The sequence below is a fragment of the Echiichthys vipera genome, assembly GCF_963691815.1.
Source record: "Echiichthys vipera genome assembly, chromosome: 13".
NCBI classification, from domain to species: Eukaryota; Metazoa; Chordata; class Actinopteri; order Perciformes; family Trachinidae; genus Echiichthys; species Echiichthys vipera.
This window is the reverse complement of record NC_139838.1, coordinates 20,581,727-20,725,051: the sequence shown is the minus strand read 5'-3', so window position 1 is coordinate 20,725,051 and position 143,325 is coordinate 20,581,727. Positions and strand designations below refer to the sequence as shown.

The following is a 143,325-nucleotide window of genomic DNA, read 5'->3' as shown; positions in this document are numbered from 1 at the left end:
TGAAGCTTGATGGAATTGTGACTATAAGTCTGCTATTTTACAGACAAATTTGAATCCAGCAGAGGTTTCAAACTGCAGCTGTGGGTATTTTATGTTAATTGATGAGACCTCTAAGCTATTTGAAATACTTCAATAGAAGATCAACAGTTGAAGCGTTTGACTTTTCAGTTTTGGAACTGTTTTGACACTAAAGTCAATAAAAAAATAAATGTTTTTCACCTTTTTTCCCTTTGCGTTTTTACTGTGTCTTACCTTTTCTACGTTGAAGGACATTGTGAAGTCTGAATTGACAAATAGGATGTTCTCAGGCTTTAGGTCTGTGTGTGTCAGCTTATTGTCATGAAGAACTATGAAGAAAAACAAGTTAAATCGGTTATTTAGTTTTCACTTTTGCAAGTAAATGAATTTAAACAACCCATCTTCTAATTATGCAGTGATCTGATCTTAATTCTTTTTAGTTTAGACAACTTATAATAATAATAAAAATGATAATGTACAGTATAAATTTCCTCATGAAAATATTCATAAGTTAATAGAGACACTGCTTTGCCTGGCCTTTCGGTGCTATAATGCAGTCACTAGGCAAACAAAAAAACAGCATTTTTTGTTAAACTTTTCAATTTGTAGTAAACTGATGAAGAGCTATAAGTGGGTGATGGTAGGTTTGTTGGAAAAGTACACTTATTGTAGGATTATTGAGATATTTTTTACAATAACATACAAGTTCAAGATATGAGAGTCTGTGTAAACTGCCAAAAATACAACTGAAAATGCTAAATTGGTTGCTTTTAACTGCCAAAAATATAGTTATAATTGTTGCATTAATTGCATTGTTAATTATTTTGATCATTTCTTTCATGATAAAACTAAATACAAGACATTAAAAATACTTACACTTCACAGAGAGACAGAGTTGGTAGGCCATATGTCTGACCTGACCAATTGAGTAGGGCAGGTAGTTGTTTTCCTTTAAAAAGTCAAAGGTGCTTAAAGCAAGCAGCTCAAAGGAGATACACATGTGACCGTGGTAGTCGAACCAGTCAAACATCTGTACACACAGGCTGAAAGATAAACAGGATACAGGAAGTTTGACACTGATGCAGTGGATCATTTATCCTAATGTTTTTATAGGGATTAATCTAGAACAACATTTCTTAGTAATTGTTAAAGGCTTAGAGTAAGGGGTGGGGCTTTTATTGAACATGAGCAAAAACTGTTTGTGACGTAATGTCAGTAAAGGGAAATTCTTCTTCGCCAGGTTCTCAGAAAGGAAAATGATGTTGTTCAAGCAGTGTTACTTATGGCTATGGCATTTCATCACAGTACCACAATACTCAGCCAGAACTCACAATTTGTTATCAGGGTCCTTTGCATTGATCTTCTCTAGTACATTTATCTCCAGGCGAGCTGCTTCCTTGTACTTCTCCACATTTTTGATAATTTTCAGAGCTACGTTGGCTCCTCCCCTGACAAACACAAGACAGACAGGGACAGGCAATCTGTGAGTATTACTTTCTTAAGGTTCTAGGCATGAAAATGAACTTGCTTGAGGCACATTTCTAGCTCTAGCTCACTTCTTCTCAAGACAATAAATCTTCCATTTTGAGAGGACACGATGCAGAGCTTATGTGCCTGCGGTAAACTGCGCATCAACAAAGGCAACAGGGAAAAAACACAGAACCTTTGAAGCTGTAGACATCTGGATGAAGAGATTTTTATATTTTCAAAACAGTAACTGCAAACAACAGTAGTAATAGCAAATGTGGAATTTAAATACTCTCATCCTGATCTTATCTTACAAACACAATCAAACATGGTGGGCTGGTGACAGCCGTTGTTTTTACAGTGTCAATTGATACACACCTGCGATGGTCAATGCACTGCATCACCCTCCCAAAGGTGCCTTCACCCAAAGTGCTGACAATCTCATCTACAACACAACACAGAGAGAAAAGGAAGAGAGAGGGAGGGCAGGGAAAGAAAGAACAAGCGCATTAGACATGTGGACTTAAGCAGGAATACATAATGCAAAGTGCAGACAGGCGTATCAATTCTAGCGCCCATCCCCTTTTCATATGACTGCCTATTCAATGTGGCAGGTTTGAAACACTTTGTGGTACTCTATGATAGTTGAATACATAGCGCTATGATACATGTGGAAAAAATAAGGGAGCAAATGTAAAGCGCTCCCTTCCGTTGATGACCAATTTGCAGCCATCGAAAAATAAGGACACACCGTTTCAAGATGTGGCCGTCTTTGCCCAAAAGGACACAGGGGTATTGAGTAAAACTGGAAGAATGATTAGTATTTCTACTAAACACGGCATGATCCTGAAAATGGCAAACATGCTAAATCGAGTGTCTAAATATGTGCTAGTTATACTGAGAAAATGCTAAACACGTGATGTGCATGTTTACTGTGGACTAAAATAGAAAAGAAAATCCCTGAAACCCTCATAGTGGAAAGTAGCTATCTTAAATGACAGATTTAGAACTCTAACTGAGTTTTAATCTGAAACGCAACAAAGACAAACAACTGCAAATGGGATTCTATGTTTAGGAAATTCAAGTGACCTGTGAAACATAGAAAATGCTCCACAGCTTAAATTCCTAAAACAAAAAGGAGAAGGTATCTAAAGTCCCTCTCAAAATCTTCAACATTCTTGCAATCCACCCTGCTATTTCAGCTAGAGCGAAGAGCATTCTAGCAAGGCATCATCATCATCAGGCACTCCCATGTCATGTAAATGCTCTATGCTTTAATACTCATATGGAGAATGGTTACGATAGAGTAGTGGCAGTGAGTACATCTCTCTTGCAGGACGTCCCCACTCCGACAGATCAGGTGCCCTTCCTCGTCGTCCCTCACACTCAGTGCCCTCGTCCGGCTGTCACTCCGCTGTTTTCACACCCAAACCACCATCAGCAGGTCACGACACGACCGGAGGGAACAGGGGGTTTTCAGGGGCAGCCGCAGACATGGCGTCAGGCCGCACAGGTAGACGAAGAGGGAAGAGGAGGGTGGTGTTGTTGGTAGTTGTGGTTGTAGGTGGGTTTGGTGGTCATGGGGCGATTCACGCATGACACCACGTGAAGGAAATATATAACGATAGGGATATAGTGCAAGGGAACAAGTCAAATATTACATGTTGTCCTCTGCTCCTCTCCCCCCTCTACCTTTAAACCCCAGCTGCTTACAAACAAAGAAGCAACTGGCATATCCATTCAACGAAAAAAAACAATAAAAACAGTAATATAACGGATTCAAAACTTATAAGATTGACTTTTTAGATTAAATAAGATGGAAAGTAAAATGATAGGACCATACGTAATCAAGCAGGAAATATTTAAAGATAACTGCATCAAATGAAACTCCTTGCTGACTTAAATGTATACTACTTATTACATGTGTGGTTAAAAATAACCTGAGCAAAAAATGCATTTTAACAAATCGAAGATGAAAAATCCTAACAAAAATCTGCACTGTATCTAAATTTTGTGTTTGGTAGAACATTTTCACTTTCTGCACTAAAAGGAGTGTGGCCAACCAACTGTTACCACGGGTATTTAAGCATTTTACAAAAGAAATTGACAACATACAATTTCAAAGCAATAGCAAAAGTTAGGAAAGCTGAGATGGACGTGTATCTGAAGAGTATCAAGAATTAGTGGTTGATCATTAATGTACTACTGAAAAAGTATATGTATAAAAATGAAAATGCTCTTCCAAAAAGAAATGCCAATTTTTAGCAAAACCCACCTTAAGAGAAAATGAAACAAAACCCCTCTGAAAAAACAAAAATAAATCATAAAGATTGTACTACTTACCAATTCCAGGAGCTGCGGAGAAGCAATGGTTAGAGAAAGACAGTGACAGAAAGAGCTGAGTGGAAGAGACAGAGATGGGAGGAGAGAGGATGATGAGAGGTAAAACACAATCTCAGGACTGGCTGTACTCACCGAGGAGGATGGGCTATAGGACCTGGTTCTACGCCGCCTTCGTTTGTGCTTACGCCTGCTGCCTTTCCGCCGGTACGACTGTTCCCGTTCGCGCTCCCTCTCGCGGCCCCGTCGGTAGTCGTACATGTTGGGGGAGAGGACGCGTGGATAGTAACTTTCTGCTGCTCCATGTGGCTCCCTTTCTCTGTCGCGGTCTTTATCGCGGCTCTGATCCAAGCGTCTGTATCCCTCGCAGTATCTTCGGTCAAATGGCCGGTGCTCCGTAGAGCGATTGTCATAGCTGCGACTGAATCAAAGGACAGAGATATACATTGAAACCTAAATACTGACAACCAGACAAACTCTGTAAAAAAATCTGCAGAGTTGGTACTTGTGGTAAAAGATTACTGAAATGTAAATGTAAAATTGCAGCACCACAAACCAAACAAATCTCGCTAGACACACCATCGTACCTCCTTGAGCGTGCAAAACTTCCTTCTGGTCTATGGCCCTGTCCCCGTCCCCTTCTGTCCCGGTCCCGGTCCCGGTCTCGGTCCCTGTCTCTGTCACTGCTGGAGGAGTAAGAGGGCGATCTTCTGTTCCGGTGTCTTCGCCCTCTGTCTCGGTCTCTGTCTCTGTCTCTGTAACGGTCTTGGTAGCTGCTTCGACTGTCTCTGTCAGAAGACGAGTACCGTCTTGGGTGAGGCATCTAGTGGATTATAAAGACAAAAAAAACATTATTAAGAATAAAATAATCCCATTAAGATTCATTGAATTCTTGTTGTATGTCATTGCAGGGGACAGTTAATATTTTTCTTCCGGCCAAATACTCCCATCAATGAGACAGCTGTTCACTGACATTGAGTTGTGGGCGTCAAACAGTGATAGGGGATCCAAAACAAACTGAATAAGCAGCCTGAAATGTTTAGCACACGCATTCTACTGTAAAAATGTGAAGATGTAAACGTCCACTTACACTAAAAGTTCAATCAGAATTATGTAATCAGATGATTCGTGGAGATGTACACAAAAAACACATAATACAAATAGAAAAACACAGAAATAATACACTAAATTTAAAAGTTACACACAGAGATTAGGAATCAGGAATCAAGCTACCCTTGAAGAAAAATAAATAATTCCTTAAAATCAGATCAAATGTGCTGCTTGGCAACAGTTTGGTAAACAAGTTTGGTTTGAAAAACGAGGTAGAGTGTGAGAGACCTACATTTGACTACAACCAACCATGGAAACATATGGTTCTACCTAACTTTTAGATGATCCCGATGAAGCATGCAGACAATCAAATATGTGCACAAAAATAGCTGAAGCTGAACAGGCAACTATTAAAAGCAGAGTATCAAGTACGAGAGGAGTGCTCAAATGCGGGAATGCATTTGAAACGACCCTGTTGCATGATCCTTTTAACGTTTAGCATAAACTATTAACAACGCACCAACATATTTGCTAAATGCAGCTGTTTAAAACGACTGAAAACACTGTAAACGTTACCATGGCACGACTAATGATAACGTTATACCACAATCAGTTTAACTAAGTTAGATCCCCAACAAAACAGGGTTCCCCATTTCATAACATTGGAGCTCATTTCCTAGCATGTAACGTTAAGACGATAGTGACACTTCCGTTAACGCTATTATTGTAACAAGTACAAATGGGACATTAAGTACTATCACTCAATATAATTTACCCGTTTTAAATACCAACATATTAAAAGCAAAATAGCTTTAATTAAACTCGAACTAACTGACGAAGGAGCGACGTACTGGCTGTTAGCATGCTGTTAGCAACATTAGCTAATGTAAATACTTTGACCGCCATCTTAGCCGTTAGCTGCGTTCTTCAGTTAGCACAACACACTTACGTTAGCAACTGTTACCACCCGTTTCATCGTTAATGTGACGTGATATATAATGTTTACCGTTTTAGCAGCGAGGCCTGTACGCTTGTCCCACAAGAAATCCGTGGTGGCTGTTGTAGTTTTCTTTTTATCTTTTCGGTGGCCAGACGTTCACAGCGCTATAGTTAGCACACAGCCATCTTTTTTTTTTTTTTTTTTTACCCTGCCTTCGCTGCAGGGCTAATGGAAGGAGGCCGGGACACCAAACATGTCTGCGCTTATGGGTTATAAAACTAATCATGAGTTAGGTCTCAACAAATGAATGCAGAAATAAATAAATGCAGAAAAATGAATAAATAAATGTATGGATCAATGGACCTCCTACCTCATTAACCTATGGAAACGGCCATACATAAATAGATAAATGTAGGTGAACAAAAATGTAGAATAAATGTAAAGCATTTATTTAATTAGGCTTTTAAGAAGAAGAATTACTTTATTTATCCCGCACGGGGAAATTGAATTTTTTCACTCTTATTATTATACATGTTGCACACACAGGCCCGAAATACACACATGCACAAACAGGACCTATACATGCAATTAAGGAGAGATGTTAGAGCTCGGGGGCTGCCAGTGACCAGCGCCCCGAGCAGTTGGGGGTTCGGTGCCTTGCTCAACAGCACCTCGGCAGTGCCCAGGAGATAAACTGGCACCTCTCCAGCCACCAGTCCACACTCCATACATGGTCCACACAGGGACTTGAACCAGTGACCCTACAGTCCCCAGCCAAGTCACCTATGGACTGAGCTACTGCCGCCCCAAATATTTTATTTATTTGGGCATTAATTTATTCATTATTTCAATTATTTAATCACTCTTTAATCTATTTATACATGTATTTATTCCTGAATGTATTCATACATTTATTTATGTATTTATTTATTATCGAGAATTATGTTAAGTCCTGGTGGAAGATAGAGAAATGAGCTGCTCGTTCATGTGGCTTTTGAAATGGCTAAACTGAAGTTGGTGCACAGTGGGGTCATGGTACATAAACCTCTGGAATGAGACTAGTCCTGGCTGGTTGAGCAGATAATAACTTGCATCACAGAGCCTCACAGAAAAGAGAGTTCAAATCTGTAGCGTGTGGAAGATAGAGATCTCGTGATCACTCACACATCACTTCGTTATGATCCTAAAGAACAGAGGAATGCTAATTTTCTCATTTTAGGCACACACACACATACTCATTAACTAACAAATTTGTGTGGTGCAAACACAGACACATCTGTTCTCTCTAGATAGCCATATTGGGACATGCACTAATAACCTTCACTCAGCTTTTAGTGTTATAATGTGTTGCCAGGCAGATTAACGCCCATTCCCGCCTTTTTTACCTTTAAGGCGTTACCATTGACAGAAGGGTATTTAAAGCCGCTACCCCTAGACAACAACAGACTCTACTGATGTATGACCTGGTTTGAGTTGTATCAGAACTTGTCTCCGCTTTGCAAAGTGCTCCAATAAAGATATTGGTGTGATCTTAAGCCATCGTCTCAAGATCTCTCCTTCTATCCTCCGATCAACGGACCCGGGGAGGTGACTGCAGGTTGATCTCAACATCCTCCATACTCTTGGGCCTTTTCTTTCCTTCTTTCATTTTTTACTTTTTTATTAATAACACAAGTACAGTTAAATACTGTACATTGACAAAACCACTGCTATACAAATCAAGTATGATTACTGTCCAGAGCAAGGCCACAACTTTTAAACATAATACTTTTAACTGCTCTATGATATTGCCCCCACTCCTCTCGAAAATTGCAGGCCAGGTGTTACTGCGCATGTGTCAAACCCCAAAGCTCAGACATATTTTGTTTGTGTCCTCGCCTTCTTCCATGAGCCTCGCTTCGCTTTGCAGCGTTGGTTCTGGTTCAGACCAGAGGATCGACGCCTTCCTGCGCAGCACTTTTTTTTACTATACTATTATTTTAAAGTTGATATAAAACATGACTGATGGCTATATCTTTAACTGCACATTATTTTATTATTAATGCATTTAATCTTTTTATTGGTATTATTAGGTTTGTTGAATTTTACCAAAACTAAAAAGGTGTAAAATGACAATACCAGTCATTATCAATACAAGTATTAGAGTACTAGACCCTTTTTTATTGAAAAGATTCAATATAAACTTTACTTTTCTTACATGTTCCAGAGTTACACACAATACCAAAAATGTATTTCAAAATGTAGAAAGAATAACATAAATTAACATTTGAAAACACAGTTAAACATAAAAAAGGAATGGAGAATAACAAAAACACAAATGTACAAGGTCTGCTTAACTAAGGGAGTACATTTGAAATGCCTAAATAATAGTTTTTGCCAGTTTTCTGCACCTTCTCTCGGCCATTTTCAGGCTTTACAAAAATCTAACCCAACTGGAAGCTTTGACAAATCACAGGTCATTTCAAAGACAGAGAGGAGGCCGGTGCTCCTCTGCTTCAAATTCTAGTGAATGTTCACAGTTCACCTGAAGTTTACCAGCAACTTGCATATTTCACCAGGCTCTGGCTTGTAGAAAGTGCTAATTTTACACCCTGCACAGTTGAGAAAATGAAGGGCCTACTTAATTACCATGTACCACTTTTATTTTGATTACAATAACGTGGTGGGCATGAGTACATGGCAGCAAATGATGTGACCAACCTAGGATGATCATTTAATACTATAGTTGTACAAAACCATCAGATTCTTGTCACAGTTGGATATATTCCCACTAAACTTATCCCATTGTTTTCTTAGACACTGTAATTATTTGTATTTTATTGTTCATTTTGACTTAACTCGTAATTTTGTTTGATTTGTTGTCAGTCTTCGTTCCTACCGTCACCTATGGTCATGAAAGCTTGGTCATGAAAGAAAGAAGGAGGTTGCGGGTACAAGCGGCTGAAATGGGTTTTCTCAGGAGGGTGGCTGGAGTCTCCCTTAGAGAGAGGGAGAGAAGTTCAGCCATCCGTGAGGAACTCGGAGTAGAGCTGCTGCTCCTTTGCGTTGAAAGGAGCCAGTTGAGGTGGTTCGAGCATCTAGTAAGGATGCCCCCTGGGTGCCTCCCTAGGGAGGTGTTCCAGGCACGTCCAGCTGGGAGGAGGCCTCGGGGAAGACCCAGGACTAGGTGGAGAGATTATATCTCCACACTGGCCTGGGAACGCCTCAGGATCCCCCAGTTAGAGCTGGTTAATGTGGCCCGGGAAAGGGAAGTTTGGGGTCCCCTGCTAAAGCTGCTGCCCCCGCGACCCGACCCCAGATAAGCGGATGAAGATGAGATGAGATGAGATTGTTGTCAGTTTCAACTGATCATATACATTGAAATTACTGTCGAATTTTTGTCCAAGTCAATATTGAGACCATAGACTAAAACAATTTTGCATCCAGAGTCTGCACAGTAGGGATGAGGCGGTCGAGTCACGTCAAAAAACTACATACATTAACAGAAACCATCTTTGGGTAAATTTGTAGAGTTGTACTTCAACTTTTTGGTTTGGCCCATGTCCCATCACGGAGGGGTGGGGGGACTTATGACCTGACGTACTGCAGCCAGCCACCAGGGGGCGATCAAGATGTTTTGGCTTCACTTTTTTTTGGAGGTGTTGAGCTAAACCGTCCATCGTTATATGCAGATGTGATTCTAGTCATTAGGCCCTCAAACCAGCTTTCTTTACCATTATGTTATAAATGATCTGACGCCAACAAAAAATTGCAAAATGTAAAAGAGCATTTATTTCAAAAGTGTACATTTAAGGGTATAAAATACTTTAAAAAAAAACAGCAACATGTGATTCAAACATTTATATGAAAAACAATTAAAAAAAAACAATCAAAATCTTTGGTGCAGTCAGGATGGGTCACCCGAGGAAGGCCAGCTCTCCCGCTGTCATTGCAAACTGTGCATTTTTTATTATACAGTCTATGATTTCGACTTTTGTGATTTTATTCTCATCATGTCCAACGTTCCATCTATTTATTTACTTGTAATATGTTTGTGTACATCTAGAGTAGATGCTGTTTTTTAAACAAGTTTAAATAATCTTAGAAAGTGTTAGAAACAATTAGACATTTTTATTTAAGAAAACAAAACTACAATTTTATACATTATGAAGTCATTACGCATGGTTTTAAAACAGTTCAACAGTTTCGAAGGCGATTAAACCAGAATTTGCTTGGTGAGTAATTTTCACTTAACGCACGGGGTGCCAGCTTGTAACAGCGTCCCGTTCTCTCGTCCCATCAGTTTGCTGACTTTGATGATTCTGAAGTTTACAAGACAGTGAAATGCAGAAGTGATTAATAAGATATTATGAATAAGTCAAATAATGGTTTTATTAATTGAATGACTGAATTCACCGTTGGCCGTGGTAGGTTTTTTCTTCTTCTTCTCCTCCTTTTGTTTCAACTCCATCAGGCCTCTCATATGACTCATGTGTTCCAAGCACATGGAGCCTCGGTAGATCCACTCCTTACGTTGATCAGTCTAAAATGATGGCACACAAGCTACTATGATTCTAAATATGAAAGGGAAAAATACAGCAATAACCAATGGGAAAAAGTCCGTTAGAATGATGTTAACAGATACTGACCGCAACAAGAACTTGTATCAAGCTGCAGTCGACTGCTAGCACCTCACACTTCTCCCGTATCCCATTAAGTTCTGCACTGACTGTCTGTCCAACCCTGTACTGGGACTGGGGCGGGTAAGGCCAGCTCTTTAAATACTGATCCAAGAAAGTCTTGTGTTCACCATCTGGAATGTCTTCCAAAGGGTCCGTCACTGTCAAAGGAAACAGAAACAAAGTCTGTCACTCTGCTTACTGGCAGTAAAACGGTAGGTACCATGAACAACTGTTTGACAGGTGCAAACATATGGAACAATGTAAGTAATTGTGGCTGATTTCCATTTAGCGGCTTCACTTTCAGGGTCTTGGTATTGTACAAGAGGGGACATATTTTGAGGGTTGTACATTCATTCCGCATTTTGCATCCACAGAATCGTACTGGACACGTGGTTCCCTTCATACTGAGGGTCTGCAAGTGCCGGCGTCACATGCATGCGCATTTCCCAATCCATACTCCACACTCTATTACAGATGGTGGTCTTTGTGTTCCTTTAAAGATGGCGGATTTTCTACTTTGATACTCTGTGCTCTAACTCTCTTTTTAACTCCATAAAGTTCTGCCTCTATGGTCTCAATTTCACATTTTCTTTCTACATCTTCTTTTTCTTCTTGGCAAACGAACCAACAACTGGACCGGAGTGTGGAACAACTAGAGTATGTGCAGTAGGCTTTCTAGCTAGACGTACGTGGATGACAACATTTTATTTACGGACACATGGATGCAGGAGGTGTAAATCCCACTTTACTAGGACACTTGAAATGAACAGAGACACATTATTCTTTTCTAGATCAGAGCAGATCAAACAGCCTTCAAACTTGACCAAATCTATCTATCCAACGTTGAGATCGCAAGGTGGTATACCTTGCGTCTGCAATAAATATTACAAAACACCCAAACTTACATTGTCTGCACACCACGTGAAGTAAAGGTAAGCCAACATAGATGGGCGTGTGGTCATCCATAAAGACCAGAAACCTGCAAAATTAAAACATGTTTTACATCAAATCATACTCGGGCTAAAACAACTGTGTTTTATCCAGGAAACTGTGACTTTATTCACATTTTCATCTGACTTCAGTTAAAAGAAGGGTTATCCACTACACACAAACCTCATGCGGTTTTTTCTGCTGGGGAGCTCTGCCATGACACCTGGGCAGAACCTGCACTCGTCGGGAGTTTTGACCTTGATCACTACGCGAGCGCCGACAAACAGGTGATTCAACTTTGGCATGTAGTCAAAGGCGATGTGGTGACTAGAGAGCCAGCTCCTCCCCCTCTCCTTAAAGTGTATCTTGTATTTCACCCTACCATCTTCTGCAAAAAAAAAAAAAACGTCAGATCAGATGGCTTAATTTCATGAACTAACTCCTTTAATCTTTGTCATGGTGCTGAAACCCTCAGCAAAAGATGAGTCATCATGAGTCACAAACTTGGCAGACACTTGAGAATTATGAGGACGTTTGTAATTCTGTTGATGACTAAATCCCAATGGTACAGACTTTACATCTTACATCTACATTGGTAGTTTTTTGTCTACTGGGTTCAAATGTTCTGGAGCAGAATGACAAAGCATCCCCACTCAATGACACTGTGTGGTACGGTCTGTTTTTGCACCAGTGGGGACCTGAGTCACAGGTTTCACATGAGAGTACATCCAAACCATTGATCAAAACTCTCTAAAATTAGAGGATGATGTTTTACACACACATTTTCAAATTGCAATTTGTTTGCTCTGCTTGAGTTACTCAACGAGCCAAAGTTGGACATTAAAAGATTTTGCAGAAATGTGATAAACAAGCAATATTGTAAACATCCACTGAACATGCAACTGGACAACTAAACTTGCAATAGTCTGCTCTAGTACTTAAGGATTTAAAACATTTTTTTTACTGTTGTTCTAACATGCGATCAACGTCCTTGTACTAAACATTTTATAAGCTTGTTATTTGTGAAGGGTTTTTAGTTTGTAGTTATGAACTACTTGTAATTGATACCACAGAACATAAACACCACTGTCTACTTTTTGTCCAACCTGTTTTTTTTTATAGTTGATGTACAACTGAATAATAACAGCTCCCTTAACAGACTAACACATGTCAACTTGAAGACAAATGTGTTGCATTGTATTCTATATTGTGCCAAAACAGACTTTTTTTTCTCTTACCCTTTGTTACTATTTCCGTGATTTTACCCTCCTCCCACTTCATGAGCTCCCTTCTGGCCAGGACAGACATGTTCACTTTGATCTCTCCAAGTGGTACTTCAGGAGACGGCTTGGTAGCTTTGTCAGCTTGGCAAAGAGAAGTTATGGACACAGGGCGTTGTCCTGTCAACGTAAAAGTAACACAATAGGTTAATATCAAAACTGATGAAGTGATGTCTAAATATCCATCATCCCAGACACCTTTAAAACAAACAGACCTCTGTGGTTAGCGTGTGTTTTAGCCCCCTAGCAATGGGGTGTTACCATAAATACCATAATAAAGAAATTCATGCAACAAAATATTTTGGTAGTTTGTATTTGTGGTTATTACCTTTGTTGTTTTCCTGCGGTGTTGATGATTTCGTCATATTGCTTTTCAAATCAGACTGTGCGCTGTAATTGGGTGTTAATGTTTGTGTTGCATGGCTCTTAGTATCACAATTTGTACTCGCTTGGGGTGTTGATGTTTTTGTAGCGTCGCTCTTAGCATCACTATATGTAATATCTTGGGGTGATGCATGACTCTTATCAAGTTTTTTATTGTTTTGATCTGTTTTTCTCCTCTTGTATAAGACAGAAGTTTGACTTGCTATAGAATAATCTGGATCTGACTTGCTGAAGCTGACGTCACCTTCAGGCTCGTTATCCTGGGGCGACAGTGGAGATGAAGAGCGGATTTTAGCTACGGGAAGTCTGGTCAAGACCACCACTGCTTTTCTCTTTAGATTGATGGAGTGTTTTTTGCCACCATCTCTATAAAGGCTCTCACTGTCCTGAGGCGTTGGTAACAGAGGAGTGAGGCTGTTGGAGACGGTGTTTGCTAGGGGGAAAAAGCACAGGTCAAACAAATTAGGAGCCAGTTTGCATGACTGGAAATAACTGAGCATTTAGCAATCGACACAGAAATACCAAGGGTCATTTTTTTGCATTAACCCAACAATTTGCATCTTACCAGGGACTGTTCTATTAACACCATCATCAGGATGTGCGTCTCTGGTCTCCCTCTCCAGAAAAGAGAATTGTTTCTGCACAACTGCTTCACATTCTGACACAGACCTGAAAGACAATCAACAACAAACAAAGAGAAACACTCAGACAGTGCGTTTACATGCAGTTTGAAAACCTAATTATATTTGGGTTAAGGGCATACCCCGATTTCTTAAACACCATGTATAGACCATACCCTGGGCGAACTCCTTCAGTTCCCTGATTATTCATGCATGTAAACAGCATTCCCAGATTATTATCTGGGTTCTCTGCTGCGCATGCTCCGTGAGTTAGAACTCCCCCCTCCGCGGCGGTGGCTTTTGACTTGGAAATAGAAAAACCCCAGAAGCAACAGCGCCGAAAACGTGAAAAAAAAACAATAATAGAGCATTATCTTTAAACCAGGGGAGGACTTTGCAACGGCAAGTAACATTACAACCAAGAAGACCCGTTTCGGTCGCAATTCTGTCCAAATCTAAATGTAAACGAACTGACTTAGGGAAAGCAACTGTAGTTTGAAGGATCCAATACACAAGTCATATTTAAATAATTGAACAAAAGGTTGAAGTATTTACCGTAATAAATATATTTTTCTTAAATGCAGAAATTGTGTGACTTTGCTAGGTCCCAAAACCCGACCAGAACAGGATGGTTTCTTTTAGAAAGGAAAGATTAATTTCAAAGCAATGTATCTGTAAATCATGACACTGATGGGGTCTTTGATGATTTTGTTGTGTTGCTTTTAGCATCAAGCCCATGGTTTTGTTTTTCCCCCTAGGATAGCAGACTTTCTGCATTCATATTCTGAAGTCTGCTGTTGTTGCTCCACTTTGTCTTTTAAAGTTTGATGTGGTTTTTTACTTTCAGGGGGGGTTCATTTGTCTCAGTACTGCTAAAATAGAGCTGGGTCTGTTCCACGGTCCTGCCTGTAATAGGGAAGGGTTTCGTTACAACCGTACTCTACGGGGAATTGTTGGGTCTATGTAAATCATAAATAAGTCATAGAGTGTGGTCTTTACCTACTCTGTAAAGTGTCCTGAGAAAACTACACTATAAATGGCACTATAAATAAAATTTAATTGAATTAAAATGATCTTATCAGATGGTCTTTCCTTTCAGTTTGCCATCCCCATCTATCTACACCGAGAGCAAGAAATTCAATTCAATTAAATTTTATTTATAGTGTCGAATCATAACAAAAGTTATCTCAGGACACTTGACAGAGTAGGTAAGAACACACTCAAGCACAACATCTGAGAAGCAGCTGTCGACAAAGGTGACCAAACGGAAGAATAGGGTCGAATGAGGAACCAAAGGGATTTTACAAGAGGTTGAAACAAAAGCATAAAGAAGAAAAACACTCACTTGCAGAGCTTCAGGAGCAGGGCGGCCTGTTTCTCCCTCCTTTCGAGCAGAGATTGCAGCATTCTGCATTTTTCTAGCACATCCAAGGAGATCAGCTTGTTCTTCTTTACCTTCTCTCTGATCCACTTTTGAAGCTCGTCTTTGCTCATCTCCATCTCGTCCCCCTCCATAATCACTGCAACACACAAGGTTTCAAACCATGTGCTAAAAGTAGAGTGGACAGCAGGGGTGCTGTTGTGTTGAGGGCGTGGCGCTCCCTTTACTCTAATTACAAAAGGAGATTTGGCCGTTCATGATGCACATTGCCGACGGAAATTAAAATTTGAATTATAGAATTTCAAAGACTTGACAGGCAATATTCATACTGTTATATCAGACGAGATATCATCATGGATTTTGGATATCGTAATTTGAAATATGTACTTTCTTTTCCTGGTTATAAGAGGACGAGAGCAACATTGTTCTTTATCTGATGGTGGGAAATGTTTGTGCAATCACAGACGACGAGAGCTGCAACGATTAGTCGATTAATTCAACCATTAAATTAATCCATTATCAAACTATTTTGATAATTGTTTTGCTTCATTGATTCATTTATTTGTTTTAAAAAGTTTATTTACTCCTCTATCTTTTGAGTTGTGGACAAAACAAGACATTTGAGGATATCATCTTGGAATTGGAGAAACACTGATTCACATTTGTCACCAATTTATGACATTTTGCAGACCGAGCACCTCATCGATTAATCAATAAACGACTTGCCAGATTAATTTATCATGAAAATAAGAGATACGGTAATAATTCCCCTTGTTCCTGCTTTTTGAGGCTGTTAATGTCAGTAAGTCAAAGATGCAAACAGCACAGGCTCATGTGCATGGTTCATTTTTATTTATTTCCCTGGATTTGGTCGCCATCAAACCGAGAATAGCTTTGTATCCCCCACCCCCATATTTCCAGGGGCGGCAGTAGCTCAGTCCATAGATGACTTGGCTGGGAAGCAAGTCCCGGTGTGGACCATGTATGGAGCGTGGACTGGTGGCTGGAGAGGTGCCAGTTCATCTCCTGGGCACTGCCGATGTGCTGTTGAGCGAGGCCCCTCGCTCTAATATCTCTCCTTAATTGCATGTATAGGTCCTGTTTGTGCATGTGTGTATATTCTTGGCCTGTGTGTGTAACATGATTAATAATAAGAGTGAAAAAATCAATTTCCCCGTTGCGGGATAAATAAAGTAATTCTTCTTCTTCTTCATTCATTACGCTAAACTATGTAGCCATAAAAATAGACACAAAGACACGAGCGTAACTTCATTTTCTCATCCAGAGAGTAAACAAGTGTATTACCCAAAATGTCGAACATGCTCATTATTTGTATATTATTACAGTACTTTAAATCTGTAAATATGACTAGTGGTACGTTGTTTGTATAGCTGGAGTTTGCAACGAAAATAATTCCCCCCTGGGATTATTTAAGTATTTCTGATTCTGATCTAATGTTTAAAAATACTTTACAAATAAACCATTTACTTTGGACGTGTAATTTCTGCCTGAACTAGTTATTACACATAAAAAAAAGTCAAATAAAACATCTTCGTCCGAGTTGAGGGCGTGAGCAGCTACGGATGAACTACTTTGTCCCTTCAACATAAAGGCAAGTCTGCACAAATATCATTTTTCAGGGTTAATTATTGACAAATATCCAAGTTAAGTAGCGATAATAACAAGCTAAACACACTTCTGAGTGGACGTGGTGTAAACATCGTGAGCAGGTAACGGTACTTAACACAAAATCAAACACAAACTGCCGTTAGGGTTCGTTTTTAACGTAGTGACCGTTGCTAGCTGCGTTACTAGCTTGAACTAACGGGGCGTTACGTTCACATGTAATCTCCATATACTTTACATATAGAGAAGGTCAAGACCACAGTATTGTTTATGAGTTTCAGAGACATAACAATTCCTCCATGAGCGAAAACTAAATACGACAGAAAATCTTGCTTTTAACCTTTAACACGAAGAACCGTCGAGCAGACCGGGCTCTAACGGCGGACGGCAGTTGTCTCCACCGAACTCATTCATTTATTCTCGTCCATGAAGCGTTTCTCTTTAAAAAGTCGACTTTTTAAGTTTGTAAATACTTTTACCTGAGTATAAATGTTACCGTGATGTTAACAGGCGACGATTGGAGCGCTGTGTCTTCTTCTTCTTCTTCTTCACCTCACGCTGCTGCAGCGCCGAGCCGTGAGCTCACTGCTGCCCCCTTTGTCCGGACACGCGAACCACAAGGGCGCCATGGATGGGCTAAACATGGATTTGTCTCAATAAATAAATGCATAAATCTATAAATGCAGGAATAAATAAATGAATAAATGCATGCTGAAATAAATGCATGTTAGCACTGTCGCCTAACGGCAGGAGGGTTGCAGGTTCGAGTCCGGGCTGGGGCCCTTCTGTGTGGACATGCAGGTGTTAGGTTAACTGATGACTGAATTGCCTGTAGGTGTCTATTGTGTAATGCATGTAAGGTGAAAACTTTAATACTTCAAACCTTTATTTCACAATGCCTCATTTAAAAAAAATACATTCCTTAACTGTACAGTTTAACTTAAGCTAAAGTTATAAAGTTAGAGATATCCTTCAGTCTCATTCAGTTTACTGTCATTTCAATAATCCTTTTTTTAGATGGAAAACTGGCATGAGATTTCTCTCCACTCCTCTGATAGGTATTTGCTCACCCACTGTAGGAATGTTTAGTGTGTTAGAGCTCTTCTGGCGTTTCATAACACACCGGTTTTTATAGTTTTGGTTGGCGCAGTATTGTCCTCTCAGCTATATTTATCTTCTTCATAAATACGGAAAATATGTCACAAATAGGCGGATGTAGTTTCGACACGAAGAACAAGGGTTACACTGTGTTATGTTTACTGCACAAAACAATCAATGGTACATCTGAGTTTCAGTTTATTGAGAGCTCAACATTAGTTACACAGTAGCACTACAGTGAGTCAAGTGTTGAACCTGTTGGGACACAGCAGAAAAATAAAGTTGGACATGATTGAGACATTTTTTTTTAGGATCTCTGGAAAGGAGGCTGAGTGCAAATGGCAAGCTAATATACAATGTGTAACTTTAAAAAAAGAAGAAAAAAAACGGTACCACCAAATGTAACAAACACAAAGCAAACAGAAGGAAGACGTTGACAAAATGTTGATTATTGTTTTGCTCATGTAGCCAAAGATTAAAAATGCTGTTGACTTAAGAATCACTGACTTGTTTTGGGTTTGCTGAACAATGTGTTCAGAGATCTTAACAATGTACAAGAATAAAGACAAATACAGCCCAACAAAGTCATGTTTGTTTGCAGATAAAAAGAAAATAAAAAGATCAAAAACATCATCTTGATTGGCAGACTGTAAACTCATTTACTCTGCACCTTCACCCATTTACTAAAATAAATAAAAAGCAACCATGATTTTATCTTTAAGGGTCTCTAAATGGAGCACTTCAGCATATGTTAATGCATTTAAATGTACCCACATGTTTAATGCACCTATCGTAAGATGCTTTGAATGAAGGGGAAAGCTAAATAAACGTTACCCAACGTAAATAGGACATACAACGGAAGGATAAACATTTACAGTGATGACCGACTGTCGTTACAGCCTCCCAAAACTCAACAGCCACCGTTTAAATTTAAAAAGGGGTGTGGCCACCTTTTCAAAATGCCCCAACACATACCACCTCACAGATTTACAAAGTCGGCATTAAACGCATCATTTCTGGTCTGTCACTGTATAGAAGAGAAAGTGAATATCGTTCTCTGCGTTTTGATTTTGCTGCTCAAAGCTACTTTTAGATCAATTCACATTTCAGGACAGACTTAAAATTAGCATTGTTCACCATGTTTTAATGGTGCAGAAATTGTCACAATAATCCACTTTCCACAACGGAAAACAAAAGGAAATCAGATTGGGAAAAAAAAGTCTGTCACATGCACCCATTTCATTATGGCAAATCTCATATTGGGCTGAAACAGTTGTTTCCTAAAAAGAAAAATCCAATGGCACATCTCCTCGGGGTGATAATGCTGTATATTGAAAATAGATTTTGATTATGTCCCAGAGCCACATTATGATTCTTCTGTTGGCTTTTAGTCGGTGTCAGCCTCGTGCTCTTCCACTTCTTTCATTTCCAAAAATCTAGCCATGTGTTCAAGTCGCATTGAGCCTCGATGGAGCCACTCCTTATGTTGATTTTCCTACGATTGACAAAAAAACAACATCATACTACTGACAATTAAACAGGAATAACATCGACAGTTTAACCAACAGCAGCGTCAAATGATACTGACCTGAAAAACGACCTGAATCAAGCTGCTGTCCACCAACTCCACGTCGCACCTCTGCTGGGAACCATTTAACTCCACATTAAGGCTCTGTCCGGGCTTGTACTGGGTTAAATGTGGGTACGGCCAATCCTTTAGGTATTGCACCATGAAATTCTTGTGAGCACCATCTGGAATGTCGTCTACAACGTTTTCCACTGTCAAAAAAACAAACAACAAAATAAAGCGAGAGTCTGACACTCTTCTAACTTCCTGCCAATACGATAGTGGACAAGTAGGATAGAGAACCACTCAATGCCCACATAGTAAATAAACACCACCACATTTTGGCTCCTACACCGTCAGTAAGCATACTAAATACGGCCATTTTTTCACTGTGCTTTTGATGGATACAATTCTCCCACATTGCATTGCACAAAAGAAAACATAAATTGTAAGTGTTGGAAAACAGCACCAAAAAGGTCCTGAAACCAACTTAAATCTGCGTGCGTGTGTTAAATAGCCAAACTCACCGGGTCTGCACACCAGATGAAGTGCAGGTAAACCAACATAGAGCGGCGTGTGATCATCCATAAAGACCAGGAACCTGGAAAAATTAAAATGTTTTACATAAAAGAAAACCTGATTTCCTGTTAGAGGAATTAGTTTATTCTAAAAATGGCACACACCTCTGGTGGTTCATAGGGTTAGGGGTAAGCACTCATGCAAACACACACCTTAAGCGGTTCTTTCTGCTCGGGAGCTCTGCCAAAACACCGGGCCGGAACCGGAACTTGTTATCCTGACACCTGACCACAACGCGCGCACCGACATACAGCTGCTCCAACTTTGGCGTGGCGTCAAAGGCAATATGGTGGCCGGACACCAGACTCTTCCCCTTTTCTTCAAAACAAACTTTGTACTTCAACCGTCCGTCTTCTGCAAATGAAAAAATGTCAGTGAGTGAAATCACAATTGTGTAATTCCTTTCTTTCAGATAAGTTACAGAAGTCAAAAACCCTGTTCTCTCTGAATTTACACTGTTGTATCTGCATGTGAGAAACATGTGGCAGCTTCGTTTTGTGTATAAAATGAAAATGATCTAGAGCTGCTAACACTTAGATTTGTATGGAGCCCTGGAGTCTAGAGTCAAGATTTATTTTTTTTCTTGTGCACACAAGATTTATTTAATTTTTTTAATCACCTTTTGGACTTTAGAGGTTCTGTAGTTTAGTTATCTGGTATCGTGTCAATTATCATTTTTTTAATCAATCAATTATCATTTAGTTTTTTTTTTTTGTTAGATCAAGAGTCCAAAACACAAAGACAACCATTTTAAAACTATATAAAAAACAGAGAAAAGCAGCAAATCTTCACATTTTAGAAACTGGAACCAACAAACGTTTGGGATGTGTGCTTGATAAACAACTTGTACAATTAATATTAATTAATAAAATCAAATTTTCTGTCACTGACTCATATCAGCTGTAATAATTATACATCAGTATTTTCAAAAAACAAAAATTAACCAAAGCATTAAGCTTTTTCAACATTTGCATATCTAGCAATATGCAAGTAGAAATCCAGGTCTTATGCAAACTGAGCACACGGCACAATTTCATGCCAAAAAGATCCATTTTCTTACCCCTTGTTACTATATCCATTATTTTCCCCCGTTGCCACCTCATGGACCTCTTCCTGGCCAGGACCATCGTGTCCACTTTGATCTCTTCTTCCGGCAAGTTCGGGCGAGTCTTCGTTGTTTCATGGGAGGCGTGGGCAAAAGGCGCTGATATTATTATCGGGGCTTGATCTGTTTTTGGTGAAAAAACACAAAAAAAACTCTATAAAAGAAAATGTATGAGCTTGAGGAATTGTAAAATATGAATCATGGGAATTTTCAGGGAAATAAACATGACCAGGAAAAGTCCCATTATAAAACCGTCATTATGCGAGTGGCATAACATTTGGTATTTTCCTTTATGAGCGATAGTTGTGTTCATGTTCAGGGCACGGCATTACCATTGTTGTTGTTGTTGTGGTTTCTACTCGTTGAGCCGGCCTTGACGTGTTTCCCAGATTTATGTTTATTGGGCAAGAGGGAGAAATCAGAATCACTCGAATCGTCCTCTGGTTCCCACTGCATGTCAGTATCCGAGCTGCTGAGGGAGTCGTCTTCACTGTAGAACTGCTGAGGTGTTGGAGGTCTCAGAGCACTGATCTTATATTCAGGGAGTCGGGTCAAGACCACCACTGCTCTTTTTATTACACTGAGAGAGTCAGAGCCGTTCAACTGTGTCTCCTTGGTGGGAGTTATATTTGTGGAGGGAACAGACTCACACAGGGAATCCGACATATTTTCTGCAAAGAAAAAAAACATTTGGTGACACTGTGGCTTGCAAAAATAATAAAAAACCACTACAGCAAAGAGTATTGTGTTTTAGAGTTGGTACATGAGTCATTAATTAAGGACTATAACCATTTTGATAAGCGATTAATCAATTTTTCAATCAAAATCATGTGGATTTGGAGCTTGTTTGAATGATATTTTAGGGTTTGTGACTTATTTATACTTAACTGTCATAGACAATACAAATAATTGCCAGGAAATGTCCCTTTAAGACAAGGTTGAACAATTTTTAAATTAACACAATTATGTGCTTACCACCATTGTCTCTTTCTTCATCATATTTTGTTGTTGTCTTGTTTTCTGCCCTCTCCTCAGACTCCTGGAGCTCCGGCATTCTTGTATCCATCTCATCCCCCTCCATAACCACTGCAACACACATCAGATAAGATCAGCGGCTGTGGCTCAGAGGTAAAGTTGTTCGTCAAAGAGTCCTCGGGCAAGACACCGAACCCTGAAATGCTCCCCGTGCTGCGCATGGGTGTGTGAATGTGGTGTGAATGGTTACATTAGATGTAGATGTCCACTGCCATCAGTGTGAATGTCAGTGTGAATGGGTGAAGGTGACAAGTAGTGTGAAAGCGCCCTGAGTAATCAAAAGACTAGAAAGGAACGATATAAATAAAATAAATATATAAGTCCATTTACCATCAACTTTATTGATCCCGCAAAATTTGACTTCCTGTTACAGGTTGTTTGATGAGGATGCTGACAATTGTTTACAGGTTTCTGAGGCGTTGAATGGACGTTACTGCATGAGATGACTACAGGAGCTTTGGTGTGTTTAGACTTATTTATATCAATGTTCTTTAACGATCAGAAAAGAAGTGTCAGCTAATTAGGGGCTGCTTAGTGAAGCTGCAGGGACCCTGTTGTTCTTGCCAGTATTATTATTCACTAGAAATCCATGCACCCATCCACCGAACTTTCCAAGTCCGTACCTGTGCCAAACTTCATCAGTATGCTTAATATGCTAATAGTCCTGATGGTGGCGCTACCGCAACCACCTAAAGTTCAAAACTTTTAAAATTCCTAACAAATCAGCCATTCATGCTACAGCTATGGGCTATAAATTAAGGACTCAAACTATTTTGATAATTGATTAATCGTGAGTAATTTTTTCAAGCAAAAGTGACAAATATTTGCTAGTTCTCAAATATGTGGATTTGGAGTTTGTTTGAATTATATTTTATGGTTCTGAATTTAACTATTACTTATAATTTAAGCACATAACTGTCATAGACGAGACAAATAATTGCCAGGAAACGTCCCTTTAGGACCAGGCGGAACTTGAACTTGGTAAAAACAAACTAACATTGTTAATTTTTCAATTAACACAATTATGTGCTTACCATCATTGTCTCTTTCTTCATCCGATTTTGTCGTGGCCTTATTTTCTGCCCTCTCCTCAGACTCCTTGAGCTTCGGCATTCTTGAATCCATCTCATCCTCCTCCATACCCACTGCAACACACACATCGGATAAGATCAACTTTAGACCAGTAACCATGAGGTCGCTGGTTCAATCGTTGGCATCGACAGGAGGGTGTTGGCTGTAAAATTAGCTGCCCACCATATCGGCCAATGTGTGGTTGAGCAATGTACTTAACTGCAAACTGCTCCAGGAGCACCGCAATACGGCTGATTAACGGGAAAGAGTTGTCCTGCAGCATTTAATTAAAAATTCAGAGAGGATAATCATTTAACGGCTGTGTTCACTGGGTCTGAAGCCTATTGACCAATGTTTAAGAAAAGATAAATGCCTTTGATGTTGTGAAAATATTGTTGTATCCATACTAGCAGTCTTATCAGTGAATTCCCCCCTTCGGAGTGTCTTTAACTTATTTTGGCTGTACTACTATATATTTCTCGCCTTCGGATGAGTGCTGTTGGCTAGAAAAACTGTTTATGTATCTCTTGGTATAAGGAAGTCACCACCTTCAATCTAAAATGCGATGTCCCTTTCATTCAGCATGCATTATACTGTAGAGGGATTCTAGTACACTTAAAGTGTTTTTCAGGTCACAATACAATATCCCCCATTTGATATACCTTAGCCATGGAAATTTCTAATATAACCCTAGATGATCATCTAATTTTGTGTTCAATGACAATGTCAAAATCCCACTCTAGCAAATCAACTGTAAAGATGTCTGCATGACTCAATGTATACCATGTGGTGCAACCAGAAATTCAACAATAGATGCAGAAATAACAATGTGCAGTTTCAAATTCAGTGTCACGTTTTTTATAGTGCTCTTTTGAAGAGGCAACATAGAAGGTAAACGGATAGCACCATCACTGTCATGACAGTAACTACAATATTAAAAATATATACCATACATTCCGAATGAGGGGTGTGACGATGCAAGATATTGAGTCCACGAGAACGAGACGCAACGAAACTTTAACACAGGGGGGTTGATTCTAGCAGAGAGTGGTGGTTGTGCTGCAGGTGTCTTTGCATAGTACTTGTGTTAGTCGCGGTGTAACCTACAGTACTGACGCCCCATGTTTTGGTTGACATGCAAAATGTGTCGTGGGATTTTCATCTGTTCTTTCAGTTTTCATTTGTATCTTTAGATACAAGAGAATATGTTTAGGTAGAGGGGTATGGGAAGAAAATGGGGTGAAGAAGGTGATTAAAAAAGAGTAATACAGTTAAAGTATTTGCAAATGCATGCAAAAATTATCAATTATCCAAGTGAACTTTTGCATTACCTGCAACGGGGACTTTATTCTTCATCCACCTTCGCAGAACTGCCTTGCTCCTTTTGTTTCTTGGTGGCATCTAAAAAAAAAAAATGAAGCAATTGATATACAATATGGAAATGGTTATCCATATTAAGTAGGACATAACTTTTACACTTAATTTGATAACCTCACAAACCATATAATGCTTTAAACGTTCACCTGAATTTAAATCTGATTCTACAGAAAATGATAAACTGATATGAAAGGTTGTTATAGTAAAAAAAAAAAAAAGACTAAAGTATGCTTCTGAGGTACCAACAAAATTCACAACTTTAAATGACCCAATTAACTCTTAAGTTTCCTACAGAAGCAGGAGGACTCACCACAAACCTATATTTGGTTATTAAAAAATAAAAACGCGGAATGTGTAATGCACCTTTGACTAACAAAGTTACAAAGTGCTCATACACTATATGCTCTTACAGCACAGAAACACTAAAATGAATACTTGAAAACTATACAGATATGTTGTGGTGTGAGTGCAGAACATGATAGAGCGCCATTTCACAGTAATATTTTCTTTCTTGCAGCTACATCACTTTATATCAGAGAGATCATTATTCCGATTTTGTAAGCACTCGGCTATATTCAAGTGGGGAAACAAAACAACAATTTTTCCATACTGAGGGGTAAGATAAGGTAGTGATCATGGTATAATGCAAACACACAGGCACATGTCTTTCTGTATATAATGCACTTCTGTTGTAGAGCCACTAGTGTTTCCATTAGTCTACAATACAGGACAATTCATGCAGCTTTAGGGCCCTCTGCAGTCTTGGAAACATAAATATATTTTGAATACAATTCACACTTACGCATTATATTCTCCTAATGTAGTTTCTCCCATTTTCACATTTTACTATAATTGTTATATGTTCTGGTTATATTCTACATTAAAAAAAGCATTTCCAGTATGGTTCCATGAATCATTTATACATAGACATTTTTGGATTTTATTATATTGTGATACCGCAGCACTTTTTTGCTAGTTTAATGAATTTATATATAATCAACAAAAGCACTAATCAGCAAATACACATCTATACACTGAACCATTACAGATATGCTGAATCAACAGACCCACATTTGAAAGACTGCATTGCATTACAATGCATTTACATTTCAACTCATAACCACATGAACAAAGAAAAAAAAGAAGTAAGGAAAGTTACTGACTTTGCTTTGACTCAGCTTGCTAGTTCTATTGATCCATCAGGTTGTTTAGCCATAGATTAGTGCTTGTGTAATCACATTTCATTTTTCTTGTCATATATATATTAACACTACAAGAAATATTAATGTTGCAGCGATTAAACATTTAAACATTTTTTCTAAATACCCTTACTCACTTAATACTTGTTTAAAGTAGGTTTTTAAACAGTTTTACGGTGCTTAAGCAGCCATTAAAAGTTTTAAACTTTGAAAATTCATGATTGATAGCAAATCATCTATTTGTGCTTTAATGTTGTAATTTTGTTTTTGTTCTCAGTTGTAGTGGGCTGGTTCAAATCCTGGCTGAAGCACAGGTGACTCGCTATTTACTCACTTAAGCTATATACTTTTAGGCTAACATACAGAGAAATGTCCTTTTTTGGACACAGGCTGCAGTGTTTCAGTGGAACTAACAGTGGTTACGACTGTGCGTTCAGTCTGACACAGCGCTACCTATATATATCGTCAGTTATTGTCAAAGAAAGATATAAACAAAACAAATTTATATTTTAACAACAAATACTTCCAATAAGATGCCGTATCAGAAATCACATCTCTCAGTAGCCTGCTGCGTGACTGTGCAGCACTGGACTCACGTGCACCAGGACTTGTGCACCAGTCGCTGTCTGTCAGGCACTCGTTGCCCAGAATGAGGAGGTTTATTTTTTCCACACATTCACAGTGCAATTAAAAATAATACATTTTAATTAACCTTTATTTACCTTAGAAATAAAAGAAGTACTAGGAAAATGTATTGAAGAGTTCGCCTTTATTGATAGCCTACATTGCTTCCTACAATTTTTTTAGCAGAAAATGTGCCGTATCATGATATCGTTATCGGGATATGAAATGACTTTTATCGTGATATGAGATTTTGATCATATCGCCCAGCCCTACTTGTTTTGAGTCGGAGGTTAAACAGTGTCTGGCGTTCTTAACATGATTAGCATAAATGACTCTCTGTAAACCTTTGTGTATTTGTCATTTTTCTCCTCTCCCTCTACTTCATACTCCGCTTTTTGCCCTTCCTCCTTAAAATGCTCGCCCGATCCATTACATGCTACGACTTTGCAACTTCGTCGAACCATAGACCCTATAGAGCAGCAACTTTCCCTGCTTTGATCAAAATCCATCACACTCTTTCTTAAAAAAACTACTTATACCTATCTCCTCCCACATTTTTGTGTTCAACTGACACCAAGCCTGCAGAACTTGATCTCCAAACTGTCCCCCCCAAATAATCTATGCAGAATTTTCATTTGATTTTTTTATGACAAAACTAAGGAGCAAAAAATAAGATAGGAAGCATAACAGATTTAAGTTTTGCAAAAAACAAAATCATACAAAAATACATTATTAAAAATTCACAAAACTGCATTATTAAAAAACAAGCCTTGTGATAGATGAGGGATATTAGTCTGTACGTTGCACAAGTAGTTTTAGATCCCTATGTCAAAAGACAAGGAAGCATAATAGATTTAAGTTTTGTAAATCATAAAACAATATATCATTCAAAAACAAGCCTTGTGATACATTACTTATATTAGTCTGTACGTTGCACAAGTGGGTTGACATGATTCAATTAAATAGTTTAAATGCATAATAGTTTTTATTCTGAATATCAAATTAATGTTGAATATCCAACTGACTTAATGCTGGTGTTTTCTTCATGCTATATTAACCGTTTGCTAATGGAGGAAATCTTCCTTTTCCTGCTCAAACTGCCCCGATCCACGTTAATATGAATTTCAACACTTAGCTCTTGTTATGACCTAACGCTAACGCTAACCTAGCTAACGTAAACGCTAACCTAGCTAACGTAAACGCTAACTTAGCTAACGTAGACACTAACTTAGCTAACGTAGACACTAACTTAGCTAACGTAGACGCTAACTAAGCTAACGTAGACATTAAAAAGGAGGCGTAACGTAACAGTCAACACTTTTACCAGACACTTACCTGTTGTTGTGTCTTGAATATCCTCTTCACAAAGACACAGGTTCCGTTAAACCCTAACGTTGGTGATTATTTTGTTCCGTTGCTATAGCTTTTAGGTTCGCGCTTATCCCGTTGCCTAGCCAACGTAACTACTGGGAATACAAACGTTTAAGACAAAAACAGCTCAACAGTCGTCTTGATTTTGTGTCACGACTATGACATTTATACAATGACTGATGCAAATCGGATCTGCTAATAAAGGGTATTAAACAACATTAGCAACCAACGTGCGCTTCCTCCATTTTAGACGTCTGTTGTTGTTGTGTCTTCTTCTTTTACCGTCTTCTACGTGTTTATAAAGGTCGGCAAACACTGACATAGCGCCTCTACCGCCCCCTACTGGTGGGTTTGTTTATTGTACAAAATAATAAATTAAATTACATTTGTTAGTTGTTTTTATTGTTATTTTTAATGTCAAAATCCATTGCCCAAGCTTTCCTCTCTCAACACTTATTAATCGTTTATATTATTCATTAATTGCCCCATATATGACATATTGCGTTGAGGTTTGGGGAAACACATACAGAACAAATACAAATTATATTTTTTATGGGTGAAAAGGCTGTAAGAATCATCAGTAATAAACCTTTCCATGAGCCAACCAACTCACTATTTAGTCGCTTGAGCATTTTGAAATTCAAGGACGTAGTTGATTACATTACGGTACAAACCATGTTACCAAGCAAAAAATAAACGTATTCCTCAAGATATGCAGAATCTGTTTAAAATGAAGGATTCCAGTTATAACCTGAGAAGACCACTATTATTTGAGAAACCAAAGCTAATCAAAACTTCTGTTAGAGGGGTTAACATCTGGAAAAACTGTCCTGAAAATATTTATTATGCTGTACTCTAGGCGGCTTTGAAAGACTTTATAAGAACGACATAATTTCTCTTTACAGTTTGGAAAATTAAGTTTAATGATTTTGTAGTATTTGGGGTTATGTGCTGTGCAGTATTCTTTATTTTGTTGTGAATAGAAATTTAAGTGTACTGATTTGTTTCCAATGTCTGTGATCTGATCATTTTGTATTAATGAGTATAACTTTTAAGGTAAATGGGGTAGGGGTCTATAACCTTTGGCTTCAACCTACACCCTTTCATTTGATAAGCTTGATATACCTCCACACTGGCCTGGGAACGCCTCGGGATCCTCCAGTTAGAGCTGGTTAATGTGGCCCAGGAAAGGGAAGTTTGGGGTCCCCTGCTAAAGCTGCTGCCCCTGTGACCCGACCCCAGATAAGAGGTTGAAGATGAGATGAGATGAGATATACTGAAATAAATAAATTCATTCATTCATCATGGGTACATACTGTACATAAATAATATAAGGTGAGCTGAAACATTGATGGATCACTAATAAATTAACAACCAGTCCAGTTGTTTTTGACTGAAATTGCTTTGAGGATAACGATGACCTGGACGAATGAGAACATTCACAGGCTTATCACTAATAAAGTATATTCATAAATGTACATTTAAGAGCAATTGTACATACATGCAAAACTAGCGATCAACTACAAGAGAAAACAATAAAACAAAACAAACAACGGAATAAATTTGAACAAAACGACAACAGCAACAATAAAATGGATAAATGAAATAAAAATTCCTGCCTCCTTTCTGCAGTGCCTCATCCTCTACCCCCGCCCCTGAACCAAGGGGATATAAAAACAATTATATCAAGGATTTAATTGTAATGATAGTTTTCTATTTTCTATTTTTGCGATGTGTATAAAGTGAAGAAGCCATTTTTACATATCAACCGAATATGGATCTGTAAGAGTAGCAGCCAGGAGACTTTCACTGAGGAGGAGGAGGATGTAGTTGCTGCTGCATTAACACGCTATTCAATGGAGAGATTATGAGACAATGAGGCCCCTGGTCACATGCACGTAATTACTATCTTTTATGTCGACTTTTTGTTTTTGTAACCTAACATACAGCTTTATTATACATGAAAAAATAAAGAAATACACAAGAATTAACAGATGAGAGCTCCTACGATTGGTTAATATCAACAGACCATTATCGGGAGCAAATAATGGGGATAAGGACGTTATTTTTTAACTGAGCTCTTTGACGTGAGTCAGGCCTGGGGCCCCTGGGAGTGCGCTCGGTACCCATGGGGTATTTGAAATGTATTGTAGACAGAAACACTCACGCACAACCTGATATGTCTTGTGACTTTCGTGAGAGTGTAATGATGACTCCTTTTGGTTCAGAAGTGGCCTGACTCCTGTATGTGATGACTTCATATCCATTTAAAGCTGCACGGTCTAAAATATATATAATAATATATATTAATACAGCAGTGCTTCATTTCCTGTCCTGTAACTGACTTGATTCCACCCTCCTCTCTCCCTCTCTCTCTCAGGTGATCTGCTCCTCCTGGTAGGTGGAGGTGGAGATGGAGCCGTAAGGATCCATTACAGTCTGGGCACATCGCACCACCGTCACAAGCAGGAAGAAACACAGGAGACAGAGGAAGAAGAGAGCGAAGCCCAGGTCTACGTCCACCTCAAACTGCGGCGTGGGGTGAGAAGGCCGGTCCATGTGGGCGATGAGGACTTCTTCCTAAAAGTGTCAGTTCAGCACCAGCACTCTAGGAGCGGCACAGGCGTGTGGTCATGTCCTTGTGAGATGGTGGTGATGACTGAAATGATGCCGGAAACAAAGACGGACAAAGATTAAAGAGATTACAGGCAGCTTCTGAATACAGAGACATAAAGCATGGTCTTCAGCATCCTGGTGGACTAGTGTTTAAGATGCATACCACGAAACTGAAGTGTCCCTGGTTTGATTCTGGGCACTTTTGTTGCATGTCACCCCTCACCCTCTCTCCCTCTCACCATCACAACATCCTGGAAAGCCAAAGTATTGTCTTTAAATTGACAATCATCTTGTGTGACCAACAGTCCAAAGATATTTGGAATATTATGGGATAAAAAAGTGCAGACAATCTTTTCTTTTCTTCAAAGCTGGAATCAGAGAATGTTTGATATTTTTGAATAATTTAAATTATCAAGATAAGTGCTGAATAACTTTCTGTTCATTTGCCATGATCCGCTAATCTTTTCAGCTCCACTAGTTTTATGTTGGACAAGATTCTGAGATATTTACTCATTGTTATTTAGAGGAATATAGCCAAGCCTTTCAGGTCACTACGTTATCACAACTTTATGGGAAGAGACAGTTGTTGCTTATATTCTTTAAACCTGTTTAGAGAAACATTTGCCATTACCACATGGGATAGCCTTGTTTATGTTTTAAAGTGAGCGAGTATAGTGTAAAACATGTAACTGCATAACATCAATCTGTGAAATAACACTTTCGCCTGTAGTGTCTCACCTTAATCACTGTAAAAGCTGACAACAAACTGAAGATACATATACATATGATTTCAAACTCACCATTCTGCATCATCATCAGGTGTTTGTGGCTGCAGTCTTTCCACCACCCATCCAAACCTTTGAAAAGCTTTCATAGCATCTCTGCCCCGGCTCCCTCTGAGGTTCCTTATAACCCGAGTCACATAAGACAGTCATCTGTTACCAGAAGTCTTAACTGCCCCCTCTTCTAATGATCATCACAGGAAAAATGAGCAGCCCACAAATTAGCTTCCTGCCCACACACATGCATACACGTGCAAGACAACACAGGCATACACTTGCACCTTGCGACCTCCCCCTGGCGTGTAAAGCCTTTATTAATACTTAAGCAGGAATTGAATATGGGTCTACACAGTTCACAAGTGAATCAAACACCCCACCGCTTTTGTTCTCCTGTCACAGGGACCTCCGTCGCTGTCACCAGTCAGACTTCACACCACAATAACTCAAGCACCTTGGGGCGACACTGAGCTTATTCATTACACACGGCTGAACAGCCAACAGAGGAAGGTGATGTGAAAGGAAAGGCAAAGATTTAAAGAGAAGGACTAAGACTGGACACAGAAGGGGGCGTGTTAAGGAGAGCCCAGACGCTGGAGCAGCAGAAACAGGAGACGCATTGGCAATTAAATTACAAAGCCAGATGCAAGAGCAGGGTGGAAATTGACCCCGCCGCTTTAAAATGGAGATTGTTACAGTGAGGCTGCCAGTGACGAGAACAGTGTGGAGGCTGAACCTCGGGGCCCCAAGGTAAAGTGATCCCACTACATATGTAATTAGCCAAGAAGGCCTTTTAGGCTGCAGCCAAATTACTGCAGGTAGGGGAAAGTGGCAGAGGAAGGGGGAAGCAGACAGGATGGAAAAATAACTTGATCAACTCTCAAACTTTCAGGCTCGGTGAAGACTTTTACTCTGAGATGATTATAAAAAAAAAAACTTCTGAGAGTTTTTGGCAATAGTCTGCCACTCAACACAGAAAATGACTATGCAATTTGCCCATATGGACCTGCTGCTATCAATCGTTTTTGCACTATAATGCCAACATCTGCACTTTATTATTTTTGTATTGTTTTGCTGTTACTATAGCAGTTAGATTATTCATGTTATGTCACTTACCATTGTGTCTTGCTACTTTACTAATTGTATCCTGCCTTTGTCTTGTCTAGTCTATGCATGGGATAGTGAAAAACAAAATTTAGATTCCTTGTATGTCTTCTTCATGTGAAGATTTGACAATGAAGCCGACTTTGACTTTGACTCAAAAGTGTGCCAGCCAGGTGCTGCTGTGTCACCACTATGCAGCGCCATCTGATATTGTAATAGCTCCATGGTGCCTTCAGGTCTACTCTACATCAGCAGAACCAAAGACCGACGGGTGGTGCTCATGCCAGGCTGTGTTTGCTCCACTTCTGCAGCGACTGAATATCTCCAAGATGTTGGTGTCACCAGTGAGAGGCACATTATGTTTTCGCAGCTCCTCTAGAGTGGAGCCTTCTGTTTGTTTAGTCCCAAGAAAGGACTACAGACTCTCTTAATCACAAATTAATTCTTGTCCTCAAAATTTCAGAGGGAATTAGAAAAACCAATCAAATGACACAAAGATGCGTTCACAAGGAGTTTAAAGGAAGCTAAGTAAATGTACTGCTGTGGACTGGGGCAGCAGCTAAATGTATTTTTGCCACCTAAAAACGTCCATTAAACTACATTTCAGTTTAAGAGTACACTGTATTTAGAATATTTTCACCGTTCACAAGTTCCGATGAGGGGAACTGAAGTTGTTATCTATGCTCTCGTCAAAGCTAGCTAGCTAAAACAGTTTCTTAGTTTTGATATGTTGTAGTTCCTTACCTTTTAAAAAACCAAAGTCACACAATAACACCAGCAAGTGACCGATCAGGCAGTGGCAGTGTTCTGTGAGGTAAAATGACTGTTTTTGTCAATGGAGTCTGGTGGCTTTGATGAGAGCATAGAGCAGCTTCAGTTCCCCCTGCGTAAACTTAAATAAGTTAGAGTGGTGAAAATATATTAAACATATGCGTACACTGAGAGAGAGGGTGATTAAACAAGCTGTGGAGAATAAACTGGGCTGACATTGACCGAAAACGTCTAATTCTGGATCTACACCTTGATATGATTGTGAATTGAAGTCTTTGTGTTGACTGTTGATCAAACAAAACAAGCAATTTGAGAAACATTTGTTGCTCTACTTCCCAACAGTTTAAAGGCTAAACAATTAATTTAATAGAAAAACAACCAACAGATGAATAAATGATGAAATCACCACTTAAGGTGTTATTTTAGTTGTTGCCAAAGATTGCATCTCCTTCATTATTAAGGGGAATTAAGACTTTAGAGAATGCCATTAAGTCACTTTCATTATCTATTCATTATTTTCTCAGTTAATTAATTGGTTAAAAAAAACACAGTTCATTTAAAGGACAGCACTTTTAGTTTATTATCAAATAAGAAATATTCTGTTGATCGACTTCTCGATTAATCAACTCATCATTTTCAGCCAAAACCTTAGAAAGCTATTTTGTCAGTCATATTTGATTATAGTTTTCTTTCTACTCTGTTGTTTACACTTATTTGTTGGTGTGAACTTTATTTACATAGAACTTAAAAGATTAAAGGAAGAAAACTGTAAAAAAAGACCGAATAGTTATTCACAATTATCTTTATCATCATCGTCATTATGATTTTACATCTCAGCCACACATAATGCATAATAAAAACCTTTTCTGTAGAAGCAACGCTCTTTAGCGGGAGCTGCAGCGATTGGTCGTTATGAGCCAAGGCAGGAAAGTTAGAGGCCCAGAGCGTTATAGTGCACAAAGTGTCAGATGTGATAGGGCACAAAATCAGCAGAAATAAAGACAAAAGGGAGAGAAATAACATTTCTTTTTACAATTAACACTTGAAATGATGAAGGCACTTGTAAATGACAAGGTAGTACAAAATGTAAACCATACTTTGGTGTTTCATTTTTACCTCTGTACTTAAGGTTTCATTAAACTTATTTACTTCTTTGAACAAAACGAACCAAAACACTGATGACGTGGAAGTTCTTGGGTAGATAATAATAAAAATAAACGTGAACAAAAAAAATTAAATTAGTCAATGCTGGAAAACAACACTGAATGGAAATGCTATTGACTCTTCCAGCCCATAAAGAATTCATAAACAGTTACTGATTGGTTTGGGTTACACTCAAACAAATTGCTCCCAAACTTGAACCGTTGACTGGACCGGAAAACAAATAAAACCTAAAGCAAAATAAAATCATACAAATAAAAAGATATTCAACATAAACAAAACATTTAAAATGATCTCTGTGCATTCTGCTTCCCAAAAAGGCAAAGCATTTAAGACAAACTTCCACACAAGGCACATTTCAACACAGGTAGCATAATGTAGCACCTCCTTGCACTTTTTTCAGACTGTTAAAAATAACATTATTTACCTCCAATTAGTTTTGTTTTCAAGATTATTGGAACAAATATATTTTAGGGAGTGACAAACTGGCACCTGCAATAACTCACTCGCACAAATTTATTATTAACTGATACTTCAGTAAATACCTTAAATTAGGTTATGGTCCATGGAAAGACAGTATTCACCTTGGTGCTCCTCACCATGTCACAGACTTCAGTGTGTTTTTTTGAGCAAAAATCAGTCAAGTTTAAAGGGCAGAAATTCTTGGAAGGGTTTTAACTGACTGCGCAGGAAGGGAGTACCCGTCGTGACCACAGGATCTCTTTAAAACACTCCCAGGAACAAAACGTAAAGCTACAAGCAGGCAGATTTGGTATGTGGCAACTCGATCAACAGCACAAAAATCTCAGCAAGAAGCAAAAGAGATTAGAAAGTAGAGAAGAGAGAAGATGCGTGTAATGAGAAACACTCTGCTGCTTAGACACTAAGCAGATCATTGTGGTTCTACACCGCAGCCTTCCTCTCTCCATTTAATTTAATGTATTCCATAGAGAAGTGAAATTTCCCACTTTGGACTACCAGGGTTTCAGAGAAGTGGGTAAAGCTATGAGTATGTATATATATATGTATGTGTGTGTATGTGTGTGTGTGTGTGTGTGTGTGTGTGTGCTGCTGCCGCCTGTTGCCCCTTTCAACATGCCACACTCCTGTTCTTTGGCTTTCAGGTGATGGCCACATGTGACGGCCCATCGTCACTCCTCACACAGCCCCATCTCCAGCTCTCTCAGTCCCATCAGTCCGCCTTACTGTGGTTGTTGTTATGGGGCGTGTGGCCATTCTGCACATGGCCGTTCTTAAACTTTCCCCTCTTCTCGCCTCCATCGTCTTCATCTTCTGACTCTGTCTCATCTTTGTCGCTCCGCTCGTCGTCAACAATGTGCTATTGCGTAAAAACGAGACATGACATTCGTACAGTTACTGGTTTGAGGTGAAGGTGTTATGTGGTCAGATGTGGAAAATTCAAAGTGGCGGTTCATACATTGCCTGGCAGGAATTTGACGGCCATGCGCAAGATGAGGACGGCCCAGAAGATGTGCAGAGCCTGCAGCACAAACATTAGCCCGTTGAAGAAGTAGAAGCCGAGGAAGGGGGGGTAGAGGGTCAGGGGGTACACCCACGTCGTATATATGATCCTGGACGAGAAGACAAAGGCAGAACAGAGAGTCCAGTCAGAGCCACCTACAGTCACCATCAAAAGCCCATTGAGAGGCGCCAGAGCTGTACACAATGTGCCTGCTGTTACATTTAGCATTTAATTGCATCCTCCCACCTAAGATTGTGTTTTTGTTTTCTAATTTAATTTGTTGCTTTTAAAGAGAGGTGGGTGACATGCAACCAGACTTTATGGCATTATGACATTTGCAGTAGTAGAAGCAGAAACTGCAATATCTAAAAGGATGTTGCTGGTATTTTCAGCCCTAAAAAGGGTTAGAAATATATTTTGAATGAGGCTTAGAAACTTTTAAGCAGCCAGGTATTGTAGTTTTTAGCTGATGTGAGTCCAAGAGGAGTGAATAGTGCATTTGTTGGGGGCTATTTTCAGCTACATATTTGATGCAATGTGTGTGGACTCAAAACAAGCTACAGTGCTGTAACATGTTCATCATAATTAATAGTTTTTGGACAACATGTAAGATCTATGGCAGAGGAATAAACTGTATCAGACTTTGCCTACACAGATTTTTATGTTAAAAGCCTTTATCACATCTTCTCCTCTTTTGCCTTTCCTTTGCCAACCTTTACACCTGTGCCAAATACAAGAACCTTTTCGAACTTATGTAAACCTTTTTCAAATGTCTGTCATTTTTTTTATACACAAACTAAAAATGTCCATAACTACATGGATGCCTTGTAAAGGCTTTACAACACGTACTGGGCTTTTATAAAATATGTAACAGTGTCAGTTCCAGTCAGGCAGTAAAATCAGTGACCAATTACAGTTAATCTGTTGTCACATTGTTTTTACCAGAAGGGAAGGATTACGAGGCGGGTGACCATGAAAACTCCAGCGAACGTGGTGAAGAAGAAGTTGCAGGTATTCCTCCAACCTGCGTAGTTGAACATTTTGGCTAACTGAGAAGAAAGACAGAAAAATCAGAGTTTCACCTTTTCATGTATTCTCCTCTAGAGGGCAGACAGTGAACTGTGTGAGGTGTTCTGACCTCAACATTAACATTAAGCTGTTCAGTAATGCTACATGTTATAAAGGCTGGAAGGAGAGCAACACATTGTTGCTCTAATGATGTATACTCTGCAATTGTAATTCGATTTGTTAAAAAGGTCACAATCCATGTTATTGGTATTTAACAACTGACAGTGTATTATTATTTTTCTTAACACCAAGAGCTAATTCATATATGTAAAATGAAAATGCATTAAAACCCATTTTTAATCAGTTAAGCCTTTTTTCTGCCATATTAACACGTTGTCTTACCTCCATTAAAGGGTCGGAGGCATCATGCACTAACATGATCAAAGTCCCTGCCCGGATGTAGTTGACCAGCCAGGAGAAACTGATGAGGGAAATAGTGGCTATATGGTGAATTATCTGCTCTTTGAAATCCTGCAGAGAAAAAAAAGGGACAGAAAGAGATGGTGTGAAAACAAAATAAAAAACGTCGGGTCACTTATTGATCGGACTGTAAAGATCGGTCACTAATGGACAGTGTGATTGATGATGGATTTACAAATGATTAACTCATGGCACATGGTGGATTATATGGTTTTGCAGCTTCGTATAAAGAGAAACTAAATCCATACACAGAAGCAAAAAAAGGGAACTTAACAAAAAGTTACAAAATAAATCAGAGTGGCTGATTTCAACACAGAGGATCTGTGGAAAAGTCCAGAAAAAAGGTTGTTTTTAGTTTTAAAGATTAGCCCATTGCAACTTGAGTTATAAACCAAGAGTTGGCACAGAGGTGGCACGCTCAAAGGTCCACGTTTAGACCTGTGGACAAACGGTCAGTCTGTCTCTCCACAGTGTGATTTTCCACAGAGTTCAGGTCACACATTAACCTGCTGCATCCCCCTGACTGGAGAGACGGTTTAATTTGTTGTCCCTCACTCTGACTTTACCCAACTGACAAGTGAAAGGTACGAGTGGAGCTGAACATTATCTTTAATGGCATTCTACAAGCCGACAGCTCCACTCAATAATAGTGCATAAAGTCAGGATATCTTAACGGGAAAATCAATAGCCAAACCTCAAAATACACTACCAACATCATTCTCATTATTTCATGCTCTGTGAGCGATCTCGCCTGATGGAAGGTTTCTGAGGGGTTTTATAGTGCACACACAGGATAACAAGGTTAAGGAGATAACTCACTTACCTTACGTTTGACATCTGATGCTATGCTAAAAAGCAGCGAGACATAAAAGCCTAGTTCGATCATGTAGTACCAGTACTGTGAAGGCAACAGTGGCTGGAAGAACAGAGGAAGAAAAAAGCAGTTAGAAAAACATGCCACTGTGTATTTTACCTATTCGTTAGTTACTAATTTGGCAAACAAGAGTCAGTTTCTGCACTTTTTATACTTTCAGCATACCAAAATGATGTGACAGTTTGTTTAAATACAAAAAGAAAATATACAAATCTAAACTTAATGAAGGAGAGAGTAGTGGTTATAGTTCTGATACCATTTTCGGGAAACCATCCCACATCTGCTCCATATCATAGAACCATGGTTTCTGAGGAGAGATGGATACTCAATATTAATGAGGGTTTAAGAGTCCCACACAGCACCACAAGCTCTCATGCACAAACACCAAACGAAAACAAAGATGAAAACAATATGTGTGACATCCGACAGTTCATCCACTAAGGTTACAATGGCCAAATTAAAAGTTCCTACATTTCTGTACTTTTGACAAGCGTGTGTAACATGTAAATTTTCACAAAATGACACATGTAGTGATTACCACTATGAGCTGCGACCAGTTTCTGTAAGAGTACTCACGTCAACGAGGACTGCCAGGCCAGCAAAGAAAGCAAGAACGTAAAAGGTAAATCTCCAACTGTAAGAGAATACACAGCGGCCTCAGTTAAACACCGTTACAGACGGCACAAAAATAACATCCTGCCTTGACTCAATGTTCAAACGGTGGCACACAGCTTTTGTGGTTAAGATGCACAGATGAAAAAAAAATGTTCCAACTGACTAACATATCACAGACAAAATCATAAAATCACAAGCACCTGTGTCAGTGGAGTTTAAACCTCAACTCAGCTGAAGGAAAACCTCTGGATTACCTTCAATGAGTTTTACAGCATTTTTCTACTTGAACGTACAGTATGAATCCTCCGATCCTTGTTTTGCAACAGCTTTTGTGAAACACTTGTGTGTGGGTGTGATATGTCAGGAAGCCAAAGCCAAAACACTGATGATGCAATAGCCATCAGTGCACCATCAAACACTTAAATTTGTTTTTGATGTTTTGTTATACAAACTAGCACCAACGCTAAAACAACAAAACACTCAGCACACTCAATTTTCCACTGAACAGTTAGCCAGGGAGTCATTTTTCCTTCTCTGATTGATCCAGTTTAATTATTTTAACAGGTATATGGTTATTGTTTTCTAATTCACAAGAATAATGTAGAGATTAGAGCGAAGTATAGATAGCATATCTTTCCGTTAATCACCTCATGACCACTGACATCTAACTTGAAACAGTGCTTTAAAGAATCTGGCATTTACAACAGCAAATCTGCAGGTACCAAAGGTTCATGGTGCCAAAACCAGAGCTCTACAGACTCTCAAAGACTTTATCAACACATCTAAACTGTTATTATAAATGCGATAAGTCAGAGGGCGCGCATTCTGAGAACGGATGTTCGCCCTCGTGACACTACGGAGTGAAAAAAATGTCCGCCTTCTTTTGCCGCCCATGCCCTGCCCAGTCAATCTAGCTCTGGTTCGCGTCTGTTGCGAGACGCCAGGAGACAACAAAAACACGATGACGGGATTGTTTCATTTCAAATATTACTGGAGCCATTGTGTAGACGAAACACCAAATTATGTTGAAAATCAATATTTTTTTCAAGGAGTATATTCAAATTCAAGCCCCTAACCTTGAAAACATAATAAGCCTATTCTCTTGTGACTGTTACTGCTGCATCTAAGCAAATCACGAAAAAAAATCCTTTACATCTACTTTATGATTCAATGCAGGTTATTAAAAGAAGACAGGTTAGGTTGAAAGACAGAACATGGGTTGGGGTTAAATTTGATGCCCGGCTGAAGATGTTTATCTACCTTGCTTCCCGAAACTTTTTGAGCTTGTTGGGTCGCTCCTGGTTTCTCCGCCGCCTGAACCACCTCTGGACCTGTCGCACTGAACAGCCCGCCTGTTTACTTAAACTCTCTATGGTGCTCTAACAACAAAAGCAAGACAAGGAAACAGAAGAGTCAGAACTGTCATTAATATCTGGAGTTGTAAAATGATGACTGGCTATTTCTATCTTGTTGTAATTCTCGTCTATTTACACCTAAAAAACAAATCCCTGAATTCTTGCATCAGGCTCAAGCTGTGCTATTGCCAAAGAACACACAATATGCATGAAGCAGTGCTGGTTAAGTATGCAGGATGATTACCTGTGTGGGATGCTTTGATGTACTGCGGAAATAGGACTCCAGGAGGGGATTTGGAGACACATGCACACGCTGCTTGTCACTCACTCCCAACAGAGAGGCGACGGGAGTTGCTACTGTCCTGGAAAGACGAAATCACTAATAAAACATCATGTCACATTTGTAAGGAAGAAACTTTCGGATCAGACAGCTAGAGACAGATTAAGAGGCAAATGACACTGTGGCAAAACATAAACAGTCTGCTTGGGATTGCTCACCTCTCAAAGATCTGTCTGATGACCAGAAAGCAGAAAGCGATGGGTATGGTAGCCCAGAGGTCTTGTGTTTTAGGGAAAACTTCGCCATCGTGGTCCTTCAGGTCACCCCAGCCGTGGCCTTCAGGAAACCAAATCCAGTCGGCCCATATCTGCTCTCTCAACCGAGACAACATCCTGCAAGAGGAAATGGAGGGAGAAAAGGATTTGTGGGGGTTTTTTTTGGTATCATGTGGAAGGAAATTAAGACAGGTAATAAAAAGAAGGTTTTGACTGCTCTGTGATGTCCGTTCACATTTTCTATTAGATCAATTTCACAACTCACTCAGCTGTGACAATATCCTGGGAGGAAGGAGAGGAAATGGAGAGGGCTGAGAGGAATTAGTATTGATTGGAAGTGATTAATCTCAATGGGCATCTGCAACAGACGCCGTGTCTGGGCACTTCCTGTTCAAGATGAAGAGGAACGATGAAGGGAGAATTTTGCTGTGATGCACACAATGCAATCAGAAAACCTAAGAGAATTCATTTGAAGCGCTAACTTGAACTGCACAAATTTCCATTCCTTGAAAAACTATTTCTGCAGCCGGATGACCTAATTTACTCGAAATCACGCAACCTCTACTCTCTATGTAATGAACGCTGAATAGTTTACTCAATACTAGTGACTGAACAGCTGACACGACATTCAATATTTCAGACATTTATATGCTACATTAATCTTGACGTTAACTACAGAAGGCAAGATTATTTTAATAGAACCTTTAAAAACATAAATTCAAAGAGACATAAAAAAGATCTCAAGACGAGATGTAAAGGACACAAGGCAATAAAGAGAAAAGGAAAAGCCATCAGTACAATGAAAAATCTAAGCTAAAAATGTGTTTGTTCCAAATATGTGGTGCGTAAAAACTGAATGTTCTTACTCTAGATTAGTAATTCATAATTTTGACTCAGGTGAAGAAAGTAGGCCGACCTGTTCCAGACGACCTGAGAGGTCTGGACGATTCGTAACGTTGCAGCACATCAAAGACTAATTTTGGTCTTAAACCACAGAGCGTTTCATGAACCAATAACTGTGTTGTAAAATAATTGATTTGACACTCAAAGCCAACACAAACATCTGAGCAATATACTGACGTGAGCCACTTTCTCAGTCTGTCTGATTGATTTTTAGACCTGTGAAGACATCAATACAGTGTTGTAGCACTCAGTGTGGCGTTTTTTTCTATGTGGTGCTAAGACATGGTTATTTTTACATCTCAGCAACTAGTGGAAGGATTGCCATGAAATTTTGTACAGACATTTGTGTTCCTCAGACGAGGACTGATGTTGGTGAACCCCATGAGGGCAATTCTTTGAAAAGTGTTGGATAAATGGCCATGAAACAAGCTTCAAGGTCCCAAGAAGATATATTCTAGTGACTTCAATTATCTAACTATTCATCGATTACCTATTGTCTATTGACATTTTAGGTTTTTAATTGAAATGTGTTACTTTTTTTGGGAAAGATTGTATTTTGGCAGTTTTCCAAGCCTTTATTATATAGGACAGACAGGAAATGGAGAGAGAAAGAGAGAGAGAGGAGGGGGGGCATGGAGTTGAACCCGAACCCGCTGCTTCGAGGACCTTCAGCCTCTTTACATATAACCACTGTGCCACCAAAGTTTGCCAAATACTTTGATTCATGACCAAATATCTGCAAAATTAATGACCTTCCCATCAGCCTCAGCTCAGCTGTATTTCAGGCTTAGTGCTTAAACAAATATTATCATTTAGTCAAAAGCCCGGCAATGACTAAGTGAAGCCTCACAGACATTCTGACTGCTTTGTTATTAGAGCGCAGAAACAGCAACAGGATCTGCAGTCAAACGTCCTGAGATGGCATTAGCATCGCTATCATCACTGGCAACTGCTCAAAAGAACACAAAGTCACCTGTGGATTACTGCAACACTGGATCAGCTGATTTTGAGTCTGATCCTCAGATTACCTCATATTGGTGCTGCACCTTTCAGTCAAGGTTCTTTCTGAATGAGGGAATGAGGACTGAGTGGACTTTAACCCGTTACAAGCTAACTATGAACGCACAGTAACCCATGTAGGGTGCTTTTGTTCGCAGGGGAGTTTCACTTCAACAGGGTCTCCTCACCTTGAGACAACAGCAGTGAAAAATCAATCTATCTTTTTAAAGTTAATCAGTGTGGGGATGTTAGTGAACCCACTGACTCCTGTCCGCCACATCTCATGTCTGCAAACTACCATAATAAGCTCTTATTTTTTACTCCACAACACTGATCTTATGTGTCCACCATTACGCTAAGCTGACCACAGATCATGTTATGTCTTTTGAATGCTTCAAACAGAATACAAACAATACACAGAGTAGTTTAGTATTCATTTCTGGAGTGAATTATGGGATTTAGGTGAAAACTGACAGGTTTTCTGTTTACCAAGGGGAACTGGAAACCAACCTTGGGGCAACAGAAGCTCTCAGGTGTCATGCAACTTTGTTCATCGCAAAGTATTTATTTTCTGTAGCTGATCTAAACTAAAAAAAGCTCACTTTTATTGAATGTGACAGCAGATGAAGATTCCTAAACTTGTAATCAACCAGAAGTGTTCAAAGGTTAGATGTAGTAAATATCTGTCCCTAGAGCTTCATGTCTGACAGGTAATTGACAGCTGCAGCCTGATACGTGTTTGTTTTTTTGTTTTTAAAAAAAAGGGTTTCACACTATAGTTTCTACTCTCTCAAGAGTTTACTAACAGTTGGCAGAAGAACAGGTCTGGCACCGGAGGTTCAGCAGGTGTAACTGCTGCAAGCTAAAAGTATATTTGCATTTAATTTAGTTAGAGAACCTATGTTGACTGATCATCCAGTAGCAACTGTAGCAAACAAGAAAGACCAGTAGGCTAACTGTATTTGTTGATATATTACTGTTGTCTGTATTATTTAGTTTAGCAATACTATTATCCTCAATCTGTTCTGTGGCATTGCTTTATCATTTAATCTTGTATCATCACCGGCCACTCAGCTGGAGCATGCACATTTCCAACTACATGACAGTGTTTGGAAAGACCAAAGTGCACTGTGCCACTCTGACACCAATGGTTTCAACAGGGGTGGTGTTCTTGGATAGGCACCAAGAAAAGTGACCTCACCTTCACTTAATTTTAAATGTCAATTCACAGCTCACTCCTTCACAGCTCAGCAACATCATGTTGTACTAGAAAGACAGTTACTACCGTCCTTACTGCTGTCTGACTATCTAGAGTCCACCCTTGTGTATAATAATTACTACTTCAACCTATCTTAACGTCTGTTGCCTCTTTTAACCCTGCATGAATGGTATCCTGGCCTCATTTGTGCATTATAATCTGTCCTGTTCCTGATTAAAAGTTATCTCTAATCTGTACACTTGGTATTGTTTCATATTATTGTAATAGTATTAATTTCTGTGTACGCTGCTTATACATATATTGTATGTCTGTTTGTTTTATATAAAAGGACCCCCCCCCCCCCCCTTTGTTGCTCTTTCTGAGGTGTCATTTGTTTTCTTTTAACCCACTTAGATGTAATCCCGGGGTTTTATATTGTACTTCTATAAAGCTAAAGGACTATATTGAGCAGACTTATCCTGATTTTTAGTCCCTAATATGGGTTCAGCTCCAAAAACACCAGATCCTACGCTTTCCTTGATGCAACTTAATACATCCTAAATGCTCACTTTGTTTTAGACTTAGACTTCTCTTAATTGGTCCCTTTGGGATGACTCCCGCAAGGAAATTGAATTCCCAGCAGCTTAAAAAACACAAGGGAGGTATAAAAAATACAGTATAGGATAACCAATAAACTCTTAGCTAAATAGATACAGAGAGTATATATACAGTAAACAATAAACTCTTGGTCAGTTAAGTTAAATGTAGAGGAAATGTATAAGATAAAATATGTATGACTGTATACGACAGAAATGAGCAGTAAGATTAAATTATTGCACTTAAGTGGTGGATAAGGTTATTGCACAAAGAAAAGAAGATACGTGTCCAGGTATGTAAGAGTATATTATTAATTGCACAGTGAGCGGCTCCCACTCCTTCTGTCCTCCTTGTTTCCTCCTCCCCCAGAGTGAGGAGTTGTAGAGTGTGATGGCCTGAGGGACAAAGGCGTTCTTGAGCCTGTTGGTCCTACACCTGCACTTTTTTACTAACTCCACAGTTTAAAGGGGGAGTACTAAAGTGTGATAGACTTGAGTGTAACAATACTATGTTTTTTATCTCAGCTAACATTACTGTTTTTAAGAGGCTGTAGCGGGCTCTCAACGCTAGAGTGGAGAATTAATGAACGTCAACACACCACTATATGCTTCAACATATCCATATAATGGCGTGTGCCTTCCTGACAGTTATCCTAAAATTAGATATTTGGTGTGAAAATATCATCTTCTTTAAAGTATGGCAATATATTGAATCATAAGTCCTGGATTACGATTTGAATCCTATCGCCAAATTCTTACCAATAAACAGCCCTGTAGTTTTGAGCATGGGGTGATGCAGTATACATTTCTAACAATAATTTAATACTATAATGAGTACAGGTGGTGATTATGAGCCAAGACATGCAAAAAATATACATGAAAAGCGGATTTTAGTTTGCACATGGATGTAAACAATGTAGCAGATTTCAACATGCTCCCAAAAATTAGGAGAAGACTCCCCTAGAGACCCTTTTAAAGTCTCAAACCCTTGTGACACTTAGACTGGCTATCCCCACCTCCTTCTGCAGAGATTTTGGACATCATACAGCAGTAACATCACTCTTCAGGGCATTAAATGAACTTCAGTGGAATATTTTTATGGGATTGTTTTTCTGTGATAAAAACCCTTGAAGGACAGAGGTTGTCTCATGTTATACAGACTGCAAAGTCCTTGGACACTAATGAGATAAGAGTGACTTGACTGACACAAGCTTATGACTCATATCTAAAATAACGTTAGACACCAACAGCCCCAGTGAAGCTGGAGGCCGCGGTATCATTTTCTTCTTAGGTCCTACGCTGTTTACGTAAACTCTTGCAGGGAGTGGCTGCGTGCGCAAGCATGGCGCAAGCGGGGAGTCTCCCGGACATAGCGGAACAGACTGTCTGACTCAGTGCGATGGAGCTTTGAACACATTTTACCATCACATAACTAGCTAACACGCCTTACAGAGGGGCACTTATACCTCTTATTTTCTATCACCCGTGTAATAAGAGAAAGCAGGGGGCATCCCGACATCTCCAGTTTACGTTAGAAAACTTTTTTGGCGTATTCATGATGTGTTACTCCATAAGCAAGCAATATAAACGGCATTTATCTGTTTGGAAACAACTTCTGTTGATTTTCCTCAGGGGGCGGCCGTTGGGCTTTGTTGGATAAGTTAAGCTTGAAGTTTTTTTGACCTTCTCTTATCGCGGTGTTTCCTAAAACAAACATTAAACAACTAGCAAAAGGCCGGTTAGCTAGCTAAACTTTGATGAGCGAGTCAGTCAATGTAACGGCTTCCAACGATCCATTTAACGGCTGAATTCGAAACAGTCTATATAACGGCTTCCAACGGCTGAATCTGAAACAGTACATTTAACGGCTTCCAACGGCTGAATCTGAAACAGTCTATTTAACGGCTGCAAACGGCTGAATCAGTCCACTTAACGGTTGAATCCGCGAGGGCTTCGGTTGGAGCGTGTCAGCAAAGTTTAAATTATCCGGTTAAAACTTCAAATAAATCCTCCCGGGAGCACTACTCTCCCGTTTCTGTCTAAAAATAGCAGCCCAACGTGTGTGTGCCTCCGGAGAAGTGTCTTGTTTGAGGCTTTGAAGCCGCCTACACCGAGGCTTTTACCGAACTAACTGACACGTCCATCACGCAACGTTAGCTAACGGTGCAGCCAACTTACCTCTCTTCACTCCAACTGTACGCCGACAGCAGGTAACGTTAATGTAGTTCGCCCTTAAAAATGTCTCCTCTACTGCAGCTGCTGCTCGTCCTCTGTTCCTGTTGCACTGGAGGGGATTTCATGTAGTTCTCGCCATCAAAAACCCTCAACTTGTTGATCGTTCAATGAGCTACACTCCGCCTTTTTTCTTCTGCTCTCTTAACCACAGGTTAGCCACATTCTGAAAACAAAAACAAACGGTGTCGCACTTTCTCGACAAAACTCTTGTTTTGGTCGTGTTTACAAAGCTGGTCCAACGTGGACAAAGAAAACGTGGTTTTTCACTTTCCCACCCGGTCAAAGTAATGTACGTGGGCCTCGGCTTGTTGCCGTTTAGCCGGATAGTTCAATTGGTGTGATCTGGAGGATATTATGGTAGTGTGTTAGCTGAGGGGGGGAGGGGGGGCAGGCTATTTAAAGTGACGTGAGCTTCTACTATGTATGAGAGGTGGTTAGTGCCACAAGAGGAAGGCTGAAAAGGAGAAGTATGTGCATAATGTATTTAGCAAGTAGTATGGTGCTCAGACGTATTTTGCAAATAATATTGACCATTAAAGTGTAATGTATGCCTGTATGACTAGGTGGAGAAATTATATCTCCACACTGGCCTGGGAACGCCTCGGGATCCCCATTTTTAGAGCTGGTTAATGTGGCCCGGGAAAGGTAAGTTTGGGGTCCACTGCTAAAGCTGCTGCCCCCGCGACCCGACCCCGGATAAGCGATTGAAGATGAGATGTTGCAACCTAAATTACCTTCAATACCTTTGCCCATTAGGGGAGAGCTGGTACAATTGAAACACAGCGATTTCCTGGATTTTGTCAGTACCTTTAGTACGCAAGACTGACCAACCCTGTGAATTATCATGTAATGGCGTAATATCCCCCTGCGAACGGGGGGTGTTCGGTGGTTTTCGAGTAATAAACAGTTGTGTTTTTGGTTTCATGCCGTAATAATATGACTATACAACCTATACATCCTAAAGTGTGCAGTGTCAGAGTTTTGAAGTTTAAAGGCAAGAAAGGTTTAAATGTCAGTGGTCGCCAGCGCCACCATGCATAACTGCAGTCACATTGCGTGATCAAAACCTGTATAAATCACCAAATGAATAAATGAATTAATAAATGTTTTGCAATGAATGAATTCTGCTTTGAATAACATATATTCATGAACAAAACATGTTTATAACATGCATCAACAGATTAATCACCAAAGAGAGAAAAAAAAATGCCAATAAATAACCTGATACAACTGTGTATCACTAAACATGACTTGGGACAGGGAAAGAAGACAATTAAATGAAAATGTAGTCGTCCAACTGGTATAAAAGAAGAAAGATGAGTTTAATCTTGACAATGATGCACATTTTTTTGACCTATTTATTTTATAAGAAATTATGTGAAATGTTAGCAATAATACACTAGTATGTTGTCCAGTATGTTGCATAAAAGCAAGCGTAAGGTCGATAGTTTCTGTATAAAATATGCTGTTTCATTCGTCCTGCGTGTCTGTTTCAAATGTCCCGACCCGGCGGGGCGATTGAAACAAATGTCAACTTAAGTTAAAAGTTAAGTTAAAAACACTGTGATCATCCGGCTTATGTATTAAATGACACTTGTAACTAAGAGAATACACATGTAAATCATTAATCACATGATAAAATTATTTTTGCTCGCAACAGCATCTTTGAAAAAGACGTTTAACTGAAAAGTGTTTCAGTCGACTCGGCTCTCCTCTATTATCCGGCTGTTAAGACGTGACGTAACGCCCTTTTAAATTATGATTTCCGGGTCCAGGCCTCGTATTTCTACAACGCCGCAGTGCCGTGTTCGCCGTTGTTTGAACAGATCTGAGTTTTTAGAAAACATAATTTTCATTAACCTCTTCTAAAATCTCTGTATTAATAACTGTAGTCAAGGACAGGGAGGGATAGAATTCATTAAAACAACACAAAATAAGCGAGATTGTGTAATTTTTGTAAGCTATTTGTTATCAGACTGATTCATGGTTAGTTTGTTACCTTGACAGTTTTAGCTGTAGTCCTCCTGCCTTTTGGAGGGCATGTTCAGACAGACAACGGTGCTAGGAGCCAGGTTTAATTACGTTTAATTTGACTGTCCCCAGGGCCCTTTCCAGGTGTGTTTCTTCATTTTTAAATTGTTTTTAAGCACGTTGGATTGAGGTAGGTTTTCCATTGATCTGTTTCACACCAGGTCCAAACTTTACAACCTTTAGTTGACACACAACCTGCCACCTCATGGATGAGCAATATCATGGATATACAGTTGAAATGACAGGTGGCCATACCAATCAGGAATAAGTGTAAGGTAAAAGCAAAAGAAAAAAAGTTTGTATCAGAATTTCAGCTGAGTAATAGAGACATGGATGGATTATGAGACAATGGGCCACTGGGCACAGACACAAAAAAGACTCCCCCACCTCTCACACCTCTCTACAGAGGATAGAGACAGACTCTGTGATGCTTTGCCTCTTTGGCTGTTGTTACTTTGCATTCTTAGTTGTTATGCATCTTTTTGTGTTCATCTTGTACCTCTTTGCAGTATTTTTTGCATCTCTTTGTGGTCATTTCCATACTTTTTTGTGTCTTTTTTGTGTACTCTATGTGTCTCTTTGAGTGACATTTTGCCGGTGAAGGCCACGGGCCCCCTGACACTTGTGCCCCTGCGCCTGGTACTCTTTAGTAATCCATCCATCGGAGGCCTTGTGATGTGCATGAGGATCGCTTCTTACTGCAAATTTAATGTAAAAGCTATGTTAAGCCCGCTCTAGCCTACGTATTGTTCATTCTTGATATTTTTCTGATGTCTTAAAAGTTGATTTATGGATTATGCTTATGAAATATAGTACATTAGCATTAAATAAAACATTTCAAGTGTGAGATGAGTGCTCCTTTTCAAACCTCCTGTACTTTGTTGTGGGGTCATATCCTAACTGAGAGTGAAACATAACTGTGTATAAAATGCAATATCCTAATAACGTACGCTAACATTTGGAATGATGTACAAATCTTCTGATACGATGTCATGTCTTATTATTATTGATCTTTTTAATATTACTATTTATCCGTATTGCAAGTGTGTGTATGTGTTTGTGGTATGTGAGCGTATTAAGTATCTTACTCAACCTACACATTAAATGCTTTCCCTATTCTGGTCATGTGTTGGGCTAATATTTCCCAACATAAGTCATAATAGCACATCCTCAAGCTACAGTGTTTGGTAGGTGTTTCATTTTTCTCAGATTGCAGCAACAGCAGTGTTAACAGATTTATTTTTCCTCATCCTGCTGGGTCTGTGGCATTAATCGCCCTTCATACACCGAGGCATGCCAAAGGAGGCCGAGGCGTGTTTGGACGCATCGGACCAAACCCAAAAAGCTGTGGCAAGAGCACTCCAGCTGTGGCTACACACACCTCAGCCTTTTGCATCCTCTTCATGACCTGACCTGGATTACTATGCATGCGGTGTCATCAATAAATCATGGCATTATCAATGATTTAACATGTGCAGTTATAATGGACATTATGTTCTTGTAATTATACTCCACATGACAATTCATCCAAACAGCAGCAAAATAAACCCTGATATATGTTTATGTTTATGTTCTTGCTGTAGGTCTTGGTGAGTTTGGTCCACATGCAACTACTGAAGGCCAGTTGTTTTCCACGTTCCTCAATACTTGTTCAGGCCTTTAGAGAGCAGCAAACCCTTTCATGATCACACACCGAAACCCTTTCTGTTCTCTGAACAAATAAAAAAAAGAGGAATTTTTGATTTGAGGTAAATCACATAATGGGAAGCAGACACATTTTTTTTCTAAATTTTACTTTATTTTTCTTTTAAAGACATATGTTTTAAAACAGCAATTGTAGAGAATAAATAAAGAAACATTATGTTTTGTTTTGTTTTTGTTTTTTACTTCCATAGGTACATTTATGTAATTAAAAACTCTATAATAAGTGTTCATTGTCTTGAAGACCACAGGAATCCTCTTTTTTTTTCTTCTTCTTCTTAAATTAAAAAACAAATTGTCACATCTCCCCGCCCCCTCATCAAATTGATTACCAAATAAATTAAACGTAAAAAATCAAGATAGAAAAATTCCCAGCCATTACTTCCGCTTTGTTAATTTGAAAAGTAGTGGCAGCAGAGAATCTTAACTTGTAAAGTCCTTAAACTCCACTTTTACACCAAGGTATGTACAGTGAGAGGAAAGCTCTTCCAGTTTACCCCATGTTTTTAATTTACGTATAAATAATAAAACTAACTCTACATAACAATATTACCAATGGTAATCATACAGAATAGTATTTTCTTTTGCCTCCGACTGTGTAGACTGGCCTTCTGTTCACGCCATAGACCACAAATCACACTATACAGTAGAACCCTGTTCAGAAGAATAACATCAGTGATATGCTTTTTCTTAACATGTAGATCTCGTTGCCAACAATAGAGTATGTACATAATATAAATGAATCCAGCTGTGGAATGATAGGAAATTTGGAGCACTTCTGATATTACGGATGCGGATTCTGTAGATGTGTTTCGATGCTGACATTACTGCTGTTGTTGGTTGATTTTGTAAGCGCATACATGTGATACTGCTTTTTGTGAAGTGTTGCTCCTGTGCTATACGGTTGGTCAAACAACCAAAAAAGGCTGGGACATCCCCAAGTGGTTTTCTTGATTGAACTCTTAGGTTTTCCTGGAGGTAAAGAAGAAGAAGAGGAGAGAGAAAAGAAAAGAAAAGAGAGCACAGAGCATTTTAAAGCAAATCACACACGTTAAAAACAGATACATTTAAGCCTTTGGAAGTGGAGTGGTGTCTGCAATACACACTGCTTGCACTGATGCCTCTGGGGGAGTCTCAGTAATCAACTAGTGTCCATGCAACTCAAATAGTGACAGTCATACTGCTGCAAGTGTATGCACGTTCTTAGAAAATAGTTTGTCATCTCTTTTGGCAGGCAAATTAATTCAGAACATGCACAGTAGGAATTCTGGTGGGAGATAACTACGACCTCCGGATTTTTAGAAAACCGTTGGAGATCATTTGACATTTATTCTAATGATATTCAGACGCATGTCATTCACCTAACTAGTTTCTCAGGGAGGTAAGACTATTCAAATCATCCGGCAGGTCGTTTATTTTGTGATGCTGCAAACAGGGTATCTGCAGGTACCAGAAATATCTATTTGTGACCTTTTAACACCTCGCTGGAATGACAGTTTATCTAAATGTGACACCAGTTGTGTATCAGAGCAGTAAATGTGAATCTTTGCTCAAACCTACTTGAGCTTCTATAAATTATGATTCTGATTTGGTATCGTGAAACGTCTAAAGATATCAAATATGTCAGGGTGAAGTTAAAGAAAATGTGTACAAAGAAATCTATTATGTTTCTATTTGGTGCAGTAGGAAAGCACCAATTGTGAAATTCTGGGTGTCTACCGATGTTTAAAATAACTATTTGGCCAATAACATAGTTTTTTTATGTTGTATGTGTGCAAGAGAAACAAAGGAATGTTAATTGTAAAAAGAAATAACTGATGTCATTCAGCATTTTATTACACTATCTTAGAAGGAGCACACATTGAACCATACTCAGCGCAAACAACATATATAATATATATTATTAAGGGGGGGCGGAGAAAACTGTGCGTAAAAGGGTTGATATGAAACTAAATGTATTGATTTGTTCATTGAGAAAGATGATACAAATCTCGTTTAGAGGTAGAGATGAATTTAAACTGTGTATATATTTTTAAAAACCTTTATTCTTCTGGCTTTCGTTTTTACTGAATACATTTCTTACCTTTTCAGAGTTGGTCAGTGGCCTGCAGATACCCCGTGCATACGACACATTATGTGTTTATTAGAAAAGTTAAGTGGACATTTTCTGGATGCACTATTTGAATACTACGAGAGTTTCTTTTTGGTTATTAATATTATGTTTTTTTTGAGTCCCAGAATTCCTACAGAGGAATGCAGTTCCTCAGCCAGCAGCACGTGTCACAGGAACCAAACAGCTTTACCCAAAACCTTCTAGAGTAAGGTTAGTGTCTCAGTTGGTACAACACACACACACACACACACAAACACACACACACAGGTTTACTTACACAGGAATATTTTTCACATCTAATCAATACAAAACACTCAAATATAAATGCACACACCTTCTCGTTGTCTCACACTCAGGCCTTAAACACACACACACACACACACACACACACACACACACACAGATACTATGTAATTAACCACGTACAGTCAGGGGCACGTTCAATACATTTCCAGTCTCACAAAAACCAAACAAAGTTCAGGCACAAAGTCACTTGGAATTGAGTTACAACCAAACAAAAAACCCCGCACTCACCGAAAACTACCACACCAACCAACTAAACAGAGGGAATATGTAAGAATGATAATCATGACAGACAAAAAGGAAACTGATCAAAAACCAAAAGAGCCTAAAAGGAAAAACATCTAATATATCCATATTTGATGGACAGCAGGCTAATTTAGCTCTGAGCATTGAAGCTTTTAGAGGACTTGAAAGAAAAACAGCATGTCATGATAATCAATTACTTACAGATGCTGAGGTAAAGTGACAGTTATTGATCAGTGTTTGCAAGGATTAAAACCAGGACAAAATAATAAGAGGAAACTCACAACGCACCAAACACAGTTCATGGTCGCCACAGTAACCCGCCATGCAGTTTGAGCATGGTGAATCAAGGCAACGGCCCAAAATAAAAATTTGCTAATGGCAACCATCACAGGCAATATCGCCACAGCAACCAACACAGGCCAATTAACTTACAACGCAGTGAGAAGGAAGGGGGGGAGGTTTTAGTGGTTGCTAGGCAACCGTAGCCATAGCGACGCACGTCTCCACGATATATGTATGGACGGGACAGTCTTGAGAGTGGTGTGATGTTTTTTTCAGGAAAAATGGCATATGGCACAGCACAAAAACAATAAATGAAAAGTAAAACAAAAAATTAATGACGAACAGCAGTTGGCATTCAACCCTGCGACAGAACACTGGTTAGACAGAACATTTGAACCGACTGGAAATCTACTTCTCTCTCTGTCCCTCTACATGCTGAGCAAAGAAAGAAGCTGCCACTTTTACACAATGTTTCTTTTTTTTCAAACTGATGAGCGCTGCCACCTCATTAAAGTTAATCTACTGTAGGGTTATTGACTTCTTCAGTTCCACATGAAAGACAGCCATTTAAAGTACTGAGCCCCCCAATTACAGCCACTCTGTCTCTTTAACTGCCAGACACATTTGCAGCTGTCTATCAATCCCTCCCCGAGCCCTCCCCATCTACTCAAGTATGTCAATACACAATAACTCACCTCCTTCAGTAAGGCCTGTTGGCATCCTTGGGCCTCTTCAGCTGCACCTTCAGTCTCTTCATGCCGATCTGGAAGCCGTTCATGGCCTGGATGGCAGTCTGGGCGCTGGATGGGTTGTCGAAACTAACAAAACCTGAGGAGGAAGCGACAGAGTGAAAGACTCAAAAGCAATCATTCATCAACAACAGCATCACTTATGGGAAGAAAAGTGATAGTAAATAAAGACATGAATGGTGAAAACACGCCTTTTCTCTAAAAACCACAAGGTGACAACAGCTGTCACAGTGACTCACCGAAGCATTTACTCTGGTTGGTGGCGCGGTCGACAAAGACCTTTGCAGAGATGACGTTTCCGAAGGGCAGGAACATCTGCAGGATCTCAGAGTCAGTGAACTCCTGTGGCAGGTGGTAGATGAAGATGTTACAGCCCTCCGGACCTGTACACAAATAGAGCACACACACAAATATGACATGACAAGACAAGACAGCGTAGGCGATCAGTGAAAACTGCAGTGTTGAGTTTAGACCAGTAACACGATGTGCAACAATTATAATTCACATTTTTAAATCAAACTAAGAGACGCTTTACTTGACAAGTCAGTCAGTAGAAATGACAGTAGACCTTTAGAACTTAAGCAGTACTTAAAATCAAATATTACAGGTCCCATGTTATGCTCATTTTCAGTTCATACTTATATTTTTGGGTTTCTACTAAAACATGTTTACATGCTTAAATGTAAAAAAAAAACACATTCTTTTTATTATATTGTCTGTCTGCAACGCTTTGTTTTAGTGCATGTCTAAGCCCTGCTCCTGAAAAAAAACGGGTCCTTCCCTCTCTGTGTCTCTGCATCGCCATTGCAGCGGGGAATGACTTTAACGGCACCACAGCCGCACTTTCTACCTTTATATAGAATAGCTGTGACATCACAACTGTACAGAAAGACACAGTTTCTGAATGTAGGCTGTGTGCATTTCTAGTTTTGATACTTTCACAGCATCTCCAACAGCTTTATAATGAAAAGACCTGGAAATCTTCGAATCGTATTAATCTACAGCCAGCAGCTGGTTAGCTTATCTTAACATAACAACTGGACACGAGAGGAAACTGACGGCCTGGCACAGTCTGAACTGAAGGGTTTTTGGACTCCTGGTTGGATTTGAACACATCATTTTGGGCTCTGAGAAACTGATTTGTGACATTTTTCATTATTTCCAGCAATTTTATAAACTAAACCAAAATAATACAGAATAGATTTGTCATTAATTGAAATAATCATTAGTTGCCGCCCTAGTTCTGACAGAGATTAATGCAAACTTTATCTTCACTGTGATAAATTATATCATTCAAGCAAGTTCTAAAGGTCTACTTAATACGTTTTCATATCAGATACCAAGAATAGCAGCGGCATTGTCTGCAAAATGATTATCTGATGTTAAGTAAGTGTGTGTGTGAGATTTGTGGTAAATGGGCTAAAACATGCAAAACCACATCTCTAAGATATGATTATGTGTGCACCGCTCTTTGAGCTTACCTTCTCGTTGCTGCAGCTGCTGCGGCTGCTGCGGCTGCTGAGCCACCAGTGTGGGCTGGTGGGGGAACGGCTGTCCCACCAAGCTGTAGGCAGCAGGGTAGGTGGCTGACGGGGAGGAGGAACAGGTGAGCAGAGAGCAGCGGCGAGGCAGGATAGAGACTGCAAACTAATCAGTTTTTTTCCCTCAAAACAACATCTGACAGAGCTGCATTCCCACCTACAGATTTGCTAAAACCGGGAGATGTTTGCTTTAGTTTGTGATGCGTGACTCACTCTATAAAGCGGCAGGTATTTACATTCTATAATATATGTGCATGTTTTGACTTTGGATGTAAATTTCTTCTTTACAAATCCGGTGTTGGGTAGTCTCTGAGTGCAAAGGTAATGCTGCTGCATCACATTATGTTACATAAAACTGTTTTGTATTCTGGTGACACAGACTGGAAGGTTATTCCTAAGAAATAAACTACAAAAATATGAGATCCGCCAGTCAAATTGTATGTAAAATGTATATTTATGAGATTTATTTTTTCCCTGATAAGCAGTAGCAGCAGTAAGACAAGTAAACAGCAATACATTTATATAAACAAAAGGCAATTTATGTCACAATTTGTCATATCAGATGCATCTAACACAGCTGATACTGAGACAGTGAGGCTCACCTGTATAGTGCTGCATGCCTGTATAAGCTTGCTGCAGGGGGTCCAGGACAGGACTCTGAGCTGTAGCGGAGTAAACACATTGTCACCAACTGCACACAACATAAATCCTGAATGCTAAGTGGGGCACACAAGCATGCTCCAAATAACATTTAATCCTTTCATTTCCTCTCCATTAGACCCTTGCGGTTGCACATCAGCCTGTGAATCTGTGGAGGAATATTTAATGACAGACCAACAGAGTTAGTCTTTACTTTCTTTTGTACCTTCTGTGAAGAGTGCTGTGGCTATACCTTGGTAGGCATGAACCCCGTTGGTGTACATGGCTTCGGTTGCTGATTGGCCGTTGGGTGGAGCTGGCACAGAGGCGTAGCTGTTCACTGCGATTGGTGGAGGCAGAGCAGGAACAGGTGTGGCTGCCATGGAGGGTGGAGTGCTGGTTCCTGGAGACAGGTACAGGTTTGCTTTGAAAGGATATACATTAAGAGACGTGTCAATCAAATGAAAATGATTTGATTTCAGATTTGATTTATTCTTTTAGTCGTGTTTTAAATTCAAGTCACGTTAGTTTTATTTATATGGCCCAATATCACAAATCACACATTTGCCTCAAGGGGCTTTACAATCCCTCTCTTCAGATAACGGGGAAAAACTTAAACAGGGGAAAAAAGCAACTGAGGAGGCATCCCTCTCCCTGGGCAATAGGCAGACATGTAATAGAAGTTGTCTCTAAGGAATAACCAACATAACAAACAACAGTAATGTAAACATAAGTTCTAACAAGAGTTCACAGTGAGGTGAGCGGCTCTGAGAGGCTGCACTTTGGCACAGCGGTGCTTTGAGCTAAATAGTAGCATCAGCATGCTAATAAGCTCCCAATGACAATGCTAACATGCTGAAAGGCACCCTTTGGAGTTGCTGAGCTGTTGTAGTGCTACGGAGCATATTTTTTAATGATGCATATGGGAGACGTGACAAACAGTCCTGCCAGTGGTTTCACATTATCCCACTGATCTACAGGTGACTGTTATGCACAGAGGAACACAGCAATGTGTCACCAAAGACAGGGAAGAAGACTGCAAGCTAGGAAACATGGACATAAACATTAAAGGTTTTAAGATACTTTGTAAGAAACAGCAAATGTTTAAGAGCAAGGAAATGCATTCAACACTTTTGTTAGACCTCGAGGATACACGCAGTGTGTTTTTGGTAAAAAACATTAATCGTAAATATAACTTTTGCTTGATTGCATGAAACCTCCACAGGGTGCCTTTAAGCAGGTAACATTTACCGTGATCATCATCTTACTTTACCATGCTAACATTTGCTTATTAGAACTGAACACAAATGAAGCTACGGGTGATTCATTTTGCAGATATTTGGTCATGCATCACAGTATTGGACAAATTAAAGTTCTGACCTGATGACGGCACTACATTAATTAGCTGAGGGATCATCAAAGTTATTACACTCCATCCTGAGGGGGACATGAATGTCTGTACATTTGCTGTTTACAGTTTCATTACTTTAAAGTTGCTGCTTATGTTTGTTTCATATCATTCTTAATTTAGTTTTTTCTCTTAAGCTCTCATTTATCAACATTGGTATCTCCAGCATCAACATGGCTGTACTACACACTATCCTAGATCTTTAAGTCACTCCCCGTTTTTCTGTCTTTTCCACCTTAAATGTAAAAGCTAATATGCCTAACATCATGATGGACTGAGAAATAAGAAAAACACAAAATAGATGTTTGTTATTTTGTCCTCTTAGCCCCAGCTCTCCTTGTGTACCTGTCCTCATATTTCAAGCAGAAATCTAATCAAGGCCGGCCGGGGCCAGACATCTCTGCCTCTCATTACCTGAGGAGGGGGTGATGGATGCGATCGGCGTGGCAATGATGCTGCTGGGGTTGAGGGCGGCGAGTTGCTGCATCTGAACCGCCGCCACCGTGGCAACAGGGGAGAGGTAGGCCGACTGCGCCACCAGGGCCTGTTGCTGCATCAGCTGGAGGACGGAGAGAGAGGTTGTGATTGAGAGGAGAGAGGGAGAGAGGGATTCTGGATGTTCTATGATTGAGAGATCTGTGTGTAGACTGTAAGTGTGTGTTCCCCGAGTGTAATCTCCGGCTTGTGAAGTAGAGGAACTAAACCAAGAGGCTTTAAACATCCAAACAAACTGTGAAAAGGCTCAACATCACACATTTAGTGAGTGATTTCTTTGATTAAACTGACAAACAGCTTATTACGGAGGCTCCAGTCTGAACCCGCAATCAGGAGTCAGTGTATTTGAAGGCCACATCTCTGCACGCTGCAACATAACACAGACCGACCGACTGTCCTTGGTGACTCGCTCTGTTTTTGCAGACGTGTCCAGACGCTTCATGATCAGTCAGTGTGGCTAAATCAGGTTATAACTGGTCTTTGCATCATGTAGTGTGCCCTTTGTCTGGGCTGTAAGAGTGAAATGATTATATTAAATTGTGCCTCTGCTTTAAGTGTACCTGCACTTTTTGAAAATTACCCTTCCAGAAAGCAATTTTATGTGAGGTTTTAGGTTTTCTTTTTTTTTACTGAAGTATAGAACGTCACTATAAAAATCAACACATCCATTACGGGTGGAGAAAAAAGTTGTCAGGCCTCCTTGAGCATCACAAAGTGAACGACTGTAAATGAGCCAAATCTGAAACCATTTGCAGTAAACGGCCAATTAACGGCAGGAGCAGTAATGTGGCTTCACTCTACACTGTAAATCGCAATTTTCTCCTGTTTCCTGTTATCCTCTTGTCACCTTGTAGGACATTAAAACACCTCTATGAGAATCACACGAAGCGCACTGAACAGAACATTTTGTAGATTTTGAGTTCAATATTTTTAGTTTTTTCATCATATCTGCTTAATTTTTCTGCAGAAGTCAATCATCACTTAACTCCCAACTCTTTTGCACAGCCGACTATTTTTATTATTGAGAACCAATCACCAAAATTATTCTTCACGGACCATCAGTAGGCACAAAGCACGTAAAACATAAGCTTATTTGCTCTGTATTTCACTGTGGATGTTTACTAAATAAAAAATAAACACTCAGATAGACAGCTACAGTGTGTTTCTTAAGAAATGTGTCTTTGTGTGTGTGTGTGTGTGTGTGTGTGTGTGTGTGTGTGTGTGTGTTTGTGTGTGTGTGTGTGTGTGTGTGTGTGTGTGTGTGTGTGTGTGTGTGTGTGTGTGTGTGTGTGTGTGTGTTTGTGTGTGTGTGTGTGTGTGTGTGTGTGTGTGTGTGTGTGTGTGTGTGTGTGTGTGTGTGTGTGTGTGTGTGTGTGTGTGTGTGTGTGTGTGTCTGTTTTACTCACGGCCTGTGTGTAAGCGTTGTAGGCCCCGAGGTGCAGAGTCATGGGGCTGATGACTCCCAGCTGAGAAGCTACCTGCTGCATCCGCCGGAGACCTCGCTCCTTCTCTGAATCAGCAAACTTCACCACCAGGCTGGACGAGGCGCCCTGCGGAGGAAATGAGAAAAATCTTAATTTCACCGTGTCACCGTGTATGTCTGACACTTTTCACGTCAACATAACTCTCGACACCCTGGTGGTCCAGGGGTCCAGGATGACGTAATCATATTTTTCACGTACAGTTAGATTTGTTTTAATTTAGACGACCTTTGTGTGTGTGTGTGTGTGTGTGTGTGTGTGTGTGTGTGTGTGTGTGTGTGTGTGTGTGTGTGTGTGTGTGTGTGTGTGTGTGTGTGTGTGTGTGTGTGTGTGTGTGTGTGTGTGTGTGTGTGTGTGTGTAGGGGGGTACTCACCGGTAAAGTACGACTCCCATGCAGAGTGTTGATGGCGGCCTGGGCCTCTGCGTTGCTCTGGTACTTTACAAATGCACACCCTACGTGAAATGACACACCATTAAACATGGCCTCACACACACACACACACACACACACACACACACACACACACACACACATACACATACACACACACAGAAACTACTTCCCTTTAAAGATACATTAGGAGCTGTCTTACATCTAGTGCTTCATCAGTTACCGTGACATCATTAAACATGGTCCACAAAACATTCATTGCTTCATCAATCACCGTCCGTAAACCACCAAACGCATCATTAGCCATGACCCATAAAACCTATTGCACCATTAGTCATGCCTCATGCAACAAACGCAGAAAAAAAAATCAAGCGTCTGTGTTTGAACTGTCGCCGGACTTTGATTTACATGACAAATATCGTTAGCATTGTTGTAAGTGACAATAACAATTTACATTCATGTGGTAATGTTTATGTGCTGAAGGCTTCATCTTCAGATCTGGTTAAAATCACAAACAGTTAAACAAAGTCAATACTTTTACAGCCGTGTCGGACGCCATTTGTGATCATTTCATACACAGTTCTGCTGTAACAGCTGTGGAAAACCGGAGTTAAGGGTGTTGAAATATGATGTAGAGATGCTTCAATGTACTTGGGATTTTAGTAAAAATGCAAAATGTTATAATGGGTAAAACTGTATCTACTTTCTACTTTCGCTTAGTTTAGTTAAGTTTGGTCATTTCCACCAATACAACTCAAATGGAGATAAAAAATAAACAATAAGTCATTACTTTTTAAGTAATGATAAAACCAAAGCACGTTTGTTCTGCCCAGAAAGCGACAAGCTTATTAACTTCCCTTTTTATATTAATTATTTTGTACAGTTGCCTTTAAATTTATCCACTGAAAACTAAATATATGTTTTCTACCAAAAAAAGTCACTAAATGTTTATACCTCAGTATCATATTTGTTAATTAAAATGAACTCCTTTGACTGGTATACATCTTTATTTTGCGTTTGTTCTTGTCTTTGCTTTTGTAAACTAGATACAGCCTGAAAGCATCTGACTTTTACCTCAAAAATGAATTCTGCATTTTTAAAAGTCTCTGAATTTGAGAGCATGTGAGTTTATAAATACCTTGTCAGTTGGTTCATGATAATCATTGTCATAGCTTTCTTTTGTAGCATAAAAACTGGATTTGTGTGTATTTTCTAAGCCTGTAAGGTCACAGATGCACGGCAGTCATCATGACTGTGGTTATTCTGAGTTATTCTAACTTTTAGTGATTCTATCTTGTGCAAAGCTTCAATTATATGCACAATTTATTTAGTTTCATGCTGTTTTTTTAATTTTTTATCCTGTATTTTGTGTTTTTGCATGTCAACGTTGGATTGGACCTATTTTGTGTGTTTCTCAGGCATGAGTTGACGTTACCTTTGCTGGTACCGTCAGGCCCGCGGAGCACCGTGCACTCCTCTATGCTGCCGAACGGCTCAAACATCTTTCTCACATCTGTGTCCGTCTGCTGTTTGCCCAGCATACCCACAAACAGCTTCCTGTCTTCTAAGGGGAAGGAGATCGCCAAGATGGGAGGGAGAAAACAGAATAATGTGCGGATAATGTGAGTGAGGTTACAGAGGGGGAAGAGACGGAGTAGATGTTTTTATGCTGGTGCTGATACAGGCAGTGAAAGGAGGTGTCATGTCACCGTATATGCATGAATAATAAAGGACAACAACAGTGAGATAAGCAGCTACAAAGCAGGAGGGATCAGCCTGCTATGCTTCACAGCGCCACCAGAGTGCAGTAACACGAACATCACAACAAACAAACAGCATCTGGCGGTGACTCAAATGTTTGTCACCCTCTGTGTTGTCAGAGAAGCTGCTCCGTCTGTCCCCGTCTGTGAAGGATCAGGCTCGTGTTTCTGCATGTTTTAGCCCATTCACTACAAATCACATGCACGATGCATTCCTGTAGACTACCTTTATTCTTCCTAACATTCATTTTAGTATAACAATAAACCTTCAACAGTCTCAAAGCTTGAGGTACAGAGTCAAATGTGCAGTTGTTACATGAGATTGTGGTTGAAAATGTGATTTGATAAGAAAAGTCTGCGTGTGTGTGGTGTGACGCTGTGTCAGAATAGAGAGTTGTGATTTTTCTCTTGCAGAAATAACTGTGGTTTGACAACAAACATGTGCCACTAAAGCAAAAAAATAAAACCTACCATTATGTCGACTGTGATGGATTACCTATGAAGCTGCACTGTCATACAAAACTGAAACGAATGGTCTCCTAAAACTATGGGATGCTTTGCAAAAATGCTCACAACAAAAGAAATTGTAGAAAATGAACTGATCCATCAAGTCCCTTGACTTGTCAAAGTAGGAAAACGCAGGTGTCACTAATGAACGATGGCTCTGTTTTATTCAAGTGTCACAGTAGGTCATTACAGTGACTACGTTTACATGCACACTAATATTCCACTATTATTCCAAATATGACAATATTTGTATTCAATGCAGGTTGTGTTTACGGCATTTTCTGTTTGGATGTTCTGAATTAAGCCTGATTCCAAATGTAGCATTTTCTGATTTAGACATTTGGGATATGCTGATATTATTCAGGTTTGAGGAGCATTCTTTGGACACACATTCAGAATATGCACCTCAACAATCACCTCCGTATGCTGCTATGGTTGTTGCACACAAACCAACTAGTGACCAAAGGTTCTTAAGGCTGTGGTGGAGATGCATGACCAAAGGAAATGCCTACATTTCTGGTCCGAATGAGAAACGGACCTACTTTTAAACATTATAAAAGACTTTCAACAGGCTTTTGGATATACGCAAACGTCAGTCTTTTCAAGAAGGCGGTTGAATCAACTGAAAAAGGGAGTCTGTGTTCGCACGGCCTAACAAGTCCGCTACTGGTGGAAAACTCTGCAAAAAATCCTATTTTAACTACTGCACGTACAACAGGAATATTAATGAAATATTAATTTCCACCTCCACGTAAACAGCTGAGTGGGAATACTTTCTGTTTTCAGAATAAAAGCAAAAAAAAGAATATTTTTTGCATGTAATCGTCATTGTGACAGTGAACCAACATGCACGACGCAAGGACCCTGAAACTGAAGCAGCCAAAAGAGATTCAACCATCACTCATTGTATTATTTTCCCCGGTGCTTTCCCTCCAGCGACATGTCAAAATGTCTTCTGTGCCTGTGTGCTTGTGGCCTGTGTGCTACTGTATCTCAAGGAAGTCATCAAAATGACTGTTATTTCAAACAAAAGCTGCCGTAAAACGATGGAATGCTTTGGAAAGGGGGCGACAATAACGTATAGTATATATGAATTGTAGTAAATGAGGGAAAACACACATGAGAAGCTGTCACAGGATGTCTTAAGTCTTTGGAAACAGCTTAAATTTATCACAGCATGCTCTCAAATGTTGAAAATTGGGTGAAAATCAACGGTGATAAGGTGAATGACTGATTAGATGTTAGGGCAGAAGAATCGCCAGTGGCATTTATCAGGTCAGACCCAGCGGTGCAGCACATTCGTGGTGGTTTGACAGCAACAAAACATCCATTTTAACAGATAATTGAATCTAACACTGAATCTTGAATGGTAGTTTTGAGTGATGATAAAATCTGGCATACTCTCAAGTAGAAATTTTCTTAATCATCAACTGATATTGTCTCGATTCTGTCGTTTTAAGATATAAGACTAAATAAGTGTTTAAGATGGATGTTGTTGGTCGCGTACACGGTGAAGGTGTCTGAACAGGTGCTGTGTTTCTGGATGGGGACAGGTGTCTCTTACCCCCTCTGCTCTCGCTGTCCGCGGGCTTCACTTGGATTGGGCGGTTCATCTGGGAAAGACAGGTCACATCGCATGGTCAGTGTTAAACACAGCACAGGGGGAGTGATCGTTAACACAATTAAACAGGAAAAATACATGAATGGATATTTTACCATGGTACATAGAGTATTTAATCAAAATGTCGCCATTACAGTCTTGTAAACTGGAAAAGAGGAAATTCATGTGTACTGACTTCATGTTACCTATCTAGAAATGAAGAGCTCTTTTCCAAAACGAGATAAAAGCCAAATTTTAAAAAATTGAGTTTGTCATGCCACTTTGTTGTATACAGAACCTTTTCACTGCTTCATCAATGTTTCATGCCAAATCGCTATATTTCCTTGTTTAAAATTGTCTCAAGATGCAGTTCCTTTCCAATCCGCGACCAGCGCCAAACCTATTTTTAGCCTAAACGCGATACGTCCTCTCGACCAATCAGAGTTCAGTGAGCGTATGCCATCCAACATGGCGGCGCTCTGAAGCGGGAGAGTTTTTTTTTTCGTCCGTCCGTTCGACATGTTCAGACTGAGCCATAAAAACCATTTTGACAAGATACATTGAATATTAACCAAATGTGTGGGTCTGGGTAAAATGTGTAATTTTCCTGAAAACTATTCAAATGGATTTATAGCGTTTTGGAAAAGAGCTCCTCAAATGCTATTAAAGGTCCCGTATTGTATGTTCTTTGACTGTGCCAGGCTAACTGTTTCCTCCTGTTTCCAGTTTTAATGCTAAGAAAAGATAACCAGCAGCTGGCTGTAGATTAATATTTACTGTACAGACACACAGGCGGTATCAATCTAACTCTCGGGAAGGAAAGAAATAAATAATTTTCCAGAAATGTGGAACAATAACTGCGATTAAAGGTCCCATATTGTAAAAAGTGAGATTTCCTTGTCTTTCTTTAATCATGAAGCAGCTCGAGGTGTTTTATAAATACTGTTAAAGTATCGAAACAGAAATTTACACGACCCGTATTCAGAAACTGTGCCTTTAAAAGAGCCGTCACGACTTCTGTGCAGTTGTGATGTCACAATTATTGTACCAACTCTACTCCAGCAGGCCACAGCTGACACCAGTATGTGTGATGTTACATTCACAGCGTTGTCGTCTCTCTCTCTCTGTCTCTCTCTCTCTCTCTCTCTCTCTCCCTCCGAGTCTCTCTCAGAATCTGCTCTAATCCTGCCGTCTATCGTTCCCTCTCCCCCTATCACACAAAACCAGGAAAAGCACACACCCACGCGGGATTGGGGAAGTGATAAGATTAAGAACACTCGCCGGCTAATCTGGATTACAGGAGCACGCGGCATCAGCGAGTAGCGAGAGATCCTGAGCCTGACAGAGAGACTGAGATGAGGGTATACAGGGCGAGAAAAGAAGGAATAATGTCTGAAAAAAACAAAGAATAAAAGACTGACAAAGAAAATGGAGAGCACACGCGACACAGAGAGGGATTAGGCGACCTTTTCAGAATTCATCAAAAGACAAGCTGCTGAAATGCCATTTTTTCCCTTTACTTCTCCACAATAATTATCCTCCCCGCTGTTTAACAAAACCCCCTATATGAAACTGTGCACACATCAGTGCGTCTGCGCCTCGTCTTTTGAACGTATAGAGCACGAAAACAGTGAAAGGAGGTATTGAGTGAAATAAAGAAAAGGACAAACAAGAGAGGGAAAAAGAGAGAAGGGTGGGATTGAGAGGGATTGAGGGGAAGGGAAGGAGCATATGGAGGAAAGGATGGAGGTGGGGGATGTGTGTCTGTGAAGGGGAGGAGGACGAGGAGGAGGAGGAGGAGGGAGGGTGATGTCGGTGAGGAGTCGAGGTGAGAGCGACAGAGTGACACTCTGTTAACTGTGGCTTAATGAAGGTCTTAATTATGGAGCTGGTGACATTTCAGCCAGATCCTGATCCTGTGTCACTGATTGATCCGCTGTGATCGGTCACCAGGAGACACTATTGATCCGCGCCCGGGACGCACTCCACCGCCAGGACCAGCATGCACAAACACCGTCACCACCGCTTCTGAACCGACGGGACGAAATACCGTCAACACCTGCTGCAGAGGGCCCCTGCGCCTCTTCACCGAGAGAGCGTCCGATTGATTGCCCCAATTAATAGGATGATAGAGTAGACGGAGGGCCAAAGTCTCAAAACCATCTTCCAATCAGTCAAGCAAATGTGGACATCCCCTGCAGCCAGTGAATAATAATTTTTTCTTTTAAATTATGGCTTCGTTTGCGGAAGATAACATCATTCTGACTGGGGCCGCATGTTAAAACCCATGTATTAGTGGTGTGCTTTGGATAAAAAAGATGAAAAAGCACTCGACAAATACGACTTATGTTTAATCAAAGGGTCCATTCATTGGCTCGTTTCCACGGTTCACCACTATACTAATCACTTCTAATGCTATTTACAGTGCAACAACTACACAATGTTATTTATTTACTCCATACATCTTTTACTGCCTATTGAGATTCACATAAAGTGTTTCAAATTAACTACACTTTGCTTTGCTTTACACTTTACACACTAACCCTAACCTGACAGTATATATCTGTTCATGATTTATGTGTGTTTACTATTTAATCAGTCTTTTAATGCTTTTATCTCTCTTGGCCACATTTATATAGAATTAGAATACTCGTATCTTTTTTATCCTATTTAATTTGAAGATGCGTTACATATTTTCTAAAAGAATAGTTGAAATGAAAGTATTTTTTTAAATATAAATGTGTTGAAAATGTTGGTATGTGGAAGCATTGGGGAGAGAAATGGGGGAGAGAGAGAGGGGGCAGCATGCAGCAAAGGGTCACGGGTCAGAGTCAAACCCAGGCCGCTGCGGCCAGGAATTAAACAACGTATGTGTTATATTGTTTATATGTTGTCTGTCTTTTACTATTACTACTATGGAGGCAGCTTTATATGTGCAGAAGAAGTCCAAGACAAATTTTCATACATAAATAAAGTATTAGTCTCGTGAGACCGTCCTGATCTCTGAGCTCCATTGTATTTTTCTCACAGATCAGTCTGGTAACATGGAAATATTCAGTTTTCCAGCGACAGAACCAATCAGCTTTGATTTTGAGGCAGATTTAAGTTTGACGAAACGAGAAGCGACTGTTCAGTGTAAACAAAATGGCGGCTTCCACGGATGAGATGAGCGCAGCTATTGAGCAAGTCGCTCGCTAACGCTTTTTTCTCTTGGATCCTTCTGTTGCAATACGGACAGGACACCTGAACCTGTGCCTTTTATCCGTAAATTCACGTTACACAAACGGCAAATATCCTTTACCGACATGTCATTCACTCTCTGAGCTTTACCCCAACACTGTTAGTACGTCACGCGCTTCGTTGATCTGATTGGTCAATAGACAGATGGTTTATTCAATCAGCAGCCAGTATTTTCGCCCCTTCCCAAAAGATCTCCAAACCAGAGTTCCCAGATAGATACGCTGAGCAAATGCAAATGAATCCATCTGGCGGAGTCAGGTTAATAAAGTATATCCTACCGTATCGTCATATCGTAAATACAATCAAAAGCTGATGGCTAATGACACATCATCCTTATTTTTCTTTTACTGATCAGATGTGGCAATTGGGCCAGTTTTTCATTTAACCACAGAAACATACGTGGTCAGATATGGTCCTATAAATGATACACCAAACATTTTTCCGTGTGTGTGTCGCCCAATATTCACAAATGTGAACATCACATTTAACTATTGTCAATATTCTCCACAGACAAATACAACAAGACCTCGGTGTCCACAGTGATCACCACAGCCCTTGGTGAAGATTATATTATTCACTAACAACACGATACAAAGGCAAATTATTTCTATATAAAAAGAAAGATCCTTTCTATATAAAAAGAAAGATTCTTTCTATATAAAGAGACAATAGATCCCGACAGAATGAGCCTCGATGAGTTGCTTTTCTGGAGCAACGGTAAAAGATCATTCCTGGTGAAATGTCTTGTCTCATCTTAGAGTTGAGTTAAGGAGTCGAAGCTGATGCTACAACCTCATGGCAGCAGTTCAACGTGACATCTTTGATTGATAACATGTTTGGATGATGCCTGTAAAAAACGCGGTGGCCCATATTTCACTGCAGGAAGACAAACAGCGAAGGCCGCGGCGGTGGTGATAAGGAGGAGCGCGGCAGATGGCTCAGGAGATTGGAATTAGAATATACAAGAGGGAAAACAGCGAGAAGTGGAGGCCATCGAGGCTGTGCCACTTCAGATCGGCACGGCAACCGGCCCCACTCCTCTGACGGAGACCGCACTCGCATGGCCATCGTCATGACAACCCCCGGTGATGAGAACCCCACATCAGGTAAACAAGGTTGCCCTGAATGACGCGCGGAAGAGACGGGTGCAAAACAAACGAGGAGGACAAAGGGTGCTTCTAGGTCGAGAGATAGAGGGATTAGATGTGTGAGGGAGGAGGGGGAGACAAGGAGGAAAGGAAAAATGAAAGACACCGAACACACACACACACACACACACACACACACACACAAAAAGGATGATGGAGGGAGCGCTCGTGCCTGTTGAATGTTGGCGCTGCCTTGAGAGCAGATGCAGAAGCAAGGAGAAAAATATCTCCCTCTAAGCCTAAACCACAAACGTACACTTTACAGTAATTTGCTCTCTCCCTTCCTCCTCCTGTTGCTCCCCTCCCCTCCCTTTTCTTTCTAAGGCTTGTTTATAAAAACAGTCCCATACTGTGCACAGACAACACACAGGCGAAAAACCTGCCTGATCAACCGGCCATTTCACCGGTGTGCGTTTTTTCTATTTGATTATTTTCTCCCCATTGTGCTCCGTCTCCAAACACAGATATTATATACAATCATCCTCCGACTAAACACACATTCATCGCTTCCGCACACACACGGACACACACGGACACACACGGACACACACACACACACACACACACACACACACACACACACAGGCTCTGTCTGCTCCTGTCGCTCACAGCTACATCTACACACACTTAATCTTTCCGCTCTGTGATGCCCAGGGGGATTTTGCTTGGATTATGAGATATTAAATCCATAGATTATCCAATCAAATCACAGCTCGACCCCTTCACCGTAATGCATGACCCCCCCCCCCACCCCCCATAACATAAACGTCCATCAAGGAGTGGCATTCACTCCTATGTAAATGCAATTTTATCTACTACGGCAGCGTAAATGTGTTTTAGATAGAGGGTCGTTTACAGTCAGAGTGAGTAAAGCATATTGATGGTGATATTTTTCTCCATTATGACCCGCCGAGGAGACGATAATCTCCATACTCTCAGCTCAATGCAGTCAGTGTTGTTAAGTCTACAGAGCTGCTTGCTGCTGCCGTTTGAGGGTGACACATTTCTGTCGCCTGTTTTCTCTCCAATTTCAATCCATTCTGCCTGTCTGCCCTGAACAGCAGCCACTCTGAATGGTAAATTTATCAGCAGAGACCATCTCCGCTGCTCTTTCAAGAACATTTACAGCAGGGAGGCAGAGTTGGCGGTGGAGAGGGGGGCGGTGGTGGTGGTGTAGTTGGGTGGGGCGGGGGGCACAAAGACAATTTTCCGTCTTCGCCTCCCCTCCGCTCCATCACACAGCGCTGGTCATTGCATCGTGCCGGTCTCCTAGCAACCTAGCATCCCTAGTCCCCGCCGTCTCCAGGCAACGAGACCTGCGACCGTAATCAACCTGCCACCTCCCGCCTCCCCTCCTCCTCCTCCTCCTCCTCCTCCTCCTCCCCTCCCTGTTCTGTTCTGTTCTCTCTCCCGTCTCTGCTGCTTTCGCTCCCTCGCTTCTCCATCCACCTCCTCCTCGCAAATGCACTTACGCTGGGACGCACTTGTGAATTCACCCGGGGCGCAGGGGGGTGGGAGACAACGAGCACAGGTGGAAATTGGTATTTTCACAGGCGAAAAAAAAAAGAAAAAAAGAGGAGATTAATAGACGCAGGTGATTGTGAGCTCGCACAAAGAGTTGGAACAAAGCGACATGAAAAAAAAAAAAAAGCAGAGATGCACAAGTAGGGTCTGTTAATTTTGCCACACATGGATGCACAAACAGATGCGCACACACATGGGCGAGCATGCACACAAAGCAGAGAGAAAGTGTACCGAATGAATTCAGCCAGTCGCTAAATCAATCAAACACAAAGAGACTGACAGACACAACGCTTGTACAGTTCGATAATACGTAATCAATGACCCAGTCTTCAGTGTCAAAGCGGCTGTCTCCTTCTCCCACAGGGTTCACTAGTCTGTCCAGGCAGAGCTGACAGCTCTTAAAGCTGACATTCAGCCTTTTATTTTGTCAGACAGCCAACAGAAATCCCTCAAAGTGGAGAAACTGGATATCAAAGAGTACATTTCTAACAGCACTCAAGTTGACTCCCAATTGTTTTATTTGTCTCTTCTGTTAAATATTCATGTCAAGTTTTGTTTGACTTGACTCAGTGGAGCAGAAGGAGGAAAGAACTGAATCACGGACACAATTCTGTGTGTGTGCGTGTGTGTGTGTGTGTGTGTGTGTGTGTGTGTGTGTGTGCCCTACTTTTTATTGTTTATTTATCTTAACTTTTTTTCATTGAGGCGAAGTTTACACACTTTAACTCCACCGTAGTCCAGTGTCTACGTGTGTAGTTGAAAGAGCCAAATGAGTTTTGTCTCTGTCCACTTTTGTGTGCACTCGCCTGCCACGCGCACACAAACTCTCTCTCTCGCACACACACACACACACACACACACACACACACACACACACAGACACACACACACACACACACACACACACACACACACACACACACTCCCCAACCCCCCAAAACACACTATTTCTCAGTAACAGATGTCTGTATTTAAGCTGATAAACACACTGCCTCAATGCACCTCCAACCCCCTCCACCCTTATTGCCACCCACTGTTCATTATCTCAAACTTTCATTCATCTCTTCATCCCCCTCACCCCCACCCTCCCTTATTGTCCCCCCCTCCCCTCCCTTCTTCATTTATCCAATTTCTCTCTAATTCACACCCATTTACCACCTCTATAAATCCAATCTGCATTCATCATTACAGTCGCCCCCAGAGTGACGTACAGAGGACGGGCCCTTCTTTTTGTTGTCAGTCAGCGCCGCCTGTCCTGCATCATTCCCGCTGTGCATTGATATGCATGCATATGTAAATGAATCGACGCATGAATGAACACTTAACTCCAGATAGATTCATCAAGTGAACACAGTCGCTCCGAGGCGCACTAATTGCTATCATCATCATCCCCGCAACTGACTGACATCAGGACATTGCTACATATGGAGGCATTGCTTTATCTGCTCATTGTCAGATACATTATATTTATGTCAGCAGACGGTTAAATGCTCATGTTCACAATCATAAACGCATGTCTACGGGCCTCAGCGAACCGAATCTGAGCATCTACTTTTCGATTTTGTCATATTTTTGCACATTCAATGTAAATTTCTACCTATTTATCTGCGGTTACTGTAAGAAAAAGATGCAAAGATTGGAAAAAGTGATAACAGGTGTATAAGAGACTGTTAACATCACCTGGCAACTATTCAGGGCTCATGTGTCTCTTCAGTGGAACGTTTGCTCAGACATTAAGGGCACAATGTTCTGGCACTACAACTTCCTATCTCATATCCTGCGTAAAAAGCCTAGGCTATATTTAGCATATGCATTTATTTCAGACTATTGATAAAACCCCTCTGTCTGCTCCGTCTGAGTCCTTATGGCTGAGTAAATGTCAGGCTTAGTCAGATGTTCCACTCAAAGAGGGCTCTTTCCTCTCATACGGGCAGCTTAAACACAGAAGGCCTCAGCTCCGATTCCACTCTCTCTCCCACACGCACACACACACACACACACACACACACACACACACACTCCCACGCACACACAGCAGGTAATGAATGAAGAAACCTGAGAGGTGCCTATAATAAACCCAACAACTTCCATCCGTCCATCCATATCTTTGGGATGTGTACTCTTCATGGAAACACATGCACACATAAGCAAACAGACATTTACACACACACAAAAGCACGCACACGCGCGCGCACACACACACACACACACACACACGCACACACACACACACACACACACACACACACACACACACACACACACACACACACACACTTCCTTCATTAAACCGTGTTAGTGCAAACACCTGCCCTCCCTTCCCCCACTGAACATGCAAATATACACCAAACACACACACAGCTACTTTCTCACTTGGGAACAGTCGCACTATTAAATACTTCAAATGAACAGTGAGGCATTGTTGCAAATATGAATTCAAGTAGGAAGGGTGTTGACGAGGGACAATAATATTTTCTGTCTCCGCTAAAGCAGATACAAGCTTCAGGGCTGCAACTGACACTTCTTTTCCATGTCGAGCAAATGAAAAGTTTGACATTTTGAGCAATAAGCTAATTTGCTTTCTTGCAGAGTTTTAGATGAGAAGCTTGGCACCTCTCTGATGTTTGTACTCTAAATATGATGCTACAGTCAGCTGCCTGTAAGCTTAGCTTAGCTTAGCATAAAGACTGGAAACAGGGGAACAAGCCAACCTGATATAACGTGTTAATTAATGAGATACGTGGAGGTGGATTTTGTTAGCTTAAGACAGAGCCAGGCGAGCTGTTTCCGCTGTTTTCAGTCTTTATGCTAAGCTAAGCTAACTATGGCTGGCTCTTCATCTAACACTCAACAAGAAAGCAAATAAGCAAATTTCACAAAATGTTAAAATGTCCTTTAATGTACAGATTATTTTCACAATTAATCCGTTCATAATTTGCTTCAGGTGACCTCTTAAAAGGTTCCACAGTCTAAAACCCAAATGTATTCAGTGTACTATCATAGAATAAAACCATAAAACATGTCCTCCTAAAAAAGCTGTGGACCAGTGGATTTTTACCATTATGAACCTTAATGAATAATTAAAATAGTTGCTGATTCATTTTTTGTCTAATGACATGATTCAATCATTCAGCTCATTCAACAGTTATTTATTTAAAATAGATGAAATATCATTTGGTTCTGGAGGTTGCTGTGTAAAATGGCTTCTCCCTCATGCAGATGTTATTGTCTCTGTGAGCCTCACAACAGCTGACGAGGCCAGACGAGCTGGCCGGAGAGATAAAGCGATAAGAACAGACGGGGAAGAGTACAAGATGTCCAAGTAGGACTAAATGCGTGTACATCCAACCTCCCATTTCCACACTTCCCCTCAGAGTGAATCTGGTTTATTGCCCCTTGCCTTTTCCAACTCCACTGTTCTCTCACTTTCTTTCCTCGCTTTCGAATAAATTTGCTTTTGACACTCTTCCTCCCCCTCTCACTTAGAGACAGACTCTCTCACCTGAAATTAAACACAAGGCCAGGTGCCACTCTGAAACAACCATCTGTTCGCCCCTGCCTGACTTCTTTCTTCCTTCTTTCCCATTGTTAGGAGAGAGAGAGAGAATAAAAAAGCCTTAAGACTGACTCTTACTTTCCAAAGAGGACAAATGCTAACAAAAAAGCAGTGTTGCGTGTTAATGACATCCTTCAGCTTTCTCTTCATTCAGGTGTGCTTTCAGTCGCGCTCTCTCCTCTCCCCTCCAATAATTGCCTTCATGTTATTTCTTTTGTATCGCCCCGGCCATGAGATGCCAGAGTTAATTATTCTCTGGCAGTGCAGGTGCAATTAGATGACAATTACACCACAGCTGGTAGCAGGGGTGGGAAGCAGTTCTTGTTCGTGGGGGCATATATGGAGCTAATAATATGGTTTTTGTCTTTTTTTGGCAAGGGAGGGGGCAGGGCAGGGAAGGATTCAGGGAACATTGGATGGTTTAGCTTGTTCCACACGGCTTAGAGGTAAGAGGTTGTGAGGAGGAGAGCCGCTGGGTTGAAACACGGGGGGGACAGGGCTTTAGCCACGGGGCATTGGGCCCTGCTGATCCCCTACGAGAGGTCAGCAAGGTCACGCTACTGTCATGCTAACAATGGGATTTCTTTTGTTGCCACCCTAATACCAGCCTCTGTCCCCGTGTCCCCCGGTAACCCCCTGCCTGCCATTATAACAACGTTCTGCAGAAACAATCAATAAGTCAATCTTAAACAATTTTAATAATCCAGTCATTGTTTATTTATCAAGGCCAAATTCCAGTTATTTGTTGGCTCAAGCGTCTCATAATGTGAGGGCGTTGTCTGCTTTTCACTAAAAGGATTTATCAAAAATCGCTGTTGATTAATTTTTCGTTGATTCATTACTGGATTAATCCAACAATTTTTACATTTTTTTAAAAAGCGAAATATGCCAAAACGTCACTAGTTCAAGCTTCTCCAAAGTGATTATTTGCTGGTTTTCTTTGTCTCTTATGACACAAACAAAGCAATGAACCACATCACAAAGATCGGCAAATAATTGATCGGATTAACCGATATAGAAAATAATCATCCGGGTGCAGCTCTACACTGTTCACCTGCTTTCTCACTCTTTCCTAAAAAACTATGGCCCATGAGCTGTCATTCAGGAGGGAAAAAAAGAAGCGAATGATGTAGATCTCTACAAAAATAACCAAAAGGAAACAGGGGTAAAGCCTTGTTAGGAAAAGAGGAAGCAGCAGCAAGTCTAGGAGCACACTCTGTCTCAGTAATTCCTTGCCTTGTCGCCTTGTCTCTCATATAGTCGGTTATTATAGAGACGCGGCTGTCATGTCATATTTAGCTCTGGAAATGTCATTTGGCAGCACACCTGCTGCCTGGCTATGCTAATAAAGCTAGGTTTAACTTTGATTAGGATTCAGAGGGAGAGATGGATGGAAACAGAAGAGGGGGAGGGGGAGAGAGAGAGAGAGAGAGAGGTAGAGAGAGAGAGACGGAGAAACAGAAAGGAAAAGAAACATCAGAGAGAATAAGAACTGGCAAAGTCACTCCAGCAGCGAGCCTCATAGCTGTCTCTTTTGACCCGTGACATGTAGCAAGATGACTCATGCCTTAACTGGATGGATATGTCTGGATGCATCACATATGAAACATTAGAGAGAGAGCAGCCTCTGACCTTTGTTGGAGCATATAAGCTGAAGGGGGGAGTCAGGCTTGCATGTCAAACCCGGTTAATTTTCTTGTGTCACTTTGTCTCCGTGTGTCTGTGTGGTGCGTTCAGATAGCGAGCATGCCAGTTATTCTGCTCCCTATATATGTATATATATATATATATATATATACACACATATACACATATATACATATAAAAATATATATATAGATGTATACATCTGTTGAGCTGTTGAGTATCTTAAAAAGACACACTCACCCCTGGTAGTGTCTTCTGCTCGTGCAGTGCATTCTGGGCTTTGAGGGCGGACTCACGCGCACAGTATGTCAGGAAGGCACATCCTGGAGACAAAAACCAAGTGTTAGAAGATCAGAGAAATAAGTCTATGTATTTTTAATGTCAGATTCATATGCTATATATAATGTCTACAGTCAGCAGTGCGGTGTTATTGTAACTTAATTGGCCATTCGTCCTGAATGCCTGTAGGCCGACGCATGCTGCTGGAGTTTATTGTCTTATTATTAATCTGCCGTTTGATATACAGTATGTGCTTTGGTTCTGGGTCAGCATGTGTTTAAAACTTCTAAAAATGCCTCCTGCCTTTAATCAGGCCATCGTTATTAATATGTATTTAGAGCTGCATGAAACAAACAAACATCTATAAAATAGAAACAATAAACAACTTGTGATTTTGTTAAATAGTTCTCCAAGTGTCACTGGAGATCTATGCGGATTATTAAATCATAATACCTGGAGACTATTCAGACACGAGCCGTCTGAATGGGTATTTAATATCACGCTGGTGAGGCCAAATGTATGCAGTCCCACATAATAGAGATAGGCCTTCATTAACCTTTAGGGCTCCCACAAATCATGAATATGTAAATGTATGCAGAATAGGTGTTATAGGTGTTAGAGGACTGATACCACCTGGCCTATACGTCTCCCAAATGGCTGATGGTTGATGTGGATTTATAAAAGCTTTTGTTTTCTGCGCTCAGATTTGCATTAGAAACGACAGTTAGGATCATTGTTTCGCTTTAGTCCATCTGTCAAACAGGACTTTGAATGTGTCGGGACTTAACGTGTGCAGCGCGGGACGTGCGGTTTGCAGAAGTGGGTGGCACTCAGAAATTGAGTGATATCACCACGTGAGGCCAATTACGGACTGACAAAATACTTTTCTGTGAGAGTGATCTGAGACCTTTCTGGTCCCGACAGTTTTGAAACAAAACGGGGGTGCTGTGCAAACATTTTTAATTGTAAACAGTCTGAAATCACTTGTTTTTCTTGCAGTTTTTAAACTGTAGCATCCAGAGGTGGGCGTGAAGGGAAGCCTCCCAGCGTGCATCATGGGGTCTAATGAGCATAATCCTTATTTTCATGTGTTTACCACTGTGCTCAACGATGTTTCTACACGTTTCAATTGTGATTATGTAAGCACCCCAATGGAGAGCTGCAGGAATGAGTGCTCACACCCAGAAATGAGTTGGCATTGAAGCACTTCTGCTTCCCTCTTCTAAAAGACAAAGTATTTTTTAAAGTGCTTTTTTGTTGAGATGTCTGAAATAAGGTCTGCGGTTGACACAAGTTTGAGATATCTTAATATGTTTGCTCTATACCTCAGTAATTGCCTCACTTTTAACATGTCTTTCACAGTTGACAGAGATCAGTTGGAGGCTAGTGGCGGTGACGCTGTAGTCACGTGACCACGGTGTAGTTGGTTTACATCTTAGTGTTACCTTTTTATTTCTGGTGAATTGCATTTACGCTTCTAGAAATCATAAAAGTGGTGAACATTTGTGAAGATCTTGCTGAACTAAAATATGTAAGTGTCATACAGTTTTGTTCTTAGGAGCTTGTTTTCAAAAATCCAATGGAAAAAATCCCATTAGCAGTTTGACGAGAGAGCCGGGGCGATGCTAACTTCCGGGTTAGCCTGAGAAAAAAACGTCACTTCAGCAGCTCTCTGTGTAAATGCAGGCCGTAGACTGACTAAGGTTCAAGAGCGTGTCGACCTTTAATCTGAGAGTTGGTGGAAGAAAACGTCGTCTTGTCTTCAGTTTGGAAAGCGACCTTCGTTTGAAATGAATGGCAGAGTGAAAACATAAATAAATATATATAATACAGAATCTTATATGTGATCTAAAATATAAAAAATAAACGACCTATTACATTTAAAAAGCCCCGGTTTGCTTGACTAAATGTAGTTTCAGAGAGGGTTGGAGTTCTGTGGATTAAACTTGAAAGAGTGAATCACTGCCTCTTCTTAGTCAAGGTTGATCAATACTTCAGTCAGCCCAAGTCTAAAACATTAAATATTTTAGTCCGCCCATGATACGTGAGGACACAAACTTCTCAACCAGCTGTGAATCAGGTTTCTTTTTTTAAATCAATGGTGCTAAACGTCAGATTTGTCCTCACAGGGGTCCTTAAAGAGGCTCCGGGGGCTAAATGAGGAATAGTTGAACCTCTCTGATATTTTTAGATCCTAACTGGAGGACATATAATAGTAATATTTTAATAACAGGTTTCGCTCCCATCACTATCTCCCCGTGTAATGAATACTTAATTAACAGAAACGAGACAAAGAAAATCTTATCAAATGGGAGTTTTCTTGGCCTCACCTTTGTGCATTCCTGTGTATTTGTCCTTTATCACCGTCAACTCATAGATCTTTCCAAACTGCTCGAAGATGGGCTTCAGGTCCTTCTCCTCCAGGTTTCGGGGTATTTGCCCGATGAAGAGCTTGATTGCGTCAGGCTCCTTCATTGAGAAGTCTGTGGAGGAATAAACACACACACACACACACACACACACACACACACACACACACACACACACACACACACACACACACACACACACAGAGGAGGAGGCAATCAGGAGGAGCAGACAGGAGCCTGCAGGCTTAAATTCACACTGCACAGGAGGTGCAAACAGGAGGAGGTGCAGATGGGAGCGTCAGTGGGAATGGGGGGCTGCAATAATAGTTTCTACACCCTTGGAGACATCTGGTAGGAGATTTGAACATAGATATCACAATAAAAAACACATAAGATTAATAATGGGTATAAATATGTATATATCGTTCATATTGAGTAACAGGGGGCCACTACAACCTCACTCGTGACTCACCCAGATACATTGTAACAGCCATAAGCGTCATTAAATGAACCAGGAATAGTGAAGTTATTTTATTCTACAGGGATTTAGATGCATTTACACATTTTCTAATATCTATAAATCCACTTTGCATTGCATAAAATACAAAATGAGAACATATTAAATACATAAAATGACATTATAATCTGATAACTTTCATATTCCTGGTGTCACATGAGCCTTAGGGATCAATAATCCTGATTCATAGCTGCAGAACTAAGACATCTTCTCTGACAGCGACATAAAAAGCATGAATATCAAGCCTACATGTGGCATTGTAGTAAATAACAGTACACACAGTCCTCCCTCGCACTGATATTCGGTCTAGGCCGTCTATACTCAAACCCCTACAACATGACAGTGTTCAACACAGCTGGAGACCCGCGCTCTCTTTGTCAAAGACACGGTGACAACAACAGCGAGCGTGATTTTACACATTTGAGCGACAAAAACAACAAAGAGTTTGGAAAATAAGGTAGAAAAATCATACCTGTGGTGCTGTTCGCGGCAAAGAATCGGCGTGATCAGTGGATGCCTTTCTTCTTCTTCTTCCCCCCGCTGTTATTTAGTTATTGGATTTTCAATAATTCAGTTCATTTGTGTGTGAGCGCGTCTTTGAATCCTGTAACAAGTTAGGCCTGCGCTCCCCCTATAACAACACAAGTAACATCCAGCGACGGTGCGTTATTCGGCATGAGCGTGTTTTTCCAGCTCTGCTTCTTGTTTTTTTTTTTTTTTTCCTGACAGATGCTCCGTGAAGATCAAATAAATCTGATATAAAATAAACAAATCTCTCCCTCTCTCTCTCTCTCTTAGCTTTTCTGAATGAGGAGTGTTGTGATGGATGAATCCAGGCTTCCTTCAGTGGACCGTGGGGGATTGGCAGTCTGGGTCGCTCGTCCTCTCCTCTCCCTCTCCCTGTGTGTGTGTGTCTGTACTCCTTTGACGTCGTAAGCCGGTGTCTCCCTCCCTGTCCATCTCAGCTCCATCCCTCCTCCCCTGGGCTGCACGAGCCGTGATGTCTGCCGCCGGGGACCGTCGCTAAACTACCAGCCCCGTGGCAGACGGAGAGGTAACGAAAATAACATAAAACACAGTCACGGCTGCAAAATGTGACGTGGATGTTTCTGTTTACATAAGAGCTTTTACCCCTATTTGTCAATAAAGCTTAAAGGTTGAATATGTAGATTCTTCATTAAAAGCTATATTTAAATATATATATATATATTACACACACAGGGCGTTTTGAGGCGTGCAGAATGAATGTGTTGCTTTTCCATAAAAACAAATAAATATTTAGTCTGAATTAAAGTTTATAAAAAAAGTAAATGACAATGTCTTTCTGTCACATTCTGTTTACATTGTACCAGTCAATAGCGGGTATTGCTGGTTGCCAGGGTTGTCTGTTGTTGGGTGCAGCTACTGTCGGCTGGCACTGGGTGAAATGGAGTTTTCCAATCCTGCTGATGTTTTGTTATTTGTCGAAGCAGCTGAGTGACCGGAGACAGGCAAAAACCAGAGTCAATATAGGCCAAGCATTCACGCGATGGACTGAGATAAAAGGAGTTCAACACCATTAAAACGCACGCCCAAATGGCTACGTTTCTCCTTGATCGGTGAGCTAACTTTCCTGTTTACTTAGCTGTAATGGCTAACGCTAACTGTCAGTCAAACTCCTCTGCAATACTTGTTTTTATAGTGCGATTTGCCGGAGGGGACGGGTTCAAACAGGCTCAAACTGACTCCGGTCTCCTGTAGGCTACTGGGCCGGCTCTGACGAATATCGCAACTTGACTGTTTTTAATTATTTTTTGTTGTTGCGATCTTGAGACACTAGATGGCGGTGTTCTGCTCATTCTCCATCTTTAAACAACTCATATTTATTGACTTTGTGCACTATTTATTTATCTAGTGATGCCCAAATAGCCAAAACAAATGTTCTTGTAGGGCCAATAATTCCTTCAAAACAGCCACTGTTACTCGTTAGGTCATACTGTCACTGTCATACGATCTCTGACCCTTCAGCTATCTGTTTGATGACATTTGACCTCTGGGTGCAACAGGGATATCCCCAAAAAAAATTTCTTGTAGTGACAATAACGTTTATTTTACCTTGTTTTCCCCACTGCTACACTTTTGCACTTCCACACTATTTTTCACATATGTGGATGGCTAATCGTTACATCTAATTAAAGCTTATATTAATTTAAAATATTAAAGAAATGCTGAAAATACAAACGCAGACACTAAAATCAAGCTGAAAGGCACTATGGATGTAAGCATATAGCAAAAAATATACTGTATGTTAGGTACAGGGTTTGAACAGATCCATAAGAATAAAATTAAAGCACTTTCACAGTATATAAACTAAAAGAATCAAAGCCTTTCTCATCACATCTGGGTATTGACAGAGATTATTTGTATTCATGTTCACAGTTTACAACTGAATAAAAACAGAACTTACACCAATAAATAAAGATATAAATATATCTTTATTGATTATGATACAAAACTACATGATTATCTACGTATACGCATACACCCAATCATTTATACTCATACTTCTGTTTTTATTATGCCGTAAAACTGCCAAGAATACGAACACAAAACACACTAAAGAGATTAATAGCAAAGATAAGCAAGCAGCCAACACCAACCATTTAAACCCTCATAAAGAATCCAGTTATGCAACTCGTGTTTCATTCAAATTGGTACACGAGTCATTAGATCTGAACAGCTTATGTTAAAGAAAAGAAAATCAGGCATTTTTCAAGGGGGATAATCCAATTCAAGCATGTTATGAACCTTGAATATAATGTAAACAAACGTTAAATAAACTGTTTGTTCAAATCATGTAATGTAAAAGAGTCAAATTGGGAAAAAGACAGAGGAAGGATAGGGCCGTAAAGATGGCAGGAGGGACTTTATCATATTTTTCGTTTTTCCTGTAGACGGGTAAAAAGCAGACGGTCCCTGACATCAAGCGACGCAAATCCGCCTTTTGTTCTCGCCGTGGCGCTGGCCGTGGTGCTGGACCGGGTCCGCTCCACTCGTGACACATTAGCACGGCTACAATATTCCCTCTCTGAGTGGGGACAACAAAAACAACATCATTTCAATAAGTGTGGCCGTAAAGGCTCCGTGTTTTCTCTGAGAGACACGCGCACAAACACACACACACACACACACGCCCTCTGTGAAATCTCGACAGCATGTAAACAATGAGCCCACATGACACACAGGAGGCTACACACACACACACACACACACACACACACACACACACACACACACACACACACACACACACACACACACACACACACCCCTCTCGAGCACACGGTGACACTTCAAAGCAGTCACGATCTGGCCCTGCTCGGCTCCAACAACATTTTAGTGTTTATTTAAAAACAACAACAACATCTGAACCGTTAATTCCTTTATTTCCAGCAGCGGAACATCTCCTCGGCTTGACTCTGATGTCAGGGCTGCCATCTGCCACTAAATCCTGTGTGCCATCCGCCCTTCGGCCCCGGTGTAAGCCCCCAGTGCAGGCAGCAGACACCTGACTTTACCCAAATATATGTATTTATATTTATATGAAGGTGGGGGTGCACGCGCCCTACACCTATTTGTGTCACTTTCACAATGGATGTTGTTTTTATTTCAGCGTGTGACCAACAACGACATCTGGTGACGAGCTGCAGACGCAATGGGAGCCCGCTGCTGTTGCTTTATGACTCTGCAAAAGACACTGATCTGAGGACTTAAAGGTGCTTTAGACAGCGAAGAAGAAGAAATATGCACCGCCTTTACTTCACTTACATCATCAGTTACATCATCCAATAATACTCCACTACAAGTAAAAGCCCTGCAGTAAAAGACTGAAGCAAAGTAAAGAAGTATGTGCAGCTAAATTGTCTTTAAGTTGTTTTGTTTTTAAGTGAATGGCCAATTTAATTGTGCCATATAAAGATTATTACATTATTGCAGATGGATTAATGTGAAAGTAGCACTTTACTGTTTCAGTTTATAACTATTTCATAAAGATTTGTATCTCTATAAAGTGCATTTCTGCTTTTAATTGGGCCCTAAAATCTTTATTTCTTTAACAAAAAACCTATTAATGTAACTGTTTTATCTTTAAAGAACAAAATGTAAGGTTCTATGTTTGATTCCTATTTATTTATATTATATATTTATAAATGTGGTTATATATGATTAACACCGTGGATATCTGGTTTATAGCAGCACAGGGTTGTTTGAGTGGTTTATATGATAATAATTATTAATTAATTAAGGCGTTGGATCGGTCAAGTGAAAAGTTCTTCCTAATCCTTTTTGGACGTTTAAATTTTTATTTATGTTGTTTATGAGAATCTCTGTATTGAGAGTTTGAAATAAGTTTACTGTTCATTTTATTGTTGTTCTGTTTTACTTTTAATTGTTTCATATTCAAAATAAATATATATTTTAAAACGTTTAGAAAATACTTCAAACCAGTCGATTTGCATTTAAAAAAAAACTTTTTTCACATCTAAAAGAAACAAGGCGTTGGAACAGACTCATAAACCAAAACGATTAAATAAGAAGATTAAAAATAAAAATAAATAAAAGTATGTATATGTATAAAAACATCTAATCAGGTAACGTAACAAGTAACTACAGCTGTAAATAAATGTAGGGGAGTAAAAAGTACAATATCTCCCTGGGAAAAGTAGTAAATTAGTTATAAAATGTAAACACTAAAGTAAAGAACTACCTCAAACCTTTACTTAAGTACAGTATTTATTATTAGTATTTCAGTAATGAACTTAGTTAAATTTCACCACTGGCTTTAAATGAATTAAATGTTTCCTGGAGCAGTAAAAAGATCATCACGGCTCTTCTGTGGTCAAATCTATATTTTCATGTTAATTAATAAGCTGACGTTTTGGAGATAATTGGCTAATAAATAAAAGTATGTATAAAAAAATCTAATCAGGCAACGTAACAAGTTACTACAGCTGTAAATAAATGTAGTGGAGTAAAAAGTACGATATTTCGGATTAGTTATAAAATGGAAACACTTAAGTAAAGAATTACCTCAAACCTTTACTGAAGTACAGTATTTCAGTAATGAACTTGGTTAAATTTCACCACTGGCTTTAAATGAATGAATGAATGAAAAAGCTCTGAAAACAGCCTGAGAGAGATCATCGCGGCTCTTCTGTGGTTAAATCTATATTTAAATGTTCATTAATAAGCTTGGAGATAATTGGCTCTGCCCAAACATGAAGGAGCCAGTGCACATGACGAGCTGTGATGTATTATAAATAAAGAAGCAGACGACACAACCTTGTTTAAGTTTGTCATGAACAATAATTCTTTATTTCATTAAAAAAAACATGCGTTTAACAGACATTTCTTGTGATGTAACTGTATGAAGGAGTGTGTTTAAAGAATAACCCTGACTGTACTCACTCACACGGGCCTCTCTGTCCATCCTCCCTGCTCCACTGATTTCTCCTAAACACACAAACAGAGATGGAAAAATAAACTATTTCAACATTTAATGTCCCCTCATCTTTGTATGGATTGGTTTGAGTCCCTGCTGGGTGCACTCAGTTTCTGGACTGGAGGCTTACTCAGGTGTTGAGGTGTCGGACCGTGAAGAGCCGTCACTGGCAGAGCTGTGCAGGATTCAAAGAGGAGGAGAGCCACCGCAGCATCAACGCCTCCCCTCCCCTCCTCCTCCTCTTCCTCCCCCAGTTAACGCGGGGAAAAGGTTCCCGTCACATCAGAAACATCAAAGCGTGGCTCTGGATCCCTGAGGAGGAAAACAGGAGGAGGGAGGGGATGAAACAGGAAATAGGTTAAAAGATCAAGGGAAATAAGATTTTGTCTGAGAAGGTAAACAGCATTTCAAACTCGGGAGGAATTAATAAACTATGTATTATCCTTCCGCACTTCTGTACTTTTAACGCGATAAACGACATCGACAATCTCTGTGACAAGAAAACATCCATATATCTGTGTGTGTGTGTGTGTGTGTGTGTGATGGCTGCTCGTCGTCTCACAAAGCAACACTGATAAAAGTGAAAGCAATCCTGTAAAGATTTGGTGACATCTGGCGACAGATGTCTCACCTGACCCGTGCTCCTGCCTCATGATACTTCACTACGCGCAGTAATCCCGCCCTACTTCATTCACTACGCAAGAAATGCCAAATACACACAAAAAAAAGGGTTGAATTAACTTTAAGTTTCACGGTTTTCCATCTAAACAACGGGTTTGCAAATTTGCTTTTGTGTCTAGTAAATATCGTAAGTAATTCCCCTGAACAAAGACTGTAAAGATTAATTAGCACTTGTTAATTAAGGCCAAAGAAATAATCAGTACGAGCACGGCTGGAATAAATTCCTCCGTCTAGTTTAAGGCAAGTTCATGTTTACTATCAGTTTCTTCATTATCACAAAATCCAGATCAATTCAAATTTGTGAAATGACTTGAGTATAATTAGGTTAATGTGATTGCTTAATTAATTTAGTGGCTCTAAGAAGAAGAAGCATATTTTGAGGATAAAGTAAAATGTCAATAATATATATATATATATATAATCCAACAAGGTGCTAAACTGTTTGAATCCTAAAGTCTAATTAAGAACATTTGATTTTTGTTTTGTGCAAATTAATGAATTAATCAAGTAGGAACGTAATACTTGTTTGGTAATTGCCTAATCAATCTTACTGATAATCAGAGATAGTCAGAGTCAGTTTGGCCTCAAATTAAAGAGCGTCTCACACTCCTCCCTTACTTTAAAGAGGCAGAAACATTTAGTCCGAGCCTTCGACTGAGCCATGAGGAGGAACGAGCATGTGACCCCACGAAGGGAGACAACGAAGCCTCAACTGGAGATGTGTGCATCACATTAACGGCTCAGGAAACAGCGAAGTGAGTGATTTTAAACTGGACCTGAAGAGATTTGATGCTCGACGTGTGCAGAGGCAGTCAAGGCCTCATATAGATCGATATGGTCGACTTTTAACTGCTTAGGAGAAATGTAAGCCATCATTTTAAGAAGAGAGACTACGACAAATGCATTTTAAAAAGGTTTTAAAAGAACAGACTATCAGTAACGCGTTGGCTCTGTAATCAGTAGAGGATGAGTTAAGTGTAACACACTGAAAACACCATCTACCAATCTATTGTTTCCGGGCAGATTGAGACGCACGCACAAATGTTAAATCGAGTAGTTTAAACTAAACAGAGAAAATACTAAGACTGCAATATGAGGCTCTACTGTCTTCTCTAATTGACTACACAAGGAAACAGTTTCAGGGTCAGTGAACAATTAAAACACGCGGATGTAAACAGGAACATCCACGCAGGTTGAAAGATGCAACCTCTGTGTGGAGATTCCTTCATTAAGGAAACACTTTTCTCTTTGTAGCTACAGTTTAAATCCCTAATTTTAAACATTACTGACTTGTTTAACTACAGCACAGAGAAATATCTGTGGATTTTAATGCCACCTGTGAAAAAGTTAACTTTTCTTTACAAAATGGCAGCATCTTCATAAAAACTAAACGCATTATATTAAACTAGTTACTATTTAAATACAGTAAATTAACATATTTAGGCCCTTTTATACTTATTACCTGTTGCATGGTAACAGAAAACTATTTTAGACCAAATGAGAAACTGACACTTTGCTGGATCAAATCCTTCCCTATGATTTTTTTTCTCCTTTTATAAAATTATTAGCGTATTAAAATAACGATTGAATATTTCCCTCAAATAGCATAACTCTACAAAATGCATCGAACGTTCGAATGCTATGTACAGATGATGACTACGGTTCAGGGCGGCGGTGCAACAAACAGTCCAAGGATCAAAGGAAAGCAGAAATAAAAAACAACACAGTTTTTCAAACTCAGATTTTTATTAAGTCAGTACAAGTAAAACGAAACTGAAGTCGAGTATCTTCATCCCCTCCAAAAATCCACTTCTTCTGTGTCGGTGATGGGAGGCAGAAAAAAAGAACTCACACTCCTCTCTCTCTCTTTCTGCGAGTAGACATGTGCCGCACTGCTTCAAGGAATTTAACGAGACGTGAAACTATCGCCGGAGAGATCTTAACGCACTGGTGGAGAAAGCATCGCTTCACAAATATGAAACACTCGGAGTTGGAACAGTGAAACGTAATTTATTTCTAAAAATGCTAACGAGTATTGTAGGAACATAAATTCTTTAACACACACTCTGTTTTTCTCACCCAGAGGGATTTGATTTAAGTTGATGTTTTACCAAAAGCTACTGGAAAACTGCTGATGTGAAGAGAAGCGCTCCAAACTGGAAAACTAAACAACAGCAGAAACATTGCACCCGCTACATTCTTTTGTTTCTCTCTTAGCAAAAATATCGTTAACTTAAACTTGAGCGCATGCACTCACGCACACCGTGCACACACACTCTGGCCTTTATCAAACTCCATTACATATTTAATGCAATGCTTCATACTGGAGCAAATAACAAAAAAAAGTGAATTATATAGATATCCACCTCTTATTTTCTTTAATCTTCGGTCTTCACTCTTCAGTTCAGCAGCCCTCTCAGAGCCTCCGATGTCTTTTACATCTCCTCGTGTTCTCCTCAACATCCTTTATTCTTCCCCTTTCACGCTTTTTCTTCTGGTAGCTGCTGAATTTATTCTTCTTCAGTATAACCTTGTCTCGTGATTGCCCCCCTCAGTATCTGCACTATTATCCACCCTGGTTTTCAAAGGTCTCTCATGGCAGGGTGTGGACCTCAACACTGAGTGAATAGCAAGTTGCTGAATAGTCTTAAGCCCCGCCCCCAGCCTTCATGACATCCACAGTGACTTAAGAGCTCAAAGCTAAATGTCCAGTCAGTACCGTGGGGGTAGAAAAGGTCTTTTCGGGGGGAACATCGGACCAGGATTCCTGACTCCTCTTGGAGCTGGGTGTTTGCCTCTTAACCTTGGATCGGGGCCTTGGAAGCGAGGAAATGGTGCACGTGGGGGTCCTCGGGGGTGTGGGTGGTGTCCTGGGTGGTGTCCTGGATGGGGAGGCTGATGGGGAAGCCGATGTGGCGGCCGATGTAGAGGCCGAAGTGGAGGCCGAAGTGGAGGCCGAAGTGGAGGCCGAAGTGGAGGGCGTAGACCAGGATGGCGCATTTCAAAATTAGGTGGTGGTGGCGGTCTCCTTGGTGTGTAGTGCAGAGGAGGGGGGCTGTGCCGCTGATAGTCGCGGACGTAGTAAGGGTCCTCTGAGGGTGAGAAAGGGGGAGTGAGGCGCTCTCTGGGGTAGGGGTGCGGAGGGCTGCCTTGCCTGTAATATGGATCGTCTTGGTGGAGGAAAGGGTCGTTTTGAAAGAAAGGTGCATCACGTCGACGGAGCTCATCCTGGTAATGCAGGTCCTCTGGGTGAGGGTGAAAATCCTCAGGGTGAGGAGGGCCGGGTCGGTCATGTTCATACAGTGAATCATCAGCATGAGACATGGATTTGTGTTGATGGTCGTGGACCACCATCCCACTGATGATACTGTCACCTCTGGCCCCAGTCACTTCCCCTGGGCCTGCACTAGGCACTGGCTGCAGCTCTCCCGGCATCCTCAAACTGCTCGGAGGAGGAGGGGCTTCAAACATAGTAGGGAGGGGAGGCAACTGTGGGACAGGAGGGAGGGTGCTTCTGAAGAAATCAAGGGATGCTGTGGGACCCTGCTGGGAGGCCAACTGTTGAGGCTCCAGAAAGTTCTCTGTTTGGTATGGATAAAGTCCTGAAGCCTTGTTGTCTCCAACACCTCCGGGCGCTGCTGCATTGTAGCCTCTGGGATGCTGAGAGTTCCCCTCTGAGTAAGTGTTGCCATACCAAACACTTTCACTCACCCCCTGAAAGCCTTCCATTGTCGGTGTGCTACCGACACTGCCTGGGGCTCTTTCTATGGGCACTGGCCCTCCTGTTTGTGCAGAAATCTGCTGGTAATGTGCAACAGGTGGAGTGATCCCGTGCTCTGACATCTGGTAGACCTGCCCATTCTGAGCCACACTTGGCTGCAAGTGAGCTTGCTGTTGGGGATTGCTGAGGTTCTGCTGACCACTGCTCTGGTATGCCACAGGAACCGTTTCCCCAATCGCTAACTGATTTGTGTTGGTAGCGTACGGGACCCCCACAGGCTTGTCCATGATCTCATCTTGAGTTGGGGTGCCTCCGCCCTCATCTCGCACTGGGGTCCCACCCTGGGTGTCTGTCCCAGTTACTGGGCTGAGGTTATCCCCTCCTGACACTGGGATCGTAGAAAGACCCAAGCCAAATGCATTGAAAGCAGGGTTCCCCTGCAGGAAGCTGTGGATTTTAGACTCTAAACTCTTAGAAGACAAGGACGGTTCTGGTTCTGGTTCTGGCTCTGTTGTCAAATCCATGTCTCTATGCAGAGCCTGGACGAGGGCAGAAGCAGGGTTGAAAGTCTTGGGGGGTTCTTGGGAGCTTTCGCTCTTCCTTGCAGTGGAGCTGTGTGAAGAAGCCACAGGTGCAACAGAGAGGAGAGACGGGCTCTGAGGGGGTACTGCTGATGCAGATGTGGATGCAGGAGAGGGAGGAATCTTGCTTTTACTGGAGGAGTCTGAGGAATCATTTTGAGCTGGGCTGCTCAGAAGAGAAGTGATGCCTAAGTGAAGAAATGAAATATACAGAAATATATTTTAGGAAACCTTGTGGCGTTGAATGCAATGCAAAATGGGTACATGATACAAAATAAAGTTTTTGTTTTCAAATTAAACAAAGGACTCCCTATTCTCACCCTCAAGGCTGCCTGGGCCCTGGACTTTGGAGAGAGCACTGAGGAGATCTGCAGGACTCACATCCACCTTTGAGAGGAGGTTTACCAGTGAACTGGCATCCTGAGAGATCAGAGGGGCAGCAGGTGTCGTCTTCATTGAGCCGCTAGAAGGGGAAGCTGCAGGAGGACTCTCCACTGATGGTCCTTTGAGACAGAGAGGGACATTCACTTAAATTGTTAATCACCCTAACTGATCATTGAGATGTTAAGCGCTTTAACATTTTAGATTTCAGAGAAATAAGAGCTATTACAGGAAGATGCTGGGACATAAAACCACATTAATAGTCAAGAGGAAATATATTCTGTGGGGCATCACAAGAGATTAAAGTGATATTATTCCCACTGCACACTTCAATTTGCAAAGTTAGTTCTGTCTTAGTAGATGTCAAGAGACAGCATTCAATCATCAGTACTAAGATCCACATTATATTGTTTCACTGTTTTTACAATTTATTTTATTCTGAAAGAGTGGTTTTATTAGTTGTAATATGATGATAAATAGCCACCAGAACTCACCTGTGTTCTTCATGACTGAGTTTAAACTGTTAAGGATGGAGCCAATTTTACTCAGGTCAACACCTTCCACTGCTGCTACAGGAGGGGCTACAGCAACGGGAGCCGCTACGGCAACGGGAGCCGCTACAGCAGCGGGAGCCGCTACAGCAACGGGCGCCGTTACAAGAGGTGCGACCGGTGTGACCGGTGTCTTGGTTGCCACTAATTTTTCCGTTTTTGGAGGGGGCGCCTTTGGTCGGGTGGGGCACACATTCTGCTCCTCAACTGAGAAGAAAAATACAGTCGTGAGAGGGAGTTTGGATGCTATCAGATATGCACTTTATGTAATGAAACAAGACGACTATCGTTGTTTGACATTAGGCAACACAATTAATCTTCTGCAGACCAGAAAAGTCACTGCTAATAAAGGAAAAGAGGGAAATATGCTGCCAAAAACACTGAAACATAGTCCAGCTTTCTGTAAAAAAGTGTCCATCCATCTAAAAAATTAAGTTAGAAAAAGGTTTTTTCCAGTTAAAAGACAAAACTTTTTTTAATATGCTGACATTATAATGACAAATAATCTTATACTGTCTATAAGATATTATGCGTCATGTGGAAATAACGTAGGCTGCATAAAAGATTATTCTCATTTTCAATCAATTTGCTGATTATGTTCTCAATTAATTCATTAATCATTTTTGTTAGAAAACTGTTAAAGTCAAGTTCAATCATGGCATTCTGTTATTTCTGAATAGCAGGTCGCTGTTAGGGACAGTTCTGATCATAGACGCAGGAGGACAATTTTTAAATCAAAAAAATATTTGTGTCAAATTATTGGTTTCTTAAGTAAGTGGCCGTGTAATAAAAAGCGGGATAATGTTGAGCGAGCCTGTCATTATTGCGAATTAAACCCCCTCAGGGTGATTCAAGACCCTCTGTGACCTGCATCACCCTGTCCGGGTTCAATTCGTAATAACGACCAGCTCGCTCTACATTATCCCTTACTGACATATAAGGTAAGCTGCAGGTGTTGCAGCAACTAAAATTTGGATTAAAGTGCCCCAGTTAAATTGGCTGGGCCTGGACCATAAATTGGAAGAAATACTTGGTTTATTCTTCTTTTACATTTGACGTATCTGATTTAACTTTCTGTGAATTGTATTTGACCTGTATTCTTACATCTACCTCACATATATTGGACTAAGAGCTTATTGCTTACTGTTTATTGTTTGTTTGTTTGTTTTTATACTTTTGTTTTCATTTGCTAACAGTTTACTGGTTATCCTTTACTGTATTTTTTATACCTCCCTTGTGTTTTTGTAAGCTGCTGGAATCTTAATTTCCGTGCGGGAGTCATCCCAAAGGATCAATTAAGAGAAGTCTAAGTCTTCTCTTTGCTGAAAATGCTGTGTGTATATGTGTGTATAACGCTGCTAGAGGTATTTAAGTTAAAAATATAGCATTTCAAAACCACGCACTGTGCAGTCAGTCATTAAGTCATGATCACCAGCCACCTCCTTACCTATAATGCGAACGTTGTCCATTTCTTCCTCAGAGAGATCCATGTCTTCAACTTCACGGTTGTCATTCTGCCCGAGAGTCTCCGTGTGTTTGGGGGATCCTCCTGGTGAGGAAAGAGGGCTTGGCGCCGGTGGCTCTGCCTCATCATCCATAGCACAGCCATCAAGATCTGGATCGGGGTCTGCCAATTCCAGACCGTGAAAAGGGGACTCTGAGCCCGTCGGAGACGGTGCATCTGCAGAGGGTGACGGGATGGGTGAATCGTCCAGGTCTGGCAAGGTGGCCTTAAGGGAGTCCAGTTTACGCTTCAGGTGGGACACCCGGTTGGCAAACGTCTGGTAGGCCTTGAGAGGGAAGGTCATGGAGTGTCAGTAAATGAAAAGGACGGTTTTTATAGCAATTCAACTTACAAACCTGAAAATTATAAGAACCACGTAATACTTTCCACGTTGGTTCAGCACATTTGCTAATTTAAAAGAAAAGAGTCGATATATTCCGTGTGCTGTGTACTTCACCTGTCATTTCACATTTATTAACATAAAGTAGCATAACAGTGTCTCAGACAGTACTGTTTTTGCATCTTCCTTGTACATTAAGAGCTTTTATGCATCCACCGGTGTGCTTTCCATCTCATCTTAAATTGTGCTCATACTGCCAGAAAACATTTTTTTAAACTCATCAAATGACAACAGCAAACAGTTCAATGTCACTTCTACTCTCATTATATTTCTATGGTCAAAACATTATTTTCATTTTGTTCTTCATACATTCCCCGGTCCAAGGTGGTTGTCTGTAATAAAATGACTCCACGTCGGGCTGACAAACAATGCTGGCATCATTTCACTAAAATCCATGTTCATAAATTACAGGGATGGATCGGATGAACGAGGCCGATCCAGCATTTCGTTCCAGTTTTTTCTTTTTTATTAATATCATACACAGCAAGTTAATTAAGCCATTGTTTCTTGGGTTTCCGGCGACTGCTATATTTATTTTTGCTGCTAATGTAAATTTTGTTATTTGTTAAACAATAATAAGTACATTTATATCTGTGTTAATTTGTTACCCATTTTTATTTTTTTTAAAAAAAAGGCTAAATGTTTATGTCAAGCCTGACGCCTTCACTCACATGGCAAAGTATACGCTTCATTCATTCAACAGTAGGATTGGATTGGTATCGAAAAAACTGTTTTGGTGCATCCCTAGGCGTTATGGGGATTTGGTGTAAGCTATTAATAAATATATATATATATGAAAATACACAGTCACTCACATTAGCAACAATCTTGACCTCCTTGTACTGCATCTCGTAGAAGATATCTGCATTGTTGAGGGCCTCCATGAGAGGAGGCCCCGTTTTGATTTGTTTGTCAAAGAACTTGACAAACTCTTGTAGTTGCGCACTTCCTTCCTCAAAGTCCCTGGAGAATTTCTTTCCTCCGGCTTTATCTGTAAGAATCAAGCAGGTAAGGATGAACTTTTGAAGCAATGTAAGACTAGGAAAAGCACTGCTGACCCATCTGTGTGTTGCGTTTGGACAGACAGTAGAAGATGACTAAAGCAGGCACCTTTGAGTCTCTTGAGGGTATCAGAACTGCAGACGTCAATCCTCATAGCTGTCAGCTGCTTTTCTCTCAGGTCCAGCTCCTCCAGGGACTTCTTGTACTTGGCCAGTTCATCAAACAGTGCCTGGGGCTAAAGCAGGAGGAGCAGTCAGACGAACATAATGTTAGAATAAAGGGGGGAAAAGAGGACAACTACATAACTACTTAACTTCAAGTAAAAAAAAAAAAACATAATTAATTGAATGTCTCGCTTACCACAAACTCAGCGACGATCTTGGAGTGTATGTCTGCTTTACACTCAACTGGAGCTTTAAAAAAAAGAAGGAGAAATGATAATGATCAACCCCATGAAAGGTGTGAAACAATCAGTATTTGAATAACAAAATACAATCAATAAACATACAGTAGCTATTAGAACGAGATACTGCTACTAATAAAACCACAATATGTGCAAAGTCTGTTTAAAATGTGTTCAAGAAGTTATTAAAATTCAAGATAAAATTCTAAACTTGGTGTTAAGATGGGGTATTGATACAAATGCCAAAAGAAGACACTTACTCTTTTGCTCCACGGGCGTCTCAGGAGGGGACTCCTCTTTGACTAAGCTGCTTCGGAGCTCTGTAATGAGTGTCCTTGAATACACACCCCTCTCCTCCCAGATGGAAAGTATCCTCTCCACTGATTTTATTACCTTGGGGTCACCTTCATTGCTGGGGAAAGGAGAAGGAATGACACAGTAAGAACGAGGGAACGCATGGATTTATGTTGTTATGTTTTCTGTAATGACATTTTTTGTTTAAATTTATGTGTGAGGGATATCTCTGAATGAATAAAACAAAACACAAGGACAGAGGAGTCAGATAAAGCCAGGCAGAAAACAAAAGATGAGGTTGAAAGGAAGGAGAGGAAGAACAGAGCAACAGACACAAACATTATCACTGCATCTCACTGTGCATTATATCCAGACTGTCTGACACAATCAGACAGAGCCGAGTCCTCTATAAAACCACATCTCTACAAACGACTTACTTGACCAGCAGGAAGGCCTCAGGGAGCATCTCTGCGAATGCCGTACGGTAAACAATGGCATTTTTCCTTTTGCAGTTCTGGATGACATCGTTGGCGACGTAAAAAAGGTTGAGCCTGTGTGAGGTATCAGCTGTTAGAGGAAAGAGAGACACTGCGTTAGATTGAAGTTAGGGCAGAAAGTCTGCGGAGTCCAAATAACCTAGAAAAGGGCCTGTGTCTTTCAACAGTTATCACATTTTTGTACACTTTAGTTGTGCTGCAATTTATTGGTTGTTTTTATGATTAACTGACTAATTATCTACTTTGTAAAATGTAAAAAAAAATAAATGCATCCATCACTTATTATAAGAACCTAAACAAATTACCAGCAGCCAAACAAACAAAAAAAACAGTTTGGAGTGATAATCAGTCGGCGCGTTCACATGCACATCAGTAACCCGGAAAAGGCCTCACCCTGGTTAGGGGAATAATCAGGTTATTGAAGTTCCCCTCGTATACATGAAAGGGGGTTGAATGGGAAAATCACGGAGTAAATCGACCTCCGGTACAGTAGGTGGCGCTCCGCCAACATACAGCTGGACTGAATACAGCTTTTTTTCCTCTTCACCGTCGTCAAAATCACAAACAGACGACTTCTGGACAGAATTATGACCGAAACCGGTCTTCTTGGTTGTAATGTTTCTTGCCGTTGCGAAGTCCTCCCTCGGTTTAAAGGTAATGCTCTTTAATTGTTGTTTTATTCACATTGTTTTCAGCGCCGTTGCTTCCTGGTTTACTCTATTTACGGGTCAAAAGCCACCACCGCGGAGTGGGGAGCATGAGCAGACGAGAAACCCGATGGTAACCCCAGAACGCTGTTTACATGCGCTAATAATCGGGGAACTGAAGCAGTTATCTAGGTCTGTTAACCTGGGCACGAAAACCCCGATTTTACCCGGGGAACGGTGTTTACATGGTGTTTGAGAAACCAGGGTTTGCCCTTAACTCGATTATAATCAGGGTTTTTAAACTGCATGTAAACGCACTGAGTGAGAAAAGCAAATAAATCTTGGCCTTATGTTAAACTGTAAACTAGAGAAGGGTGATAATTCGAGATGATAGTTATCATCTTTCAATGGAATCATGTTGTGATAAAATCATATATCGAGATATCGTGATACACAATTATGTCATCTGAATTGATAATAACAGGCACATACTAACTGAACATTTTCAGAAAATCTGATGTGAAATATGCTTAGTTTATATTCTGCACTAAAGTTCTTCATAAAATGAGAAAATACTTTTTATTTGATGCACAGGAGAATATAAAAATAGACTTTACTATGTGGATATTTCATATAGACTATTTATTTATGGACTTACCAGAGAACATAAGTGATGTATATCATTATAGGGATATTAAACTCTCTATATATCAGACAATAACAATGAATTAATCACTCTGATCAAGACACATGCAGATGTTGACAATAACCACTGGTGAATTTTTAAAAAAGTGGCTGATTAACTCTCATCTGAACAACACTTATAACACGTGTTATATTATGGATCTAAAGTGACCAGAAGGCAAAGAGAGCATGCAGTCAATGTATATATGACTTTTAACTAACATCCAACGATCACCAGTTACTCATCATCACAATCAGAGAGCTTTAGAGAGAGGGAGTAAAATAATCGAGTAACAACATGATACACAAGTCCTGGTACGGACACTAGACCAATACTTTTATTTAAACTTCACTGACTTTACTTATATACTCACAGAAATAATCAAAGTTTTCAACTGCATTATGTAAATATGTCATCAAAGAAGGTGTGAGCAAAACTGAGAATCAAACCTTCTGTGCCAAATTTGGTCATTTAACAAATTTAGAAATGAGTGCTGGTCGATATACGTCATTTTATAACTTGATAGTATTTATCACCATATACAATCTTCTGGTAATTCAATAAATAAAAAGTACATGACATGCCCACATGATAATGCCTGTTTTTGTATTCTCCTGTGTGAATTTAATATGCAACAAATGAAAAACAAAGTATTTTCTCTTTTTATGAAGAACTTTTATGCAAAATATAAACTCAAAATATCTCACAGCAGATTTTCTGACAAATGTGATGTAGGTTGTTATAATCAGTTTAGATTAGGGCTGCCCCACAAATAGTCGACCAAAAAATGATTAGCAGACCAAAGTTTAATTTGTCAAATGGTCGAAGGGAAGAAAAAAAAAACATTCAGAGCTGTGTCTTGTCAAAATTATATCTAAAAATATATCCGCTGTTTAGTCGACTAATCGCTCTAAATGACGACTACTGGTCAACCGAGAAAATCCTTGGTCAAGGGCAGCCCTAATTCAGATTACATATTTGTGTAGCCGATATCTTGATATGTATCACGGTACGATTTCATTAAAACACGTCGAATTATCGCCAAACACTGTTAGAAACTGAACTATGAAAATAATTTCATCAGTGCTAAAAGTACTACGGTATAACAACCAGCCGAACAAATGCTAAATAAAAGCATTAATAGATCTGATTTAGGCTATTTATGCACTGCAATGCAATAATTCATTCACATTTCATCTAATCACATTTTAAACAGTAACTGTGACCAAAGGGTGAAACATCATATCCTCAAAAATAAAATAAAAAACAGTTTGTACTCAGACAATAAATTTACACAAAGCAGCATCGTGTCCATTGGCTTGCTTAAATCCTCCAGGTGATCCAGATTCTTACTCAAATCCTAAACTAAGACAAACAAAAAGCTGATGTAAACCATAAAAATAACCTATAGGTGCTCATGTACTCACAATGTCAGACGTTTGTATTCAAAACACCATCACTTTCAAGTTGTTGAAAGGCAATCGGATGGTTATGTTTATCTGATATTTCCATCCAGCAGAACCAAAGAACAAAACTAATTTTAGACTGTTCTCAAACTACATTTACAGTTTACTGCAAACCCCTTTAAACACAAACAGCACGCTGAGAGAAAGAGACAATAACGAGGCAAGGCCACCTCTCTCCGACACTTTCACGGAGTCTCCAGCCAACAAAACACATCAAAGCACATCAAAAAACAACATTTAATCAACATACAAAAGAGAGTTTCCTGCATAAATCACAATAAATGCAAGTGGCTCCATTTGATTTGTTTCTATGACAGAAACCAAACAGATTATAGTTGAAGGCTGGCACCAACAGGTTATTGAACTCTATTCAATTATTTTTGTTTTTATATTTTATACTGTATGCACACAACTAACTTGGATGAGGAAAGATTTTTGAGCTTGAATTAAACCTCTTTTGTGCAGATTTTGCACAAATATGACTATGAAAAGGTACTCCAAAGTCTGATTTATTAAACAAAAAGAGTATTAAACATTATTATACATAATACATACATGTTTTGTCAACATTGTCAACCATATCTACAAATGAACCCTGGGGAAATATGTCCTAAGAAAAAATAAAAAATAAAATAAATAGCTGAATAAACAATCAGTCAGCTGCTGACCATCTAAATAAAGAATGAATAAAACACACAAATGGCTTTATGACAATTTCGGCATTATATATAAGTATATTTTTCCGCATACTGGAAAACATAGAAGTGAACATCGATAGATAAAGATATAATAAAAGATAATATCAGCAAAAGAACTTGTTTTAAAGACAAAAGTGACGTCTTAATCGCGTTTTGTCCGACCGACGTAAAGATATTTAATTAACAACGATATAAATAAGAAGCATGACACCACAAATGTTCAGTATTTTCAGCTCTAAGCAGCTGGACATCACGTTCTATTCATTTAATACATTTAAGATAAAAACTTGAGATTTTAGAAAATGATTTAACAATGATTCATCGACCAGCACCGGGCCTCTTAAATACCATCGGTGTTGGACTTTATAAAACTACCGAAAAACTCAGATTTACAAGTCACATATTGTCATTTCATGTCGCAAAGACTTATGCAATAAATTGTTTTGAGTACGAATTATTATCAATCGAATAAACAGCTGTGTAACCAAGGGCAACCAGAACAAAGCGTCTCAGAAGACAACACCGTACTGCAACCGAGCACTGACGCACAACCTCTTACTGCAAAAATCCAACAACAGACTTTATAATCAGTCCTAAACGTCTCTTTACTCACATTAGAAGCACACGAAGCTTAAGTTACACAAAGCCAAACCAAAGAAAACAGAAGCAGACGACGACGATTTCTTCCAGACCTCAACTCAACAGAGCTGAAAAAAGCTGAATATCTGTATTCTGCTACAAAACAACAACCAATATATCGATCATCTGGCCGTAATCTGTAATAGTAAATACTACAATGATTTCTAACTTTGCAAATGCTCTTTTGTGCAGTGCCAAGGATCTTTTGAATTTCCACTCAATAAGTGATCAGAAGGTTAATTTTCATACTTCAGTCTTTGCATGTGAGTGGATTAGTCGATAAAAAGTCTATTGAATGGGTTCTGTTTGCATTTGCAGCATCTATCACTCCCTCTGCTACTGTAGCGTAAATCAAGGAAAACATCAAAAGTAGGGATGCAAATTATTTTCATTATTAATTGGTGTATTGGATATCTTTATGGCCAACTGAATTATCACTATGAAACACCTAAATATACAAATTCCTATCATAAGTTCAAGAGAGCAAACTAAACATGAGTCTACCTTTCCTCACAATCAGCAAATGTTCTGTTCTTAAAATAACATAACGAAAAATAATTAGGTCATGATTGGTTTAGGGAATTGAACCGTGACTTCATCAGCCAGTACACGACAAAATAATCCATCATCACTGTTACAAAAGATTATTTTACCTTCATGACTACCATCCTCACGACTGGCTCAGAGAAAAACACCACAGAGGTTAAAGGTTAAAGCGTACTTTAGTGCTGCAAATAATGTTATTAACTACAAGTAATCAATTTGCCAAAAACAAACGGATACCTGGGCTATGAATTTGGCACTTTTCTTGGGGCCAGGATACTTTTCCGGGTCGGTACTAACTCCAGTTTTGCGTCACATTTGAAGAGCGGTCAGGGACGCATAATCAAACACCCCCCTCAACAAGGACTTAAACATTTAGCTAAATTTGTCCTGTCAGCAAACGGGGCAACACCAAAGTCTTTGGGCAACACTAATTAACATTTAAAAATGTTTAAGCAATAAATAATCCCACTTGTAAGCAGCTAACAATATTATCGTCATTTAGCGAGGCTTCTCTACTTCCTACAGGGTTCCTACACCTTTTTCAATATCAAATTCAAGCACTTTCAAGCATTTAAAGGTACATTTTCATGCGTTTTAAGCACCTGACAGCTGTGGCAAACTACATATTTGTATACAGTATATACAGTTTATTCACTATACTTATTATTGCCCTTGATCCTCACATTGAATTAGATTTTTTTGTGTAACCAAATGATGTTTCGTGACAACTTTCTACAGAAGGAATTATTTCTACAGATTAAACAATCGTCAAAAAAGGTAATTTTTCATGCAGAAATGTCAGTCTCTTGAATATGGAGATCTTCTTTTCTCTGTTTTAAATCACATATGCCCTCCCATTTAACCAAATGTCAAGCACTTTCAAGGTCTTTATTTTAGATCCATGACTTTTCAAACATTGAGAACACCACACTCAAATTCAAGTGTTATCAAGGATTTCAAGCATCGTACGAACGCCGTTCACATCTCAATTAAGAAGGAGCGTGCATTTTAAACACAACAGTACAAACACAGGGTTTTTTCCAAACTAGGAGATATCTGTCGATTTGTAAGTAAAAAAAAAAATATATATATATATATATATATATATAGAATATCACAAGCTAGTTACTTGAGAACAGGGGTCTTTACCGTTTTACTACAAATACTGTATTAAACTGAGTTGCGTATTAAACTGAGTTGCATAATAAATTGGGTCTAACAGATAGAGTGGCCTGAAGCCTACATACAGCTTTTTATGGTGCTACAATACTAAGATATCACAATGATCATTATTAACTTATTCATGTATTTATTTATCATATGTTAACATTAAACAAACATTTGGAAAGCACATTGAATCCTTCAGCTCAGTTGTATCTATACATGGCTACCTTATCATCAACATTTTGTAAATGTATTTATTTTTTCACTATTTTATATTTGCTAATAACACAGTGCATTCATGCTCATGTATATTTTCAGACATATTTTTGAAATCTGGATTGTATTTGTTTATTTATTTATTTAGTTAGTCCATAATCATTTTTAAAAGTAATCCAAGCCTCACAAACAATTAGATCTTGGTAGTTTATTCATTTATTAAGTCGAAAAAATATTTTTTTAATTTTTAAAAAGTGATCCAAGCTTCACAAACAATACGATCTTGGTGTTTTATTCCGATTTTATTTATTTATTTAGTCCAAAATCGTTTTAAAAACTTTAAAAGTGATCCAAGCTTCACAAACAATTACATCTCTGTGCTTAATTTGGATTTTATTTATTAATTTAGTCCAAAATCTTTTTTTTTTAAAGTAATTCACGCATCACAAACACTTAAATCTTGATGTTTTATTCCGATTTTATTCATTTATTTAGTCCAAAATCGTTTTTAAAAGTTTAAAAGTGATCCAAGCTTCACAAACAATTACATCTCTGTGCTTAATTTGGATTTTATTTATTAATTTAGTCCAAAATCTTTTTTTTAAAGTAATTCACGCTCCACAAACACTTAAATCTTGATGTTTTATTCCGATTTTATTCATCTATTTAGTCCAAAATCGTTTTAAAAACTTTAAAAGTGATCCAAGCTTCACAAACAATTACATCTCTGTGCCTAATTTGGATTTTATTTATTAATTTAGTCCAAAATCTTTTTTTTTTAAAGTAATTCACGCTCCACAAACACTTAAATCTTGGTGTTTTATTCCGATTTTATTTATTTATTTAGTCCAAAATCGTTTTAAAAACTTTAAAAGTGATCCAAGCTTCACAAACAATTACATCTCTGTGCTTAATTTGGATTTTATTTATTCATTTAGTCCAAAATCTTTTTTTTTTAAAGTAATTCACGCTTCACAAACACTTAAATCTTGATGTTTTATTCCGATTTTATTCATTTATTTAGTCCAAAATCGTTTTAAAAACTTTAAAAGTAATACAAGCTTCACAAACAATCACATCTCCGTGTGTTATTCGGACTTTGCCCTGTCAAAAACAGTGCACGGGGCCTGACTCTGCAGGTGAACGGGTGTTAAAGCTACTCACACTTCCTCAAACACTTGATCCAGTGCCGCACGATCAGACTGTGGTACTTCTTGTTGTCGATGCACCAGGTCGACAGCCCTTGGATGGAGTCCATGGTGTTGGAGACCCCTCGAAACCTCCTCTCTAAAGTCGACTCCAGTGAACCGCCAGAAGCGGCTCGTGCTCCAGCTGCCATGTCCGGAGGAGCTCGCGCTGTGCTCTACCATTCCAAACACCAACTGACGTTAGCTGTGGGGGCTAGCATGTAGCTTAGCATGCTAGCTTAACGTATAGCATCTCAGCTAAAAATGTCACAAAAGCCAAATGTTCCGCTGTTCTGTTTCCCGTCACTTACTGCGGTGTAGAGGTTATCCACGGTGAGCTTATGTATCACAGCTAGTAGTTTATTTAACCTCACATTTAAGGCTAAAACTGAGCGCCTTGCGACATCTTGGAGGTCTGTGTTTACTCGTTGCTGGTGGAGCGGTAAAGGACACTTCCGCAACCACCACATGAAAATGGCGCCACCCTGCGACACGGAAGCTAATACTTCTTTTTTTTTTTTTTTTGTTTAAAAGATTCAGTAGATGCATTGTTTTTATTTTACACACTCACAGACACGTTTTTCTAAGTATAGAAATAATAATAACACACATTAAAATGTACAAAGACAGTAAAGCGTAGGGAAGTGAATGAATGATTAGAAAAACAAAAATGTAAGGGGGGCTTTTTTTTCTTTAAAAAAAAAACTTTATTGACGTGTTAAAACATAATATTACAAATTAAATTAAGCGAATGAGCAGCAAAAGGGAAGCAAAAAAAAACAAACGAACAAAGCAACAAAGCAAATGGGGTAAATACATAACTCACATGTTCAAAAGGGATAGGAAGAAGTTAAAGACTTTTCTGGTCCTACCCCCCTCTTATTTATTTATTTTAAATAAGTATGATTATTAATCATAAACAAAGTAAAAAATCAGTTTGAATAAGTCTGATATTTGGCTCGTGGGTTAAAACGAATCACAGCAAAACAAAAACAAAACAAGAGATAGAGAACAAAAACAACAATAACAACAACAACAAACGAACCAAAAACAGAAATCCAGTGCTCCAGCTCATAAGAATTAAATGTTTTGTCTTTAAAGAGTTGTTTTAGTTTTGATAAACTGCAATTCTTTCATCTCATCGTCACAGTTGTTCCGCAGCCTTTGTTGTAACAGTGAAGTTTTGCATTTGTTCTTATTGTTGTTTTTTAGAATATACTGGTTCCTCTTAACTTGTATTTGCTTTCTCTAAGTTGAAACAACTCCTGGATGCCATGAGGCAACTGATGATTATTTGCTTTGAACATTACTGGTTTAGTTTCATAGTCAATCAGATCAAAAAGGTGTTTTTAGTTCAATAAATAATAGATTGTATGTTCTCTGTAAGTTTGGTTTTATTCAATATTGCTATTGATTTAGATATTTTGGATTTGATAAGGCGTATGTGAGGTTTCCAACTTAATTTTATGGTGAGATTCTTTGCTGAGTTGGTCGAGGGTCTATTCCCAAAAGTTATAAATTTGGTTTTACTTAAATTCAGTGTGAGCTTTTTGTCGTCAAACCAGATCTTCATCCTGTTTAATAACTTTTCTGTACCCCTTCCAAGTTAAACAGAGTAAATTTGTATCCTCAGCAAAAAGAACAGAGTTGAAAATCTTTGAGACTTCACGTATATTATTGATGTGCAGTATGAATAGTAATGGCCCTAACACTGAGCCCTGGGGAACCCCACATGTGACTTGTAGCAGTTGTGATTCCTGATTTTCGACATATTGTTTCCTGTTCTGTGGGTAGCTGATAGCCGTGCCAGTGCGATGCTTCTAACACCATATCTTTGTTTATGTTTTTAATAAAAGTTTAAAATCAACAGCGTCAAATGCTTTTTTAAGTCAAGAAATACCCCCACTGCTTATTCTTTAATTCAATTCAATTTCAATTCAATTTTATTCATAGTGCCAAATCATAACAAAAGTTATCTCAGGACACTTTACAGACTAGGTAAAGACCACACTCTATGACTTATTTATGATTCATATAGACCCAACAATTCCCCCGTAGAGTACGGTGGCAATAAAAACCTCCCCTATTAGAGGAAGGAAGGTCAGACAGACCCAGCTCTGTGGAGGACGGACATCTGTCTGCACCGGTTGGGGAGGAAGAAAAGGAGAGAGAAGGAGAGAAAAGACAGATGGACAGAGAGACACAAAGACAGAGATGCAAGTCAATTTTCTATTGCCTTAGTAACTTTGTCTACAAATTCAATGATTGCAAATGATGTGGTTCTCTTTGCTCTGAAACCGTATTGTTGACCGTACAGTTTATTATGTTGGTGATGAATTCATTCAGTCTTGTGTAAATTGTTTTTTTTTAGTATTTTGGAGAAGTGGGGAGGCAATGTAATGAGTCTGTAGTTCAAGAGTACATGTTTGTCTCCAGTTTTATGTAGTGGTTTGACTTTAGCTGTTTTCATATTGTTAAGAAATACACCAGTCTGAAGAGACGTGAGTTAGAGGCTTAACATTCAATTACATTTTTAACAGTGCACATATCAAAGAGTCAATAATTTGTTTTTCCTCAGTCCCTCTTAGAAACATTGTTTCCTCGACATATATCTCTTAACCTTCCACACCATCACTACTCTGATCTGCTAAACTAAGGAAGTTCATTTGAAATGCCTAAATAATCCAAATACTTTTTGACAATTTAATTTTTTTAGAGTTTTCCATAATGCGCAAATTATTTAAAATAGAAATATTTAAAAATATAAAAGGAGGATAGTTTGTTAAACCAAATTATTTCATGGATATGTTATTTTGCCAAGATAATGATTCAATTAATTTTTAAGTAATTTACGTATTAAATCCATCTTTGTTAGTATAACTTTTAAAAATAAATATAAAACATTTTGCCAAGGAAGTTCATGCTTGCTGGCACCACCTGCTGTATGTTGTTGGTAGTGAATTCTAGTATTTTATTTATATACAAATAAATGTATTGCTTTCCTTATTTTCCTCAGGTCAAAACACATTAGGGATTATTTGACAAAAGTACATAAAATATCAATATTGTTCTCTCTAGCTGTCAAAAAGTGTAGAGGAGTAAAAGAGGAAAGTTGCATAAAATGGAGAAACTCGTGCAGATTTTCCGAACTGTACTTATGTTGTATGTAGATGCTGTTCCATCAAAAACAATTATACTTTTAGGGTTTGATCATAATAAGTAACTTAACTGATACATTAGAAAAGGTAACTCTGCTAACGTTATATTAAATTAAAGAAAATGTCAATTTTAAATTGTTAAACCAGACGTTTTTAATCCGATCGACTTCAGACACGTTTGGGCTGTCAGTGTTTTTCATTCCAATAAATAAACATACTGTACAATGATGAGCCACATTATTCATTTAATATATAAAAAATATGTGTATTCCTCATTCATCATTCAAGCATTAATGACAATTTCATTATAAGAAAAAAAAAGAAGAAACAGCCTAAGACAAAAGAAAACTCAAAACAGGAAAAATGAAAGCCATACACCTGGGGGATACAATTTTCACTTACATTTCCGTTTTTCTTATATTTCACAAATGCAAAGTGTGTAACAAAGCACAGCAAAACCTGTACTGTAGAATGCTACATTTGATGTGCTAAAACAACACTATTGTTCTCCACCACGTGCCGACAGCTTCCATTTTAAATAACACAACTCAAGGCCAAAGAAAAGAACTAATTACATGTACACAGCAGCACATATGGTTTGCAATGACATATGTGGTTCGATGAAGGTTCTGCCATGGTTTCATAAATAATACACTGTTTGTATGACTGATGATGGAATCTCAGATCAGTGCGTTGTTACCTTCATGTCCATCATATAAGTAAGGCTGACTGATGACAAATCACCAGAAATGAAACACCATTCAACATGAATGACATCCAATTTAAATATGATTGTGCAAAGGGCCAAATGCTGTATAAAAACAATAATTAATGTGTTCAGGAATGGAAATAGTTTTGTTTATCACATCACCATGATAAACTGTATAAAGCACTTTGATCAATACAAAAGAGCAAGTCAGTCATACAAATCCATTTTAAATAGGACACAGAGTCTGTTCTTTCCCCTCATGCTGACATAGTGGTTTTGGGGCCTTTTGTGTGAACAATCGGCCTGATGATAATTTAATCTGATGAAGTCTGATTCAAGTACCTGCAAAGCATCCATCCGTCGATGGAATCAACATTTTCAAGTACTGAAAAAGTCTTAAACAGATCTTTAATAAATAATATGTCAACAAATGTGTAACATATATTCCAATGTACAGAGGATCAAATATATTATGACTGTTCTATAATATAAAAAAACAAGTTCACTCGCTGGCTCATGTTTCCTTAACTATCTCAGTAATTATCAATCAGATTATGGTATTTCCTGTGCAGCAGTCTGCTCTTTAGCTGTAAGTTACATACTACATAGCATCAAATGTGCTGTGTGTTACGTACTAATAAATAAAGTAGTAGTGCCAGTGAAGTAAGGTGCATGATACGAGAATGCAAAAATGGTTTCCGTTGGCACATTTTGGCAGCATTACATGCCTTTGCCCCACCATGTTACAATCAACCAGCTGGTAAATTATAACAATTTTAACCCTCCTGAATGCCATTTTTAATCAAGTGTTCATATTTTTTTGTAACTGCAATATTAGAGCTGCAACTAATAATTATTTTCACTAATAATTAAGATGTCAATTATTTCCCTGATTCGTTCATTGTACTAGTTGGTCTATACAATGTAAGAAAATAGTGAAAAATTGTCATCCTATCACATATCCTCACACCAGCAAATTTGGGACGTTTTTGCTCGAAAAAAATAATATTTTTACGGACAACTGACAAATGGTTTCAGCTTTGAACTGCACCAGAAATCCTCCTCTGTGTTTCCTCAGTTTCATAAAAGCAATATCTGATATTTCTCTTTTTAACCAGTGTTGTGAAATCCCATATATTGTTACCGTAAGGGCTGTATCACAATATGAAAAATACAAAACAAAGCACAGACTGCTTTAACGCATTACACATGTAGTATTTCTAACATCTTTAGGTTTTTAACTTAGTAAAAGTCAATGGATACAAAACGGATACTCTTACAGACAGACAATATACAATTCCCGGTAATATAGTGCAATAACTCTGGTGTAATCAAAAAACCACACTGGATAGTTAGGGGTTAAGGAGTGTCTGTCTGCATTTCTCCTCTTCTTCGTCTTCTGGTTTTACATGCCTCGCACCTGACAGACTGGCTCTGCGCCTGACTTAATCATTATGTAATCAAGTCCGCCCTCTGCCTTCATGGTTGGCATGCAGTGGCACCTCCATGTGGTATCAAGGTCAGCTAAGGCCAGCTAAGGTGAGTAATTTGTTGTTATGACAGAGTTACTTGACGACACAGAGCTGTCCTGTGCAGCTGGGCTTTTACAAGTGGATGGCAGCCAAATCTCAGACTGCTTCAGATTCTCATTTTCCCTTTCGCTACATAAGTATAAAGACGGCCTGCTAAAAGAGCGCGTGCTGTATGTAAACTCATGTTCAGCCGTACAGCTGCCCTCAGCTGGTTCGACTGTTTCTTTCTCTGGAGCTCTCCGTTTTTTTGGTGCTCCAGGTAGACACGTGGCACCAGTGTCAAGTGGAGTCGCGACCTGGCAGCTCCCATGTTTGGTTGGAACTTTGCTGGAGTCGTCTGCGTCTGACCAGCTCAGTTTCCTCTTCTGGAACGGAAAAGTAAAACCCAAAATAAGAGTCGTGACAAACCAAGGCTTACAGGGAAAACTAAAGTTCATTACAATTTTAGTTGCGCTGCATTCTTTGAGGCACAAAAGAAACTCCAAGATTTAATAAACAACTCTTTCAAACATGTATCTTGACAGCTATCTAAGACTCAAGAGTAAAATTTGCTGAATAATATATTTAGTCTCTTATAACCATGCTTTATTTAGTTCCTCCAAATCAATACAGTGATATTGTTTAGTCTTGCATTACCTATCTATCTTGTATAGTATTGTTACTTTAACATACCTATCACAGATCCTGTAGTTTAATTTAATGCACACTTGTAAAGGCACTGTAACAAAGGTAACATCCAATATGAAGCTCACCTTGACTGGTATGTGGAGCTGATTTTGGCGCCAGTGGGATCTGAATCTGGGAGTGGTGGTCTGGCTCGGTGCATCTGTGGACTGAAATGCCACCTGAGGGAACCATATCTTGAGCATCATCTCTATCTGTAGCAGGTTATGGAGGTGTTTCTCACTGCAGAGAAAAAGTTTCAGAACAAGCGGTGAGACAAAATATCAATACATTAACATAGCATATCACTTCCTCTCGCTACTAAATATTGATGTTTTTATTAAAGAGGTTAATGTGTTTGGGTTTTTCTGCATTCATTTACTAGTTTGTTTAAGGATGACACACGTGGACAAGTTGCAGTCAATGTGTGTTAAAGAGGCAGCTAAGACTCAATGCATTTTGCTGTACTTCAACATTTTAATCTCGGTTCAAAATACAATGAATAAATACTTAATTCTTGTTTTTTTTATTTTTAGGGGTATTATTTAGGTTATTACACAGATATTGTGATGAATCTCAGATGATTGTCTTGCAATGTCACCATGGGCCACATATTGTGATAGTGTCACAGGGTCACCTGCTTTGGGACTGTTTTTTGTTGTGTGTTTTTTTGCCTGTGTTCATCTGCTAACTCTTCTATCATTGCAGATCTTGCCAACCTCGGCTGCCCTGCAATCATCTCATTCCCTTCACCTGTGCTTCCCCGCCCACTCCCACACCTGACCATCACTTTCCTCATCAACCCATTCATTTTCAACCCATTCTCATTCACCCTCTGTCAGTTCGTCATGCCACATGCCCAGCTCTCACCCTGTCGATTTTGCTCTGCCTGAGTTTTCACCTAGACTGCTGTTAGAGGTTATTTCTGACCTCTCTCCCTCAGTTTAGTTTGCTTTCCTTGTTTTTGCTTTTTGTTGCACTCTCTGAATTTGTGCTTATGGGTTTGTTTGTTTTTTGAGCAGTTACAGATCGGATCGTACTTTACTCTGTGATTCCCACTATTTATAAAAATGCTGGGTAAAAATGGGAGTGACAGTATTCCTGTTTTCCCTTTTCCTACTATCTGGCTTGCTACAGTACTTGTGTTGTTCTTACCCCATTTCAGGCCTCTGTAATACTCCAAGAATCCTCTGCAGTCTGTCTATCGCAACACTCTGCTGGAAACTGGATAGACCTGCAACAATAAAAAATAAAAAAATTCAAATTTCAATGCAAATAGGCACTTAAATTAAAAGATGCACTAAAATTTGAGATAATCAATCATGTTTGATATTGCTCGGTCACATACCTCTGTCAAATCGGCCGGTCTTAAGTCCATGTAGAAGCTCAAGCAAAGGACAGATGAACCTCCGCAAATCTGCACACTTAGCAAATAAGAAGAAAAAGATAATTACTTTATTCATCCTCGAAGGTAAATTACTTTGTTGCAGCAATCTGGTACAACTGAATATGATACAATAGAATAAAAATAACTGGGTATACGAAATACATTATGTTAAAACACAGAACGAAACATAGGCACTTAGACATAAGCACAAGATAAAGCATTACTATGACTGATCTGCTATGTGGCAGAGAATCATACAGAAACAAAGACCTAAGAATGAGTTAAAGAGTGCTCACTTTCTGAGCGAAGGCCAGGTCCCCAGGTGTCGCTGAAGATGAGCCCAATGCGACAGCTCCAGGAGAAGAGGCTGGGCCCAGGTGCTTGGTTTTGTCAGGGCAACGTTCAGGTTGTTGCAAAGCCTTGGCAGCCTTAGACCTCAAGTGCAGCGGATCTGATCGAGCTGGGAAATCAAGGTAACTTCCAGAGAGTGTGAGTCCTTCATCCTCCGAGAGGGACTTCCTTAGTCCACTGTCCCCTTCTCCCTCTGACAAGACGTCTGCTTCATCCTCGGTCTGCTCGCTCTCACTGAAGACATAGCTCGAGGTGGAGGTTAGCGAGTCATAAGATGGCCATTTGGGACAACTGCCCAATGAATTCATCTGTGGAGACATGGAGATAATACCAAATGAGAACCTCTCTGAGTACGACTGTTGGCATTGCACGAATCAAGGCATTTAGATAAAATGTCCATCCCTGTAAAATGTGATGTATTACTTTTATACAAGTTTAGAAATTGAGCAATGGGGGCTTTAAAGATAAGGAAAATACAAGCTACTTCACAGCAGAAAATTTGGTCAATGTAAAAAGAAATTCCTATATCATTTCACTTGAAACTGTTAATAAAGTGAGATAATACAAGTGGTTTTATTTAATTTGTCAATTATAACACAGGAGTATACGAAATTAGGCGTTACTTATTTATTGAATTACGGGAAAACATGCTATATCGTGATATATATTGAGATATGAAATTACCTATATAGGGAAAGAAGATTTTGGCCATATCACCCACGCCTACATTAAATTATTGACTCTTCTTACACAATAAAGGGTGTCACCTTAAGTTATTCATATCGCAATCTTGATATCAAGAAAAAGAACCCAAACACAATACTTTATTATCATGCAGCACAAATGCCAAGAGGTATGAGATTGAATATCAGTCTGTGTGTGTATGTGTGTGTGTGTGTGTGTGTGTGTGTGTGTGTGTGTGTGTGTGTGTCCCACGTTCCTGCCTGTTAAAATGAAGGTTTTCGTTGCCACTGTGTGCACAAAATTGCTGGATAAATACTGTATATGGATATTATTATTCTTATTGTTATTGTAGATACTGTGACTCGCTGCTGCTCATGGAGGAATTGTTGGGTCTCTGTAAATCATAAATATGTCGCATATCAGTGTGGTCTAGACCTTCTGTATTATGTAAAGTGTCTTGAGATAGCTTTTGTTATGATTTGGCACTATAAATAAAATGTAATCGTGTGTGTGTGTGTGTGTGTGTGTGTGTGTGTGTGTGTGTGTGTGTGTGTGTGTGTGTGTGTGTGTGTTGTTTGTGTGTTTGTGTGTGTGTGTTGTTTGTGTGTTTGTGTGTGTCCTGTTGGTCATCTGAGGACAGATGTTCTGTTTACTTGGATAACTTTAGGTAACCTTAACAGAAATTACCAATAACCAACCTTTAGCCTGCTGATTTGACATCACGAGTCTTATTTCAGCCCGTTTGACATGGATAAATGTTTATAAATGTGTATAAAGAGACGATAAACTTGCTTAATTATCCAAATACAATTGAGGAAACAGCAAACGAATATATGAGGGTTTGATCGTTTTCACATGCAAGGAATTTTGCTTTGGTCTCAATGCGTACAACAATTAAAAAATAAATAAAACAATAAGCAAAGTACAGTACACGAAAAGCAGACCTTTTAAAAAGTAACTTAAACATAAATGAATGCATCCCTTCAAGATTTATAGAAATTGTGCTTGTTGTTTACTATTAGTTATTTTGTTTTCACTTATTCACGAGGCTGCGTTTGTTGTTTATTGTTGTTGATTTTTTTGTTTTTGTTTTGTGAATATAGCTACAGCTATAGTTTTAATGATATATGATGATACAATGGTTTGTTTTAGTTGTTGTAGCTTCCTGTGTGGACCAAGGAAGACTAGCAACCACTTTGGAAACTAATGGGGTCTAAATAAAGAATAAATAATACTGTATGTCGAGAAAATGAATAGAAAGGTTTGAAATATACACTTTAACATGCATTTATAACAAATTATGCACAATTTAAGAAAAAGGTTGCGCAGTTTTGTGCAGAAGGTGCAAAAAGTGTATGGTAGTAGAGGTGGCAGATGAAGAAATAATAGAAGTTATGACCAAAAGTGGCTGCTTATCCGTATTTAAGGTGCAACACAATATAAGTGGAGCTAACTTTGTCTAAAAACAGAAAAATGGTCAGAGGAGACGGTTCTTACCTTGTATTGAAGCAGAATTGGAGTCACAAAAGCGGTGAAATAGAAACAGCACCGTTTACGCTACTAAATTGAACAAATTAATATCCTTACAGAAGTAACCTCGGTCGTTTCTGAGAGTATAGATATGTTTCCAGTGTGTTTATCTCTGCCCGTGGATCCGTTCATTTGTCACATTTCCAGCCTGTTCTGCGTGTAAGCACGGAGAATAACGGACGCTACACGTGCTGGGTGGGTGCAAAGCCGCGATTGGCTGAAAACAGGTTCCATCGCTTCCTCATTGGCTCAGAGGTTCGGCCAATCCGCAGCGTTCACGGCGCTGATTGGCCGGTATATGCGTAGACCCCACCGCACCTCTAACGGCAGCACGTGTGGGTGGTGTGGAGGGTGAACTGGAGGAACAGCACGCGGCAACTAGCATGTGCGTACAGTTTTGGTGTGCGCTAATAGATACAGTACTTTGAGAGGCAGATAACATGTGCAATAACGTGTCAGCCTGCTGGAATTTGTTTGTGTTTACCTTTATTGTAAAGTTCTCTATTTTTCTAGACAACTACTGTATGAAGATATACAATAAAGGATGTGAATAAAAGATTGAACAAGACAAAAAAACAAAGGATAAAAGTGGTATAGTAACTGTATTATTGTTATGTTAAATATGCCAGTACATGGCCATCTATGCAAGCAAAAGATAGAGAGATATAGACAGATAGATAGATAGATAGATAAATATACATACACATATATATATAGAAAGATGGATAGATAGATAGAAAAAGACAGACAGATAGATACATAGATAGACATAGAGATAGATATATTGATGATAGAAAGATAGACATATATAGAAAGATAGATAGACAGATAGATACATATAGATAGATAAATGATCTATAGATAGATATACAGATGTACTTTATTGATCCCTCTAAAGGATTTCCTAAAAGAACATGGTGGTCCTTATATAAAATGATTATATAAGTCATCACATTTTGATGTTGTGCTTAAATGGGCCCAACATACATTTAAGGCATGATATAGCGTTTTAAAACTAACTGATGGCTGCTGTTTTAAGGGAATACTGTGCACTTTAGTTTGTAGGCTACTAACTAGAGAGGCTCCAGGTTATAAAATAAAATGAATGCAGACGCGATTATGAGCTGTGTTGTTATTATAGGCCTATTAGAGCCAGAGACAGAAAGCTTGGGACGCAGTCTTACATAGTTACATAATAAGATTGCTACGTGCTGAAGAGTGAGTCACTTACTTCATAGCCTGCACACATGGGATGATGTTACCTGCAGGAGGCTGTTGCCTTTTGAAGTCACATGTTTATAATGATCATGATAATAATAAATTCATTTTAGGGAATGGATAACAGGTCCTGAAGGTTCGGCACAACACAAGGGAGGGAGTGTCAGTGAATACTGGTGGGTGTGGAGGAGTCACTTTCACTTTGACTCTCAGCCAGGTCAAACACCTGTGGAGACTGGTATGAAACATAATGATAGTTCAATCAGTAGTGATGAATTGCCTTTGTCACCGCTGTTTATACAAAAGTATGGTGTTAAAATTGGACAGAGCTCCCAAAAGCTTGATGTATGCTCCTGAAGTATACATAGGGACATTTAGTTAAAGATTTTATGATTGCAAAACAGATACCGTCACCATGCGATACGTATTGGCCAATACTATCATGGGATTAAGTAACCACACTGACAGCAGTGGCCAATCCAACAGCTGAAGGCTGTTTCTACCATGCCATTACAAAGATGCGGATGTTCAACCTGCACGTGCCTTTGGCTGTTAGACAGCAGAGGAGATCTGGCAACAACAAAATACAAGCATGATATTGTTGCAGATAACAGCTGCAAGGAGACTTAATCTGCTCTTCAGTGAACAAATAAGGCACATTTCTGAGAGTCATCGTTATGAGTATCAGATTATAACTCACAATATTACAATAAAGCATGAGCAGCAGTCAATATTTTATACCATTGCATGAGTTAAAGTCATTGGATATGTATAGGGGGGAGCGAGCCATTCATGGTTCTAACCCAGTGTGAACAGGGCTTTTGAGATGGCAGGTGACGTAATAATTGCGTATTTTTCAAGTAGTGACATTTGCAATTTGCCCATCTTCTGGTTGTTAATCAGTGATAAGGAAATGGCAGTGTGTCTTAAATGTGCATTTTGGAAAGGGGCCGACAAAAACATTTGCACATTTCACAATTATATGCACACTGACAGCACAACCACGTACGTTATATAGACAGTGCAAGCAAAGCTGATTTTAAACCACGTGTGCCCTGACGGATTATAAATGATCCAATTATTTCATTTCACATGTGAAAAGTTGTTCATATTTTCGTATATATTTTCCCATCTTTGAAGATTGACAGAAATTGTAGCTGTGAAGCACATTCACACCTACAGACGATTTAGAGTCATCCATCAATTAACCTAACACGTGCACGTCTTTGGGCTGTGGGAGTGAACTGGAGAACCAGAAGGGAACCCACGCAGACACAGGGATAACATGCAAACTCCACAGAGAAGACCCCAGTCCGGATTCGAACCAGGAACCCTCTTGATGTGAGGCGACAGTGCGAACACCACAACACTGTGCACCAAGTATTTTGTTTCACCTGCTAATTCTAATGAATTGAAATCAGAAAGCACAGCATCACAAAAGCACTGGCTGCATGGACTTTCATCATGTACTCCAGAGAAGATTCTTTACTACGTGTGGAGGAAACCTGCAATGTACTGTATACACGCAGCGCCTTACTGGACTCTCTAATAATTCCCCTGAGCTGACACCATGTTAATTTATTCTGTGGAACGCACTGCTCTTTTAAACACATGCTTAAAAATGTGATGTTGCAAACAACATTGATCATTTCACCATTCCCAGGTTGGGGTTAGGGAGGGTGTTTATTATTTGTGTCCCTTTTTTTGCGGGGAAAATCAAGAATGTGCTTGATTGGTATGTTGTCAAGGATTAAAAATATAAATTACTCACATAAATAAAACAAAAACACTCTTACTGAATTATTCACAGCATTTTCACAGGGACTATTTCTTTGTCAAAAAGTAGTTCCGATAAAAACTGCTCGCAGTGAAGTGTGTGGATTATCCACGATACAACTTTTCCTCTAAAGACATTAATATTGAAGTTTTTAACCACTGGAGGTAAGAGAAAAAAAAGTGCATTTTTTAAAAGTAGATGAACTGACCGTACATAAGAGGTATCAGAGACAGAAGTCAGTTTCATTATAGGTCAGCTGCAGCCCTTCTCGCCACCCATCGACTGAAGCCACAAGACAGGAACTCAACATAACCTCCAAGACAAGTGAGCCTGGTGCAAATGTTTAACTTTCCCTGTGAGAGGGCAGCGAGAGCAAGTGCAAACATTAAAGCCCCCTGTGGTGAAAGCTCGGAAGCCTGACAGATGTGCGTGGCCCATGTGTCTCGCTTAAAGGAGTTCGCGGGAGGTGGCTGACATCATCGGTGGACATTAATGCCAAACTGTGCAGTAGTGACCTTGAATTAATTAACAGTGAGATGCTGCTGAGATGAGACCCCATTCCCACCAAAACACCCCCACATTGTCCGAGTTTCCTCCAGAAATTGAGGTCACATCCAACTACCTCTGAAGCTTTTATGTGGGCAAAATAACACCTTGTGCCACACACTACAGAAGACACCAGTTTGTCTTTGCTGTTTTAAATGTTAGAAATACCTATTCAACAACAAATTTCAGAAGGTTTCACACTTTTATTAGTTTTTTCATTAGCATGGTTATGTGGGAAATTGCAGTGTCATCAAACAAGTATTCATTAACCATTGCAAACCAAGTATGAGTGTTGGCACTTTTCATGCCAAATTTGGTAGAGATGAAATAAAATGTCCAATGCTGACTTGAATATTTGCACGCCTACCAACATCTTTCTCCCTCTCAGTATTTCCGAGGTCCATTTTGATGTGACAGTGACATTGTCTCGGTCTCGATTGGTTCTTCAACTTTTCCAAGTCCATAGATCGCGGCCAGTTTCATCACACTCCCATTTTTCTAACAGCCGACCCAGGGATCTTCTTTGTTTGACCTGGAGATGAAGGCAAGTTTCCGGGCCATTTCCGTGTTGTAGATCCGCTTGCAGTTCTCAAAGTTCAAGCGCTGTCTCTCTCGGCAGGGCTTCTCGAAGTAGCGCTTTCGCTTCACGGTTTCGATAATGCCATTCTGAGTCAGGATCCTGGAGTATGTAGAGAGAAAAACATTTTAATAGCTGGCACTTGGAGTTGCATTCAAGAGGTAAATGGAAATAGCAATAGAAGCAACACTGGCAGACTACTAACAATTGAAAATTGTAACAAATGTAACAGTAGTGCAGCTAAAAACACTTTATAATATGAATATATTGCTCAACTATGAACCTTTAAAGACAACCAAACACGCAAAAGGTTCTTGTACACTTGAAATTAAGTTAGTGTGGATTAAATGCATATTTCTTTAGTTAGGTTTACACATTTTATTTACAACACATTATCATGAACACTCCTTCAAATTATTCTTTTTTATTTTAACTATATATTTTCAAACTGTACCTGGGTATGGGAATCAAATCATTTAGAAAATAACTGGATATGGTATGTTTTTCATTATTAATCAGTAGGTGAAACAGTCCTATTTTTAAAATGTTAAGAACTTATTTTATAAATTCCTGGCCCTGCACAACAATGACTCGTCTTTTTATCCTGATTCATGAAAACTTTTTATCTTAAAAGGTCTTCTGACTTATAGAAAAGCAAAGACACCCAAACAACCACCCGACCAAAGGAAAATAATATTTACTGTAACAATGAAATGACCCTAGACTACAATGGTGGTCACATCAATGAAGCTCCTGTCCTGAGTGTGCAATATTAAACAAATACATATGAATTATTATAAGCTGTTACAGCATCCTTCTTAGTTTTAATTCCACAATGAAATAAAACAGACTTTTGAAAAATCATGAGCTGAATTTGACTGATTTCACATTGTGGCACGTGTTGGTTCATTTAAATTAGGGCTCGATAGTATCAGTTGCCAGGTTGTCATTTGCATTTTGAGATATTGGCAAACAAGTCTTGGCCTTGGCCACCGGAAAACCCCCAGAGGCCGACAGGGCCTTTGAAAAGAGGCTGAGTCACCTCACTATGTTTCCCATCGCCGTTAAAGAGGAAACGCATGCTCCAAAAATAAACCAGTAATTTAATACTTGAGATAGGATCAAGCTTCCTCTTTTCCAATTCCACCGACAGCTAAAGAAGAAGTTCATTCTAAAATTCTGAATGGGATTTAGCCGCGTTATTACATCTTGAATCAAATATTTAACTTGGATTTGAATATTTGTACTTTTTGTAACTCCAACATTGAAACTATGTAACATCTTTTTTTCCTCTTGTAGATTAGAGAGAGACTATTTCTGATGCGTTTATAAATTAGATGAAGCGATACAAAACATATGTAAAACGTTGTAAAATTGCAAAAGCCCTACAGCTGCATGAATATTTATGTACATCATTTCCTGAAGGACCTCTTGTTTTTTATTTATTTATTACTATTTAGCTTTGTCAACTCATTTGTTTATTTGTATAGTCTTTATCTGTTATTGATGTCACTCACTCGGTGTTTATATTGTTTAGACCTTTTCAACGGAATTCCATTGCTAGGCAACAGCCTTAGTCCTTTTTAACTTCCTGTCAGTTGATATCATTCAAATACACTGCAACAGGAAATCAACTAGGACTGTTTTAGTTCATGTTTACATCTTTGAAAATGTCTATATAACCTGTATTATCTTTTTGTGCAATAAAAAACGTAAAAAGAACAAAGTGGGAAAAGAAACAAAAAAAGGCTGAGTCACCAAAAGAAAAGTATGACACCAGGTGGAACTGGAGCTGCACTATTTGCACATGTTTTTTCCCCGCTATGATATGTACTGTATGTTCCTTCTTATGATTGTATAACACTTGTAGAAAAAAAAAAAGGACTGGAGCTGCGTTGTTGGAGGACTACAGCAGGTGGCGCTAGAAAGAAAGCAATGGTTTCCTCCCAAGTGATCTTTGGTTTCAAAAGTCTGACAGGACGTTCAAATGGACGGAGGGTTTACGTTTATTTTTCAAATACAACTTATTCTGACCCAAAGCCGACTGCAGCCGCCTCAGTGAAATGAATCAAGCACCCCCATGTTTTCTGATAGTGTGCCAACTATGGACCTTTTCAACAGTATTCCATTGCTAGGGAACATCCTTGGTCCTTGTTTACTTCCTGTCAGTTGATGCCATTCACATACACTGCAACAGGAAATAAACTAGGACAGATTTAGTTTATGTTTACATCTTTGAAAAGGTCTATTGAGCCTCTCGGCAGGTGCAGACCACATTTCACTGCGCCAAAGCTCACGTTTTGTTTTGTTTTTGGTGACTCAGCCTCCTTTCAAAGGCCTCAATGAGGAGCTAATTAAGTTGCCTGACTGTAAAAAAAACAACTTAAAGCCTTGTTCAGTAACTGTAGCTCTTCATTAATTTATGTCACATTTCATTATTAATTTGACATATAACTGCACAGTATCTTAATTACTCAAAATACAAGGTGACTAAAAATGACAACAGTTTTTTTTTAGCAATTAAAAGCTGACGTCGGATTAATGCACAGGCTGCAGCCTAGGAGCCCCAGGTGTGCAGGGGCCCCAGATTGGCCAGACTAGTTTGATTTTTTTTTACTACACTGAGAAAAAAAACATTCCTCCCGTGGGGCTATTAGAAACATTTTTTTTTAAATGAAGTCATTGATTGGATAGATATGGGACACATTTACCCGGTCAGCTGCCATCATGTGGTCGGGGTCATAAGGTCAGTTTTGTTGTCAAATGGTCGCTCATTGTTACTGCACAGTATAGCATCAAAATGCTAGAAAAGCAGAACAACTGAAAAAATAACAGGACCAAGATCTACTAAACAAAATTCCTAAATTGACAGGATTTTCCAAGGTTGCGGACTTTTCTTCTGTTCTAGCAGGTTTTTTTCTGATAAAGCATGAATAATAAAGCGGGGGGCCAAACCAACAGTAGCCCAGGGGCCCATGGCCACCTTAGTCTGCCACTGTCCTTAGTTAGTGTATATTTTAGAAAACATATTCACATGATTATTTAATTCATGATGCTTTTCTATTTCTAACTCTTAGTTCTTTTAAATCAAGACTGAAGACTTTTCTATTTGCAGCTGCTTTAAAGTAAACTGCACAGTAACCTCTGTAACTGTAACCATCTTTATAGGTTTTGAATGCCCTTTTATGGGTTTTTAAATGTATGTGTTTTACGACTCCCAAAGCTTTTAATGATGTATGTGAATCACACTGAATTACCTTGGTGTGGCTATACAAATGAACTTGCCTTGTCTATTTTGTTGATCATTGAGCATTTTGGGGGTTCAAGATTCAAGAAGCTTTATTTATCCCGAGGGAAATTATTGTGCAACAGTTTCAATACAAAGATGGGAAAGGGTCAGAGTAACAATAAGCTAACGTAATCCAATAAAAAAGAAAGCTAACATAAAATAAATCAAACCATTAATTAAATGTGACAGAATGCAATAGACATTGTGGTTTAACCTGGTATATACAATATACAGCAATACGCAGCGTGCAGTTTAGCAGCATATTGAAATGAAATAAATACAAACTAAATAAGTGATAAGGAGCGATGAGTGATAACAGTGTTTATAACAGTGTTAAAGGTGTTGATGTAGCAGCCTTTCTTACTGAACTAAGTTACAATACAAAGTTCCATAAACATTCAGCTGTTTGACAAATAATACGCTATTTATTGTTAGTCTAAGTCGATTGAGTTTCGCTTAATTTGACACATTTAGTATAATGACCAACTATTAAAACTCTTAAGTTGTTAAAAACATAAAGGTGATCTTCGTTTGAGCCACCGCTGCGCATGCGCGGCTCTGTGACATTGAGCGGAAGGCTAACGTCATCTTAGCTAATGGCAGTTTGTCGTCGCCTAGGTTACAGCAACTTTGATAAAAAACACCACAATATATTTAATCTTAAACACAAGAGTTTGACCTGTTTAAAGTCTTGTACGCCGCATCCACGTTGCCGTCTTGGACCATCACTGTCCGCGCAATGAAGCGAAGGTGCCGCGACATGATGACACCGGTGTGAGTCAAATCAACAACCGACTGAAACATGGAAAACAAAAGGTTCCGGATACAAGAAACCCGTGTTGGTGCGTTACCGCCACCTACTGGTCTGGAGTGGGGATCAGATAACCTGATATCAACAAAACAAAACAAAACAAAACAAAACAAAATATTAAAAATACATTCATAATAATGATAATCTATGCAATATAATTTGATAGCACTTATTCTAATTATTTTGTAAAATATCCATAAAATCAAATAACCTTATAACTTATATTAACAAAATAAAATAAATAAATACAATAGAAAATACTAATCATGACAATAATAATAACCTATATATTTCTAAACAAATGAGTTACCCTCAGAAAATGCAATATATTTTGATAGCACTTATTCTAATTATTTTGTTAACTATCTATTAAATCAAATTACCTTATAACTTATATTAACAAAATAAAATAAATTAATACAATAAAAAATAAAAAATACTAATCATGATACTACTACTACTACTAATAATAATAATAATAATAATGACCTATTTCTTCCCTAACAAATAGTTACCCAGAGAAAATGCATTATAATAATATATATACATTTATTTGAAATCTTTTATAAAATATCTATTAAATCAAATTGTACCTTTTCTTTTCTGCATCGTTCACTCATTCTTCTTTTCTTCCTCTCAAAATGTAAAATGACATGCTCTATTGTCTCTTCTTCCCACAGTTTTTATTCACATCTGCATGTATTATGCTTACCTATTTTATATATAAAAAAGTGTGCTGTTCAGACCAGTGTGTCCCAATCTGATTCTTGAAATAACTGTCTCCTCTCTTCTGTTTTTTTTTCTGCACATCTCATGTCTTTAGATCCACTGTCCTTTCTGCTTTTCCTCCCTTTGCGTTTGCCATCTTCCCTTCAGTCTTTGCTTACTAATGACTATTGATTTCAGTTTTACCGTATTAATACTTAACGTAATCTTACCTATTTTTGTTACCTGCTTTACTACCTAACCTGCCATTTCTTTTCTATCTGTGATATTATATATTATTTATAGATATACAAATATTACTGTAAGCCCCATAGTCATTTGAACTGTACAAAAGGTTTCGGGTACAAGAAAACCCATAAAAATAACAATATGTGACGCTTTACTCCACCATTCTCCCAAATGACTATTTTAATTTGTTTAAGTTTACACTGCATTGTTATCTTTTGGTATGATTCCTGCAGATATATTTGTCTTAACATCTATGTTCATTTTTCAATTGGCCTGTGACTTAAATGTTGTTTTTTAAAATTATTATTATTATTATGTCTGCAAATCACATTAAAAACCAAATCAACAGTTTAGTCATGTTAGGTCTCTACAGCACAGTGAGCCCAACAGCAGTTATCATTTCAGATGATCACATGATCACAGATCAATGAAACTACATCCGTTGTCATGGTAACAGGGACAGCGGTGTCCAGTGTTATCCTTTCATCAGGGCCATTATCTGCCTCTCATCCCTGAGCTGCTGTTGTCCTCAGTCTGAGGTCAGCCAGCGGTGAATGCTGGCCTGGATGATGCGTCTAATTAGCATTCAAACAGTGCTTTTATATTTCCTTCTTCTGTATAGAACATCCAGTGAGTTAATCCTCGTGTTGCTGTAACTCTATAGGGGACAGTAGCTGCACGGTGCCACAGGGAGGAATGCTCGAGACAACCTGCGCTGATAACATCACGACTCCTTTTGTTGGGTGAATGCACTGCATCATGTTTCCAGAGGCATCCTTTCTGATCCAGACCTGCTGAAATATCCTTGGCAGTGTGTGAGTGCATGTGTGGGAGAAAGAAAGAACAAACAGAACAAAAGTCTACAACCTAAAGAACATTAAGTTTGCACTGAGAGGCTCTGATGATGCGTTTTATTGCACATGGGCTGCTTTTATCAAATACATCCCTCTGACATCTTTTTCTGAGGTCTTCTGCAATTTCCAAATTTCCCTATTTTCTGTCCCCTACGTCAGGCGCCCTTATTCAGATTACACCCATTTTCAAACTAGCACTTCATTTTGATCTCAAATACACATTTCACGAGTTTATCTTGGACGGTTGTGAAAATATCCTGGTGACTATTACTATTTGTAATTGGAGATATAGGCAGTTTAGTGCTCACCAAGCTGGCCATTCTAACACCTGAAGCAAATGCAAATAAAACATTCTAGGTAGATGTCAATTTACCTGGATTCAGTGTAATTTATTTTATTTTTGTGGATGTATGTTTACCAAACGGGCCACCACCTCTATGTGTGTGCTACCATACTAGCCCAGTAGAGCGTATTAATGAATTGTGTCTTTGACTCAGACACAGACACACACACACACACACACACACACACACACACACACACACACACACACACACACACACACACACACACACACACACACACACACACACACACACACACACACACACACACACACACACACACACACACACATTTTAATCATATATCATATACCCTGAATGCACCATTTTGCCCTAACAGGAAATATCAATTAGGCCAATTTGGACTTGAATTAAACTTCAATTTGAGAAAAATAGAGGCTCGGTTTTGAATCAGCCAACTAATCAAAGTCAATTGGAATTAAATTTAAACAAATTCAGCCTTTTTTATTTTTATTATTATTATTATTTTTTTTTTTTAATGTAAGTTGTCGTTCCTTACATACATACATAACATACATATATGCATTTTTACAGTCCCATAATTTACAAAATGTGTTATTGATGCTACAGTGGACTAATAAGAAAACTGTCTGAATACAAATGACTGAGGTGTGTCAGAATTAAAGGATTTAAGCTTTAGCAGCATGTTTATTGACACTGTATACCTCACGAAGATCTGATGATGGCACCTTCATGGATGGATGCCTCCAGCTGTGAGTCTTATCTCCCTCACACACACACACACACACACACACACACACACACACACACACACACACACACACACACACACACACACACACACACACACACACACACACACATACACACACACACACACACACATACACACACATGATAGTCATGATATCTGATTTAACGTCTTGGAAGAAATTAAAACTTAACGCATGGATTCAGTTTTGTTTTTCATTCACGTTTCATTTCAAATCTCACAACGTGAGAATAAAAAAAACAATTAACACTGAATATCGGAGCGCGGCTGCTCGTCAACATCAAAGGACTTACTGGAAACGATTTTCCAGCTCGTATCCAAATCTTTCACCGTGCTGACAGAGGTGGAGGGGTGGAGGTTCAGTCAGAATCAGGGGGGAAGTCCCCGCCTCGCAGCATCAGATCCAGGCGAGCTGTCAGCCAATCAATGGAGGCACCGATGCAGTCATTACGAACCGGTTAACGGAGGGGGCACAGACGCAAAACGAACCGGAGAGTCTGCATGTCAGAAACGGCTTCTAACCCAGGCAAAAGTATGGAAACGGAGAAGAAAACCACAGATTTCTCTGGAAAATGGAAAATGAAGTCTTCGGAAAACTTTGAGGATCTTTTGAGAGCACTGGGTGAGTCATGTGTTTGATGCATTTTACTGTATGTGCAGGCGTAGATATATATATGATGTATTTAATTTGCTTAAAAATGCCCAATAAAGTTGTTAATCTGACTTTAAGAGTTTTCTAACACATCACACTGTTGCATTCATTTTCCCCCCCAGCTTTAGGCTACAGATGAAAGTGCTTAACATGCAAAATTCAAACAGCAGCATACCGTTATCTGGTTTATCATCAACCATTCAGCTCCATTGTTAAAATGCAAAAAAGAAAACCGAAAGGGAAGGGGAAGCATCTCTTGCACAAAGACCTGTCACTCATGTTGTCAGTGGCTTTATCTACTGGAAATCCACTTGGTTTAGAGGTCAACTGGAGAACCAAAGTGGTTTGAAGTGACTCTCTGTGGTTAAATTGGTTTGCTCATGCCTTGCTCAACTATGTTCATGGGGAAGTTGGTCTTGTCAAGCGATATGAGACTGTATGGACTACAGGTATAAGAGAGAGCAGGAGAGAGAGAGAGGTCAGGCGAGGGCCAGCCAGTGGCATCCATTAAAAATCTGGAGACAAATAGCCTGTGGAGGAATGTTAGATTAGACTCATCTGAAGCAGGGTCCTCCTCATGCGGTTGTAATTAGAGCCAGTGTAAACGGAACTAAGCCTTGACATGGGCCCCTGCAGCCCGCCGGATCTGAGACTGACTTTCCTTCACTGCCCTGGGCCTCCCTGACCCAAACTAGCTCTGTGTGTGTGTGTGTGTGTGTGTGTGTGTGTGGGTGTGTGTGTGTGTGTGTGTGTGTGTGTGTGTGTGTGTGTGTGTGAGTGTGTGTGTGTGTTGCCTCCTTTAGTGCCACTTTATGAGGCAAATACGGACTGAACTGCATCAATTTATGAGGGGTATGAAGCCAGTCCAGTTTACATGAGTGATGACAAAAAACTAAAGGGTCAACAGGTAGTCTACATTTTTTTTATCTACTGATCTAGCACATAGATGTTGATGTACTTTGCACATCAGTAACTAGTCCAAAACTACCACTTAAGAGTCAAAACTACTACAAAGAGACACAAAACGACTACAAAGAGACAAAAAGAATCTCAAGGCAACACAAAATGACCACAAAGGGATGCAAAACAACTACAAAGCGACTCAATTAGACACAAAATAACTATAAAGCGATGAGAAGCTACAACAAAGAGACAAAAGGAATCTCAAGGCAACACAAAATGACCACAAAGGGATGCAAAACAACTACAAAGCGACTCAAAGAGACACAAAATAACTATAAAGCGATGAGAAGCTACAACAAAGAGACAAAACATGACTACAAAGAGACAAAACAACTGGAAACAGATACAAAATAATTACAGAGTAAGTAAGAGTAAGAGTAAGCATTTCAAAGCTACAACAAAGGGACAAAAAACAATCTCAAAGTGACACAAAATGACCACAAAGAGATTCAAAGAGACACAAATAATCACATAGACACACAAAACAAGGTGACATAAACTCAAACTTGACTTCAAAGAGATGCAAAACAACTACAGTTAATTGATATTTTTTGTGATAAGACTTGAACTGTGGGGGTTAACAAGCATCATATCAGCTTCAGTGGAGTTTTCGGTTGAGTAGATAATGACTGAATTTAAATTCTTGGGTAAATTATGTCTTTAACAATGTCAGAATAGTTATTGGTTTAAAAGAACATACCAGTGGTGTTGCATGTTGTAACCCATTAACAATCACGCATGCTTTACATCACTGGCAACCATTTTCTGAAGCATACCATAAATTCTTAGATTAATTTCCCTGGTTTTAGTTCCTTCAGTACAGCAAGAAAATAAGTAAGCGTGCAGAGACTTGAAACTATGAAATTCATCACAAAGAACATTTCACTGCCTTATTTTTCTTTTCATCTCAGATATGTTACCATTGTGTGTTTTTCTTATGCTGCCAGAAAGCATTGCATTTATAATGTTTGTTGTGGTGCTTTCACCGCAGCTGCCATATTGACCTTAGTCTCGTTGCTGCGTAAACAGGTGTGAATCTGTTACTGAGGAAGATTGCAGTGACAGCGGCCTCCAGCCCGGCAGTAGAAATCACCCAGCAGGATGAGAGTCTGTCCATCAAGACGTCCACCAGCGTTCGTACCACCCATGTCTCCTTCACTGTGGGTCAGTCCTTCAATGAGACCACAGTGGATGGACGTCCCTGCACGGTAACATTCCTCTATATTAATGTCAATGCATGCATACCAGACTTTGGTCAAGGACAGCATAACCAGCCAGAGGTATGCACAAAAGAAACATATGGAAGTAATTTCAGTTCCACTCCAGAGTCAGTCCTGGTGATAATGCATGGATCTGTTCTGCAGCGCTTCAAGCTGAGTGAGTGCGTGGTGAAGGACATAGGTCCTGACAGGCCATAAAAATGTTCTGACATGCAGCGATCGCCACATTGAGCTTCAGTTATGATGAAACCCAGAGTCCAAAGCACTTAAATTAATCATATTCTTCTTCTTATGAATCTACAGAGTTTTCCGAAGTGGGAAACAGACAGCAAGATCAGCTGTGAACAGACTTTACAGAAAGGTGATGGGCCCAAGACAGCGTGGACCCGAGAGCTGACCAACGATGGAGAACTGATACTGGTAATTATTTTGTGTACAGCACCAATACCCTAGCCTCGTGAGACCATCCTGATCTTGCGAGCGCCTTTGTATTTTACTCGCGGATCAGTCTGATAACGTGCAGTGGAGAAAATTTGGAGAAGTTAGCCAAGCAACCGTACCAATTAGCGTTGGTTTTGAGGCCTATTTAAGTGTGACGCAATGGGAAGTGACTGTTCAGTGTTAACAACATGGTGGCTTCCATGAATAAGATGAGCGCAGCTATCGAGCAAGCCGCTCGTTAATGCTTTTTTCTCTTGATTCCTGCTGTTCGAATATGGACCGGGCACCTGATATTGTGCTTTTTATCCGTAAATTTGCGTTACACAAACGGCAAATATCCTTTACCGACAAGTTGTTTACTTCCTGAGCTTTGCCTCGACGCTGTTAGCATGTGATATGCTTTGTTGATCTGATTTGGCCCGTATGTTGGTGATAGAAAGTCTATCCAATCAGAAACCAGTATTTTCGCCCCTTCCCAAAAGATCTCTAACCGAGAGTATGGTCTCCGATATAAATATATGTATCAGATTGAAAAAACAAATCTGAAATCTTTACATAATTAAAATAAAAACAGTAACCACCCTCCATAAGCATTTTACTAATGCTTTGTATGGATCTTTTATAAGCCAAAGATAAGCTAGGCAAGTTTATTTTGCTTTTGTTTAACACATTTCATCAACAAGGCGGTTCCAAGCGCTTCACATAAAACATATGACATTTTCTGGGAGTTTTTATCACACCATAGTTCCCTGGTGACATGGTTATGTAGATTTGTGTGTCATCTGCATAGCTATGGTAACTAATTTGTTGTTTTCATTCATCTGAGCCAGTGAAAGCACAAAGATGCTAAACAAAAGAGGCCCCAGAATGGAGCCTTGGGGAATTCCGCATTTCACATTTATCTGCTTAGATGTAATTACCAATAGACACAAATAAGTCCCTGGACTTTATGTAGGATTCAAACTAGTTTAGTACTGTGTTGGAAAATCCAACCTTTGGTCTATGTTGTGGTCAAGTCTGCAGCCATGCTAGCAGCTCTGAACTATGAACTTTTAAAAGTATACTACAAGGCTAGATCTTGGAATTTTATCAAATGTGAAGTTTTCCAGCTTTATTTGTTTTTATTAGTGACAACTTATAAACCGTGTAATGTGTGCGAAAGTGGTGGTACTAACAGTTAAAACTGTCCTTTTGTTTCTGTTTTCTTTCAGACAATGACTGCAGGGGATGTAGTCTGCACCAGAGTTTATCAGAGGGAATAAGGAAATGTTTTCAAGACTGTTATACAATACTCCTGTTTTGTGCCTCATGCATGGTTTACATTTACTCGCTTTGTTTTTTCTTCCTCCTTATCCAAGCCAGTCAGATGTTAGTCGGATCTCAAACAGTGCACTGTGTAGAAAAGGCTTCATGAATGTATGTTGGCACAGTAGTTTCTTTTATTACACCAAAGCTGAACTTGCCTCTTTATGTATCATATAGAAATATTACACACTCCTTTTCTAAAAGCTGTGCCTAAATCCTGTTAATAAATCATTTTATATGAATTTACTGTTTGATGATTCCCTTTTAAACACTCATTCTTTATGTTGCCTCCACCCTGCACCTCCCATTCCCTTGTCGTCCGTCTGCATATCACTTTACATCACTTTCTTCCATTCTCCTGATTTTTCCACACCCTTTCCTCCTTCCATCTTTCCATTTGCAATCCAGTATCTTGTCCCCTGTGTGCTCATATCTCAGTACAATATGTACTCAATTAGTTTAAAAGCTCCCAAAAACAATTCATATTTCATAAACTTTGCTTTGAGGGCCATTTGGCAAAGACAAGAGGGAAACAGGGAGGGGAAAGGAAAATAAGTGAGGGGAAGAAAGAGAGAAAGAGCGGTCATGAGAAAGTTATTTCATAGCATTAGGAGAGGTTATACTTTGTATGTTCCCCTCTCCAGCTGTACCTACTTACAGAATGAGCTCAATAAAAAGAAACCCCCCACCCCTTTTGCTTTGGCTTTGTATCCAGGTACAAAATGTTAAGTGATGTTCTCTTACACTGATTTCTAACTGCTCCCCCTCAAAACCCACTTTTCAACATAATGGATGCAAATAAAATATGCAAACAGGCTTGAAATTTGAAGAGAGAGCACAATCAGCTGAACATTATAGATTTAAAAGCATTCAGAGTCCCCAGAATCTTTCCTTCACTCAACTCAAACTCCACTGCGGGGTTCAGTCCGAGGCGGACTTTACCCCGCTGTGAAAAATGGACCTTCAGGGTCTCTCAGCACTTCCCGAGGAGAGCACTGCTACGGTTCACAGGCACTGATGGTTTTTCCAGGTTTTCAAACAGTGTGAAGGCAAGCGCCACTCTGAAGTGCTTCCCAGATTATACACAGTGCTGAGCAAACAGCGGGAGGACTGGGCCTCCTCTGAGGTGAATGTTCTCAATAAGCTCTGTGGGTAAAAGTGAGTGTGTGTGTCTGGAGGAAGTATTCAGATAATTTACTCAAGTAAAAGTACCAATACCACAGTGTAAAAATACTCCATTGCAAGTAAAAGTCCTTTATTTAACATTTTTTCTAGCGGTAGCGTTACTTAAAGATCCTATATTGTAAAAAAATAGATTCCCTTTTCTATTTTCTTTATTATAAAGGTGGTAGAGGTGCAACAAAAATACTGTTAAAGTAACAAAACAATCAATCCACCAAGAAAGGCACAAACCTGAAAATGAGACATTACATGCCCACTTTAAAAGCACTTGTTCTGAATGATACCGTATATTATTATATTATCATTATAATAGTATAATATATAATATGGTGATGCTTATTTTAACACATTTAGGTAATTTAGTCCAGTGGTTCCTGACCTATAAAGGATCACTTGGAAAATATGAAGGGTCATGAGATGATTAATGGGGCAGGAAAGAAGAAGAAAAAATAATTCTGGTACACAACATTTCTTGAATATTTTGGACAATTTGCGCAGTTATTTAAATGAAACCACGTCAGAAGTTCAGATGGGAAATCTGTCTTTGGTGGAACAACCAGGCTTCGAAGTCAAAAAGGTTGTGATCCACTGATTTAACCATTAAATATGTGTTGTATTTTATACACTAATCACATGTTTTTATTTGTAAAATCTTACTCTGTAGAGTAACTTGTAAAAACAACTGTCAAATGAATGTAAAATGTACAAGTACTTCAAAACGGCATTTGAGTAAATGTACTTAGTTACTCTCCACCACTGGTCTACATACAGTTTGTGTCTGTGTGGTAGAAAGTATGCACGGTTTACACAACTTCACTCATCATGTACGTGCTTTTATGTCTCCCAGGCAGAGAGTGGCCTCAGTGAAAACCCATGTTATTGTGTAAGCACTCATCAAAACCGCAGCGCTGCAACTGCACTCTGGAGGAAATGGAAAGTTCTCTGCTATTTGCTCAATAAGAAAATTGGCATTCCACACACACACACACACGCACACGCACACACACACACACACACACACACACACACACACACACACACACACACACACACACACACTCGAGATGCCTGATTCTGCCTAAATGACCCCTTTGACTGATGCTTGTTAAAGCCTCATAAGAGCAGTCTAAACCACCCCGTCCTTGCTTGTTAGCCCTGTCACTTTCCACACACAACTGTTAGGCCAGCTCATTCCTCAGGCAATGATGTCATGGAGCCTTGCGTTGCTCGATTGGCGGAGAAATGCTGTGGTTTATGGGACAGGGAGGCACCAGAGTCCAGCTTTGAATCAGGGCCATCTGGACCAATTGTGACTTGGCAATTAGAGGAGATGATGGGTCCCAGAAATCAGCTGACAAATACTGATGCTGCTTAAGAATAGAATAGAAATACTTTATTGATCCCAAGCTGGGAAATTGCAGTGTAACAGCAGCATTACACACAGACACACCAAATTATTAATATAAAAATACAATACAAAAGATACCTAAAAAATTAAATATATAAATAAGCGGACTAATTGTAGTGCAAATGTAAACATATGATAATCTAAGGTGCAGTGGACGGGAGCTACTGCTACAAGCTGCCGCCTGAAGCACGCCAGAGAAGGACAAACAAGGGGAAGCCATCCACGCCTCGTCCTTTTCAAGGTCTATTTAAATCGATATATATATATATATATATATATATATATATATATATATATATATATATATTAATATTAGACAGTATTAACTCCAAAACAAAAGTTTGACCTCCATTTAAAAATCTGTATCACTGACACAAAGGGCTGTAACTGAGGGTCATTGTCATAAATCAGTCATTTGATCTACTGATTATTTTCTCAATTAATTAATTAATCATTTTATTTTCAAAATGACAAGAATGCCCATCACATAAGGCTATATAAGATAAGATAAGGGTTTTGTTGCCACTGTGTGCACAAGATTGCTGGATTAATACTGTATGTAATAACAATAATAACTATTACTACTTTTATTAAAGATAGAGTGACTAGTTGCTGCTCATGGGGGAATTGTTGGGTCTCTGTAAATTATAAATAAATCCCAGAGTGTGGTCTTTAACTACTCTAGTATATATAAAGTGTCTTGAGATAACTTTTGTTATGATTTGACCCTGTAAATAAAATTGAATAGGATTGAATAAGACATAAAGAAATGTCTTTTTAGTTTGTTTCAGAGGAGAAAAAATAGAAATGTGAGGATGATTCAGCACACATTCATATAAAGTGCCTTGAGTGAATGATAATGTAGCCAGAGGTTCCTTTGTTTATGCTGGAGTCCACGTTATGGAACAGCCTTCAGCTGCATATCACATTTCTCAATATTAAAGTGGCTTTTATAAGTCGGGTTATTATAAAACAGAGTTACAGAATCGTAATGAATTATATAGTGACCTTGTTATTTTAGCTGCACGTGTGTTTTGTCGTGGGAAATCTCTTTTATTCTCTTAAATTGTGGTGATTTCTTGTTGGTTTTTATTTCGAATGTCTTGTGCTTCTTTGTGTTTTTGGTATGTCCTCTAACATATTAGGTCCCTGTTGGAAATAAGCACTTTAACACTATATCCTTTTGGTGTTCCCTGTGTTTTCCATGTGTTCTGGATGATAAGAATGAAATAATGAATAAAAATCAATCAATTCAATCACTTTTATGGTGCAAAAACATGTTTTTTTCAGTGCACTTCAAACCCAAACCCTTAAAATTGTAGTGAAGAGACAAAGTTTCCAGTGAAACCAAATATGTCAGGCTGAATTCTGAAGAAATGTGTTTAAAATTATGCAATTATAACATTTCCATTTGATAAAATAGTGTTTCCGTTAAAAAAAACCTGAATTCTGGGTTTGAATATTAAACATCATACAGCTTTAACGTGATGCTGTCAGACAAGATGATTTTCCCAACCTTCAAGCCACTGAAAGAAAAAAATACAGAATACTAAGCTGTTATATAGTGACCCCATATGCATAAATGTTATTTAGATAACATTCAACCTGAATTTATATGTTTATTGTTAACTAGTGTGTGCCTACAGCTCATATGTTGGAAGATCTGCCGATTAATACCAAGAGGGTCCAGAAACAGACAAGAATGTACAGAATGAACAGTGTGAGTACTGTATGTGTGCGTGACATTCTGACCTGTACTGTATATAACGAAATCATATGACTGCCCTCTCCCATGTGACCCTCTTTGCAGGAGAAGAGAATGAAACGAGATCAGGCTGGATTGTGCAGGAGCTTTAGGAGGTGAAGTGTGCATGAACTGAAGTTGTAATCCTCTCTGCTGCTGCTCAAACTGTGACTGCAGAGGTCACACAGGAAGGAGGAACACAAAAGGAAACAAGGAAAAGGTCATTTGAACCTGCACCCTCACTCACATCTAATAAATATAAAGATAAAACGTTTGAAGTGTCGATTATTAAAAATAGAGTTGAAGATTTTTAAAGTGCATGTGTCCAATGTAATAAAATGTGCTAAATAAAAGAAAGGATCAATGTTCCTTTGCTGCACCTGAACAGTTACCTGAGGTTCAAATCCCACATTCCTCCTGAGAGTCAGCTGTGACCAGAGAAGTGAGAAGAAATTATTCCTCCAAGACACGAGAGTGACACCTACTGGAAGCAGGAGCAAAGTATCTTTTAAGAAGAAGACGAAGAAGAAGAATTTTTTCACTCTATTATTGTTATTCATGTTACACACACACAGGCCCGAAATACACACATGCACAGACAGGATATACATGCAATTAATGGAGAAATGTTGGCTGTTGCCGGTGACCAGCGCCCAGAGCAGTTGGGGGCTCAGTGCCTTGCTCAACAGCACCTCGGCACTGCCCAGGAGATGAGCTGGCACCTCTCCAGCCACCAGTCCACGCTCCATTCATGGTCCACACCGGCGACCCTCCGGTTCCCAGCCAAGTCACCTATGGACTGAGCTACTGCCGCCCGATAAAAAGATGTTTAATAAGCAGTTCAATTTACATATACGATATTTGTAGTAGGGGGTCACTGCTTTGTCTCTCTTTCAGGGTCCTTGCCCTAAAAAGACCTCAGAGACCCCTGGTCTCTTCTATTCTGGCATTTTTTTAATTATTTAAAGTGCAATTGTTTCTTGTGCCAACATTTTGATGATTTGAATGAATTTGACAAGTGAATGTTCATTTGAAAAACCGTTAGTAAAAAAACCCCAAAAAACCCATAAATTAAATAAATTAATAAAAATACACGGCCACGCTCCCTCTTTTAAAAATGTTTAATATGCAGCCCATTATTACAATATTTGTAGTAGGGGGTTCCCGCTTCGTCTCTCTTTCAGGGTCCTTGGCCTAAAAACATTGAAGACCCCTGGTCTCTTCTATTCTGGCATTTTTCTACTATTATTGTTTGTTTTTACATTAAAAAAAAAATATATATGATCAGAATGTTTTTTTAAATTTAGGAAAATATATTGTTTTTCTTTATTTTTTTTTACTTTTTAATTATTGGCAGGGCAATTGTTTCTTGTGCCAACATTTTGATTATTTGAATGTATTTGACAAGTGAATGTTCATTTGAAAAACCGTTAATGAAAAAAATAAAATTAAAAATAAATTATTTAATTAAAATTAAATGAAATAAAAAATAAAATACATGGCCACGAAACTAAATTAAGCAAAATAAAAATACACGGTAACAAAAATAAAGATAAGATAAATAAAATAAAATAAATAAAAACAAATTAAATAACTAAAAATAAATAGAAATAATTAAATAAATACATAAATAAAATAAAAAATCATGGCCACAAAAATAAATGAATACATACATGCAAATTAAAATAAAATAAATAAAATAAAAATCCACGGTCACGCCCCCTCGTGTTCCCACCATCCCACGTGGTCCCACGGTCTCCGGTGCTTCTGCCGCAGCAGCGGTCACATGACCGAGTCTCCGGCTGGACACTTCCGGTACCACGGCTGCTGTTTTTCCTGCGGGAGGAAAAAAAATAACGGATCTGTTTTTGCTTTTCCTGCGCCGATCCTGACAGTCGGGACTGGAGCAAGGACACACACACACGGGGAACACGACCATCCACCTGCCCGTGAAACCGTGGTCTCCAAACCGCGGGGAGATGAGTACCGGAGGGGCGGGTACAGCGAGTTGACTGGATAACCGGACTAACACCGCCCGTCCTCTCGATCTGGAGAAGAAACACACGCAGCCTTTTCTCTGCTCTCTATTCTCAAACAACCCGCCGTCGATATGTCAAAGTATACCAGCTTCCCAGAGCCGATGGACGACCACAACCCTTTCCAAGTGGGTGAAGTCAAATATTAATTAATTTAATTAATCTGAGTTATTACAGGATTATGGATTATTACAGGAGTCTGTTATGGTGTGCGTGATGATGGAGGGAGTCATTGATGTTGGCTGTGTAATAGCAGGCGTGCTGTTGCTCATGTGACGTGTGTGTGTGTGTGTGTGTGTGTGTGTGTGTGTGTGTGTGTGTGTGTGTGTGTGTGTGTGTGTGTGTGTGTGTGTGTGTGTGTGTGTGTGTGTGTGTGTGTGTGTGTGTGTGTGTGTGTGTGTGTGTGTGTGTTGGGCCTTTCTGTCCCTCCTTAATCTCTGCCCACTTGTAGCTCTTATTGTATTATAGCCATGATGGAGAACACATCTAAAGAAGCCACTCAGGTTTGTTGGATGAGGATTAATAATCCAGCAGTCAGATGTGTCTCTGTGGTGATGTAACCATTTGTTTGTGTCTGCTGTAGGACCCTGCTGTGACTCAACACAGCAGCAACACAGGATATGCCACACTGGACCTTTACAACCCATTTGATAATACTACCGGGGTGAGTAATATTTCTCTGTTATCCGTGCGAAAAAAGGGGATAATTATTTAAAAATGCACCGTACAGATAATGCAAAACAAAGCAGTCTCCTTAAGAGTCATGCCTGTTTTTATCTGTGGTTTTCTTTTGTGAGGAAGAATGGAGAGTGCTGCTTTCTTCCCTATAATCGTCTATTTTGTGCAGGTTATATAAAGAGGCAAGTTTGTTGTGTGGTAATTTCAGTGGATACAAGTTAATGTAGAAATACGCAACCTCTACTTATAATTCACAATGCTTTTTCTTCTGTTCCTGCAGTTTCTTAACAGCAAAGAAAGCCTTTTATGTTTAAAGCTCCTCTCGATTTGAGTTATCTACCTGTTACTATGCAATCCATATCATCCTTTTACTTGTTCAACAAACCCATGCCTTCTTCTTCTTCTTTTTCTTCTTTTTTTAATTTTATTTGGTGATATTGACAGAACAAACAAGGGCACACAAATAAATAACGACAAGGGAAACAAACTGATAAGGTCATATTGGTATAGAAAAACAAACACAGTGGGAAAGAGAGGGAAAAGGAATAAATAAAGAGTTTAAATCAGTTAAAAAACAAGGCTAAGCATAGTACTTATTATAGTTTTAAATAAATACAATTAAAATAAAGGAGAGGAGAACTTCTTATCATGAGGTCAGTTGTCTTAGTACCACCTCTGTGATTACATTTTACAATTTAATTACTTAATGCTATCACTGACATGAAAACTTTACTATAAACTGTGAAAGAATGATCCATTTTCATGGTTATTCCTTAAACATCTTGTTGTTATTTTGTCTTATTTACATGTAACGTATCATTGTCATTGAGGAAATTGCATCTCAGCGGGTTATTACCTAATAAATAATGTCCAATAACCTGAAAACTCCCAGCTGCAGAAATGAAGCCACATAATCCAACTGAATTGCCTTAAAAGTGAATTACAATTATTTAAATAAGCTGTGCATAAAAGGTGCATTTTACATTTTTAAAATAAAGAGCACTCTGCGTGATTCGTTTTGCAGTATCAGACTTTTTTCTGTCGCTGCAGAGCCTCAGTGGTCTCTTAATCATTTTGTTTCACTTCCTTTGGAAACGATGAACAAATCAGGAGGATCCAGACAGGAAAAACCTCCCTGAAAGATCAAGAGTGGGTCACAAAACTGCTCCCGTCATAACGTTTTTAAAATGTCAGCTGATCTGCTGCTTTGCGTGTGCACGATATCAACCGACATAAATGTTACAATAAACCTCGAGTGAGCGGTAAGAGCCCCCTGGTTTCATGCGCCGCCTGGTTGGTCAACCATTGCACATGGATGTTCTTCATTAAACGGTATTTGTGTCTAAAAATATTCATCAAAAAGTAGAAATTCTTGCCATGAAAGCAGAGCTAAAATAATACATATTGTCTTTTGTTTCAAGGACTCAGCTTGATCCCACGTGTACTTCCTGTCAGCTGTGGATGTTGGCAAATACCGCAGCAACAGGAACTAGACTGGAGCTTTTTTGCGAAACTAAACTCGTTTTCATTTATCTTTATCTCAAACTGACACGATGACTAATGACACTTGAGTTGGGGAAGTTATGATCTGATGGGTTTTATTTAATTCTTTTCTTCCCCAGATTATGGCGGTCTTTATCATACGAAAGCTATTTACTTGTTAGAACAAAATGTTTCGGTCCAGACACCAGACTTTATTTATGAATGCTCTCATAAAGGTGCATTTTTAAAACTGCAAAATGTTTTTTAAAAGGTGCATGGTTGTTTTAATTTTGCTGCAGAAACGAAAGCTAGATGGATTATTTGAATTTTTAGTTGTTCTGATTTTTACAGCATTTATACATTTAATTTTAGACATGAAAGTCTCAAAATCTGATGGAAATTATTCAAAGGCTTTTTCTTTTGGTTATTTCTAAAAAAACATATTGTTTTATAAAGTATTGTTTGTATATTATCAACTGTAATCTGGATCTGGCTCTTTGTAAGCCAGTGCAGACCTGGCGTAGTAGTTCATAATTCAGACTTCATTCACTTTAAACTCAAAATTCTACTTTTGGCATTATCCTTTTTATTGACACATTATTGTTCAATTCAATTCAATTCAAAAAACTTTATTTGTCCCCGGGGGGCAATGCAGGGCACACAGAGCAGCAAATAACGACAGTGCAACTATACAAAACATTTTAACCTAACAACAAGAATAAAGTGTAAGAGAAGAATAAGTGTCAGGATGTTAGTGTGTTAGTACAGGTTAGATACGGAGGACATCGTCGGCGTGAGATGTAGAAAGACATGCGTGTATCAGATGCGTGTAAAGAATGTAAACATGCAGTAGACTGTTGAAACAGGTATAAACAGAACTGTAGTGCAGAAAAGATATAAGTGGACAGTGATCGGATTCAGATGAGGTCAGACATGATACATATGTGTAATGAAAGCAAATGTTGCTGAAGTATAATGTTTTTTTTATGGAAAAGTGCTGATATTGATGTGTACTTTATACTTACTTGATGTGTACTTGTACTACTTTGATATTGTCATCGTGGATTAGTTTCAGTGTGGAAAGTGGTGCGAGTATAGCAATAATGATCTATCTTTATGTGTACACGCATCTTTTTTTTGCTGGATTTGCTCACAGGATGAGGTCAAGCTAATCATGTCTTTTTATTTTTTTGACCAGCCTCCACCTCCATATGAAGCCACCTCTCCCTCTGCTCCGCCTGTGCCTGCACAGACCCCACCCAGCAGGACAACACCCACTGAGCCTCGTAACTATGGCTCCTACAACTCCAAGGTAACACACTGCACTTGTTGCTGCACTTGTCACTTTGGACGAGGGTTCAACATGGGGCTGGGTTTAAAAAAAGAGTTTTCCAGATTAAAATGGATCTTCATCTGAATGATCCGATATTGATTCATAAAAAGAAATATTGATATTATTTGATATTATATATTATGACATTATGCACTGTTTGAAACTAGAAGACTTAAGGAATCCATTGGTGCAGTCCACGTCATGGTAACTTGTCAGAAAGGGGGTTAAATAACGCTCCAAAGTTAGGCTACATTTTGGCGAGGGAATAATTGGCATGGCCATTTTCCAAGAGGTCCCGGCTTTCACCTCTGACCTCCACATATCTGAATGAAAATGTCCCCTAATACTCACAGACTGTAGAGTTGCTCTTCAGTGTGTTAAATGCTGCAGTGTGTTAATGTTGAGTAAAAGGTATAATAAAGCAATTCTTACCTCTCTGTCAATTTGACACTTTTCTTTTGTAATCTTAAAATGTTCCTAAGAAGCGTATGGGCACTAAATTGCAAAAGAAATCCACCAGGTGATTAATCTCAAAAGTATTAGTTATCTTATATTTCTGATAAAACTCTGACCAATCGTTTTATTCTTTCTGAATAAAATTATTTGCGATTAGAGCTTCCTGCCTGTTATCCGTCGCTCCGTTTCCCTTCAGTGCCATGGGACGTCCAAAGTTTCGGACCTCCAACCAGTCAAAGTGCGCTGGAATGCCTGTCAAAATGAACTTCCTACTAGCGAATTTGGAGAAGGTCGATCTCCCTCAAACTTAATAGTAGGTGGTCCGAAACTTCGGACTTCCCATGTCACCTGAACGCAGCATTTCTGGGAGGAGGGAGCGTCAGAGGTCAGGCAGGGGTAAGAGGGTGGGAGTTTTGTGGGAAGAATGCAAGAAAGGTAAGAATTGCTTCAATCTAACTGCTGTAATAATGTAAACATTAATATTTTAATAATGCAAAGGCATTAGTTCTCTGAGAAAATTGATTTTGATCAACGGGAAATCAGTGGCGACACCCGCCCACAGGACAATGTCATTATTCAAAATCAACGTGTTTTGTGAAACATACCATATTGTATTGTTTCCTCTGTATCGTGACACGTATCGTATCATGAGGTTGTAAGTAAATATAAGTCAATGTTCCTGTAGGTACTTTGAAAGCCGGTCCTCTGTGATTCTCTTATGCTACCAGGTCTTTTTCGTGCAGTTCTGATGCATCGATTTACCTTGTGTCTTTTCGTGTTAGACTGCGGTGAACGCCACCACAGCAGAGCTCCTGAGGAAGCAGGAGGAGCTGGAGAAGAAAGCCCGGGAGCTGGAGAGGAGAGAGAGGGAGCTCGAGTCACACAGCCTGGGACCCGGAGCCTGTAAGAGAAGCTTAAGATGCCTACATTTCTTATTGATTTAATGATTTCAAAAGAAATTGCTGTTAGTGACGTTTCCCAACTGCTCTCTTCACCAGCCCGTCAGAACAACTGGCCCCCGCTGCCCTCCTTCTGCCCTGTGGGCCCCTGCTTCTACCAGGACATCAACGTGGAGATCACTCAGCGTTTCCAGCGCACCGTCACCATCATGTACTACTTCTGGATGTGTGAGTCCCTGTAACTCATTACTTACTACCCGCTGTTATGTGAAATTCCAGCATCACTGTTTCATTCATTGTATCGGTGGAAGGTCGTGGTTTTAACTGAGAGATTTACTTCAGAAATTGATTGAGAGCTGACTCGTGTCCGTGTGACTCTACTGTGCCGTCTAAGGTAGGAGTGTCCGTGCCCTGGACTGTAGATAAACATGGGCAGCTCCCTGAAATCCAAAACATCTATATCGCCACCTGGTGGCTGTCTGCTGCACAGGTCATAAATCCTGCCCCCTCCATGTTAGTGGAAGAGACTAAAACATGAAAGTACACATCAAATACATTTTTCCCAAAGATGGTTTCTGTAATGTTTAAGCAGTTTCGATCACACTGATGTTTGTTTAAGTGTTCATTTTCTGATAACTTTGGTTTTTAATTAGTTATTTGATGCTATAAAAAATAAGGAGAACTGCTCGTATTTCTGGACTGCAAAGAATAATCGCTTAGTTGTCAACTATTAAATGAATTGCCAACTATTAAATAGAATTATGATTCAAATTCCTAAACTGCGAATATGTTCTGGTTTCTTTCCTCTATGACAGTAAACTGAATATCTTTGAGTTGTGGACAAAAGAAGACATATTAGGGCGTCATTTGGGGCTTTGGGAAACATTGATTGGTCAATAAAATGTCAGAAAATTGTGAAAAAAATGTCAAACAACTACGAAAACAGAGAAAATAATCGACAGATTAATCCACAATGATAATAACGCTTACATAACTAAAACGAACCTTGATACTTATTTTGAAAATGAAAGAGAGAGAAAGATAGAGGACGGGACAGTAATGCAGAAAGCGACCGCATAATTCAATCCAATTAAATTTTATTTTACAGTGCCAAATCATAACACAAGTTATCTCAGGACACTTTACGTATTGAGTAGGTCTAGACCACACTCTATGACTTATTCATGATTTACAGAGACCCAACAATTCCCCCATGAGCAGCAACAAGTCGCACTATCTTTAATACAAGTAGTTGTTATTAAAGTTATTGTATACAGTATTAATCCAGCAATCTTGTGCACACAGTGGCAATGAAAACCTTCCTTTAAACAGGCAGGAACGTTGAACAGACCCAGCTCTACGGAGGACGGACATCTATCTTGACAGGTTGGGGAGGAAGAAAAGGAGAGAGAAAGAGAGAAAAGACGGACAGAGAGAGAGACAAAGACAGACACAAAGACAGAGATGCAAGCAACCACAAAAGTAACATTAACTATAATAATATCTATAGTAATGTGAATAAGAAAGGGCGGGCATAATAAAATGAATTTAAAAAGGGCTCTTGAGCCGAGGGATAAACCAAAAGAGCCAAGTCTAAACCTAGCAGCAGGCAAAGGAAGGTAATATATAGCTTCATATTGCATCAGCCAAAGTCCTGACAGGTTGGCTCTTTGTTGAGAGTGGGGAGGGCTGTGATTTATGTTCTAGTGCACAGCTCTGTAATAAAGCTACAAAGCGTTAATCCCTACATTCAGACTGCGGTGCTGTTTAATCTTTTTATTATTTAAGTCTTCATTTTATCAGTCTTTTCTTTACATGGGTTGTTAAGAGCCACACATCGGTACAGAGCAAACAGGAGGAGCATCCCCATGTAGTCAGTTTTTTTTCCAGTATTTTGTCTTTTGTTAAAATCGTTTTCTTAGAGAAAAGGTCAGTTGTCATTTGATGGTGGGTTTGTCTGTTGCCACTTTGGTGTGAGGACTTTATTGCTCGCAGGCAAAAGTTCTTTATAAACATATCCATCCCGGGCCATGAGTTTGTCTGAGATTATGCCCAGGTATAATGTGACAAAAGAGCTTTCCACTTCTGTTCCAAAAATATTCCTTATGTCTTTGGCAATCTCTTGCCAATCTAAATGGATTAGAGAGGAAGGTCGTTTTGGTCTTCGTCGGCATTAATTTGTCTGGCAAGACGTCCTCTCAAGGTACAAATAGGCATAGACATATACTGAATACGTCGCGGGTACAAGCAGCCGAAATGGGTTTTCTCAGGAGGGGGGCTGGAGTCTCCCTTAGAGATAGGGTGAGAAGTTCAGCCATCCGTGAGGAACTCAGAGTAGAGCCGCTGCTCCTTTGTGTTGAAAGGAGCAAGTTGAGGTGGTTCGGGCATCTAGTAAGGATGAACCCTGGGCGCCTCCCTAGGGAGGTGTTCCAGGCACGTCCAGCTGGGAGGAGGCCTCGAGGAAGACCCATGACTAGGTGGAGAGATTATATCTCCACACTGGCCTGGGATCGCCTCGGGATCCCCCAGTTAGAGCTGGTTAATGTGGCCCGGGAAAGGGAAGTTTGGGGTCCCCTGCTAAAGCTGCTGCCCCCGCGACCCGACCCCTGATAAGCGGATGAAGATGAGATGAGATGGGATATATTTAATACTGGAAAGAGACAAAAAGAACAAAACCAATATGTGAAATAGATCACAGAAAGAAATGTGCATCACATTTGTGTATTAAAGCATAGATAAATAGGACAGATCACCTGTTTTGATGATGATGATAATAATACTGATACATTTTTATTTATAAAGCACCTTTCTTACAAAAAATGCAGCTCAAAGTGCTTTACAGGAAAAGCATAAAAAATGAGAAGAACAGCGCTGATAGCACTGGAAAGTAAAATTATAAGAAAACAGAAGAACAAACAATTAAATAGTTAAAATTAAATTAAATAAAACAGAAAAAAATGCCAAAAAAGGAAAAAAATGTAAAAATGGTGGGTCAGGTGTTTAAGACATGGTGTGGGATGGTGTTAAAATATGTGTTGTTAAAGATTTCGACTGAGACTGCCTCTCCGATGGTTTTGGGTAAGGATTTCCAGAGTTTGGGAGCGTAAGCAAAAAAAGCTGCATCTCCAATTTGCTTCTATAGAGGCATGATGTTCATGCTTCTAGACCAGGTAGACTATTATTCACGTAGTTCATTAACGGGTCCCCGGTTTTATAAAATCTCTTACTTGAGCTGTTGAGGGATGTTCTGCATCATATCTTTAATCCACTGCGTGTGTGTTGGAGTGCTTCTATCCTTCGAATTAAATACAATGTATTCTTCATGCTGAATGACTTGTTTCCAAGAAACTTGTGAGCACATCTCTGGTAAACACAGGATTTAAAGTGGTTGTTTTGCTAAGTTCTCTGTGAAGAAACTCACTTTTATAGATCTGTCGATTAGACAATAAAATCAGTGAGTGTTAGTTGACTAAGAATTTATACATTTTTAATGTTAGCGTCAAAATACCGTTTATTTTTATATATATATATTATATTCTTCCAGCATAATCCCTGCAAGGATCTTCAGTTGAGTGCTGTCCATTCTTGTTCTACCACTTCCATTCACCCTTTTGTCTCTTTTTTATGCTATTCCCTTAATGTTTAGTCTGCACCTGCACGCTGCTCTTCAACCTGATCTCCTCCCTGGCCATGTTCTGCGTGGACCCCTCGGTAGGCGTCGGCCTGGGCCTCGCCATACTCTGGGGCCTCCTCTTCACCCCCTGCTCCTTCGTCTGTTGGTACCGACCTATGTACAAAGCCTTCAGGTGTGTATCAGCGTCTCTGTGAATTTGTTTTATCCTTCACTTGCTGTTTAAAAGTTGTACAGGACGAGTTGGCTGCATGAAAGATAAATGGCATTGAAGCTCTCACAGTAACAATATCTTTTCTCTCCTCTCTAGGAGTGACAGCTCTTTCAACTTCTTTGTCTTCTTCTTCGTTTTCTTCGCCGAAGTGGTCGTCTCCGTCATCATGACGATTGGTATCCCTGGATGGGGCTTCAGGTACGTCTAATAAACAAACAAGGCGTGTGCGTGACTCTGTCCAGTTACTGTGTATCCCTCTGTCTCACCGTCTCTTCCCCTCAGCGGGTGGATCGTGAGCCTGGCTGCTCTGAAGACCAGTGTCCCCGTCGGTGCGATCATGATGATGAATGCCGTCCTCTTCACCGCCCAAGCCGCCATAGGGGTTGTCATGCTGAAGAAGGTGAAAACTACTGTAAATAAGTTTACGTGCAGAAAAGAAATTCACAGGTAGTGACTCAAATTAGGGTTGTGTTTTTGACAAGCTGCCGGTGACACTATCCCCCCGTTTCTACTTTAGGATGTGGTATTGTTATGGAGCATGATTATAACAGTATCTCATGGCAGTAGCTGAGGAAAGAAGTTTGGTTTATTTCTGTTTGAACTGCTGAAGTGACAACTCTGCAGAATTTACCTTCTGCGTGATGGTTTGCCATAATGTTTTATTTTCTTTTGATGATGCAGCTTCATCCAAAGCACCAAATGATCAGAAATCAGACTCTCTAGCTAGAATACAGGGTTTTTAATTTTACACACGTGCAAACAGACTCGTGTTCCCATCGCAGCAGTAAAGAGGAAGTGATGGGGAGGAGGGAACCTTTCGAGTCAAGGCTCCAATTAAACACAAGGTCCCTTTTTTACGTGTCAGGTGTCGCTACATATTTTGACAAAAAACGCAAATCTCAATTAGACGATAGGTCTGGTTTAAGTTCTTTTAGATATTTAAAACCTACTTAAAGCCAGTGAAACCGCTTTAGCTACCTGTAGTGGAGTCAGCCACTTAGACGCTGCCTACAATTATAAATGTTTAAACTTTAATATGTACATGCTACACATCGTTAGTTACATTCTCAACAAATCAATCGTTCAGTTCATTTTACCGAAAACATTTGCACCCAAGCATATTTAATTCAGATTATATTTTGGTACTGTGGTGTCTCTCTAGCTCTGAAGCACTGATAAAGTCTACATATTTATCCATTCAACATTTATTTACATTTTAATTAAACCGTAAGTGTCCACAGATGAAAAGAATCAAAATGCCTTTTCATAAAAATGTATCCAAGTTGTGAATATTGTCGTGCGAAGTCTTATTTCTCAACTCAAACAAACACCGCACTTTAATAAGTGAAAGGATTAAATAGATATAAATAAATAAATGTAGCTTATACGGCACTGCAATAAAGAATAGAAACGTAAGAATGAAAGCAGCAGTGGAGCGATTGTTTAGCCACTAGAAGTACAGAGAGTAGAAATAGTGCAAAGACTGATTACTGTGGATAATGCAAAATATAAATTGAAGAGGAGTGCTTATAAATGCTTTTAATAAGACTTAAGATGAATGTAGACAGTTAGGAGATACTCAGACATGATTAAGCGGGTCACATTTCCTGAAACAAGTCAAACGATGAATCCAAATTGTCAAAGTGCATCTGCACGTTCTATCCGGTCTGTGGAAAATACTTGCCCAGGTGGTCCCCCTACCATGGACCAGTCGGTAGCTAACAAACAGTCTGAAGAAAAGCCACGATATCAAGTTCATGCGTATCATTTTCACCCTCACAATGTGTATAATACGAGGACGTATTGCTGCGTGTATCG

At 39.4% G+C, this 143,325-nt stretch overlaps 10 protein-coding genes across 14 annotated transcripts in view; 2 read left to right on the top strand and 8 right to left on the bottom strand.

Moving 5' to 3' along the window:
• Positions 1-6,008, bottom strand: part of clk2a (CDC-like kinase 2a) — a 9,656-nt gene extending 3,648 nt beyond the window's left edge. The window contains exons 1-8 of the mRNA XM_083925617.1: positions 5,882-6,008; positions 4,413-4,648; positions 3,961-4,246; positions 2,809-2,899; positions 1,864-1,930; positions 1,350-1,466; positions 895-1,061; positions 253-347 (exon numbers count right to left, since the gene is read on the bottom strand). Coding sequence (XP_083781743.1) covers positions 253-347; positions 895-1,061; positions 1,350-1,466; positions 1,864-1,930; positions 2,809-2,899; positions 3,961-4,246; positions 4,413-4,648 — 1,059 coding nt within the window. The 5' untranslated portion in view covers positions 5,882-6,008. The remainder of the gene's footprint in view (positions 1-252; positions 348-894; positions 1,062-1,349; positions 1,467-1,863; positions 1,931-2,808; positions 2,900-3,960; positions 4,247-4,412; positions 4,649-5,881) is intronic.
• A 3,609-nt stretch (positions 6,009-9,617) lies between these two features.
• Positions 9,618-17,244, bottom strand: LOC310955629 (uncharacterized protein). Of its 2 annotated transcripts, none has more exons than XM_083925563.1 (10): positions 17,177-17,244; positions 15,036-15,210; positions 13,636-13,739; positions 13,015-13,503; positions 12,645-12,806; positions 11,590-11,794; positions 11,382-11,455; positions 10,444-10,634; positions 10,211-10,337; positions 9,618-10,116 (listed from the first exon to the last, which is right to left on the bottom strand). In XM_083925563.1, the coding sequence occupies exons 2-10, from the start codon at positions 15,203-15,205 to the stop codon at positions 10,094-10,096; spliced, it is 1,545 nt and encodes a 514-aa protein (XP_083781689.1). In that variant the 5' UTR covers positions 15,206-15,210; positions 17,177-17,244; the 3' UTR covers positions 9,618-10,093. The 2 variants fall into 2 exon arrangements, with proteins under 2 accessions (XP_083781689.1, XP_083781688.1); XM_083925562.1 differs by lacking the exon at positions 17,177-17,244 and adding an exon at positions 17,038-17,146.
• Positions 17,245-17,978: 734 nt separating this feature from the next.
• On the bottom strand, positions 17,979-27,984 carry LOC310955461 (histone-lysine N-methyltransferase SETDB1-B-like). Its single transcript, XM_083925279.1, has 10 exons — positions 27,688-27,984; positions 24,484-24,553; positions 23,116-23,226; positions 22,022-22,132; positions 21,379-21,717; positions 21,002-21,169; positions 20,094-20,295; positions 19,890-19,963; positions 19,384-19,574; positions 17,979-19,290 (listed from the first exon to the last, which is right to left on the bottom strand). The coding sequence occupies exons 2-10, from the start codon at positions 24,551-24,553 to the stop codon at positions 19,183-19,185; spliced, it is 1,374 nt and encodes a 457-aa protein (XP_083781405.1). The 5' UTR covers positions 27,688-27,984; the 3' UTR covers positions 17,979-19,182.
• Positions 27,985-33,664: 5,680 nt separating this feature from the next.
• On the bottom strand, positions 33,665-46,820 carry cers2a (ceramide synthase 2a). Its single transcript, XM_083926036.1, has 11 exons — positions 46,399-46,820; positions 40,468-40,641; positions 40,214-40,331; positions 39,875-39,993; positions 38,576-38,633; positions 38,256-38,306; positions 37,949-38,041; positions 37,048-37,176; positions 36,580-36,686; positions 35,593-35,746; positions 33,665-35,493 (listed from the first exon to the last, which is right to left on the bottom strand). The coding sequence occupies exons 2-11, from the start codon at positions 40,638-40,640 to the stop codon at positions 35,347-35,349; spliced, it is 1,149 nt and encodes a 382-aa protein (XP_083782162.1). The 5' UTR covers position 40,641; positions 46,399-46,820; the 3' UTR covers positions 33,665-35,346.
• Positions 46,821-53,831: 7,011 nt separating this feature from the next.
• Positions 53,832-77,572, bottom strand: celf3a (cugbp, Elav-like family member 3a; the record flags this gene model as incomplete). Of its 3 annotated transcripts, none has more annotated exons than XM_083925860.1 (12): positions 53,832-53,959; positions 54,120-54,263; positions 55,362-55,466; positions 56,024-56,083; positions 56,314-56,463; positions 57,883-58,027; positions 59,370-59,513; positions 59,819-59,898; positions 61,272-61,400; positions 63,668-63,716; positions 75,059-75,141; positions 77,428-77,572. In XM_083925860.1, the coding sequence occupies 12 exons, from the start codon at positions 77,570-77,572 to the stop codon at positions 53,832-53,834; spliced, it is 1,362 nt and encodes a 453-aa protein (XP_083781986.1). The 3 variants fall into 3 exon arrangements, with proteins under 3 accessions (XP_083781986.1, XP_083781987.1, XP_083781988.1); XM_083925861.1 differs by having other exon boundaries at positions 61,272-61,397; XM_083925862.1 differs by lacking the exon at positions 56,314-56,463.
• A 5,780-nt stretch (positions 77,573-83,352) lies between these two features.
• On the bottom strand, positions 83,353-101,153 carry rprd2a (regulation of nuclear pre-mRNA domain containing 2a). Of its 2 annotated transcripts, XR_014593458.1 has the most exons (12): positions 100,703-101,153; positions 93,418-93,547; positions 92,947-93,098; positions 92,644-92,696; positions 92,392-92,518; positions 92,097-92,272; positions 90,825-91,167; positions 89,321-89,584; positions 88,766-88,948; positions 86,510-88,633; positions 83,593-83,774; positions 83,353-83,473 (listed from the first exon to the last, which is right to left on the bottom strand). XR_014593458.1 is itself a non-coding variant. In XM_083925842.1 (10 exons), the coding sequence occupies exons 1-10, from the start codon at positions 100,875-100,877 to the stop codon at positions 86,856-86,858; spliced, it is 3,381 nt and encodes a 1,126-aa protein (XP_083781968.1). In that variant the 5' UTR covers positions 100,878-101,153; the 3' UTR covers positions 85,945-86,855. The 2 variants fall into 2 exon arrangements, 1 of the variants encoding a protein (XP_083781968.1); XM_083925842.1 differs by lacking the exons at positions 83,353-83,473; positions 83,593-83,774 and having other exon boundaries at positions 85,945-88,633.
• Positions 101,154-104,113: 2,960 nt separating this feature from the next.
• ciarta (circadian associated repressor of transcription a) lies at positions 104,114-110,868 on the bottom strand. Its single transcript, XM_083926246.1, has 6 exons — positions 110,707-110,868; positions 108,471-108,833; positions 108,136-108,211; positions 107,943-108,021; positions 106,877-107,030; positions 104,114-106,489 (listed from the first exon to the last, which is right to left on the bottom strand). The coding sequence occupies exons 2-6, from the start codon at positions 108,831-108,833 to the stop codon at positions 106,127-106,129; spliced, it is 1,035 nt and encodes a 344-aa protein (XP_083782372.1). The 5' UTR covers positions 110,707-110,868; the 3' UTR covers positions 104,114-106,126.
• A 3,614-nt stretch (positions 110,869-114,482) lies between these two features.
• Positions 114,483-118,926, bottom strand: mrps21 (mitochondrial ribosomal protein S21). The gene is made up of 2 exons (XM_083925976.1): positions 118,826-118,926; positions 114,483-114,959 (listed from the first exon to the last, which is right to left on the bottom strand). The coding sequence occupies exons 1-2, from the start codon at positions 118,906-118,908 to the stop codon at positions 114,779-114,781; spliced, it is 264 nt and encodes an 87-aa protein (XP_083782102.1). The 5' UTR covers positions 118,909-118,926; the 3' UTR covers positions 114,483-114,778.
• A 3,399-nt stretch (positions 118,927-122,325) lies between these two features.
• Positions 122,326-126,680, top strand: crabp2b (cellular retinoic acid binding protein 2, b). The gene is made up of 4 exons (XM_083925098.1): positions 122,326-122,485; positions 124,508-124,686; positions 125,002-125,118; positions 126,351-126,680. The coding sequence occupies exons 1-4, from the start codon at positions 122,365-122,367 to the stop codon at positions 126,399-126,401; spliced, it is 468 nt and encodes a 155-aa protein (XP_083781224.1). The 5' UTR covers positions 122,326-122,364; the 3' UTR covers positions 126,402-126,680.
• Positions 126,681-132,596: 5,916 nt separating this feature from the next.
• The window catches only part of scamp3 (secretory carrier membrane protein 3), an 11,643-nt gene continuing 914 nt past the window's right edge, over positions 132,597-143,325 (top strand). Inside the window, exons 1-8 of the mRNA XM_083925950.1 lie at positions 132,597-132,942; positions 133,398-133,478; positions 136,173-136,286; positions 137,546-137,666; positions 137,762-137,890; positions 141,309-141,468; positions 141,604-141,705; positions 141,790-141,907. Of these exons, the coding sequence (XP_083782076.1) occupies positions 132,889-132,942; positions 133,398-133,478; positions 136,173-136,286; positions 137,546-137,666; positions 137,762-137,890; positions 141,309-141,468; positions 141,604-141,705; positions 141,790-141,907 (879 nt within the window). The 5' untranslated portion in view covers positions 132,597-132,888. The remainder of the gene's footprint in view (positions 132,943-133,397; positions 133,479-136,172; positions 136,287-137,545; positions 137,667-137,761; positions 137,891-141,308; positions 141,469-141,603; positions 141,706-141,789; positions 141,908-143,325) is intronic.

Excerpts from the sequence above, each read along its gene's own strand:
- LOC310955629 (XM_083925563.1), bottom strand. The coding sequence starts at position 15,205 with ATGGAGGGGGACGAGATGGAGATGAGCAAAGACGAGCTTCAAAAGTGG. Across the intron at positions 11,456-11,589 it reads AGCAGAAAAAACCGCATGAG|GTTTCTGGTCTTTATGGATG; the intron begins GTTTGTGTGTAG and ends TTAATTTTGCAG. Across the intron at positions 10,117-10,210 it reads AAAACCTACCACGGCCAACG|AATCATCAAAGTCAGCAAAC; the intron begins GTGAATTCAGTC and ends TGTAAACTTCAG.
- LOC310955461 (XM_083925279.1), bottom strand. The coding sequence starts at position 24,553 with ATGCCACCAAGAAACAAAAGGAGCAAGGCAGTTCTGCGAAGGTGGATG. Across the intron at positions 22,133-23,115 it reads TGAAGAAAGAGACAATGATG|TGGTTATGGAGGGGGATGAG; the intron begins GTAAGCACATAA and ends TGTGTGTTGCAG. Across the intron at positions 19,575-19,889 it reads TCATCTGGTGTGCAGACCCG|TGGAAAACGTTGTAGACGAC; the intron begins GTGAGTTTGGCT and ends TTTTTTTGACAG.
- cers2a (XM_083926036.1), bottom strand. The coding sequence starts at position 40,640 with ATGTTGTCTCGGTTGAGAGAGCAGATATGGGCCGACTGGATTTGGTTT. Across the intron at positions 40,332-40,467 it reads ATCAGACAGATCTTTGAGAG|GACAGTAGCAACTCCCGTCG; the intron begins GTGAGCAATCCC and ends TCGTCTTTCCAG. Across the intron at positions 35,494-35,592 it reads TCAAATTCCTGCCAGGCAAT|CACATTGTTGACGACGAGCG; the intron begins GTATGAACCGCC and ends TTTACGCAATAG.
- rprd2a (XM_083925842.1), bottom strand. The coding sequence starts at position 100,877 with ATGGCAGCTGGAGCACGAGCCGCTTCTGGCGGTTCACTGGAGTCGACT. Across the intron at positions 92,519-92,643 it reads AGATCGTCGCTGAGTTTGTG|CCCCAGGCACTGTTTGATGA; the intron begins GTAAGCGAGACA and ends CTCCTGCTTTAG. Across the intron at positions 88,634-88,765 it reads GGGCCCAGGCAGCCTTGAGG|GCATCACTTCTCTTCTGAGC; the intron begins GTGAGAATAGGG and ends TTCTTCACTTAG.
- ciarta (XM_083926246.1), bottom strand. The coding sequence starts at position 108,833 with ATGAATTCATTGGGCAGTTGTCCCAAATGGCCATCTTATGACTCGCTA. Across the intron at positions 108,212-108,470 it reads ACCTGGCCTTCGCTCAGAAA|TGTGCAGATTTGCGGAGGTT; the intron begins GTGAGCACTCTT and ends TTATTTGCTAAG. Across the intron at positions 106,490-106,876 it reads AGCTCCACATACCAGTCAAG|AAGAGGAAACTGAGCTGGTC; the intron begins GTGAGCTTCATA and ends TTTCCGTTCCAG.
- mrps21 (XM_083925976.1), bottom strand. The coding sequence starts at position 118,908 with ATGTCGCGGCACCTTCGCTTCATTGCGCGGACAGTGATGGTCCAAGAC. Across the intron at positions 114,960-118,825 it reads GCGTACAAGACTTTAAACAG|GATCCTGACTCAGAATGGCA; the intron begins GTCAAACTCTTG and ends TACATACTCCAG.
- crabp2b (XM_083925098.1), top strand. The coding sequence starts at position 122,365 with ATGTCAGAAACGGCTTCTAACCCAGGCAAAAGTATGGAAACGGAGAAG. Across the intron at positions 124,687-125,001 it reads TGGATGGACGTCCCTGCACG|AGTTTTCCGAAGTGGGAAAC; the intron begins GTAACATTCCTC and ends ATGAATCTACAG. Across the intron at positions 125,119-126,350 it reads ACGATGGAGAACTGATACTG|ACAATGACTGCAGGGGATGT; the intron begins GTAATTATTTTG and ends GTTTTCTTTCAG.